We start from the raw sequence: 144179 nt of genomic DNA, 5'->3' as shown, positions 1-144179 counted from the left end.
GATAGATATAGATAGATAATAGATAGATAGATGATAGATAATAGATAGATAGATGATAGATAGATAGAAGATAGAACACTTACTATATGTGCATAATATTTGAGAGTTTCAATGATGAAACATGCTATCATTTTATTCTTAGCACTTTCCCAATCTCAACTTCACTTCCTCTTTCTCATTACTTACATTGGTTCCTCTTCCACGTCTAACTCTTCTATGCTATGACCTTACTGTGCAAAGCCTCATATAGTACTGTGCTCCCCATCTATGCTTGGACCTCAAGAAAAAATAAAACAAAACCCTCCTAACATTAATTCTAAGAAAACATTCCTACTTTGCATGCATTCTAAGAAAGGCAGGCTTTAATTAGTGTAGAAATACCAAATAAATTCATCTCCACTATTGTTCTCTAAGGTGCAGTAGAAATGGTAAGAACTAACTTGATTACTTCTCTCTAGGGCACAAGTTTGCCTTTGAGTATAATCCTGTAAGACATTGGAGCCCATTATTAATACAACTCAAAGTTCTAGTAGAAAATAAGTTGGTAAAAAGACTGGTTAGGGAGAGGTCCCAATGTTTCCTTTGATTTCCCTTTTGCCTGTAGGATCCTTTCTCCCACTGTTACCACATGGAGATGCTCCATTCAGAGCCCTTCTTAGTAAAAAGTAAACCTTGGAGGTTTCTGTACTTCGCATCAGTAATGAAGAAGCGACTGCTTCAAAGAGATAAACTGCATGTAAAAGCTGACGCTGAGGAGACCAGTCCAAACCCATTTACACAACTGACCCATCATCATGCTGCTTCAAGAGCACTTTTTTTGTGGAGCTCTATTGTTTCTTACATGTATTGTGGTATAATTTGCATATAATAAAATGCATTCTTTTTAGGTATATATTTATATGCATTTTAATAAGCTTATATACTCATGTAACCCCATAAAAATCAAGAAGTAGAATATTTCTATCACCGCAAACATTTCCTTGTGCCTCTTTGTTGAAAAGCCCCTTTCCTGGTTCTCAGGCCCTGGCAGCCTCTGCTCTGATATCTGTCCTTTTTAGCTTTGTCTTTTTCAGAATGTAATATAAGAGGAGTCACACAATCATGTAGCCTTTGGAGTCTGGTTACTTTCAATTAGCATGGCGCTTTGGGAAGTTATCCAACCTGTTCCATGTTTTAGAACTTCATTTCTTTTCTTAGTGATGAGTTCTATGTTCCTGAATGACACCCCACAATTTGTTTATCCATTCACTAGCTGGTGGATATTTTAATTGTTTCAAAGTCTTGAAAATTATGTTTAAAGCCACTATAACATTTCCATGTAGGTTATTGTATAACATATGTTTTCTTTTCCCTTTGATAAATACAAGGAATGGCTTGATGCATTGAATGATGGAAAGTGAGTGTTTAACTCCGCAGGAGACTACCAAACTGTTTCATAAAGGGCTGTGCACCAGCAATATATTAGAGTTCTAGTTTCTCCATATCATTGTTGACATTTGTTATTGCCATTTATAAAAAATTAGCTATTGGAATACTACTCAGCCATAAGAAATGATGATATATTGCCATTTATAACAACATGGATGGACCTCCAGTACATTATACTGAGTGAAATAAGTAAATCAGAAAAAGCTAAGAACTACATGATTTCACACATAGATGGGATGTAAAAATGAGACTCGTGTACAGAGATAAAAGTGAAGTGGTTACCAAGGGAGAGAGTTGTAGGGGAAGGGGGAGGGGAGTAAAGAGGGACAAATATACAGTGACAGAAAATGATTTGACTTTGGGTGATGAGTACACAACATATTCAACAGTACAAATATTATATAAAGGTTTACCTAAAAATCTATGTACTCTTATTAATCAATATCACCCCATTAAATTTAATTTTCTAAATAAAACTTTAAAATAAAAAAATTAAAAATATCAATAAATGAAAAATAAGCTGATAACTATGCATAGTATTTCTTTGTGGCTCTAATTTGCATTTCTCTGTGGCTAATGCTGTTGAACACTTTTGTGTGTTTTTATTTCTCATCTATCTTCTCTAGTCAACTCTCAGTTCACATGTTTTGTGTATTTGTTTTAATTGGGTTGTTGGCTTCCTTAATATTGAGTGTTGAGAGTTTTTTTTTTACATATTGTATCTATTAGTACTTTTTAAGTTATTGCTTTAAAATAAAAGTAACCCAAAACCTCATTCTTTCATCACCTCTTGAGGTTCATTCATTCACAACTATTACATTTCTCCTTCAATCTTTTAATTTTAAAATTTTGATTATGGGTCACTTTGAAAGTTGAATGAAAACTAAGTACCTTTCTTCCCTCCCTGGGAAATAACAAGGAAGTGACGGTGTGAAGGCAAGCAGGAGCTCTGGTATCTGAGTGCCAACTGAAGTGTGCAATGCAGAGCTCGACACGAGACGGTATAATGGGGCTAAAGCTCAGGAATGGTGACATAGTGATGATCAGGCCTTGGACAGCCACACCACAGAAACAATGGTAGATTACAGAATACAGCATGACAAATAAAACAAAACACAAAATCAATCAACGTATGTCCCACAGACAAAAAACAACTGCTGTCGATGAGCTGTGGAGAACTCCTGAGATGAGCGGCAGTAAGACACCACAGAAGTTCAATGCAACAGAGAAGCAACATAAAACCCAAAGGGGCCTCTGTGTATGTGCTTCCTAGTTATCAAATGAGTAACAGGTGAGGCTTCTCTGCTTTATGTCATAGCATAGGCTTCCAGGCTGAGTTCTTACAACTTGCTGCTGTCGATGGATTTCCTTAGAATCTGATTGAAATCCTTCTTCGTTTAAAGAAAAAAGTAACTTATACAGGGGAGTAGAATCCCAGTGTGGCGAGAGAATGCTTACGGCTGGACTCCTCTTTCAAAATCAGCAGCTACTCCACTCCTTTCAGGAAGAACTCCCCCAAATTTCCCCACTGAGCCCCATATTTCAACGTCTCCCAGTGGAGCGTCCATCTGGCTTCATAAGTGCAGGAAAAGACTCAAGTGTACACTAATCACTATACTGCTCTAATGCAACTCAGTCTGTGCCATAAATATTGGACCTATTTCAAGAAAATGAGAGGTTCTCCTCCCCTCCATTACCATATACAAAAATGTGCATTTTGCTGATGCAGGTCTCCCACAAGCTCCTAGTCGCTCAATTAGATGTGAAAAATAGAGCATGAAACTTTCGGTCATATTTGCTCCAGATGAATACTAATATATACATCCTCTTACCTATGGGAAAGGCTTAGGCAAGTTCTGCCTCACTCACCTATTTTTAGATATCTCTCCATCCTGTTCACTTTTCTCTCTTTCAATGGCTACCGCCGTGGTTTAGGCCACTACTATGTCTCACCTGGAGACTATGACTAAATCCATCCCAAATGACTCCGCTGACAGTCTTGCCTCATCTAATCCATCCTCCACACTCCAGCTGGAGTGATACTTCGAGAATGCAAAATGAATGAGTCATGTCACTCCCCTACTTAACACTCATCAACAGCTTCCCGGTGCCATTAAGATAAAGTCTAAGCCCTTCAGAATGCCCTTATACCCTGGCATCCTGCCTTCCGGTCTTGCCTAATCTGTCATCCTCTTGTCCTTCCCATTTTATGTTCAAATTAGGAAGTGTTTACTTTTCTAATTCTTGAGCATAATTTTACTCCAATTTTTTGAGCTTTTAGTGACCATCTGGTTTTCACTTTAAATATCATTCATCAAAGCTTCTCTACCCAGTATGATAAACAATACAAAAAGTCCCTTTTATGAGTTTATGTTATATTTTGAATGTTATTGTTCTACCTACTATACTTCAATCACAAATGATGTTTTAGCTGCCTGATTCTTATGCATCTATAAACTTTCAAAGAAGTGATATATATTTTTTTTAATCTTGGTCACCATTTTATTCCCAGTACCTAGCACAAAAACCTGCATATCCATTTATTGAATGAAAATATGGATGGATGGATAGATGAATGAATGCAGAAGAGCTTTGTGGAACTCTGGGTAGAGAAAATAGATGGGGAATAGTATCCCGTCTATAAAGTGAAGATGAGAAAAATACTAACCTCATATTATTGCTGTGAAGATTTAATTTGGTATTTATTATATGTAGAGCATTTAGAATTGTGTCTGACATCTTATAAGCACTCCTCTAAAAATGCCAGCCATTATTAATAGCAATAATGATATGTTCTCCAAAAAAAAGTGATAATTGAATGAACGGATGAAATGTAAAAAAAGATAATTTGGCAGTAAAATCTAGGTAAGTTCTTGTTGGCATCTCTATCCTGCCTTTGAGACTTCCTGAAAATGCCCAGCATCGGTGACCCCAATTCATTCAGATTCAGCAGGCAGTGATAAAAACAATGGAGTCCTTTTAGCCATAGACTCAAGTTCAACCCTTATTACTGGAGCTGTTTCTGCCAAATTCCTAACCTCTTATACTCTGGCCCATCCTGTGTTCTGAGATCTGTGACATCTTCTTGGTATCCCCTGTCTTAGGTGAACTTCTGACTGTTGATCTCTTGCCCACCCAACACTGGTGGTACCTGATTAATTGGGCTTCTGCTCTTGACCCTTCCTGGTTTGGCTTGTATCCAGGATAAGTCAGTGTCTTTAAGAATGTGCCCCTGGGCAGTGCACAGTGCCAAGACATACAGGAGAAGAATGTCACAGTGGTTGATCTATATTAGCATAATTATCTCCTGAATCTACTTTCAACCAATTCATACTTTGTCTCAAACCAACCGATTTTTTTTTAACCTTCTCCTTATTTTTATTACTTCCTTTAGAAGTTGCCCTTTCAACTTGATGTTGTTCTCTGGAAGGTTCTGATTAGCATTCTCCTATTGTGAAATTTTGTTGGAAAATGTTTGGCTTGGTCCCACGATCTGCCACACCAATGATCATACTTCTGTATTGCCCTAACTGGGTGTGTAAGCCAGAGGTAATGTACAAAATAGTTAACTCATGGTAAGGCAGAGGCAATGAGGAATCAAAATGAATGCTGGCCACAGGCCGGGAGGAGTATTCTGCTGTGTCTCGTCCATGTTAGGCTGCCATTCTTTGGTGGATCTGAGGGGTGCAGAATGTGGTCATGGGGAAGCAGCAACTTACCCAGCAGTAGGAAAACATTCCAAATTGTAACAACTGCTACATTTCTACCTCAGCAAAGATTTTTATCTAAGATGCTGTATTCCAACACAAGCTTGTTTTTCTCATATCTCTACAAGGCATTGTCCATTAGACTAATCTTTAAATTTAGGGACTAAGACACAAGATTTCTCACAAAGACTACGCCAACACTTGTATTTGGTTTTAGTTGCCCTGCGTGGAAACCAGAGCCAAGTTACCATGTTGTATAAGAAAAAAATTTTCTCAAGAAACCTTAAACTTGTGACTGTTTAACCCTATAAGCCCTTGAAACTTTACAAATAAAAAATGAACTAAAATAGCTATGTGTTCCTCAGGACAAACATCTTCCTCAAAGTCTACTTCTGATACAACCATGAGAGATATCTGGGAGCCTAAAAAAAGGATGGGAAGATTATGTAACATAAGAGTTAACTCTGTTGCCAGGACAAAGCCCCTGCTATTTGGGGTGTGCCATAGACCAGCAATTAGTGTCTAATAGCCATTCTTTATGTTCCCAAGATGGAGATGTTACTGTAGTGACCCTGTTGCCTCACCAGCGTTGTGTACTAGATGAAGCAAATGGATAACTCGTCTTTTCACAAATAACCACTGGACCAGAAAATCCGTATTTGGATCTGATAGTGAGGCATAGACATCACTCAGAGATGATGTGCTTCCAGCTAGATTCTGAAATGAGTGATATTTGGGGTTACTTCCTGTGGAAGAGGGATGAATAAACTCTAGTAAAATGTGTATATAGGAAGAAGAAGGATGTTCACTGATTTAAGGGGACTGTGTCAGGGACCAGTGATTGGTTAATACAACCTTTTTTTCCCCTTGCTCTACCCACCATAGAGGCTTCCTTTAAACCAGGGTTGGCCATATGACACATTTCTAAACAAAAAGCTATGAAGGTTAGAGATAATGTGAGAAGGCTTTTACTTTACTGATCAAATGAGAAGATGTCACTGACACTTTGCCTCATTTTTGCTAACTTTAATGTAGACATGAAACTTGGTGAAGTAGCACCCCTGTGATAACCATGAAAAACAAACAAACAAACAAAACACGAGAAGGCCCGGGCCTGTTGGCTCAACAGGAGTGCATCAGCTTGACATGTGGAAGTCCTGGGTTCAATTCCCAGTCAGGGCACACAGGAAAAGCAACCATCTGCTTCTCCACCCCTCCCCCTCCCCTTTCTCTCTCTCTCTCTCTCTCTCTCTCTCTTTCTCTCTTTTCCTCTCTCTCTTTCTTCCCTTCCCACAGCCCTGGTTCAAATGAGCAAGTTAGCCCCGGGTGCTGAGGGTGGCTCCAAGGTCCCACCTCAGGTATAAAAATAGCACAGCTGCTGAGCAAATGAGCAGCAGCCCCAGATAGGCAGAACAACAGCCTCAGACAGGGGTTGCCGGATGGATCTTGGTTGGGGCGCTTGTGGGAATGTCTCTTCACCACCCTGCCTCTCACTTGATAAAAAAAATAATAATAAGAGAGTTAAAGTGGTATAAGCAATGATACTATTATGCTATTGAACACATGTCAGCAATAATCAACATCCTGATTCTTAAGTGAAAAATAGGTACTGATATTAGTTTACACCACTGTTGACTAGCTTTGGTGTTGTTCGCAGCTGAAATCGTCCTTCCTAACAAGGCTCTTTGTAATGTAATCGTGTCTCTAACATCATTACTTTAGTGAAAACAATGGTAAATTTTGTGCCTTACATTTTTATCTTTCCTTAGGTCAATGTCTCTGTTTCCTCACAGTCCACGTGGGATATCTGTTTTCTATTATGGAATCTGTCAGTGTATAATCTTGCAATAAGCCCAATTGGGCAAACAATACAAGGGCCAAGTGGATATTATGATATGTGAATTTTTTGAGAATAAAATTTTATAATAACAAATTTAGAACCCCCCCCCCAAATTCTTAGAAGGAAACTAAAGATAATTGAATAGACTTGAATTAACAATGAAACATTTCTAGAAGTTAAGCTAGCACTTCCCACCACTATGCCTGTGATAGACATTACTAATGATTATAGTACATTTTATATACCATTTAATATCTGACAATCCTTCATGAGAAAAAGTTCTAGGCAAACCCTACCGAGCAACTGGAGCTGACACATGAATGTGAACGTTATCTGTATTCCTTAACGGTTGCATGCACACAAGTTGTAGGTATGGTTTGTTATCCAGACACAAACCCATGTTCACCAGAAACTGACAATATCTTTTTGTGGGGGGAGTGCAAGATATCAACTGAGTATTTAAACTTTGTTTTTTTATCATCTTATTTCCTTCAAATCCTAATTGATCTTGTCATCTTCATGACCACCTAGTCAAGAAGACACACAGAATCTCAAATGTCCTTGTACATTATTATGACATTGTACTCACCACTATAGCTTGTAAACAACCCATGCCCTTTATATTCATAAGTTGTCCCTTTATCTTTGCATCTGAAGATTTGAAACTTGGTCAAAACAATTCTTTTTTTTTTTTAAGATATTTCATTTATTGATTTTAGAGAGAGGGAGAGAGAGAGAGAGAGAGAGGGGGGGGAAGCAGGAAGCATCAACTCCCATATGTGCCTTGACTAGGCAAGCCCAAGGTCTCGAACGGCCAACCTCAGTGTTCCAGGTCGACGCTTTATCCCACTGAGCCACCACAGGTCAGGCCAACAATTCTTACTGTTATGTATAAAATGATACCTTCATGACTCCATTACAAAGGGTTATTAATCTTCCCTTTTGGACAAAACAAACCACCGCTGTCAATAGAAGGAATTTGTTGCTAGATATGCCTTTCGGAAGACTGCCTCTCTCCTACACAGGAACAGAGAGCCTTGCTTGAGTGTTCTCCTATTTCCTTCCTCAAACCTATCTGGCATCTTAACATAGAGGACAGATGAAACAGAGGAGGGCTACTGGGAGTTAATGCTTAACACTTTCCTGCCAGGCACACGGAGTGCACTGATTTGATCTGGGCTATTTTGAAAGAGCACTAAAAGACACCAAAATAAAGAAGGACATTATCAGGAAACTCAGACAATTTCTATTTGGTGACCTGAAAAGAAAGAAGTGTATATGAAAAAAGCAAACAAGAAAGTGAAAAGAAAATACAGTTTATGGGGAATAAAATAACACATAAAATTAAGCTCAGTAAAATTTTAGACATATGTATATATATGTACATGAAAAAACAATCTAAGAAAAACAGGCATCTGCCAAAAGCAATGCAGCAGTACAAGGTGAGTGAAGCATATAAAAAGGATGACAGTAAATGAGACACAGTCGGTGAGAAAGAATGGGCACGAAAATTCGAGCACCCCATGCTAGAATGGCATGGTCTTGGAAAAGAACTGAAGTTCTCTCATTGTGGGTGACACCGTGAGCCTTTCTCAAGGGAGAGAACACACACAAATGTCCATGAAGCAAAGACAGGAAGGAAGCAAAGAAGGAAGGTTTGACTGTGTATTTATTCATTCATTCATTCATTCATTCATTCACTCAACTATTTAGTGAGTCTCCACTAGTGCTAGGCACTGTTCTAGCTGACGAGTGTGCGCCAGTTAACAGAAACCTCAAAACCTTTGCCCTTGTGGAGCTTACATTTATAGTGAGGGAAAGAGAGGTGGGACAGCAATAAGGAAACAGAGATAATGTCATTCTATACTGTATAATTATGATAAATTAAGCTTGAGTATTTGACAACTTCTCAGATACCGCAGACCTGTTGTCTAATGAAATCAGTATGAGAGGTAAATTGCATATTTGAATATACACATAGCCTTGCTGGTTTCATGAGTCAGCATCCCTCCCTTTGCGAAGCGATGGCTGGGTAAAAGGTAGGGGTTCAGTCTCCTAATCAGGAGGCGTAAACTGAAGTAGCTATTGCGTGTTGCTTTTCTTGACCTTGGCCTTAGGCCAAGGAGGGTTAATCTCGCAGAGAGGGAATAAAGCAAGGCATAGCAATAGAAATATTTCAAAGTAGTTAGTAACAATAATCAAGGCCAAAGCATTCAGAGAAAACATCTTTTTCTAAGGTTAAGAAAAAACTAAGTAGAACAATGGGTTATGAAGTGATGTTTTCAGGCAAGGGCTGATGTTCTAGGCTGGGCATCCATCCATCCATCCATCCATCCATCCATCCATCCATTCATCCATATATCCATCCATCCATCCATCCATCCATCCATCCATCCATTCATGTATTCTAGTAGGAGCAATCAGTTTATGAAAAACAAAGACAAATTTATTTTTACTAGGAAATAGGGACCCTGCTATAAATTAGCTTGCAAAGGCACATTCAAATTCCACAGTTTATTCTGTAGGTTGATTCCTTGGGGGGTGGGAAGGCTGTGACATAAGCCATACATGTCTTCAGCCCAGCCTGTTTCTCATCCTGTGCATTGCCAAACCTTTGCATTTTCTGTTTAACACATAGGCGTGGGTGTCTAATTTCTCAAAGTTCCTAGATGTCTCTGTTGGTGATAGACAAAGTCAAGCCAAAATCCTCAAAAGAGAAATTTGCCTCCTGTCAGAGATCTGACATATATTTTTCCAAGAATGATGTAGAGAGATTTCAAAAAGAATTAAAAGAAGCCCTGGGAAATATATGTTAAATAGAATCAGTCTTACATAGACATACATTTTGGAAGTCCATTCTTTGACAATTCTTCCTTCAGATAAAAATTAAATAATGACTCTATAAAAACACTATAGGTCTCCTTGTACTGAAAAAAGAATGAACAAAATTACAGGAGACTTTTTAAGCTCAACTTTTTTGTTCAGTTCATCCAGCTTGAATTCCTTCAACACACTTCCAGGTGCACCATCGAGCAGTAGAGAGATTCTGTAAACTAGAGATTTATAACGTACGACAACTCAACCCCGATCCTTATGAAACTAGAAGTGAGTCAGCAACATTATAGCTGCTTGAAATTCAGAGCATTTCAGAGCGACAGAGAGAAATCTTCAAAAATTTCACAGAGAATGTTTTACTTCCAGAAAAATTGCTGAGACTTCTTCAGAGGCAAAGTAGTGACTGAGTTTTTATATCCCCTGGCTAGGTGGCGAACGGTCCCGAGCTTTGCAAGCCAGGATCAGACAGCTGACAGCAGGAAGGGCCACATCACTACCATCGTCAGGATGTCTGTTGTTTCCTCACAACCTTTCTTAAAAAGTGGTAAACCTTCAATGACTCCCATCCCATTCAGAAAGGTATTCTCTGCTCCTCAGCACAGGCTACACAGCTTGGCTCCTGCCTGACTATTCCCATGTATCCTCTAGCCAGGCTTCCTACCTCTTTCCTCCATACCGATTGCCAATATCGGTCAAAGTAAATATTTATCAGTTTTTTTTTCAATGGATCATGCTCCACATCTAAGTATCGTTGAGTTGATTCTTGATAAGTTCATAATATAAAACAAATAATTATCACACAGAGAAATAACAAAAACAGTCTCCATGTATTGAGTATCTACTCAGTGGTAAACATGAGTCTTGTGCTTGCATATATTTTGCTAATTTTCACGAGACCCCTGCAAAGTGGGCTACATCTATGTTAGAGCTGAGGAACCTGAAAGGTTAGAGAATTTGCGTTAAGATAACACTGCCGATATGTGGTAGACATGGAATTTCAGTGTGATCTGTTTGATGTCCAAGAACACTATCTGCCTCACTTCCTTTCCCTAATTAACTCATCTGTGACTTTTCAGACTCAATATGTTGAAACCAGGCCTAGATGGGTTTCCACAGATGCTCCCACCCCTATGGCAGGAATAGGGGCTTCTCTTGCCGTTTGAAAGCAATGAAGGACTCCCTGACTCACTTCCTTTACTCTGGAAACCTCACTAGCTTGTTTGTCTGTCTCCCTGCTTAGACTGTGAGCAACAAACTGGGACTATTCAGTCTCAATTGCCTTACATGTAGTGGAGGCTCGTAAAATGTTTCTCACCCTGGCCTTCTGGCAATGAATGAATGGTTCAAAAGATCCTACTTCGTGATTCAGGGACCCGGGGAAGCCCAGGAAGTAGCTATCTCAAGCCTTTGCCAGTCATTGCCGCCTGGAGCTACTTTTTCTTACTCTAATCGTTTGCTGTGGACACTAAATGGAATAGCTAAGTGTGGCTGGAAACCTAGGGCTTTGTTTTTTGAGCTCCTCCCCCTCCTCCTCCAAGTCTAATTCACTACCCAAAATGATCCGGACAAATAAAGATAAAATTATCTCCCTCTAAGGAGGCTTAAAAGTGATCATGAGACCCTGGCCAGGTGGTGCAGTGGATAAAGTGTTGGCTCAGTGCATCGAGGTCGTGTGTTTGATCCCTGGTCAGGGCATGTGCAGAAGCAATCAGTGAGTGCACAACTAAATGGCACAACCAAGTGAAACAACAAGTTGATACTTCTCTCTCTCTCCCTTCCTCTCTCTCTCTCTCTCTCTCAAATCAATGGGGAAAAAATTAAAGTGATTATGAAAGGTGGCTTTTGAGGGGCTAGGGTGAAGGGGAGTCGTGATGAACGCCATTAGGAGGCTTTATTGAATTGCAGCCAGGAAACACGTAGCTGGATTCATTGGATTGTGGTTAGGGGACCTATGAACACACTGCGCTGGCTGATCTTAACTAGGGAACTGGTTTTCTTTCCTCACAGATCCCATAGTAAGAGCGGGACAAAGGATGGGAGGCTGGCAGAAACGGAGAGAAGAGATGGCAGAACTGAAGGGATTTTCCCTTCCTTCTTCAGGAAAAATGTGTCCTCTGGAAAGCAGAGCCCTGTGATAAGGAGACCTGACCAGCGTCTACAGAAAATGAGACCCTCGGTTCTGCAAGTTTGGAAATTTAAAGACTAAGTCATGGAGCAGGTCACAGAAGCAGGATCATGGCTGGAGACATTGATTTCTGGCTTTACTTTCAAGGGTGCTGAATGAGTCATGGGGAATCTCTCTTTCCTCTGTCTCTTTCTCTGTCTCTCTCTATCATTTTGTATCTCTATCATCTTTCTCTCTGCGTTCAGCAAGAAATCACTGCCCCACAAAAGAAATCAACACACTTGTTTACCAGCTAGTATACATTTTCATATCTTTAAATGATTCACTATCCTGCAGTCCTAAAAGGACTGGTGGGAGTTGGAGGTAGGGCTGTCTACCAGAGAGCAGAAGCCCTTCCAAAGCACACCATTTATGAAAGAACAAAACACTCCACCTGGCAGAGACGGTTATCACAGAAGTTGCACAGTCATTTGCAATTAAAATAAAAGGATAACTATGATTTTTAAAAAAAATGTCATCTTCTATGTACTTTATTGTTTCAGGTCTTATTTTTAGATCTTTGATCCATTTTGAGTTAATTTTAGTACAGGGGGACAAGACATAGGTACTAAACTCATGGACCTGGGTTTTAAAGAGCATTTTATGAATTTGACTCCAAAGGCAAGAGAAGTGAAGGCAAAAATTAATGAATGGGAGACTACATCAGACTAAGAAGTTTTTGCTCAGCAAGAGAAACTGACAACAAAATAAACAACAGCCAACTAAATGGGAAATGATATTTTCAAACAACAGCTCAGATAAGGGCCTAATATCCAAAGTATACAAAGAACTCATAAAACTCAACAACAAACAAACAAACAATCCAATAAAAAAATGGGAAGAGGACATGAACAGACACTTCTCCCAGGAAGAAATACAAATGGCCAAAAGATATATGAAAAGATGCTCATCTTCTTCAGTTATTAGAGAAATGCAAATCAAAACTGCAATGAGATACCACCTCACATCTGTTAGATTAGCTATTATCAACAAGACAGGTAATAGCAAATGTTGGAGAGGCTGTGGAGAAAAAGGAACCCTCATACACTGTTGGTGGGAATGTAAAGTAGTACAACCATTATGGAAGAAAGTATGGTGGTTCCTCAAAAAACTGAAAATAGAACTACCTTATGACCCAGCAATCCCTCTACTGGGTATATACCCCCAAAACTCAGAAACATTGATACGTAAAGACACATGCAGCCCCATGTTCATTGCAGCATTGTTCACAGTGGCCAGGACATAGAAACAACCAAAAAGCCCGTCAATAGATGACTGGATAAAGAAGATGTGGCACATATACACTATGGAATACTACTCAGCCATAAGAAATGATGACATCGGATCATTTACAGCAAAATGGTGGGATCTTGATAACATTATACGAAGTGAAATAAGTAAATCGGAAAAAAACAGGAACTGCATTATTCCATACATAGGTGGGACATAAAAGTGAGACTAAGAGACATTGATAAGAGTGTGGTGGTTATGGGGGGAGGGGGGAGAGGGGGAGGGAAAGGGGGTGAGGGAGGGGCACAAAGAAAACTAGATAGAAGGTGACAGAGGACAATCTGACTTTGGATGATGGGTATGCAACATAATTGAACGACAAGATAACCTGGACATGTTATCTTTGAATATATGTATCCTGATTTATTGATGTCACCCCATTAAAAAAATAAAATTATTAAAAAAAATGTCACCCTTAGTGGCATGTGAAACTGGCACCATGATTCTGGATAACAGTAGCTATCGATGGATGCCATCACGCTTAACTTGTGGGGACTGTGAGCATCAAAGAGGGGGTGAAACTCCGGCCCTGCAGTGCACGAACAGAGAAACAATCACTTTGCTGTTCTCATTAGCCACTACGAATATGATTCCCATTTCACAGATAAAGAAGCTGAGGCTTTGAGGGGTTATATGCTTGCCGAAAGGCACACAGCTACTCAGTAGCTGAGGGAGCCGAGATTGGGCTCCAGGTGGGCTATGGGAAGACTCTATCCAGGCTTTTTGACAGAACAAAAATGAATGCAGAGTCAGAACGTGGAGACAGTTCTCATGGCTGCCTCTTTCCTTGAACTCAGAGGAGGAGAATGCCAAGAGACACTTTTCAGTAGGTTAAGGACCAGGAGGGTCGAACACTCCTTCATTCGATGAGAAATCAGCTGCTGGGTCCTGGGCAAGTTTCAGGAAAACCTCCTTCATCATGGTCTCAGAACAAAGTTGCTCATGCTGCGTTTCCTGGGAAGTTGCGGCAACTCCTTGGAACTCAATTGCATTCTGACAACTTATTCATCTTCCAGCCTATTTCCATCACTGACCCTGATCTTATTAGAGAAACCTTGGAGGATATCAGTAATGGCACCCTTTCTTTTCTTTCTTTTTCTCTTTGACAAGTTACTCCAGAATAGATTTAAGATCTTAAAATTGTCATTGACTAAAACTAGTAATTCTAAATGAGCAGTTTAAAATGAATATCCTTTTTTTTTCCCCTTCTTATTCTTTTTCTACCTAGCCATTTGATACGTGATCTGTTTCCAAGGGTGTCTTCCTACGTGTTCAACAGGCTATAAAAACCCCGGGACAGGAAGACAGAGAGTGCCCTGTACCATAGAGCCTGTCTGGGACTTGATTTATTCCCCACAGAATCTGCTACCTAGAACAGAGCTCAGCACAGAGAAGGTGCTCAATAAATACTTTTAGAAACCAGGGAAAGTTATTCCTAACTGTCACTTATTATTTAGAAAATTAAAGGCTCAGATCTCAAGACATGGTGGTGTTTTCAGGGGAGCTTTTGTGAGCAAGGAACTGGCAACAGGTAGGGAGAATGAGCGGTTGCACGCAGTGAGATTTGAGAGGCAGCGATGTCTTGTCTACTTGAAAATTTTTCTTCCCCCATCAGCCTTTTCCTAACTGAAGTCCCCATCTTTGACTCTTCTTTCAGTACCGAGAAAGGGTCACTGATTTGGAATGAAGAGCTATGAGCCCAGATAAGTTTCTTTTTCATTGGCTGATTGAGACCTTGGGCTCCCAGAGAACAAAGAGGGGTGAGGAAATCAGCCAAAGCGCTCAACCAAGTGGGTGGCATGACTGGACGCTGTTTGAGCAGAGGGAGGGCAAAGGAGCCTGCCAAAGGGCGGGCCACGCCTACCTACCTCACCAGTGTGACTAGCCCAGACCCCGTGCCGTCTAACATGAGTTTGCTCAAGAAAGCCACGTGTGGGGCTCAGGACAGAAACACAGCAAGCACCTTGAAAAATCATGGGTTTAGAGTCTGGACAACCTGCACATTTCCAGCTCCATCTCTTTTCAACGACAAGGTCAGCAGCTCACTTTGCATATGCCTCAGTTTCCTCATCTGTAAAGTATGTTTAGGTGTCCCTCCCATTCTGTGTGGCAATGAGGCATAATTGAGGTCACAGAAATGCCCAATGTAGAGTCTGGTGGAGAAGAGACAATTGTTCACTGGCAGCCCGTGGCGTTACCAATAGTTCTTTTCAAAGGAACATTGATCCTTCCCACTAAAGCAAAAATGAGGAGGAGTGAGAGAGAGGGACCTGAGACAGGGGAGGGAGAAGCCAGGCCTGGGGTGGTCACCAAGCATCTGCTCTGTGCCAGACGTTCACGCCACGACTCTCCCTGTGCACACGCATCCTGGGAGCGACTTCTCTAACTTTCTTCCCTTCACTCCACCATACCCCTTAGACCTTAATTCTTCAGGCTCCCCAAAGTATAGGAACACGGATGGAAAAGGAGACACAGAAATAGGAGGAGGAAGAAAGTTCTCTATAAACCATAAGCTTAATTGCTTGCGGGCCAAACCGTGCCCTTTAACTGAGAACTGGGCAGCTTCACGGGGCCGAGGAAGCCCCGTGTGGCCAATACGTGATTCTTAAGAGTGAAGGTGCCCATGTCCGGTGGAACCTTTGTGGGCAGTGGTTCCTCCACAACCCCCATCTAAAACTCTAGGGGAATTGACTACAGAGGAGGGAAGATCAATCCCAACCACAGCTTAACCGAGTAAGGCAACATCATCTTCTCATCTTGGAATATTCCAGAAGAGAAGAGGTCCCATGTCTCTTGTGATTTTTTTCATCACCTCTTCAGAAGTATTCAAATGAGCTGAGACGACTCCTTCCCCTGGCATTTGCACCCATCCCTTTGCTCCCCCAGCACCGGGTGCTTAGTCATTCCTTAGCAGACATCACAGCCACTTTGTTCTCACATTTGACACTAACTCCAATAACCTTGTGGCACCTGCCTCCCAGTTCCCTGAAAACCCTGGGCTGCCTGCTTCCGTGAATGCTCCTTTGAATGTCCTTTTCTCTTTTTCTCTTTCTTTTTCCTTTTGACAAGGAAAAGCGCTATCAGGTTTCTTGAACATACTTGAATAGCTAATTCCTGGAGTCCTTGTCCTCACCTTTTCCCCTCTGTACCTCGCTGGCATTTGTTCCAAGATCTGCTTTTCAAACAACGACCTGGCACCGAGCTGAGGTTTCCAAATGTTAACTCCCTGGCACCGGTCCTGTAGGTGCTGAAAGAATTCTTCCCTGATTTGCAACAAACTTTTTCATTTTGATGCATATCAGGGTCAGCCGGGCTTTTTGCTGTGCCTACAAGGTGGTTTGGAGGCCGTGGCCCAGAAAACACAGTAGAGAAGTCTTCCTCTTCCTTCCAGATCATTGCTAGCTGTTCTCACCTGAACACTTCGAAACTTGCAGCCCTCCCAGACTCTTACTTGCACCCCTCTGGGCAGAATCAGAGGGTGGACTCTTACCTGCTCCCTTCAGGGGTCTCTGCACGTGAGTCAATCTCATGACCTTGCTCAGGGGAAACCTTATGTAAAGTTCCAATGATGGAAGCACCTTTCTATCCAGGTGCTATTATCATATAATTATTTTAGCAGAACACGAGGGGACTATGATTTCCATTCTGAGATGAAGGTGTGGTCTCTCTTTCCAACACATGTTAGATCTGGAAGTGATCTTCCCCTTCACTTTAACGAAGTGAAAAGTAGAGCCAGAGAGGTAAACATATGGAAAAGTACTCACAGCTGGTCCATATGAAATCCGAAACTAGAACTCAGCTCCTAGTCCCAGGCTAAGTCAGAGGTTTCTGTGTTTGTTTTTGATTCCTTTAGCTTGACTGCTTATAAGAGTGTATCAAAACTATAAAAATTATATATAAATAAAAATGTATCCTTTGACCTCAGATTCCACTATAGCTTCCATTGTTCAAAGATATTTCGGTTGCCCATCAGAGCCACGAAGAAGAGAAGGGGAGTACTGCTTGTTTGCCAAGGTCTTTTTCCATAGATAAGACCGGGAAATGTCCCGTCCACTCCATAAAATGGGCTTTAGTTTGTTTCTTTTTATATTGAAAAAAACAAAGCTAAGAGATGGAAAGAAACACGTTTCCTAGAATCCCACTTGTAGGGTAGACAGTTATTTCACTGCCAGGTGGTCCTAAGAGTTTCTCAGGTTGTCAACCTGGGTTTCAGGGCAGACTTCATATGCATCTTACTAAGAAAGGACAGTGTTAAGGGAGCAGTCAATAACAAAGAGGGAGTAGGTTGCTATAATACACTTTGTTCTCCGTACTGGGGAACTCAGATGAATTCTAAAGTCGAACCACAGCTTTGGGAAAAGCAGCGATATCTTTCAAGAAATGCCGATAATTGAGAACTGGCTCCAGAGTTATTAACGAAGTCAGCGCTTTCCACTTTCAAAGCAAGTCGATCACTGTGCGGGGGACTCAGCCTCTTGTGTTGGAAATGAGTTAATGTAGTCAAAATATGACATGCTATTTTTATTCCTTACCCCGATCAGCCAAAGTCTAACAATGCATTTCAAAGTACTGCTGATGGAAGCTCCACCTGAAACCTGTTCTCCCAGATAAGGATCTTCATCCCATTCATCGTTTCCAGAAAAGAAATCTCACCGCTTGGCAGCGTTTTCATCTGCTTTGGTTTCAGCTAGAGATAAATTGTTCTGGCTGCAAACTAATTAATATCAGTCACCTGGAAAGCAGAAATTGGGAGACAACAGGCTTCTCTTTCTTGATAAATAGATTGCTGGATAAGGGATGCACATGATGTGACAATTCATTTAGACGTAGAAATAGCAGCAATGAGACTTTTTTTGGACAGGTATTTGGAAGGCATGTGCAAATCTCCCCTGACTGCATCCATCTGAGCTCAGGTAAGGCTGTTGCTCTAAGAATCAAGCTTCCCTAAGTCCTGAGGATCAGCAGAAATTCTCTTTCTCCAGAGATACCCCCATAAAACTATAACCAGATTGTTAAAAATAGTGGCCAGCTCCTGGGTAAGCTGGTTCTGTGACCCAGTCCTCAGCTGCCCCATTGCCTGGCCCAAGTTCCCAATTGGGTATATAACCAACACAGTTGTTCTGGGTGATGTATAATCTAAGGAATCCAAAATCAGAACCATGCCATAGGAAAGAAAAGCAAAAGATGTTTAGAAGTAAGAAGCAGCAGACAGCTTCCTCCAGCCTAGCGTGTGGGGAGAGAAGTTTCAAGCTTCTGGGAAAGAGCCCAGGTTTTGCATGGACCAGGTGGAGCAAGCCCATGATAACTATTCACAAATGAAGACATCACATTTCTGTCACAGCAAAACTATTATGTCAGGGGGTGGATTTTTTCATGAGCCATGAGAGGGAAAACGCCACCACATGAGTATTTTTTACACCCAGTTTCTCAAGGAGGCTTCAGGAATCACTTTCCTAACTCATGAATCATAACTTGCTACTTGTACATAATCTTGAGAAGAATGACATTCCAGAGACAATTCAGAGCCAAGGCGTATGGGCGTGAGTTTAGCTCAAGGTAAAAATCCTGTCAATTTTTATCCACCCAGCCCGCCAGTCAGCCAACATCCTCACTATACTCAAAGGGCAAAACAAAGGTAAATTAATGAATCGGGAAATAGCATTTCTGTGATAGATAAATGTGCAAGAGACACAAAACTGAAGATATCGGTTCTACAAACTGGGGGTGGAAAGTGGGGAGAGCTAAATCAGGAAAGTTTTTGTCGACAAAGTAACATTTGAACTCAGTCAGTGAAAGATGCAGGCAGATTAGGGAAATATTGAATGCTCCCAATTCCAGAAGAGATCTGTGGATAAAGAGAGTTGACTGCTTCACCCATGGCCTAGCTCCAAATAGGAAAGATCAGTTGAGGCAACAAAGAGTCAATGGAGCCTTCACTGTCCATTGTCCCTTCTGAGTAGCGGATTTGTCCCCAGAGACCTTGGGATGTTTCTTACTTACACATTCATTACATTGTATGCATCCACTAGATTGCAGATTGCTTAAGGACAGGATCTCTCATTAATTCATTTTTGCCACTTTGTGACTAAAACAGTGTCTGAGACACAGCAGATATTTTTCTGAAGTTTGTCTAATACTGTATATGCCTTCAAATTGGATTAGAAGTTTCTTTAAAGGTAGAAACTCCATGATTTATCCCTTCCAGATCTAGCACAGTGTTCAAAGTTGATGTTCCATAAATGTTTAAAGAATGCATAAATGAGTGAGAAAGAAAGTTCTCAGGCATTGAGAATACAGGTATCACAACTTCTACAAGCCCACTCAAACTTCAGCACAATAGGGAAGTCAATGACACGTTCACTCTGTCCCTCTTTGGACCACCCTGTGTCACTGTTCTTCCTGCCTTCCTCCAGGAAGTGAGGGCGGGAGTATCCAGATTTCTCTCTCTCACTTTTGCCTTAATACACTAGCTTTCATCTTGAAATTACCTAAGCAACAGTGGGTTTGGGCTGCTAGCTACAGTGTATGATCTTTCGCAGGGGTCTCTTCAGTTTATTTCTAAAAAATATGTGAGTCACCAAATGTTGAATTTCCAATATTGGTTATAAGCCATGGAAGACATATTTTGGAGAAAGGACTTTGCCATGGGCCTCTCAATTTATACAATGGATGCCGCTGCCCAATCGGGAATAAAATTGATTCTGTCCCCTTTCTTGGCCATCCCTGACTGGTCAGTCAATATCCATGTTGTCCTTATGGGCTCATTTTGTTCTACAGGAGTTTGTCCTTGTCAGGGCATTGCTGGATTGTGTTCTGATTGCGTATGGTGCCTGACAACTCGTGGTGTAGCTACAACAACAATGATAATCTGTATTCTCACTCAAACACTATCGACTTGTGCCCTGAAGCAAGGAAATGGTCCCTCCCCATGTGACACTGAGTATCCTTGTTTATGATCTCAAGAACCTCATCCCAACATTCATCTTACAATTCTTTGAGTTTTATTTTCTTCTCAAGTGAATTTTATGAGGAAAACAGATACAGGATTTCACTTTATTTTATTCTCAGGTTCCCTTTGGAAGGGTGTGGGGTAGCATCAGAGGAATGTAGGCATTTCTACCACCCTGTGAACTTGCTGCTCGTGATGACTCGTGTAGCTGCCAAGAGGTTCACAGTCCATCTGAACCTCTCAAACAGCGCATTCCATCCCAGCCTGCGCCCCAATTTATGGAGAGAATTGGAAAATTCACAGCAATGGCAAGTTCTGGAAATGAAATGTCACCTATGTAGTTGTGGGATGATGCGGAAGATACAGAGAAGAAGAAGAAGGGGCCTATCAGATGAGGGAGGAGTGTCTTCCGCCATTCCGATTTCCGTCAGGACCACCTCCTTCTTGAATTGAAACATTCATCGATGCTGTACAGTGGTCCTAAAGGCAGAAAACCCACCACTCAAGGAGAGTTATGCCCTCCAAACAGATTCACAAACTAAATTCTAGCCAGATTTTCCTAGAGCAAAACACTGCATTTCCTCTGTTAAGCTCAACCTCCTTTCAACAATTCTTTCCTTAGTTGGCCTGTGAAATGAATCGCAAAGAGATTATTTTCTGGGAAAATTGGTAGAAAAACCCTGATGCAGACAGTTCCCCTCCTGATTGCAGCCTGACTTCCGCGTGCGGAATAGCACATAAAGTGGTGGTTCAGGGCTTGCAAAGGAGAGCTCAGCACCAGGGAAGAAAAAAAAGCCCACCAAGTTTTGCAAGCTACCTGCTCCAGAGGTATCAGGTCATAGATCTAAATGTCAGCGCTGTATGCCTGATTTGCACATTTCAAACCGATTTGGTAATTTTTTTTTTCATTTTTATCTGCACGCGTGAAGGGCTTTGGAATACTGAAACAATTTGGAATCATATTTAGTTTGCAACAGTTCAATTAACTTAAGTGCTGAAACATGCTCCCCAGCTGGCAACTAGTTTAATCGGTTACTATTAGAAGAAATAATTTCTCCAGGGCTGGGGCTCCCCAATGTCCTCTCCAGAGAGGGCATGGCCAGTCACAGGCATGTGGGAATGAGAGAGTTAGAAGACTGGCAAAAAATCTCTGATTTAACAAAAAAGAAAAACAAGAATTCACTCATTTATTGAAAAAAAATCATAATAATAACTACCTAGGTATGAGTTTCCATTCTCTGCTGTGATTTTATAACATCCTGTTCCCTTCAAATGTCTTGATCACCACTCTCTAAGCAAGATGAGGGTGGATCAAGGGTTGAAAACGTTTAAAGATATTGGATAAATGCACTTAACTGTGAGCCAAAGTGATGAATAGGAAGCCAGAACGAGTGTCAGAATCGCAGGGAAGAGTGATTACCCGGGACAGTTTAAGCAGCTGCTCAGGCAACTCCAGACACCTGGGAAGTAGGATTTCCTTCTGGCTTACACCAAGTCTGAATTGTTCTAATTGCATTTGCATTAAAAGGCACCACTGGCAAATTGCAAAAAGGATACATACAGTAAGAAAACATTATGTAAATTTTTAAAACAACACTGCATCTTCCTTCTGGATGTATGGATACGTAGAGAAAGGAAAAAGCAGTAGATGGGAAGAACACATGCCAACCACAGGGGACAGGTCAGGACCGAGGAGGAGAGGAGGGCGAGGAGATGGGTGTGTGACACTAGGAGAGACCTCAGGCACACAGGGCAGATGTTACAACCTCAGAAATCCAGGAAGTGTATAGATGGGGTCCTGTTCCATTATTTTATGCACTTATGTGTTTGTTTCAAATGTTTTTAATCACAATTTTAAAACATGTTTAAACGAGTCCATGACAATACCCGTTTTGCAGCTGTTGTTAAAACAGTCATTTCTTGGATATTTTTCTCTCATGTGTGGCCCAAAGCCCCAGGATATTTCTTTAAGCTTCACAGAATTCCAAAGACCAAGGTTCCATGACCAACTACCCGTCTTTGACACTTCATAATTTTATCTGACCTCGTTGAGCTTGCCCCCTGGATTGGGAATGGAGCCCAGGTATTTCACTGTTAGAAACAGTGCCCTCTTCTTTCTACTAATGGTGCCAGATCCAACAAGGACATTACCCCAAAGGCCACCCATAAAAGGGGGCTGTGAGTGTCTAGTGCCCAAGTTCGCAGATGTATTCGCCATTCTTTCTACAGTCAGGTCTTAGATAACTGCAGCAATTGAGCACTAGGTGATCACAGACCCAATGTATGGGTTTTAACCAAATCCTCTGGGCAAATACCAGGTTGGTAAAAGCCAATTGTTACCTCGCTGACACAGAAACACACACACACACACACACACACACACACACACACCTGCTTTGTAAGGTACATTCTCTGCTTCACATCTCTACTACCATAGCTGTACAATCACCTCTTCTGTTTTTAAAATCCCGTAGAGCGAGTGGGCATACAAGGCAGGGAAGAACCCTTGGGAAATCTCTGCTCAAACCTTGCTCTGTGCCTGCAGTTCCAATGTGTTTGGTTAACCTTCTATTTGTTCCTTCCTTTCCTCCAGCTGACCTTTCTAGAGTTAGCTGTTGCCATGGCGTGCTATGGCAGGTGTGGCAGTGAGACCCGGGCACCCTGTGACAAAGAAGCTCTTCAGAGTTCTTTATGAATTGTTTCCTTCATCAGGCACACACTCTGGCACTGCCACTATGCCACTGTGTGCCACCATACCCACCATGAAAGATGGGAAACGTCGGACCCAACACACAGGGACTTTCTACCCTCAGACACGAACTCCAAACATTGGGTGATGAACTCCAAGTTTTGCTTTTCCTCCTATTGTTCTCCTGTTGGACCATCTGCAATGCAATTCAGATCGTTGACCCTAGGAAAGGCAGCTCATGGAATAGGTACCGGAATGTTTATTTCATGTAGCTAGGTAATTGGAGGAAGATTGCAGTTCTTGATTAAGCCATGCATTGCACTTGATCATTAAGATACCTGACATGAAAGTGACACGGGCCATGTGACAGGCTGTGTGACCTGTTCCGTAGCTTACCCTTCTCTGAGCAGCAGAGCAATTAATCAGTATTCTCTGATCGTGTGTGCACATTCTTGCCATCTAACAGCGAAATGCTTACAGGGGGCGCTCGGGTCTTCAAACTTTTTATAAAAACCACCCACTTTTGCAGTGCTGGTCAACCTGGTCCCTACCTCACAACCAAACAGCACTGCGATTGGCCCACCATGAAAGCTGGACCGCCCACTAGTGGGCGGTAGGGACCAGGTTGACCAGCACTGCAAAAGTGGGCGGTTTTTATAAAAAGTTTGACGACCCCTGTGCGCAGCCTATTTGGGGCGCACTGGGAAGCTCCCATTGGAGGAGCCGAGGCCTGGAGGGAAACCAAGTGAAAAGGCAATGATCTGAATGAAGACTGGTCCCCGTTCCAACAACACCAAAGTCAAACAAAGGAAAATGCCTGTGAGTTCCCTTGACTGACTCGCCCGAGGGTATTGTGTGGTCACCGGATCATCGAAGCCGCGTTTTCCTTTTTCATCAATTAGTATTGTTAAAAGAGAAGCTTGACGATAGAGTTCCTAACGGCAGCAAAAATAAATTCCCTCCAATTAAGTAGTCTAATAAGCTATTTAGGATTTTACCACTTAACATTCTTTCCTTCCCATTTAATTTCGGCTTTCACTTGGATGTCATCTTGTTGAAAATCCATCACAGAAAACTATGTGGAAAAAAAAAAAAAAAGATAATGTTGCTAAGTGCCCCTGATGTTCCGAAATGAGCAGAAACACAATATTTTTTTCTAAATCACCCCAGGGTTTTCCCTAATAATTCAGCCTCTTCCTACTGGAAATTAATATATGAAAATGGTCAATATGCAAATTCAAATATCACACTAGATACTTGCCTTCTGTAAGTGCTATATGCATAAATTTGAAACAATACAATATTGTAAGGTTCTTGATTATAATAATGCCTTGGTGTGCATATGTGCATGCATAATTATGCTCATTTAATTTAATCATGAAAATATTATAGTATCATTTGGTTTTCTCCTCTAAAAGTTCTCTCACTTTTTTCAATTAATTAATTCCACTTTGCCCCTTCCATAAGTCAGCTGATGTTCCATAATGGCTTTTGAGCTACAAGAAATACGGTGACATTCTTACGGTTTAAGAACAAAAGAAGAGGCATATGGGAAGGTGATGTCCTCTTGTCCTACATCCTCGTCATGGAAAATGCTAGGCTTTTCAGTAGAACCTTGTCCTAGAAATACCTGTACTTTATGATCATTTCTCCCTGCAAGTTTCCCGTGTGCCCTGAGAATTTGCCCCGGGGCAGTCACCTGATTGCAACAGCCGCCCTGGAAGCCAGCTCATGTGACCCACACATTCCACATGCTCGAGTGGAGTGGAGCTTTTGGGACCTTGCAGAATTACTGGAATCACATGGAATATATTCAGGTGAGAATGAAGGTAGAGGACATTTAACTCAACCATGCACTAAAAACAGACAATGCCACAATAAGAATAAAATGGGTCCTTTTGAGTGAAAGGGTAGACACATGACACAAAGATCACTGTGTATTTTCCTTGCCCTATCAAGAAAATCCTGCTGCCTTTCTCATGGTAAAACTATGTTCCTTTTCTTCAACATGTTAACCGAAAACCCATGAAAAGAAAGAGGCTGCTTCATGCCCATCAATAGAATCCATATAGCATCTTTTCCCCCAGGGGATTAATTCAGCTTTTGATTAAATCTTTCTGAGATTTAAATCATGATGTTACAAACCTCCGAGGAACTCCACTATGAGTTGTGACCTTCTTTATTACTCTCTGCTGTTTAATAAAGTCAGAAGATTGATTTATAATGGTGTCTAATGCGTTGGAAAACAAGAAATAGCAACGAGTATTGCAAAATATAAGATTAATATAAAGTTAAATATTGTAAAAAGTATGCTTTGGTTAAAATATTCCATAATTAATACTGAGTTATGTGTAGCTACTAACACTAGTGTCAAATGAGTATAATAATGTTGTTCGGGCTGTAAATTATGTCCGATGATTAGCTAAGTAATGCTACAATGAAAACACGACACTGTAAAAGAGCTTGGAAGCAATATCATATTGTACACTTCAGACAGACTTAGTCTGGAGGATTTTTGAACTGACACAAAGTCCTTTTAAATAAACTATTCATATCCAGGGTTCATTTATTTTTTTGCCAGCCTAATTTTGGTTTCAATCATTATTTTTGCCATTAGTATCAAGGATGAAAGTGATGTGATGTTTGAGGAACATCAGATGGATCCTTTATCGCTAATCAGGATGTCCCTGTACCAGACCAGCAGCTACTACTGATGCTTCTTAAACCTACTGCTTCTCTCTTTAACCTCAAAAGGTTTAAAAGGCTAAAAAAAATTAAATGTTAAAAAAAAAAAAAAGACTCACATTATTCTGATATCCTGGCTAGTTCCAGCCAGAAGATTGAAAAAATTCTATACAATTGAAGGGCCAGAGGAGACAAGTCCATATCTGAGGCTTGTCCACTGAATCTCAGAGTGCTTAGCACCATATAGTTTTAGTTGAATGCGTTATTTGGGTAAGACGATGGCAAGTTTTTATTTTCTATTTTGATAAAGTAAGTGGCAAGTCTTAAACTGATCTAAAGTAGAAACAGAAGCATGGGAAGTGCTTCTGGTGTTACTTAGCAGATTTCAATGTACGATGGATAGCTCGATCACATTTCCAACAATGAAAAGCATGCTTTTTCTCTAGGAGACGGGACATGGGGCAGGTCAGAGACTGGGCTATATTTAGCCACCTTTACCCAATGCTATGCTTCTTCTGTTGGGGCTTGCAGTACAAGTTGCTGGAAGTGGGGATGACCTTCCGACATCTGGAGACTGGTGTCTAACAAGGCGTTCTCTGTCCTGTCTGGGATCAGGATCACCGATCACCCATGTGGCACAGCAGACATCCTGACAGCAAGTCCGGCCCACAGCGATCAGCCTGTCCCATATTTAACCTGACGACTTCCACGCGATGGGGGCTGCATCCCATGACAAGTCTTCAAAAAATATTCATTCCATCTCCAGTAGACCCGCTCCCTACGCTGACTGAGTAGCGAGGTTACTCACTGGAGTCCATGGCCCGCACACTTTCCAGGGCTAAGTAGGAAAACAGAGCCCATCCACATCACCTCTCATTATAAAACTCACCCCTTCTGCCTTTGCAGGGCACAAGGAGACAAGGTGAAATAGAGCAATCCGTCCGAGAGTACGGAAAAGCAGGGAGAAGGGGAGGGGACCCAGAAGGGGGAGAGCCTAGTAATGAGCGGCTAACATGGACGGATCCGAGAAGCACGCCAGGCGTCTGGGTACGATAAATAAGAAAAGCAGAAATAGATTTGAAACATTCGTTTCCCTTTATTAGCTCAGTGAGGCTGATGTGTACTGCACATTTAAAAAAAAAAAATCACAGGAATTTTCATACAATGAATAAAACCACAACAATACATGTAGAATTGGCAGGTGGAAAGAAAAAAAAAAAAGCCCGACAAGGGCTCAACTAATCGCTCACTTTCCCTCTTCAGCATAGTTCAACCAACAGTATTACATTTTCACCTACAAATCTTAAAGAAGCTCCACCAAATCAGCAGTTCACATTATTGAAAATGTCTGTCACATAGGTACAAATTTAGAATCATCACATTATATTACATGGCTATTCTAGGTCATCTATAGATCAGGTCTTAGACTACAGTGATTGAAGTTCTCGTTACAGCCATCAAAAAAGGACACATAATCATTACCTACTGTAAGCTCACATCTAAAGGCATGAAAAGGTTTCCTTTTTTCAACGGACCCAACCATCACACCCCAATAGTGCAAAGTTCCCTCTCTGCTGCTTTGAACGTTGACAGCCCAGCCGCTGCGCTCTCGGAGTCGTTTAGCAAGAATGGATTGTGTTGCACTGGAAGAATTATTCTGCTACATCTCTTTAAAAAAAAATCCCACATTTCTAAAGCACCAGTTCGGTTACCAAAATTGTAGATGTGGTACTTACCACAGCATGAAGGCAATGGCTCGCGGTCATCTTAAAACCCTAGAGGTCTATGCTGAAATTTGCCTCCGGTGATGATGGGGTACATGTGTTCATATGAAATAGTCTCTCCAAAAGAAATTAAAAATAAAAGGAATACAGTTTACATTTTGATGGGCTACCCACAGTGTCTGCTTAAGATACAAAAGCTCTATTTGGATGGTATAGTGATTCTCTCTTTGCACTAATTTTAGATGCAATTTGAAGTTTGTGGAAGAAAAAAAGAAAACAACAACATCTTTATGGTAACAATATTTGTCAGGCCAGAGGGGGAATAAATTACTTCTCACCATGAAATCTGTAGTTGCTGCCTTTTGATAAGTAAGAAAAGAAACCAAGGATTTTTTCGCATGTCAACAATCCAGGGCACAAAGGAGAATATACTTAAAACTGATCACAAAAATTTAAAGGCAAAGTGGAGAACGCATCTGGTCCTTGAACACATAATATGATTTACTAAATATTGATTTCTTAAAAATAATTTATTGCTCTTAATAGTCTTTTTTATTGTTATTATTCTACAACAGAGGATACTCAAAGTTCAGAAAGAAAGACTGTAAACTTTAGTTTGGCGTTCACACAGAGTTAAAATACCTGCATTTCACCTACAGGAGAACGAGAATTAGGCGGATTAAAGATGTGTTACCGTTGTAATGCAGAACCTGTGAACAAGGTTATTTCATAGTATTTTTATTGCTTTCTATCTACTTAGAAATAAGAAGCCAGAAAATCAAGCAAGCATCTGACAGGACAGACAGTGGATTCATTCAGAACACAATATGCTGGTGATAAATGCATGCAGCTATCAAAATTAGCTGCATTGGCCTGGGGGGGTGAAATCCATTTTATAAGACCATGTTGGGTGAGAGAGAGGAAAAGAACGATTAAGAAGTAGGCATATCATGTCTTTCAGAAAAGTCGTATCAGCCAACCCACGATCGAATCTCAACTTAGGAACTTGAATAACACACTCCAGACTCGACTGAGTTCCATTCCAGGGGCTCCACACTCAGATGAAATCCTGATGCTCAAAAGGGAAGTTTTTCGGAAGTTTTTTATTGAATTTCAGCAGAAGCAATGTCATCAAGAACAACATCATGGTCACATCGAGGCCATGCTAGTGCAAGCAGAAACATTGCTTCTGCAAAAGCTGAATTTCCCAAATAAAACACTGAAACTCCACCCTGACAACTGCCATGCATCCTAGGTAGAAAATTCCCACTGGCTTTATTATTTTCGTCATCTCATAATTTATAATAAATAGGCTATCTGCAACTGATAAATATGTCTCTTTAGTAAACAAAGGAATGAGATATCAGTATTTATACAGGATGCATAACTGTAAAAAATACAGATAAATACCGTCATCATACTCTGCCAAGGGAAAGAGATACTGGCTTCAAAGATAGTTCTTCAGACACACAGGAATTATTGTAAAAATCATACTGTAATTATTACCTCAGCATTTTGTATCAAATTAAAATCACAAAAAATTAAAACAACAGCATTTTAAAAAGATTTTTGACCTCTAGTTTCAAAACTACTGTTGATAGAGAAAATAAAAACATTTCTTAATGGTTACCCATTGAGACTTCACATAAAATCATGATATCGTCTAGAAAAATTTTAGATGAGAAAATTTCATTCCCCTAACAAATCCAGTGTATAAAACCTCAAAGAAAAACAAGCAACAAGAAAATGTGGAAAAATATCACGGAAGTGGTTAATACCTTTGGGAGGGGGGCTAGGATATTTCTTGACAAGATGCTTAGATCAAAGCTCATCTAAGAACGGATGGATATGCATAAAGCATCATTTGTTGCTGCACTCAACGGACACACACACACTGTCTTTTTTTTTTTTTGTACAATCAAATATATATAAGCAGTAAGTTCAGCTTCTAAATAGGTTAGTGTACAATAATTGTTTCACCTCATAATTACATTTGAATATTCTTGATTAAGAAAAATTTAGCAGTTTTGAAAAGAAGGCTGCATTTACAGTGCATAGCTGTAACAAAAAAGAAGAACATTGTTGTAGAGTATGTACACAACATAAAAATACTCCATTTAACATCTGTAAATACTTAACTACATCGGAGAATGTAGCAATTACCCTATCTGAACACATCCCGGAGAGTTCTACCCAACTCTCGTTCGCAATGTTACACCACGCCCCCTCCTCAGAAAGAACCACTGACCAAGTTGCACGCTTGACCGTGGACAAGGCTTTTGAAATTTGCAGTGGAAGATCAACATTTTTGGACATTTACATGGGTGTCAGGATAAAGGACGAATGACTGAAACTTCAAAATGTTAGGAAAGTTTAGCATTCCAGTGCCTGCAGTATCCTCTCCCACCCAGATTCCATGGCAAAAGGACAAAAGGACAAATAAAAGAGAGAGAGAGAGAGAAAGAGAGAGAAAGGATATTAGTTCTACGGAACCTGTGGTTTCTTCGGGATTGTCATATAATCTTTACGTTATGAGAGAACACTTGCTTCAAGTTGATTTTGTACTTTCTTATAAAAACAAGAGTACGGAGGCTGATGCCCAGACACCAGCGGCTGTCATTTTAGGGTGGTTTGTGGTTGGTTGGTTAGTTTTCTTTCCGTTTTGAATTTATTCATTTTTTTTCCTTTTGAATAGAATATGAACATTTTGAAGTTCTAGGTTTTACGTGTGTCTTCTTGGAACTGCTGCCATTTGAAGTGGTTTGCCCTGGCACACTCTGGTCAGGAGCCCCCAGTCCCCACCTTTAAATACATACTTCCCTCAAACCAGGCACGCATGCGCGCATACACACACACACACACACACACACGCACACACACGCCCGCGCATGCACACACACACACCATCACTGAGAGACTCCAGGGAACGCAAAGCTGACACCCATGAATAAACATGTGCTTACTGGATATCCATTCTGTCTCTTGCCTCTTCAGCAGCTGTGTTCATGTAAACCATTGTTGTTGTTCTTGTTGTATTGTTGTTGTTCTGTTTTGTTTTTGTAGAGTGTAAAGTAGGAGAAATTCCTAAGTATTTCTTGCAATTGTCTGTTAGGGAAGGACGCACTGTCCCGTGAGGTATTCACCGTCCCTCTGTCATCCTCAGCCAGGGAACATGTTACCTACGCAAGCTTCTCTGAGCTTCTTTCAGTAAACTATCAAAATCCAGAGAGTCATACTTGCTCTTGGTGGAAGCAGGGTCAAAGTCATCTGAGTTTGAATCTGAAAGAAACACACAGTAGGTTAGATGCACTCTTTGCTGATGGTCATTAACTCAACAATTACTCCATTCAACATGATCCAATTTGAGAGCAACTTATCCAAACAGTATACTTTAAAAAGTATGCCCTACATAGGTGGAACACAAAAAGGAGACTCATGAACATAGATAAAAGTGCAGTGGTTACCAGGGGGAGGGGAAGAGAGAAGAAGGAGGGGGTGGGGCAAGGGTTAAAGAGAAACAAAATATAGGGTGACAGAGGATGATTTGACTGTGGGTGATGGGTATACAGCATAATCGACTGTCCAAATGATGTGGAAATGTTTTCTCTAAATCTGTGTACTCTGACTGACCAATGTTACCCTGTTAAATTTGTCTAAATTAACTAATTAAATAATTAAAAATAAAAATAAATAAAAAGTATGCTCAACTTTATATTTCTATATACTGTATATGTATATGTATGTGTGTGTGTGTGTGTGTGTGTGTGTGTGTGTATATATATATATATATATATATATATATATATATTAGGGCTACCGGAAAGTTCTGTCCATTTTTGGAATAAAACAAAATATAAATTCTTCTGACTTAATTCATGTGGCACCCATCTTGAATATTTCCACACCAATCCTATCTTCTGAATATGGTCCGAAATGGTTTGCTGAGCTGAATTAAGCCTTTCTGCGATCTCCGATGTTGTCAGAAAAGGATCTTGCTCCAACATGGTCTTAACAACATCGTCATCGATCAAAGATGGTCGTTCAGAACATGGCTTATCAGAAAGGTCGAAATCACCTGTTTCGAATTTTTCAAACCATCTTCTGCATGTCCTATCAGAAACTGTACCTTCACCAACACTTTCAATAAATTTCTACATGCTTCTGTAGCATTTCTTCCTTGTTGAAATTCGTATAAAATACAGTGGCGTAAATGAACCTTATCAGTAGCCATGGGTACACTATCGCTTCACACATAAGACTAACTTGTTGTGATAGAAACGGACAGAACTTTCCGTAGACCTAATATATATATATATGTATATATGCATAGAGTAAGGAGTGGTGAGCATTTAAAACACTGATCTATTGACTCATTTTAGACTTAAACACTCCTATATGGCAATCAGAACAGACTAATCTTTCTATTCAATAGCAACTTATCTAATTGATATACTGTAAAAATAAGGCTCCACAACTTTCATGGCATGTTAAATAACTTACTGAAAGTTCCTCAATGACTTAGAAGGAGAAACAAGAGTAGGAGCTGGAACTAATTTTCCTACTTAATGGGACTGATTTCACTGAGCTCAAGTCCAGTTGAGTGGGAGAGAGCAAATCAGACCTTCGCATACTCCCCACCCAGCAGGAGAAATATATGGTCCAGTCATCTACTCCATGCCTTCAGGTACCCCAGCAACAGTGACACAAACTCCCCCAAACTAGAAGATCTGGGGAAATGTTTCATGTTGGGAGAGGGTAGATTCCATCTCTTTACTAATTAATAGGTGATCGAAAATACGCAGGTGTAAATAAAGACAGGGTCTTACTGGGATCAGTAAACTAGCCCAAGTCACTTCCATTCCCCGTCCCACATGCTACTTTTATAAGCCCTCAACAAAATCGATGGGTTTCAGCAATGTTGGATGTAAAGTGAACATCTGTTAACTCTTTCTGACTTTCTCCATTGACATCTCTAAAAAAAAGTCAAATGGTTTTGCCGGCCTTACAAGTGAGAAAGAATACCTTGGAAATAGAACAGAAAATGTCTTGTAAATACATTCTTTTGAATGCTCTTAATTTGAGGGAAAATCAATCCTTTCCAGAAAACATTAACAACCTACGAAAATATGAACATTTCCATGTTTTCCCCAGACTAAGTTCCGAAAATGAAACGCTCAAAATGGCGGAGCAGTGTGAGGCTAGATCACGCGGAGGCATCATCACCGGCCTCACGAGACGTTTGGCTGAAAAGGTTGTGGTCCCTCTTTGCAGCGCCAGATTCTTTTACCGCTTGCTACAATCAACGTGAACCATCTTAGCTTCCAAAACAAAGAAATTCCTGCATTTCTTTTTATCTTTCATTCTCAGCATGCCTTGTCTTTTCTGAATTTTTGTTAAACAAGTTTTTCCAGGTTAAAAAAAAAATAAATAAATAAATAACAAATAGTCAACCCAGGACATAAAAGCGAGGACAAAAGCGGCTGATCTTTCCTCGCTAATATCTGAAATGGCTAATTCTTAAATTCAAATGGTTCCCGCCCTTTCCTTCCTAGCCTAATGAATAGTTCCTCTGTATTGCTAAAACCTCACCAGCAGCTGTTGTTCAAATTGGTATCTTTTTTGCAGAAAAAAACAACAAAAAAAGTCCAGCTCATGGCTAGCCATTAGCCTAAAATCAGAGTCCCACCTGCATGGTAGAGGAGAGGAAGGGGTCTCCTGATGACGAGAGACCACGTGACATTTAAAGTCAGCGTACGCCCGTCAGGAAAACACCTACGTCTCTTTTCTTGGAGGAAAGTTTGAAAATAATCAAAATGTCTTAACTTTGGATTTTTCTGCATGAAACCCAGGATTTTTGTATTTCTTTGTTTTTATTAGCAAATACTAAAAATACTTTGAAACCGTGGCTCTCAAGAGTTTCTTCACGGTGAAATATGAAGGTTGATATGGACACATATCCCCACTTAGATGAGTAGACTACATCACCCAGAAGGCACCCCCAATCTTTTCTGTGGCAGGCAGATAGAATGTGGTTCCAGGTACTTCCTGAGGCGATAAGGTCTATTCTACCCCTTTATTCTACGCCAAAGGAAGGGTGCTGCAAACAAGTAAAATGTAATAAAAAGTTTGATAGAAATTACTCAAAAGCCATTCTAATTATTTTTAAAAGTACATTGTTATAAATAATGACATTGTATAAATACAAACAAATACATTTCAACTGTATCCCTGGTACCTAGAAAACTGTTGGCACAAAGTAGTTACTAAAATGAATAATTGTTAAAGGTAGATATTAATCTTGACCACCAGCATATTACTAAAACGACAGTCGAAAATATTTGGATCGGGATCTGGGAATGATTTACCAATAAACAGCAAATGTTTATGAAGAGTTACGTATATATTCAAGATGCTCATAATGGATTACATTTCTTTGAGTCAATATAAATTTATGATGAATATTTTACTTCATTTTTTCTTATATACTTAAGTTCTACCTCACAACAAACTCGTGATAGAAAATTATTGTTATTTGTACTGTCCCATTCTTCTGTTCTGGTCAGATAGTCCTAATTTAATTTTTATTATTCCTCTTTAATATTTTTCATTGAGATTGTTCAGAAAGATTCATTTTTTTTTAAAAAATAAGACACTAAATAGAAAGAAACACAGATTAGAGTCATAGACACCATACTTAAATGCTGGCTTCACAGTAGTAACCTTGATTGTCACTTTAAATTCTGAGTCTCATTTATAAACCTACCTCATAAATCATAGCTGGAATCATATGTTTTGCACTAATAATATTGTAGTGGCCATTAAGTGCCTCAATAGTATTGAAATAGGATATGCGAACTCACCTAATTTGGTGGAACAACAACAAAAAGAAACAAACAAAGGTGGTTAAATCTATCTAAAATGATCGGGCCCTGGCCGGTTGGCTCAGTGGTAGAGCTTCAGCGGCATGTGGAAGTCCTGGGTTTGATTCTGGCCAGGACACATAAGAGAAGCACCCATCTGCTTCTCTACCCTTCCCCCTCTCCTTTCTTCCTATCTCTCTCTTCCCCTCCCGCAGCCAAAGCTCTATTTGAGCAAAGTTGGCCCTGGTCCTGAGGATGGCTCCATGGCCTCCATCTCAGGTGCAGCGAAGCAACGCCCCAGATGAACAGAGCATCGCCCCCTGGTGGGCATTCTGGGTGGATCCTGGTGGAGCACATGCAGGAGTCTGTCTGTCTGCCTCCCCCCTGCTTCTCACTTTGGAAAAATACAAAATAAATAAAATAAAATAAATAAAATGATCGGTCATTTTACTCTTGGTAAATGTATCTGTATCACATCATTTCTACTTTACACACACACACACCTCACAATCCCTCCAATAGGCCAGTAGATGCTTCTGTTCCCTGTATTCAGTGGCCACGCCCTGGTGCAGGGAACTGGCGCTCTTCAGGAGACAAAGACAAGGCACATGTGAATGTTGCTCAGTTCCAAAGCTGGACTCTGATGCTGATTCTTTCATTTTAAAAGAACTTGAAACTTCCAACTTCTCATGACCATATCATTTTAAATGATAATCATAGCCACTGTTTACTAAGCAACTACTTTATGCCAGACCCTGTTCACAGCTTCACAAACATTAATTTAATCTTCACAACAGCTCAATAAGGTATTTTACCAATGAAGAACCAAAAGCAGAGGGAGTTTAATTGTTTGCTTAAGGTCAGAAGTTAAGTCAGGTTTCAAACCCAAGTCTGCAGGATTCCAAAAGTCTGCAGGCTCTTCAACTACACCATGCCTATGCTCAGATCCACTACACTTCATGCAATTGTCAGGCTTGAGGGAATTGGGAAAACCCATGCTACTACAATGCACTTCAAACACATTTTTCAGAAAATACAGAGCTAGCTTAGCAACGGCAAAGTTTCATTGCTGCTGGCAAGGCGGGAGATAACGAGAGGGGAAAGCGTTCTTCTTAGAAATATTTCAGGGAGGCTCCAGTTCAATTTGGAAACACCATTCAATCCTCCCTCTCCCAGTGATGAATCGTGATCTAAAGGGCCCCTCTAGGTAGCTTATTTTAAACTCTCGATGTTTTGAGAGACTAGAAACACCCTGGCCTTCATCACTGAAGAAAATAAGTCAAATCAACTCAAGACTTCAATCTGTCTTGACTGTTTTTATCAGCCAACATTTGAACAAATGACTTGCCACCATTTATATTTTCGTCCCTAGGCCTCTATCTCTCCAGCAGTCAGCTACCTCGCCCCTGCTTCATACTATCTATTTAGGGTTTGAAGTGAATTATAGCATATTCCCCCTGAACAATGCACACTACCTATATCAATTACTCTGGGAAGACATCACTTCGGTGGAAGGGAGAAAAAAAATCCCCTGTATTTGGTATTCATTTCTTTCTTTATACCAAGCCAAAGCAAGTGCAGAGAGAAATATAATAATGCTTAGAAATAAATTTATATATTAATTTTATGATTCATAGTATAATTGATTTAAAACACTTATGTCATATGAACGAGGCATTTGCCACTTTCTTTTCTTCATCAAAGAATGTAAAGTCTTATGATACACATATTATGTAGACAGAGAATCACAGCAAAGGAAAAAAGATTAAATTGCAAAAGAAATTAAGATGTCCATTGTGACATTATTTATAATGTTAAAAGGTTGAAAATTGAATAAATATTTAGTTATAATGGAATGATAAAATATAATGGCATTGTTCATTGAACAGTATTCTGTGTAGCTATTAAAATGTGTTGATAAATCATTTTTAATCCTGTGAGTACAGTGGAAAATGAACTTATATAATGTTAATTAAAATAAATAAAATTTAAGTTTATATTTATATGTAAAATATGACCTTGACTATAAGAAGTTAGATATTCTGAGACAAAATACTGGCATGTAAATTATACATGAAATAATAGTGGTTATCTCTAGGTGAGAGGCTAATAAGTGATTTTCTTGTTTTTCTTAATTTTTAAAATATTTTCTAAAGTTTACCTGTATAACTTTTATCCAAGAAAAAAATATCAATACTTATCATATGTTTCAGTTTCCTTATCTGTAAAATGTGGATGACAATAATAATATCCATCCTCTGTGATTGTTCTGGTAATTAAATGAGAAAATGCTTTCAAAGTCCTTGGCACAGTGGCTAGCATATAGAAATACTAAAAAAAAAAAAATCCCATTTTCTCTTTTTTGTTTTAAAAACTGTATAGTGTGATTTAGCATATAAAACATTATTTTATCCTCTCAAGGTGTAATTTATAGAAAAATGTTAACATTTCTAGGCTTTGTGATAGAATAAGGACAAAAGAACAAGACTTTTTGCATATTCTGTTCCATGAAACAATGACGGCAATGCTATGGTTTAGACAAAAGGATTCAGGGTTGGGAACAGAAAGCAATGGCAGATTACACACATATACAAAAACACATACAACATAAACACATGCAGACATACACTATACCCCACACATACACACAACGCATTAACACACAAAAGTTTGACATACTCCTCTTACACACACACACACACACACACACACACACACAACAATGCTGAATTTCAGCATCTGGGCAGACAGAATTTACTTCTTCCCGTTGTTGCCAAAACTTACGCCCCTTGCCTTTGAAACTGTCTCGTGCATTATAAAATAAACAAGAAGATAAAATTTGCATTCAAATATTCCCTCTACTTAAATAATGGTCCGACCCAATGTGCCTTCAGTTTACATTTACTTCCATTTTGAGCTCTACATTATGGATTCCTCATCCCATGTACAATAAAATCCATACCTAGGTCTGCATAGTTAGACTTGAAAAATTGCTTGCGTCCACAAAAGTACAGCTCGAAGTCAGTTTCATTCGACCTGCGCAAAGTGTATCCATTTTCAAGAGCAGCAAAAGCATCACAGGTATAACGGTAGGTAATGAAACCATAGCTGTCTCTGCAATGAACAAACAGCAGAAGTTCAAAGCTCCTGAAGGAAGCATTAGCATAGATGGCTGTAACCCTTTCTACCTTGGCAGACTTCGCTGGTACCAATGTCTAAACCACTGCATCCATTTATCAGTGTGATTGTCCTGTCAAGCTGCTAAATACTTATTTCTGGGACAGGAAATCCCAACTAGAAAGATTAATAAATAGGGATGAAAGAAAATAAATAAGGTTCTGAACTCAACATGTCATCTGTCAAAGCATCCCCCTCCTAGTAATCTTATGGCCATAATTTTTTACATATGTCAGCTTCTAAACAAGAAATAATCTTGAAGATTCTCACCCATCATCCCGCAGATTTACTGTGCACTCCTCAATTTCACCAAAAACTTCAAAGCGGTCCCTCAGTTCTGTCCGTGTTGTGTCAGGTCTGATTTTGCCAACATAAATCACACGGCGTTCTTCCTGGGGGGCGGGGGAGGGGGGAGTAAAGAGAGACTTGCTACTTCTGAAGACAGAGAAGAAGTTGAAGCTCTAGAAACATTCACAAGGTACGAGCATGCATAAGAGAACCCACGGAGCACACCAGTGAAAGCAAAACACACTAAAACTGAATTAAAGGCTTCCTACACTTGAACTGAGTTCTAATTTCCATTTCATCAATACCACGCTCTTCCTTTACATACCCCTCCTATAGCCCCTCATTCACTTCTACTCTTCCTGTCTGTCTCTGTTCTTCAGCCATGGGAACTTTTATATGTTAGAAAAGAGATGTGTGCAATGTGATGATTTTTATCACTGAATAACTGAACAATACCTATTAAATATTTTAACTCCCATGACTCAATTATTAATCCTCAAAATTGGTAAGAAATTGACCTGACTGGCAAAACTGTTTAATTTCTCATTAACTCAGCCTTCTAATAAGGACATGTACAATTCCCCCCCCCCCCGTTTTATTGAGAACTAATTGACATAAATCACTGTATAAATTTAAGGTGTACAGCATGATGTGGTTTAAGGCACAAATTTTGACAGACCTCAGAAGAGTCATTCTTCAACTCTAATATAAATAAATATTACCTGCAGAGCTTATTAAAAATGCAAATTGTTGGGGTTTATCCCAGCAGTACTAAAAAATATTTGGAAGGCAAGGTTCAGTGATCTTCATTTTTTTAATAAACCCATCCAAATGATTATGATGCAGATGGTCCAAAGACAGTAATTTGAAAAATACAGTCTAATTTTGACTATTTTAAGCCAAAGAATAAGCACTGTAAAAGAGACTATAAATTTCACTTTGGCAATAAATCTTATTTTAGAAACAGACTAGAAGGGCGTGGCCTAATTTTTACCAGTGGAGTCAATATCATCATAATCTGAAAGTCACCAATAATTTTATAACCTTTGACATATGGGAAGACTATTTCATAGACTGAGGATGTATTTTTTAAAGAAAACAAACCAAAAAACGAATGACTTCTTAATGTAAGAAGCAATCCTATAAATCTTGTTTTAAAAAGATAGGCCAAAGGTGATAATGTCTCTCAAATCTGAGAAAAGCCAAGAATGTAAAGAGTTAATATAATGAATGTGCCTACCAACTAGGCTACATGTCTATCAAGGACAAACAAGAATGGAATGAACCGGAATGAACTTGAGCGTGTTGAGATTTCAGTTAGATGGAAGCAAAGACCAGGAAGCACAGGACTAAGGGACAGATTTAGCTCGCTTAAGAGTTTTCTCCAGATATACTGAGAGCCTCCTGTCTTGGATGATCTGAAAAGTAATTTAGGTCTAAGGCAAAGAGAAGTCCGATGCAAGTTACTGAATGTCTTCCCTTTCCATGTGTCCAGGATTCAGCAAAAGACCTGGCCAAGACTGGGCACGCAATAAGGGCCTGAGAAATATAACTAATCAATTCACAGACTCTATAGTAGATATCATCCCAGTGATCTATTCATTTGTGTTTTATCTTCTTTTACCTTATGCAACCCTCATTATTTCTATTTTCATCAGGGAAGTTACTCTGAGCTTCAAACTAAAAACAAACAAACAAACAACTATCTACATGACAGCACAGGTCAGATGTCCCCTTGGCATCTCAAACTAGACCAACATCATCCAAACCAAACTCCCCAGTTCTAACCTCTCCCCAGTGGGTCTCTCTCTAATGTTCTTGTATCAGTGAAGTTCACACCATCTGGGCAGTTATTCAGGACAAAAACCTGAGTGCCTTTTTTGATTCTTCCTTCATATACAATCATGTGTTAAGTCCTGCTGATTTTTACCTTCTAAATCTAACTCTAGTCCATCTCCTTTATTATATTATATTTCCCCTAAACCAAGCAGCTAGCGTCTCTTTCTGGACTAGGATAACAGCCTTTTCACTTGGACACTGTATCTGTATTTACCATCCTCTAATTTATTCTGTCACTCGGGCAGAATAAGTCTTTATTAAGGGGACAGGAATCCAAGCATAGCAGCTGCTGTCTAACACATTCCAATGGCTTTCTTCTAACTTTGAAGGAAAAGCCCTAAGCCATGAACAGGACCTACTGAGCCCATCACAGTCTGGACCTGTCATCATCATGGATTTATCTCCCACATTGCATTTTTTCCTTTACTCTATTTTCCAGGTACATTGAGCTTCTACCAGTCCCTAAGATATATGGTGCTCCTTCCTTTTCCAGGGCCTCTGAGCAAGCTGTTCCCCTGTTACTGGGAACATCCCTTCCTACCCTCCCTCTCCTTCTCTTTCACCAATAGACACATCCTGTCTAGAATTACAATGAACTCAACAGTTTTTTTCTTTCTGAGACTTGAAAGGAAGTCAGGATTCCTCTTAGTTGCTCTTATAGAACAATCTATTTATCCTTTGCAGTTCTATGCCCATTTGTAATTAAGTAATTAATAGCTTTTCCATTGTTCACTGTCTATCTTCCCCTATAATGAAAGCCTTATGAAAGCAGAGAACATCTCTGTCCTACTATGTTTTCAGGTTACCTGAAACAGAGTCTCAATGAATATTTGTTGAAAAAAGAAAAATCAATCACCAAACGATTACTTCTAACATTCTCTCCATACCCTTCATTAGATCAAAGATGCCCAAGGGTGGTCCGCACTCTCTGAGGCTAAGACAATGAATAAAGAAAGCCAGGCTTGGTGCTTTGTCACTGGGAAAACCTTGTCCACGTGGTTCAGCTGAGTGAATTAACTAAGGTTTTCATAACTGGTTTTTACAGGTCTATGCAGAAGCAGTGTGAAGTAGCTATAAGGGTAAAAGGCTCTAGCTTTTAAAATCACCTCTGAGAACCAGAGGTGGGGCTCCACTGAAACACAGTTGTCAAAAGACAGTCCCCCTGACATCAGCTGTTGAGCCTAAATTGCTGGCCAGATGAGGTACAGCAAATGAAGCAGGCTGCCTGACTCGCTTCTATGTAGATTGTATGTCTCAGTCGAAGGCTGAGATGGTGTTGGGCCAGAGCACCCAGCACGTTCAGGAGGTCCATGCATACACATGGACAGGGAGGCTCACCCGGGGCAGCGCTGCACTTCTGAGCAAAGGAATCATAACATCACATTCCATTCCGTTGACCCAGCCAGCGCCAGTCAAACAGCCGCGTGAGATGGGACGGCTGTCTAAACTTCCTGGCGCCTGCTTGCATGGGTGTTATGATTTTTGTTTTAATGAGCTTATTTAGGAAGGTTTCTACTGTATAGAGGAAAAGGTTGGGGGGGGGATGCAGAAGAGAGAGAAAGAAATTGAACTATCACAAGGAAATTGTTCAACTGCCATTATGGGAATACACACAGACTACGTATTTGAGTAAATTCAAAGTTAAAGTTAAAATCGACCATATGCACGTCCATATGCAGATATATTGGTACAGTTTCTGAATGGCTTCTTTCTACAGAGCTGCATGCAACAGTGATCCCACAAAGAAGATAAACCGGAGGACCTGCTGTACTAGATAACGATACATTCTGCAGTAAAAAGAAGACACAACTTAGATGGGAGGAACAGAAATCCCACAGGGCCATGCACAGGGCCGTCCACAGCCACTTAACTTACCCATTTGCCTATCATGTATTTTTGTAAAAACACAGGACCCGGGCCATGTCTTGCTACCTTACAAAGACCAGAGATTGAATATATGCTAAAATTCTCATTTGAGAAAATGATTAGAGTGCTCAGTTTTCCTGGTGCTAAAAATGAAACTAAAAGGCATCTGAAGGTCTAAAAGGCAAAGACAAAAATCTTTCCAAGATTGGCCAAAATGTCTAGCAGAGAACCGATTATTTTTAACAGGTTGCAGTTTTATTAGACAGATGAATAGATTCCATATCTTTAAAAAACCTTAACATTTGCAGCCAATTTTTCAAGACATTAATTTCTAAACAGGAGATGAAAGGAAAAGAAATCAAAATGCTTAATAACATTTCCAACTTCTTAAAGGCTTGGAGGAACTCTAAACCTTTGGCAGAAGCTTTTGAAAAATGATTTCCAGACCAGTTTTCACTATTGAGGAGGATGGAGCATTTATCAAATATCTTTTAGCTTCCATTTCCACAAAATCTAGTTTGCTGATGGGGTAGATAATAAAACTGAAGCTTTATGTTGCATTAACAGGTATGGTAAATCCTCATTATATCAAAACACAGGGGATAAATAAAGAAAAAAACCTGACTGAATTAACTGACTTTGCATTATCAAAATCTTTATCAGAAAGTGTATAGAGCCTCCCAGTTAGCTGGAGAAAACATATAGTGTTTCTCATCAAATAATAAGCTACTTCTGGTAAAAGGGGTTTGACAAAAATAAAATTAATAAGGAGATTAACACATTTATTATCTAAACTATATCAAGAGTTGTGGTTGCTGCTTTTCATGGGTTATCTTACTACAGTGCTCTGCAAAGCTAGGTAATAACAAGGAACAGCCTGATAGAATTTGGACTCTCAGAACTTCTATTCTACATTTCCAAATTAGAATAATTTTTAAAAAGAGCCTTCTGGCACTGGCTAGGGGCTCAGTGGCTAGAGTGTCAGCCCAGTGTATGGACATCCGAGGTTTGATTCCTGGTCAGCGCACACAGGAAAAGCAAACATCTGCTTCTCCCCCCCTTCCCTCTTCCCTTCTCTCCCTCTTCCCCTCACATAGCCAGTGACTTAATTGGTTCTAGTGTCATCCTGTGTACTGAGGATAGCTCTCTTGAAACACAAGAGCCCCAGGCGCTAAAATTAGCCCGGCACTTAAGCATCAGCCCCAGATGGGGTTGCCAGGTAGATTCTGATCAGGGCGCATGCAGGAGTCTGCCTCACTAGCTGCCTTCCGCTTACCAAAAAAAAAACCAAAAACAAAAACAAAACAAAACAAAAAACAAGCCCTATTCTATGTTAAGGAAACTGCGTGTCAGCTTTGGCAGTGAAAGATATGTGTTCATTGCTAGAATTGTTACAACCCGACTTCCTCAAAAGTTCCAAGGACACTACAAATTCTATAGATGAGATGCAGGAATAAATTCTATGCCATTTCTAGAGCGAAGAGCCTCATTAGGTTCTCTATAGAAATGGTAAACTGAGGGGGGATTGGCCACAAAAGGATATGGAAGGACAGAAAGAAATGTCAAAACTCTGACAAAATTCAAAAACAACAGGATGATTTTTTTTTCTTGCCTTTAATATTGATTACACTCATTTAATTCAGTAGTCACTCAGTAAGTTTCTGCTACTAGGGGGCACTCTAGGGAGGAAACAAAAATATAGCCATCAATTTCCCAAAATTAATCCCATCCTAGTAATGTTCAGGAATCTTCCTCCTTACTCCTGTCTAAGGTTAGATAAATGTGAAAAAATCCAGGTTAGTCTACTTAATAGACAATATGCAAGTAAGAGCCACAATGCAGGTAAACCCAGTGAAAAGCCAGGAACCATGAAAATTATAGCCTGAAAAAAAATATATATATATATAAACCTGTATATAACTGCTTTGAATAAAACTGCTAATTTCTATATAGAGAGCTTATAACTCAACATAAGATATATTCACCTACATGAAATATCTCTTGAAAAGGGCTTAAATAGAAAACTACATAATTTTTTCCTAAAAGAGTATCTATGAGAAATGACACGATTTTTTTTTTTCCCCCATTCAGGAGAAGCTGATCACTTTCAGTGATGACGTGCTGTTTCTGGCCCCTGGGCTGCACCCTAACCAATGGAGGGGAAGAGAAACGAAATGCCACAGCCATTGCCCAATCACTTCTGGTTTTGCTTTTAAGCACTGAGCCATATCCTGATGTCTAGATTACCCCTTTTCATTAACATCTTATTAGCATGTTTTCTGGCCGGAAACTGGACCGACTGCAAACGGAGCTGGATGTCGAAGTCCACGAGAAATTAGAGCGGTGACAGTTTAGACATTAAGCAGTAAACTCTGTCTTGCACCGTTCCGGTCTAACCTGAATCTTTTCAGGCCGAGGAGACTGAGGAAGGCAGAGGGTGAACTGGTTTCTGAGAAGGAGTTTAGATGGAATTTGGGGTAAGTAGCTGCTGACACAACATACAATGAACCACAATGTCTGATTCTGTGTTAGTAATTACCAATCACTAGTCTTTTATGAACGTTCTGATTTGGTGCACTCACATTGCTCTGGATAGAGACTTTTAGAGGCATAAGCTATGAAAACTTTACTTATAGAGCTCTAAACCAAAGCAATATAGACCACAAAACAAAGGTGACATTAATTTTATTCTCTTGAGTGAGAAGCAGGGAGGCACAGAGACAGACTCCCACATGAGCCCCCACCAGGATCTACCCAGCAAGCCCTGGGATCTACCCTGTGCATCTGGGGCTGTTGCTCTGTGGTTCTGTTGCTCGGCAACCGAGCTATTTTAGTGTCTGGGGCGAGGCCATGGAGCCATCCTCAGCACCCAGGGCCAACTTGTTCCAACCGAGTCACAGCTGTGGGAGGGGAAGAGAGGGAGAGAGAGAAGGGCAGGGTGGAGAAGCAGATGGTTGCTTCTCCTGTGTGCCCCAACTGGGAATCGAACCTGGGACATCACACATCGGGCCAGTAGTTTATTGCTGAACCAACCAGCCAGGGCCACATGTTCCTTTTTTGTAATCTCCTTATGGAGACTCTGCTTTGTTAGCCCCCTGATTATATGATTGATCTGAATGAATGCAAAATCCAGCACTGCACCCAAAATAATCCAAGTACAAATTGTACCGTATCCATTATTTTAAAGGTATCTCAGAAGTCTGAATGGAAATCACCTACCCGACCAACTTGGGCAGACTGTCTTAGTTCCTTTTGCTGTTTCATGAATGACTTTTCAAGCTAATCTAGTCAAATGAATAAAAAAATTATTGCTTGTATCTCTAGTGCCCAAGTCCATAAAAATAAACTTTGCAAAATGCATTTTGGCATAAGAAAGCAGATCATTTTGAGTAAGGAAATCAATCAGAAAATCTTCCTGTGGGTAAACTCATTAAATAGTTCCAATGTGCCTCCAAGAAAGGTTTCAAAATCTTTATCATGACACGCAGGACCCATCAGAGACCTGGCTTCCATGGGCCCTGCAGACTTAGTTCTTGCCGCTGCCCTCTCCCAGTGTTCTAGTGAAATGACTGGCAGTTTCCCAGTATACCCTGCTTTTTCCCAGAGATGTAGTGTGAGCTCTATTTTCTGCCTAGAATAGCAATGTCCAAGAAAAATATAATGCAGTTTATGTAATCCTAAATTTTTCTAAGAGGCACATTTTAAAAGTAAAAAAGAACCAGAAATTTAATTTTAATGATGTATTTAATTTAGCTCAATATATTTAAAATATTATTTCAGCTTGTTACTGATATAAAAAATATTAATGAGTCCCTGGTCAGTTGGTCTCAGTGGTAGATGTCCCAGGTTTGATTCCTGGTCAGGGCACACAGGAGAAGCACCCATATGCTTATCCACCCCTCCCCCTCTTGTTTCTCTTTCTTTCTCTCTCTCCTCTCTCTATCTCTCTCTCTATCTCTCTCTCTCCCTCCTCCCCCTCCACTCCCACAGCCATAACTCGATTGGAGCAAGTGGGCCCTGGGCACTCAGGATGGCTCTATGGCCTCTGCCTCAGGTGCTAAGAAGAGCTTGTTTGCTGAGCAATGGAGCAACACCCCAGATGCTCAGAGTATCACCCCCTAGTGGGCTCACTGGGTAGATCCCAGTTGGGGCACATGTAGGAGTCTGACTCAGCCTCTCCTCCTCTCCCTGAATTAAAAGTAACAATAATAATAATGAAATTTTTTCACTTTTTTTTTTCATTCTGTCTTCAAAATCAAATCACACTGGTAGTGTATCTAAATTTGGGACTAGGTAAATTAGCCACTTGGCTAACAGCTACCCTGTGGGACAGCACAGATTTAGAAAACCGTTGCCTTCCATCCCCTTTGGTTTCAGATCAATCTCACCCTCTTCAGGGCTGACCTCCCCCCTTCTCAGGCCTGGGTGCCCACCCACATGTCTCCACAGTACCTAGTTGTATCTACTACTACCACTTAGCATACCCCATTGCCTGTTTGTCTTTATTTCCTGGCAGACTTGAAGCTCCCTGCTTGTAGGGGAACAGGTCTTACTTAATTTTATATCTTAAGCACCTAGCAAACATTAGTCACCTACAGAGTCATGAGTTTTCACTTATGTTAAGAATAAAATAGTATATTATTGTCAAAGGGGCATTGGTTTAATAGTAAGTCCTAAATTTTTATATTAAGCTCTTATTACCTATAGGTCACTGGGTTAGTAAACAATCTCTAGGTCATATATATATATATATATATATATATATATATATATATATGTATATATTGCAACCTGCTTTTCAGAAACTAACAAATAAGCAAACTCAAGTTCAAAATTCTCACAAATGGCTGTTGTTTTATAATTATTTAATATAATAAGCCAAGTTGACATTTGCACTATATAAACCATCTTACAAAGAGAACTGATAAAAGATAGTCTTAGAGAATTAGAACTAAGGAATGGTCCGTATTCGTGATGCAAGAAGAAGGCAGGGTGGCATCCGCTTCCAAGCTGAAGTTCATGACCCCAAGAGTGCGAGTGCTTTTGGCTCAGGCAACAACTATGGAAGGTAGATCAATCATACTACTTGATTTATTTGGGAAGAGCCAAACTAGCTAAAAGGCTCCACCCTCCCTTTTTTATTCTAGTCAAGTATTGGCATTAAATTATCTTTGGAAGGAATAAAATAAGCACATGTCATTTATCTACATTTATTTATATAGCTTGGGTTATAGTTGTGTTGTATTTTGCCCAAATGAGCAAATATATTATGTCATAATTAATCTCTCTCTTTAATGGCATACTCCTGGGAAGAAATGCAAAGGATTTTTATAAAGTATGAATTTGCAAACACTGAAATAACTACTTTCCCTACGTGCTTATGCAACACGATTCTCTTCTGTAAAGATTAACTGTAATGTGCCACGTTAAAAGGCTTTGTAAACGCCATGGCACCATATAAATGTGAGCTATTATAATTATTGAATAGGCTATTAATTAAAAACAGCAAAATTAGAAATATTGAATTTTTAATTTTCATTAGTCTTCTTAAGTGTTAACTAATGACATTCTGGCAGATCTTAATATCACAGCTCATTTGAAAGTTGAGAAAAAAATAAGGAAAAGCATCATAATTTGCAAAAGGGCCATCATTTCGTCTTAGGTAGATTCAAAGTTAAGTGACAGCAAACACCCTAGACCTTTAGCCTAAGTATTCAATTACCTCTCCCTTCTTTCTCCTTGAGTGCCTGCGATTAACAAACCTCTCAGCTAACCTTTCTCTTTTTTTTCCAGCTGATAAGTGTTGGCTAATGCTTAATTTTGACTTCATTAGTCAGCTCTTTTCTCTAAGTTTTTCAAGATTTTGTTGATGGTAGTGGGTTTTCTTACAGGAGCCATATACATCTAACCTTGAAAATTCCTTTCTCTCAGGATTGGTTTGCTTATACGCAAGATGTGTCAAAAGCTGATGATCCTCACGGAAACGGTTCTTAGCAGTCAGCACAGAGAAGAGGCAGCTGCCGTGAACAAGAGCAGAGCCATTTCGAATGGGTTAGCCGCGGCTCCCCGGAACACCCTGTCGAGAAACGCTCTGAGACCCTACGGGGGCTCAGTGGGCAAGAGTGCCATGATCGGTAGGACTATCTGCCTCTGACAAGCACTAGATGCCAACAGCTGGATGCCTCCCAAGGTCTAGGCTGATAAGCAATGGGTGAGAGCCAGGGTCAAGTCTATCCGATAGGAAGCAGCTGCTGAAACAAGTACTTGACCCACGGAGAAAAAGTTAATTTAACGTAACCTGCATCCTTCCACTGAAGGGTCAGCACTGTCCATAAGTCGTCAAGTGCATGGAACGCCCTGTGGTGAGCAGGGCCAAGGTCCACGTGGGATATTGACAAGTAGTCCATACAGAACATGATGTGAGAGCGGCCCAGGTAGGCGCTGACCCAGCACGAGTGGGAACTGATCACGTTCCCAGCAAATCTTCCTCGACTGTCTCCTTTCCATGGAAGTCGGAACCCGTCTCTTCATGGACAGTCCAGCCCTCACATCTGCCCCAAAGATGGAACAGTGATACCCCCTCATATCCCTCTCCAAGAAGAAAAGCAGCCAAGAGCAGTGAGAAGAACTCATCCTTTGACCAGGTGGAACCGGGATCTGACCAAATAACTCTCCACTCCCACCATTTCTGAAAACAGGAATGAGCTTCACAGTGAAGGAGAAACAATACTGATTTATCATTTGGCTTCCCAAAAATCTGTGTGAAGAGAGATTGGGGACTCGCTGATGTTTTAATGTCAAAAGGCTGAATATTGCACATTCTAACAAAGCCCTAGCTATAATTTATTTTCTATTTTCTAATCTACAAAAAAAAAAAAAACACCAGAAGAGGACAGAAAAGAAACAAACGAAAAAGAAACCCTCCTTTGAAATGCAAGTTAGCTCCAAGCTGCTTACAATTGCCTTCTGCCTCTGCCTCTCCCTCTGTTTGGCCCTCTCCGACTCCCGCTTCTCATACTCTCTGCGGTATTCTTCCCTCTTCAGCCTTTCGTGCTGATACTCCTCGTAGCTGTCATACCTGAGAAACATAACTTCATCATTAAGTCAACCGCCTCCAACAGCATGGGCAACATGAGTAATTGGCTGGAGAAAGGCAGGGTTTTAGATTGCATCTGGCCACTTAAAGGCCGGGGGATGATGAGAGGAGCCCAAGCAAAGCAACCCCCATCATTACCTGGGCCTACAGCTGTAGGGCGATCTTGACCGTGATCTTGAGCACAGGGGAGAATTTCGGTGTGCACGGTGTCTGCAGTGGCTTGACTCATAGTAGTAGCAAGATCTGGGAGACAGGAGAAAAACAGAAAGGGCATTTGCACCTGCCACCTAACCCCCGCCGATCGGCACGGCTGAACACCCCCTGGAACACCGTATTGCATGAACTGGCTTTTTCTTCCTAGAGAATAGTGAGATTTCCCAGTGACAGTTTCTGATCATCTAGTCAGCTTAGAGGCCTGGGAGTGATGTGCTCTCTCCGGCGTCTCTTATTGATGTTAATGCCGAGCGCCAGTCTGGTACACTGTCAGCTTTATCTTGCATGGATCTCCACTATCCTGGCACAGGGCAGCTCTCCAGGTAATGGAAAAAGTTAGATGAGCAAGTTTCTTACAAATTGCTCTCTCTGATCTGACTGGCTCAAGGCACTCTGCTCAAGGCTGACAGATTTAAGAGAAGATGAGGAGCGGTGTATGCGTAACAACAATCTCATTAGTTCCGGCACCCAGAATGCAGTGGTGAGGTGCGGGGCTGCCTGTGGGTTTGCATGTTTTTTGTGTCTCTTTTTTGACTTCTTGGAAAATGCCTGACGCTCTGGGTGAGTTTGGACAAGGTTTACCTTGAGGAGGATCTACTGCCTGGGGACCTTGATCTTGACCTGGAATATGGTGACCGGGAACACGACCTGTGTCGAGAAAAGGACCTTGAACGAGAGCGCATCCTTTGGGGTCTTTGAGAAAATAAGGATTTGGGTGGTGACACAGAATCTCTACACGGAGAGTTAAAAGAAGAGCAGGAAGGGGACACATTGAACAATGAGTAGGACTGCGTGCCGTCCCAAGGGTAGTTCAGTTTGTCACTTTCGTCTTCGCTGTCATCAAACAGGCCATCCATGGCTAGTCCTGAATTGATAAACATAGGTAGTTTGGAGAATTGTTCGTTACTGAAATTGCTGTCCCTCAGTTCGCCGGTCTTGTCTGCTTCGTCGTCAAAAACAGCTCGACTGGGATGGCCGAAGTGCTTGTTCAGCTCGGCTCGGATCTCCTGGTCCTGGAGCTGTTTCCGGGGGCCGCAGGGAGAGACCTGCCCGTTCACCGGCGGGCTCTCTCTCCTGGAGCACTTGTCTGAATCTGTGGAGGGACAGATCTGCCCCTGCCAGCTGGAGGAAGCATCTTTATAGTCTAGTTGTCCAGAGTCTTGGAGCTCCTGGGATATATTAGTGAGTATTTCCGTTTTGGAGTTGACTGACTGGCAATAGTCATGGTCACCAAACAGCCGTAGACTGGGCCGCTTGGCCTTCCTCTCCTCGTGTCCGCTGGTGAGCGCGGAGGCCTTGCTGAGCTGCGCGTACAACTCAGACTGCTCGGGCCCTTTCTTGGTGGAGCTGTTGCCTTGGGTACCAGGACATTCGCTGTACCGGGGCTTCTTGGATGGCGGAGGGACCACAGTCTTGCAAGAGGACTTCAGCTTTGGAGAAGCCCTAAAGGGGTTGTCTTGGTTGGCTTTATGAGGAGGAGTTGTGGGTGGAGTTAGGCCTAAGGCGGAAAAAAAAAAAAAAAAAAAGAAAGGGAAAAAAAAAAAAGAAGGTAGGGAGAGAAAGAGAGAAGAGACAGAAATAATGTTCTTAAATGCCAGGATACGTTTCCTAACTTTTCCAAGATTTCAGACAATGGTTAAAACTGAGTGACAATACCTGAAAAAATGACTCTCTCCCCCTAAGCCTCTGTCACCGAGAAAAGACGGATCAACCGGCCAGGCAGACGCACAAGTCGTGAGAGTTTGTATTTCAAACACCAACGCTAACAGACCCACTTCCCAGAAAACATTAGCGTGTCTCTCCCAGCCTCCGCCACACCGGGCACCACCAAAGGTCAGGTTTTCAAGGGCACTGCATCACCTGCCTTATGGAAAATGAACGTGGCGGGGCTCAGGGGAATCACGGAACAGTTTTGGTAGCTTTTGTCAGCAAGGGTGCAAAGTGGCTCAGGATTTTTTGTCCAATCCAAGAAATCTACCCAAGGAGCCAAAGAATTAGGCAACTTGCGGGACAAATACAGATGAGACGATGGCTAATGTGGGGATGACACAGGCTACATCGAAGCGAGATCAGTGAATGAGGACATACGAATGCAGGGAACTAGACGACCCTACCAACTTGACAGCAACGACTCCCTGTCGCCACCGTTCATTAGCTTAGTAAGCCATGGCTAATGCAGGTATAATACATTCTTGTAAGCATAACTAATACATTCTGTCTAAAATATGGTTCTGCAACAGAAACCAAAGTGAACAGTAACACAAATTATTGCAGCGACAGGGGACCATTTTATGAGAGTACAGCATTAAGGCAGGTTATCAGGCTGAAGGATGGAAAGGAATCCAAGTTTCAGCAACTAACGAATGTTTTAAGAAAAAGTAAAAGTAAAGGAAGAAGGGGTAACCCATCCGTTGTGGCCATTTCTGGTTTTTCACGGAAGGAAAGAACAGTCCGTTGGGAGTCCCTGCGGGAGTGTCTGTGAAGTGTGGGTGCCTCCATGAAGCGACAACCCCTGAGTCCAAGGAACTTTGAAGAAGGGAAGGCTGGAGTTCAAATGACTTTATGCTTACAAGGGAACATTTTAGTTTACAATACACTTTCTATTTAGGAGGATAGGCAAATGCTATTCAGCAAAAAAAGAACTTCAAGTCTGCTAACAAGCCTGGGGTTAGACTTAAGGCAACTGTGCGTTTCAAGGCAAGGCAGAGAAATCCTACCTTGTTGGAAAATATATGTGTATATATATATATTTATATTTATATAGAAAGAACCAAGTAGGTCACAGAGAGCCACGTGGACCTTGGGTATGAACAGAAAGATGCTGCCTCTCTCTCCTAGTTTACAATCAAGACGTTGATTTTTTTTTCCCCCTAAAATGAAATATTTGACACTACTCCTTGGCAATATTTATCATGCATAGCTAATCTTCCGTTAATGAGGGAAGAAAAGAGATAAAAATGTCAAAGTGGTTTGACTTTGGAAATGCATCCCGGAAAAGCTCAGAAAGACGGGAGGTGCAAACACAGGAGAGGAGGAATATCAGAGTCAAGAAAGCCTCCCTTCCCTAGCATCCTCCAGCATGCCTACCCCTCTTGGTTTACAGGTAAGAAGCACGTGACATATTATGGAGTGAACCATCCGGGTCCCCGAGGCACAAGCCCCTTTTCCCCCTCTTTCATGGACTTTCGTGTCCTCTACTCAGTCTTAGAACCCTGTGTCGTCCATCGTTTCCTCTCTCTCTTCCTCCTTCCTGTTTCTTTCCCTTCTGCACTGCATAGCCATACACACTGATTTTGACCATAGACTACCTTCAATTACCATCGCAACAAATTTAAAGATACTAATGCCCAGCAAAGAAATGACAGGTTCTCAGTAGTTCTCCCAGGACGCTGAGGTACTCAAAGAAATAATGATGAGTAATCCCCCTTTGCTGAGTAAATAATAGTAAAATATTCCGAGAGACATAGCCCTTGCGCTGGGGGAAATGACATTCAACATCCTAAAATATCTAGTTCCATAAATCTTTTCATGACACCCCAAATTGAGGTAATTTTTAGTTTTCCAGTGAGTTACTGCCTGGATCAATCACTGGATACTCATCAGATATAGCTATAGATAATGCTTTTTTTTTTTTTTTAAATGTGCGTGATATCTTGTCTCTTCAAATAAAGTAGCAGCTCTTAGAGGGATATTGTTTGGGCTTATTTTTGTAAAAATTCATATCCGTTGTTGTTTTTATTCTTCTAGATCCTCCTTCACCAGTGGATCTCGCATTTTAGTGGCTGCAGGGTCACTTGGGAGGCCGGTTAAACATTTTCACTGAGACGGTTCACAAAACACATATGGAGGCCGGCGGCCTTACAGAGCCTCTACGGCCCAGGGCCTTCTACTCAGGTATGTGTGTTTTGACCGACATTCTAGACTTATATAAAGAAACCCTAAACTTCAAAAACACCAAATTAGGCCACTATTAAGTAGAGACTGGTTCTAAAAATAACTCAGCTATCTAGGGATTTTAAATATAGAAATTCTTTTTTAGTCTTGAACATGTGAAACCCTTTCCCTAGGACCTTAAGCTCATTATCGCTTAAATAACTGATTCTCAAGTTGCACTTGGGAGTGGCGACACCCTGATTATAGTTTCTTTGAGTGAAAAAGTAGAACCTTTCACCCCCTTCAGCCTGTGGCAGTCCAGGGGGCAGTGGCTGAACTCCTCTGAGGACACGTAGGATGCTGCCTACTCCCGCGGCTGCTGTTTCAAAAACCTAAGCCCCGTGGACTTCATAGTTCTTCTTAATAAAGAGACTTCTTTAAAACGGGACTTAAATATCTTTTTTTTAACATAGATGCTTAAAATGCACAGAAACTCTGTGAGATAGCCAAATATACCCTGGGAAAGATCAGGGCTGGAAATGTCTGTGGGTGTCACTTATGAAAACAAATAAAGGATTCTTGCTGAGTGGATGGAAATGACTGTAGGATTAGTGAGTAGGTGGGTAGGGAGAAACAATTCAGATAATTCCCTAAACTTTTTTTTTTTTACTGTGTACTGAAACGTCTTTAATCAGAAAGTATCTACAAGCAACACTAAGAAATCTCAGGAAATCTCAAGACCTCGATCAACCAGAGCCTAATTGAAAATCTATTTCCAGAGATAGTTGGGACCCAAAGCAAAACAACCGTGTGAGAGGCATTTTTTTTTCTTTTAACATAGTGTCAAACATTTAAGAGATGCTGATGGGATAGGGGACCCCTTGCTGCACCCGAACTAATTGGATTTCTCTAACCTCATCGCTCCTACCCAGGTTTCCTTCCCCTGGGGTAGGACAGCAGTCAATACCAATTCCTTAATGCCACTGCCTTTGCTCGTCTTCCCGCTAATCAGCGGACCTCCGTCTCATCCCACAAGCCTAAACCAACAGCGCGAACGCCTCCCATAACCTCTGGATTATTTCCTGTGTGTTGATTTTCCGGGGAATGTGTACATTCTGGCGTTGACAGTACAAGGTATATTCCATGCTCTCTCTTGAACTTAGCAGGTTTTGACAGATTTATGGGAGGACAGATGGCCATTACAGGCTGAAGGCTGACAAGAGGCAGTTCAGAGCATTGTTAACACACTTGCACAAACTCTCAGCACTGCAGCTCTGTGCAGAATGTAATTCAGACTATAGCTTTTTTATTGCTGCCTATTTTCTTTTGTCAAAAGAGCCTGCTGTGCAGAGCAACAAATGGCTGCTATTACCCAGAATGTAATGGGTGTCAGACAAATCACGTAACACAAACAATCAAGAGTATGTAGGTCATATTTCAACAGAGCACAACCTTAGCAATATTTATGATTACTGCATTGAAATGTGCTCTATAATAAACAAGTACCTCTCCATCACTCACACTTACGCACTCCTGCACAGCAAATCTGGGAGAAGTGCTACACGCTCTACAGTCATCTTTTTAAAAAGCCCTTTTATTTAAAAAAAAAAAAAAAAAAAAAAAGAAGAAGAAGAAGAAGAAGTCAGAGACAAGTTTTATTTTGTTTTTCATTATGTGCTATAAAACGATTTTCTTGGAAGAGTTCTCTTTTGGGTTTCTTTGTTTAATTGAATGAGTCTGGTAAATGGGGAGTCCTCTGCTCTGTTTGCTGTGCTCCACTATCCACCCAATGACTTCAGCAGGATCTTTATTCTACCATTTTACAACACTTTACAGAATCTACTGCTAAAGCTGTGACTTGCTTTAGAGTTGAGTTGACAGTGAGATTTTTCTTATGCCGCATGCCAATTCAGATCTTGCTTAAGGAAAAACGACGAGAAGATGAGTTTCTAAATTGCTTAAAAACTCACCAAAAAAAAAAAAAAAAAGGAAGATTGGTTCAAGAGAGGTGTGGGACTTGTCCCACTCACATAGTTGTGGCCCCAAGAACTTGGAGGAGGTGTTGAGAAGACACAGGAGGGGCTGATCCCAATATGAGCTCTCACTGCCGCACCAGTTGTTAGAATGTCTATTTGACCAAAGCTCCCCCAGTGCACTCTGCCCACCCCCAGCTTCCCCAGGGGACTCTGTGGGAGCCAGCAAGCTGACACAGAGGGACACCCCCCTCCACCCTGCTCCAGCTGACAGCACCTCTGCCTCTATTACTTTCTAAGTGGTTCCTGTATCACCCCACATGACAGGGGAACAAACTGGCCGTGCAGAAAAGTCTCAGAACATTCCCGTGACATGTGACTAATTCCCCACTTCTTGCTCTGGGAAGATGAAGATCTTATCCTTCGACCATCACGCACTCTCCCCCAGAGCTGGGGTGGGAGAGGGGAGCAGGGTGGGGCTGGGGAGGACCGGATTTCCAGGTGTCCCCTGCCTAAACCTCCCAAGCTACTATGGGAGAGGAAATTGCTTTCTTGTTCTTGGCTTAAAAGAAAGTGGATAGTTCCCCTTCCAGAAAAGTACACTGAGGAACAAGGAATTATCTTTCCCGATGTTGGGTCAAGAAGAATGAGACTGAAAATAGAAAACGAAGGACATATTTGAAATAAGGAAGAAACTCCCGACAGTAAGAGTTGCCAAACATTGGAAGAGTCTGTAAGAATTTGTTGGGTCTCTCTTCCTTGGAGTCTTCGGGCGTGGGAATGGATTATATGACCTGTCAGATCACTTTCCAGTTCTCTACGCTGTGGTTTTCCTTTTAAAATGACCGACTATAGCTCGTATTTTGCTTTGGTCTCTCTCCCCAAAGATAAGTCACAAACAAGAGAAGTCTATAGGAAAAGGGTATAGCAAATTTATGCTTGTTTGTCAATATTCCATCCAGCACAATGAACTTTTTAAATGGGAAGTCCAAAAAAGAAACTATAAAACTCTACATAAAAGAAGACTAAAAAGGTACAGATTGATTGGTTAATGAGTGGGTTGATTTTTTTTCGTAAATACAAGTCCATTGATGTGCACTTTGAATGACTGCCCATTGAACCCGAGGGAACACCCTAAGTGAGAAATAAAGGACACCAAATCACAGGTTCACTATCATGAAAACCATGGGGAAAAAATATGTCAATTGAAGAAAAACGTTGCTAAGATGTAATGTGTTGGGGTGATGAAATTGCCTGTGATTTTGCTCTTCTCATTTCCTAAGCTACCAATTAGTTATATTGCTTTTTATCACTTTATAGTAATAAAAATAAAAACAATTTATATATACATATGCATATATGTATCTATGAAGTTTTGGGGTCACTCTGGCCCCTAACTAAATTTCTTCATGCCTTGTGATTAAAACCACCGTGTTCAGCTGACATTGCTTTGCCATTCTCATTTCAGAAACAAAAAAGTCTAGCACTCTGAAAATCTCCATATGCAATAGATTGGAATGCCTTCTGCCAAAAGAGCATTCTCTTTTCTCTCATCTTGCTTTACTAACAGCTATTTTGAAATCAAATTAGTTTTTACACCTGTAAAAGAGAAGTGTTTTTTATCAGCCAGAATGAGCTAGTTTGGTACAATCACAAAGTCAGACCAGCTGGCAATACCTAATAAAGCAAACTTCCTATCTCAGCCCTCCTGTTTCCCAAGGACTCTGCAGATGGGACAGAGGGATTATTCAGGAGGTCTTAGAATTTTGTTGACTCTATATTTCCACTGAAACGTGTGGAAAATGTCATTAAAATTTGTGAGAGTAACCCTAGCTGGTGGCTCAGTGATAGAGTGTTGGCCCCATGTGTGGATGTCCCGGGTTTGCTTCCCAGTCAGGGCACACAGGAGAAGTGCCCATCTGCTTCTCCAGCCCTCCCCCTCTCGCTTCTCTCTCTCTCTCTCTCTCTCTTTCTCTCTCTCTCTCCCCCTCCCTCCCTCCCTCTCTCTTTCTCTCTTTTGCTCCTGCAGCCATGGCTCAATTGGAGCGAGTTGGCCCAGGTGCTGAGGATGACTCCATGGCCTCCACCTCAGATGCTAAGGAGAGCTCTGTTGCTGAACAATGAAGCAATGCCTCAGATGGGCAGAGCTTTGCCCCCTAGTGGGTTTGCCGAGTGGATCCCAGTCCCTGTGCTTGTGGGAGTCTGTCTGTGCCTCCCCTTCTTTCACTAAATTAAAAAAAAAAAAAAAAAAAAAAGGTGAGAGTAAAGAAAAACAAGATACCAAAAAGGTTTGGGCAACAGCTTGATACAATTCTTCTGCCATAACCAAATAGATGAAGTTTGTAGATCAAGGATCAACAAGAAATCAACAACATGAGTGTTGTTTCTACCCTGTCCACCCCCTGCTGCACCTATGGCAGACATCACTAATTGATCGTGACATTCCTACTGAGCACAGACTTGGCCTTCGAATCCTTCTCAACACAATGCTGCTGGCAGCCAGTACCAATCAATGACACTTGGCAAGTGAAAGGAAACCTATTTAACATAACAGATGTCAACTACTATCTTTAAAATTCAGGCTTCAGGAAAGAAACATAATGTCTAGTCAGGCAGACCTCCTCTGAACCCAAGGTTCACCACAGAGCTGGAATCAACATATAACTTTTCCCTCAACAATGAAATGGTTAGAGAGTCAAAAGAGATCATATATATGGGGTGCTATTAGGAAGTGTCTAACCTTCACAATTTGTAGTCATGATAGAGCTCTTGTTGAGAGAATATCAAAGAGGAGATTTTCTCCCTATGTCTGGTATATACCACACCCACACCAAAAGCAAGATTTGTTCAATTTCTTGGAGAATTAGGATTTTTGCCACAAAAAAGGAATATATAACTTCATATATGAGAATGCCAAAGGGGAGATAACATTAACTTAGTTAAAGGGAATAGATATAGGGAATCAAAAGTTGAAAAGATGTGCAGCAAGGTACAATGACCCCAGTAGATGAAGTTAACATAGAATTAGTAATTCAATAGCTAATGGTTATTGAACATATATATATGCTGGTACTGGAATAAGCCTGTCTCGTGTTTTATCTCATATAATCCTCATAGTGATTCAATAAAATTCAGGTGTTATTATCTTCCTTCGATGCATAAGGATCCTGAGTCTTACAGATGTGTTTCTTCAATTGACCAAAAGCCCTATAGCTAGATAAGGGCAAATCCAGAATCTGAACTTGAATTTGTCCAACACCAGCACCAAGGTTCCTCACAACTTCTCTAAGCTACGCTGTCTGTTTTATAAAAAAAATCATAATAAATTACTTTTATTTGGAGCATTGCTGCTCATAAAAGGTATTCGTTCAGGTTAACCCACATGAAATTGCCATTTTTTGTATGTCAGAAATGGTCGAATACTGGCAATTTTCGGTTTCAACCTCTAATTTAGTTCTTTGAGTCAGACAGTAATTTCATTTGGGAATTAGAGATAGGCTTTAAAATAGAGGAAGCTGAGACCTAGAAAAGAGTAAGGATATTGAAAGGAGGCCTAGAAATAAAAAGATGAAGGAAGTACTTGTCTTATCTTGTGTATTTCCTTACTGACCTCTCTACCCATGTCAAATTCCTTCTTCCCCAAACAGCTCTTTGATTTTCTGCCTTCTTGCTTCTGTTCCAACAGTTTCTTCTCCCCTTTCCACTTGTACACTTCAAACTCTGATACGCAAGGCAGTTTACCCTGTGGAGAGCCCAATTTCCTCCAAAAGCACTTCCAAGGATCCTCTCATTCACTCACTGCATAATGGTACGCTCTTAATGCTTCTGTCATGCTGAACTGCCTTTAGATTTCTTTCCAATCTCCTGCCATCATCGTATCTAACTTGAAGCCACGTTACAGGGTCCCTTTGATAACTGCTTTCCTCCCTCTGGTGAGTCTCTGAAGCATAATTAGGGTTGGTCACATCCTCCAAACACACCATGCAACAAATTTCACTCAAGATTTCTAGAGGAGATGAAGATTGTAAACATCGTACATTTCAAACCCATGATATCTCTAACAAAAATACAAAACAAAACAAAACTGTACTCTACCAGCTTCCGCTTCCATTCACCACCCTCCAGGCAGGCTCCAAACTTCTCCCAGTTTTCTGTGGTATCCTCCACATTCCTCCTCATTCTGTTTTTCTTATTGCTTTAAATCCCTTCTCTTATGCAATGAGATTTGGCCCTGCCTCTAATTTGCATCTTCACACTTATAACCACCATGCTCAGCAAACTAAAAACCGCCCTCTGTGCCCATTTATGTTTAAGAGATAACCAAACAATATAAACAATAAGTAATATTTTCCCTTCCTGCTTCCTATACAATATGTTCTTTTCTCCTCACAGCCTATAAGTCCTCATCTCAAACAAAAACACATTTATTTAGCACCTACTATGGGCCAAGTACTATGCTTCATAGATTAGTTGCTATGTGTGACACTTGCTATACTATCATCCACCAAGATCTATTAGATTGCAAACATAGAGCAGGTATGAAAAATACATTGTTAAACTGATTTTCATTGTACCCAATAATTTTTCAAAGCACCAGGAAAAAGGAATTTAAACTAGTAAGATGAAGTCTGGTTCACTGATAGAAATAAATCCACTCTACATATATTTAAAGAATATAAGTATTTTCTATAAATCTCTACCTGCCTTTCAGTAGTGTAGGCTACGGCCTATCAAAATTATAAATAGATTATTTAAAATTAGGTAACTACCAATAAGAGGAATATTAAAATTTCTGGCAAAAAAAAATCAAAGTGTGTTTTTATAACAACTGATCTCACTAACAGAAGAAATGTAATTTAAATGATACATTCCTACATATAAATTAAAATATTTTTAAAACAAAGATACCCAATGCTATCAAGGATGAAATAAAGCAAATATATCCATGGAGTGCTAATGGAAACACACCTTTCGAAAAGCAATGTGGTGGCCCTGGCCGGTTGGCTCAGCGGTAGAGCGTCGGCCTGGCGTGCAGAAGTCCCGGGTTCGATTCCCAGCCAGGGCACATAGGAGAAGCGCCCATTTGCTTCTCCACCCCCCCTCCTTCCTCTCTGTCTCTCTCTTCCCCTCCCGCAGCCAAGGCTCCATTGGAGCAAAGATGGCCCGGGCGCTGGGGATGGCTCCTTGGCCTCTGCCCCAGGCGCTAGAGTGGCTCTGGTCTCTGCAGAGCGACGCCCCAGAGGGGCAGAGCATCGCCCCCTGGTGGGCAGAGCGTCGCCCCCTGGTGGGCAGAGCGTCGCCCCTGGTGGGCATGCCGGGTGGATCCCAGTCGGGCGCATGCGGGAGTCTGTCTGACTGTCTCTCCCCGTTTCCAGCTTCAGAAAAAGAAAAAAAGAAAAAGAAAAAAAAAGAAAAGCAATGTGGCAATATACCATATTCCCTCATGTATAAGACACACCATTTTTCAAAAAATTTGGGTTCTAAAACCTGAGTGCATCTTATACAGTGGTTGTAGATTTTTTACTTGCATTTCCCACAATTTCACGCTTGTTTTTGCACTCATTGCTAAAGAGTGATTACTCATCAGACACAGATGAGGACAAGCGAATGGATGGGAGTTTTGACAGTAATTAGGAGTTGTATGAATTTTATGATGAATAAAACTTGAGTTCGATAACTTTATGTAATACATTTTTTTTCAAATTTCGGGCCCTAAAATTGAGGTGCACCTTATACATGGGGAAATAATGGTATATGAGGAAGCCCCTGAAATATTTATGTCTTTATATTCAGTAAGAATAACTACTAGAAATTTATTTTGAGACTATAAGATTAAAAAAAATTATGAATGAAGATTTCCACTGCAGTGCTATTTCAAAATGGTAACAGCCTCAATGTAAACAGTAGGAGTATGAATAAGTAAATTTAGATGTACCTACTCAAACCAAGGTTATATAGCACCCTAAAAGCCTGATAATAAAGAGCTGCAATACACAAAAGTTCCTTATTAAAATGTTAAAGGCAAAATCAGGATGCAAAATTATATATATAAATAAAATGATCACAGGACATGAAAATATCCATCTTCCACTGAAACAATGGTACAGATATCTTTGTAACCTAGAACTACAAATAACTTTTCTACCAGTTTATATTACTGATATTTTTATAGTAGACTTTATTATTTATAATCAAGAATAATAAAAAATGTTTCTGTCACACAAAGCTTGGTTTTGGTATATATACCATGGAAGTTTTCTCAGTCCCCTCTAAAACCAAGTAACTGACTAACACAAGAGTCTGAACATTCCTAGTTAATAGCTTCCTTACAGTTAACTGGTTGCTATCAGCCCCGGTAAGGCATTTCCCAAACCAGTTAATGTCCATTATACTGGTGACTAAAATTATATAACAGAATAAAATAGCAAGTACATTAATAAAATACCAGTAAACAAAAATTGCTTCTATAAAAAAAAACCAATAAAGACTAAAAGAAGGACTGTCAAATAAGTTGTAGATGGGTGCTAATGGAAAACACTGAGAAACCATGGGAATTATGATTATAATTTACATGAAAATCATAACAATCTAGAATGATTCTCTACTCAGACCACCTCACAAATATTTTTAATTTTTTCTTTTCAGAGTAAGAAACGAAAAGTTAGACCATCTATAATGCATTATTAATGAGGTTTGTGGCAAAAAAGAAGAAATCCCTAGTTAGTACACTTAAGTTCAAAATCAAGATCTTTCTCTTCAACAAAAATAGTTGATATTTTAATTTATATTTATGTTTTAAGCAAAAATAGTGACAAAACTGCATAAACTTTAGTCAACTTTATAGTAAAACCCACCAAATACTCATTCTCATTGCTCAGATATAGGAGCCTCCACTGCATATAATATATAAACACAAAAGTAATTTATAATCATATTTGTAAATTATAATTTATTTTAAAATTATGTTATGTATAAATGCTTATAAACAAATATATATGTATACTTATGTATGAATATAAAGATATATTTGATATATATATGTGAGTCTACATACATACACACACACATAAAATATATATAGATACCATGAAGTTAACTACTCTACTGATTTACCAAATCATGCAATCATGCAATAAACCTTTCATAAGGAGGTAATTTAGCAAACTCAAAGTATGAAATTAAACTTAGTGACAATGACCACGGTGCACGTAGGCACCATGGTTCTGGTTGAAAGCATCTCGTTTGACTTACTGTTCCTTTACCCTTATCAGCAATGGCCAGAGCCAAGGAACTTCTTGTTCAGACATCCTAAGATTCACTGTGGGGTGGGGTTCAAGTGCCTAAACTCAAAGCACTTGCACAAAGACACCATTTACAACCAACTCAGAAGTCTGCTTTGGAACTCTTTGTTTAGTGAATTTCTCAGAGGTCAGTCCAAGTCCTAGTGCTCCTTCCTCTTCAGTATGTGAAGTTAAGACTGAGTTCAGAAGTCCAAATGCTGAAGGAAATAGCTCTTCTTTAAAATATATATAAGAACGTTTTGTTTTGCTGAGTGGGTATATTTTCATTTTTCTCCTTTGCTAAAAAGATATTAAAATGATAACATATAGAGGAGAGCATTATACTGTTAAGTACACCAGAAAGTGAGAAACATTCCCAGGGAAGCCCTGAGAAATAGCGAACCAGCCTTCAAACCTTTGCTCTTTTGCTTTCTAGCTCTGTCATCCTGGGCAAATGACTTAACATCTTTGAGCCCTTATTTCCTCATCTTAAAAATGAGAGAACTGCCACCATTCTTAGGAGGTCTTGTGAAACTAGCCAAAACCACTTACATTCCTGGCACAATTATTGAGTGGGAAATGAATGAATAAATGTTCATTTCTCCTCCTACTCAAGTTTTGGTGTCTTAATCTAAAGGAGATTTATTTGAGGATCTAAAGCAGTAATACATACAGGATGGGCAAAAGAAGGTTCAGTTTACAGTTGTGAGTATGCAAAACACAGAGTTTATTCTTGTGTTACTTATTATTGTATTATTTTTCATGGGAACAACTGTAAACCTACTTTTGCCCCTACCCTGTATACATCAGAGACTGGCTCAAGTCTGACTCATAATAAATATCTTTAAAAAAAAAAAACAATTAGAAACATTTATAGATAACACACAAAGTTGTTTGTTCTCTATTAATTTCTTTAATCACATAAAAAACCTCTATTATTTAATGTGTGATATATATATATATATATATATATATATATATATATATATATATATATATCACACATACACACACACAATCCCAAGTGAAATGTAAGGCTCACCTGCAGTTCCAGAGAGTTCCACACTTAATGTTCGTTCAATAGTCTTGTTCTCAAATGGGGAACCCTTGGGGTCACTGGAAGATATGGCACATTTATAAAAACAAACTGAAATGGAGTTGCTGTAGCCAAATGTATTAGAACCCCCTTCCCTTTATGAAAATGGTTACGTTTCTTAATACTTACTTTGGTGACTCTGGGGTCAGAGGAAGAGATAAAGTTGTTGGTTTGGCTAAAGGAAAAAAAAGGAAACTAATTATGAAATATTGAATGGGTTTTTTGTCTGTTTGTTTTCTTTCTACAACAGTCAGGATGGAAACTGAAAAACAAAAGTAAGGAAATCCTTGAATATTGGATCAAACTCAGACAACCATCCATTATACTAAACAAAACAAAAAACATTTGCATCATGAAACTATCATTCAAAAACCATGCGAGAATAGAACTTTCCCCCAAAATGCAGCATTCCTGTTAAGGATACAAAATTTGCATCATACCATCAGAGAGAAATAATCTTTCCTATTTTAATTTGGAATACAGTACACGGTTTGTTTAGACAAGCAAAGAGCAGAGTAACTACAAGACGACAGAACGTTATGAATATTCAGTTGATTTTTCTCCTAAAACGTATAATTTTATATCTAGCCTGAGAATAGGTTGTTTGTATGAGGCCAAAGCTCACATAATAACCATTCCATTCACGAAAAAATTAATTGAGAGATTATGGCAAATTGTGAACACTGATCCAGATGGATGGAACCAGGGGTTTCAGATCCCCAAATCCGAGGGACGCAGTAAGATATGACATTTCTTTGTTGAGAGGCCTACCAATTCACAAAGAGAGCTGTTCTACTTCCTTCCACACTTCCTACAATTTACCTCCTACGGTAGGCATTTCCCAACTATAAAGAGTGAAGTAAAAATCTTCTTACTCCAAAATATCAATTGCTACTCTTCAGCAGTCTTGTATTTTGAACAGAAGGAGGAAAAATATGATGCAAAATGCCCTTAGGATATGTATCTCCATATTACGTATATATATATATTATATTTATATATATGTATATACATATATATCAATATATATATTCTTATCTACAGGGATATAATTATACATGTAAATTTGTTTCAGTAAAATAACTATGTTCAAAAGGTCAAGAGATAGTCATTTATGTCATGAAAATAATAGAATTGAAATCAAAAAGATCTTCAGAATAAACTTCCTTATTTTATGGGTGAAAAACCAGAGAAAAATCTTTTGAAATGCTCGATGATATTACCAGAGACATAAAACTGGTTACTGGCAGAGTTGGCCCAGAATACATTTCCTTTCTTCTATTATCAAAAGGAACTACAACCAATAGATATTAAAGTAAATAAATCAACACCAGTAATTAAGGTTCTTTGAAATGTAAAAATATTATTTTATCCAATTCAACCTGAAATAAGGTACTTTACTTGGATAAATAGTATTTACATATTTAATTTGTAGACTTAGAGTTAGTTTTTTAAAAAAGGAATGGTTTCTCATTTATCCAATGTACATTCAGTAGTACGAAGTGCTGTCTTCTACAAATTACCAGTAGGTACATCGATTGATAGCCTTATTCATATATACAGATAAATGAACTGGTTTTACATTAATCTTTTCAGTGTGTCTGATATAATGAGCCTTCCAAAAATAACACACTTATGAAGGAACTTTACCAGCTTTTAGAGCGCTCAACTAATAATTAGGATAATGCATACAGGTTCTATAAATAATGACACCAGATATGAACTGTGTGCTCTCTCATACAATAAACGCACACTGAAAATCAGTCTCTACAGTTCCATTTTCAACGTGTAGAGTAGGCTGTTTGAAATGCTCAAAGGAAGACCCCCAAAATTCTGATAGTTGGGTACAGGTTAAGGAGGAGGGCAACAGAAGGAGAGGAAAAGTCTGTGGCCATATTTAAGGGCACCAAGGGTAAACAAGAAATGAGGGCCACAGGAAGGGCAAAGCCCAAACCGCAAACAGACTGTAATCCCTGAACACGCCCGTGCCTTCAGCAGCAGCTCAGGGAACATGGACTTGATTCACTCAAGTTTCATCCACACTGTTCCAATGACCGGGAGGCCAGAGACTCTAGGACGCTTGAGGGCAGGAATTCATCATGTTCATGCAGATCATGGTATTTTTGACGAATGAATACATTAGCAAATGAATGAATAAGTAAATAAGTGGGACACCAACATGTGCCAAAGGCCAGACCATTAGCCTAAGAGACATAGAAGAAACCACACAGGAAGTTCAGTGAGAAGAAAATTACATTCGGAATGGTAAGCTCAGTAGACCTTGTCCAATAGCTCATAGCTTTTTTTCTTTCAAATTTTGAATAATACTTTAAATAATCCCTGAAGCTGAGCATTTATATATTTCCTGTTAGTTATTAACAGCCAGACATGTTTACTTTCTTTTAGGCCTTTAATAACCACAAGAATATATATATTTGTTCTGGGATAGGTTTTTTATTGCCTCACAACAGACATATACCTTAAAAAAAATAATCCCACTTATAGCTCTTCTAAAAAATATTTCCTCCATAGGCCAATTTAATTCTGTAAAGTGCTACAATTAATGGTTTGTAATGGTTTACAGTTATATTTAGCGGTAAACAAAATAAAAAAAAACCCTTCAAAATCAAATAGGACCAATTAAAGTTTCAAGAAAAAAAAATCTTTAAAACACGTACTGCTGGGCTGGGTTCAAAGACTGCAACATTTCATGGAGCTCCAGACTTCAAATTCAGGTCTGGAAAATGAATGCATGGCCGGCAGGAGGCAGCGAGGCGCCCCGTGAATTCCTCCGCTCGCAGCATATCTAGCTGGGCTAGCTCTCCTGCACCCGAGGCCCTGGACAGCCGGGCATCCCCCCACGCGGCTGGGTTTCTCTATAGAAACTCTCCCGGCGACTGTGTGCGGGCCGATCAAGATCTGAGCAAGCTAAGAAAACTTGGCTCATTTGGATAAATACATTCCCTTGAACTGACAGCAAGGGGATGGGTAGTGATGGAGAGACAGCCTCCAGGAAAAACCTAACGGGGAGCCAATTAAAACTATGAAAGGAAAGTTCCTGAGAATTCTGGGCTTATGGGGAGGTGGCGATGAGAGACCGGCACTGAAAATGGTGGGAAAGAAAATAATTTTGAGATAAAGCCTGACCAGGCGGTGGCGCAGTGGATAGAGAGTCAGACTGGGACGCAGAAGACCCAGGTTCAAAACCTCGAGGTCGCTGGTTTGGGCCCAAAGTCTCTGGCTTGAGCAAGGGGTCACTCTGCTGTAGCCCCCCACCCCAGCCTCAAATGAGAAAGCAATCAATGAACAAGCAATCAGCCGCAACAAAGTATTGATTCTTCTCATGTCTCTCCCTTCCTGTCTGCCTGTCCCTCTCTCTGACTCTGTCTCTGTCAAAAAAACTCAAACAAAACCTGGCAGCAACAGCATGCCTGTGCCCAATGATCATGATTCCAAGCCCGGGGTGAGCGCCCCCTCCCCCGCTGCTGCTTGGGAAAAGCTGGGGATGGGAAAGGAAAAGAAGAGGTGGGTGTGCAGAGATCCTAGATGAGATTACACCCCACATCCACAACAGGGGTACAGGTCAAGTTCACATGGAAATGGGATATTTTAAAGCAAGATCAACGTTCAACAAGTTCTTTTGAGGTCTCTAAGACTATTTTGAGAGAAAGAGTCAAAAAGAAAGAAAACTACGTATCTCTCTGCCATGAGGAGTTTTCCCCAGACCACCCTGATCTGCCTCAGAAGCGCCCGCCATCCTTACACTAACGTATGGGGGTAATAAAACATGTTTGATCTAGGCAATATTTTTAAAGATGGGAAAGCAAATTTTTTGAATTCTAAGAATTTCCAGATCCTTATTTACAAAATAAGAGCTGTGAGCCTAACATGTATTCTTTAAAAGAAGAGAGCGAACAATGCACTTAATAATCACAAAAGCCTGCATAATTATTATTTACAATATCTTAACGTATATTCACAGAAAATCAACAATGCTTTAGGTTTTCCACTATTGAAAGGGGGTAAAAAAGCTCTGTAATGAATTGCCTAGCCCAGCTTGCTCAGAATTTCAATTATCAGCATTTCAGAGTTCACATAAACCTCATCTGAGGTTGCAATGCTACCCCCTTGGACACCACCCCCAACCCAGCTAACATTTCAGCTGCCATTTGGTAATTGTGTATCAGCTAAACAGGAGAGGTTCAATGTGTGGCTAAGGAAGAACTTCCTCCCCATCTATGGTAAAGTGCTGAATTCTCTTCCCAGAGAGACACCTAGGAACTGAAGCTCAGAGCTTGGGCGTCATCAGCCCACTGCATGCTGGATTTCGCCTTCAGTGCCCTCACCACACAGAGCGTGTTTTGGTCCCCAGCCTACCTTGTAAATGTTGCGACTGTGATTGTGTGTGGGACTTCTTTTTGGAGGTGCATTTGTCTCTGCTGCTGTTCCTGGTCTCTGTGGGTTTGGTTTGAGGAGGGTCATCGTTTGTGGTCAGATACTTGAGAAGCTCTGAGCATGGACGTCTTTGTGGCTTTTGCTGTTGACAAATGCTCTTCGCTTTATTGCTCCATGAATTCTCAGTCTTAAAAACAAGGCATAAAGAAAGCTAAAATTAGTGAACTGAACCTTAGAAGAATGGATATAGGTTTTCTGAAGAGATGAGATTTTCAATGAAGTGTTCAGTCTAAGTGTACTAGATCTATGAGCTGTGAATAATTGTTTGCAGAACAAGGAAAGAAAATTACATTTAAAATTCCTAAATGACATTTATGCAGCTTTTTATTTCATTTCTCCTACATTTCAATGTTCTTACTCAGCAACATGTAACTAACAAGACCCTACAGCGCCTTTACTGTGAATAAAAAATAAAAAAAAAGCTGGTTTAAACCTTAATTTGCCACTGATTGCTAGAGCCCAGTATTCACAATTCTCTTAAGTACCCCTTAACGCGCCGTTTTCACTCACAGTGAATGGCAAGACAAACATTGTTTAATACAGCCCGCTAACCGAATTATGTCATTGCCAGCATTCCATCCAATTAATGGCAGAGATAGATCTTTTGTGGTGATTCCAAAGCAATCTTTCTCAGGTTAGACAGCTGGCAAAACAGTAATCCTGCATCTTGAAGTCACTTATAGATAACACCGCCCTACCAACAAATTAAATTGTAGCCCATATTGCTCTAAGTATTAATAAGATGGGCAAAGGAGTAACAGACAGTGGAACTTCCATTCTAATTGTCCAAAGACAAAGCGTCAATGAACTCTTCCTAGTTACAAGTAGCTGAAGTGTTGCTTTTAGAAACTCATTTCATAATTGGTTTCACCATAGTGAAGCAGCTGCAGGATCCCAGTGGAATGAACACATGTAAATAAACCTATGATTTGTTTTACAGCGTCAAGCAAAAACCCTTTGTTACTTCCCCTCCTGTGGTATTTTCGTACCTTAACGACTGCAGGGTTTGTTCTGATCCTGTGATTATGGTGTGCATGGTTCTGGGTACTGAGACCACTGCATTCATTGTAACTTAGCTGAGTGTTGGCCGGTGCCAGTAAGAGCTTCTTAAGCTAGAAACATATCAGGGAAGAGGAAAAGCAAGATAGTCATGAGTCTTCTAAGCACCAGTGTAAGTTATAAACATTTTTAAAGTTTATAACTACTTATAAAAAATTAGTTCTACTTATAAAAAATAATTCTATCAGTCTTTAGTTACATCATACCTTAGCACAAAGGAACTAACAAAAATGTATTTTTATTAAGAAAAAAGTTTGGCATTACCCTATGAACTAAGATGAAAGTTGCACCTTAGTATGTCTACCTCGATTTATTTTTTTACATAAAATAAAGCAAAAGGGCCTACCTAAAAGGGTTTCCAAGTCACTTGTTACTACTAGGTGAGAAGAACCACCTTGCTAAATTAGGACTTCGGGAGTGGGGAGGGAATTTATGGACATTTTCCCCTCAAAAACTCAAATAAATCAAGTGGCAATAAATGAGAGACTCTGTGATGTTTTGAACCAGGTTTTATCTTCAAGTAGAATACTTTACTGATTCAAAAAATATTTAAAATGAAAGAGTAGCTATCTTTGAAGATTTGTAAATAGGGTGAGTCAGGTGTGGGTTCTGGTTCAGTCAGAGCATTGTCTGTCTCTTGACTTCTGTTTCTTTGTTTGACTTGAAGGCTATCCAGGACCTCCCTGCTTGGACATGTAGTATGACTCTAGGTCAACAACGCCTCCCTGCTGAACCAACTGTGTGGATGAAAGTCATCTGGTATCAATGTAAAGAAGTCACAGTTCTAGACAGCAAAGCCAACAATGCTGACAAATGGAGAAACTGGGGAATACATTTCTCATAAGAAATTTTCTCATAAGATATTTTCTTCTAGACCAGAAATACCAGAAGGCAAAAGAATATAAGTAGGTCTCCATATATTTACATGGAGTGCTTTCGACATTTAAAAATTTAGTATTGGGCAATAAACAACCTCTAAATAGCATGTCAGAGCATATTGTTAAAATTTGGAGGATGGAATACTGTAATTTACATTGTGTGCTCTTACATCAAATTTATGGCAAATGACAAATGGCTACCATTGATGAGAAAGTAAAACTGTGTATCAGAACTAATAAAATTCTGGTCAAGCACTGCATTGAAAAGAAAATTCACTCTTCATTGCCAACAAATTTACTCTTCATTGCTTACCATAAATTTCGGTAACTCAGGTTGCAAATGTGCTATTATTTTTCAATCTTCATAAGAATTATGGTTCCAAAAACTTAAAATATTACATACCCCTTGACATACCTTCTATTTCTAGAACTGTATGCATAAGAATAAAACTACAAGTATGCCGATTCTTATATAATTTATGACAGTGAAAAATAGGAACAAAAAACTAAATATCCAACTTTGGGAACTGCTTAATAAATTAGGATATCTTTGAATAATAAAATACTATACAACCTTTAAGAATAATGCACACATTTAGAATTCACAGACATGTTGATATATCTTAATGAAAGAGGAAGTTTCAATTATTTTGCATATTAGAGGCTATTAGAAATTACAGGTGAATATTTTAGTCTGGTTTTTTGGGGGTTTTTTTTGGTTGGCCTATGTTTTCTAAATTTCTACCAGGAACATAAATAATACTGAGAAATAAACACACATACTCATAGATACAAAAGATAGTTTTTAAAAATGCAGGAAGATTACACAAAGACTGTTATCAATATTTTTTTTAACACAGAATCACAGACTTCTCAATGCCGAGCGTACTTCGGGATTGTTTTGGCATCAGTCTAAATTAAAAATCCGGACCTTATTGTTACTACATCATACCCATGCAGCGGGTAGCCAGAGGCAACTCCAATTCCTGTTAAACAGTAGGAAGGGTTCTTACTAGAGACGGCTCTTCTGCCTCCTGAGGCGGAGGGGTGCCGTCAGGCATGGAGGAAGGACTAGCCTCATTCTCAGTGGTCACATCTCCATCTGTCAGTGCATCAAATGAGGGCAATCCGTCTTCATCCACAGGGAGACTGTCCAGTGTCTCTGTGAGGACTGCTAGCAAGTTCGCCTCATTCTCTTCATCTATCTTCTGCAAAAACCGAAAAACAGAAGAAGACGTGAGTATGTTGACATTGGGAGACGGGTAACACTATTAATCAGCATCGACTGGACATGTTGAGCCAAATGAGTAAACAATACATGAAAATTTTGAATGGAAATGCAGAACACAAAGATCATGTCTTCCTCAAACTCCAAATTCACTTGTGGCCTGAAACACACAATTAGTTAATACCTCTTCTGTACCAACTTCTGATTGTTGATTTGTCCAATTAAGCAATTTATCATGTCCGTGCTTAATATGGCTGTATATAATTCTATCTTGTTCAGACATTTTCCACTTGTTTACATCTTGTTTCCCTCATTAAAAGAGACAATTTAGAGAGTCTGAGAACTTGAGAAAATTTTAACCATATCTATTTCATCTTCACGTAGAGTGCTCTGATCTCAACAGTAGAGTACTTGCTAAAATGTATACAACACATTTTGAATATCACCAGAAACTAAACTATACTAAGAGAAACTGAACACTTTCATAATTTCAGTTCTAATTTCATCACTGAACACTCTACAGTCATTTATTCTTCTCCCTAACATCTTTCCCAACTTTAGTTATAAATCCACAATCACAATTGCCTATTAGACATTTCTAGCTGCTAATAGTTCTGTCATCTTCAAACCTCAAGCTTAGCCGCTCTTGACTTCTTGTGTTTGGGCAGCAATTCTTCAGACCTAAACTCTGAAACTACCCTGAGGCTTCTTTATCTGTCCTATCTCTAAGTGCATCTTTTAAATGCCTTCCTTTTTTGTGGTCAAGGGTACAGTTCTAGTACAACCTTACTTTTAATGGGGATTCCTCCAAACGTACTCTAACTCATTTCCCACACTCAATACTACCAACACTTCCTTGGAAAGCTAGTGTTTACTAATTAATTCCACAAATATTTTTAACATCTACTCTAATATGTCAAGACCATATTAGGTGTTGAAGGTATAAAAAGAAGACAAAACTCCACCCTCCAATAACACCCCAGTAGAAGGGGAGAACCTGTAAAAACAGTTTATTATAAAAAACAATATTTACTTCAGTACTTCCTAGACCTCCCAAACTGAAGCTTATGCACCTTTTTTATAGGGCAATATGGTATTTTCATGCACCTGAGCAACCAATGCTGGGCATACAGTAGAGGTACTCATTGATTACTTGTTGAATAATTCATTGATCTGCATTTATTGTGTAGAATATATGCTGTGTATAGCATTTTCTTTTCCTTATTTTAGCACTTCACATTGTCCAGTTTGACCTGTTTCATAAGTCTTTTTTTTTTTTAAGCTTTGTATGCTATGACATTAACAATAGCTTGATTATCCTGCACGGGTTCTACTATAAAATGCACCTAAGCTCCTGACATCTAATGAAGCCAGCCGGGCCCACACTTCCTTTCTTTCTAGTACTGAACTCCAGGTAACTGGCCTGACAAAATTACAAGAATCACAGAGTAAGACAGCTAATCAGAAAATCAAATTGCATTACTAGAGAAATCAGGCAGGCCTTTATCATGCATATATTTTATTTTCACATAAAAATGTTTTCCTTCATTACTGATCAGCCTCCATCCAGACCTCTTTCTCTTTTGGATTCAAGAGGCAAGGAAGAGCTATTTGCCACTCCCAGTAGACTTTAGTGGGCCTTTCCTACATTTGCATAATGTCTCTTCCAGATGCCCCCAGACTTGACATGAGTGGAGCAGCAATTGTAGGAGTTTTAAGACTCTAATGCAGTGGTCTCCAACCTTTTTTGGGCAATGGACCAGTTTAATGTCAGAAAATATTTTCACGGACTGGCCTTTAGGGTGGGATGGATAAATGTATCACGTGACTGAGACAAGCGTCAAGAGTGAGTCTTAGGCCCTGGCCGGTTGGCTCAGCGGTGGAGCGTCGGCCTGGCGTGCGGGGGACCTGGGTTCAATTCCCGGCCAGGGCACATGGGAGAAGCGCCCATTTGCTTCTCCACCCCCACCCCCCCCTCCTTCCTCTCTGTCTCTCTCTTCCCCTCCTGCAGCCAAGGCTCCATTGGAGCAAGGATGGCCCGGGCGCTGGGAATGGCTCCTTGGCCTCTGCCCCAGGCGCTGGAGTGGCTCTGGTCGCGGCAGAGCGACGCCCCGGAGGGGCAGAGCATCGCCCCCTGGTGGGCAGAGCATCGCCCCTGGTGGGCGTGCCGGGTGGATCCCAGTCGGGTGCATGCGGGAGTCTGTCTGACTGTCTCTCCCCGTTTCCAGCTTCAGAAAAAAAAAAAAAATACAAAAAAAAAAAAAAAAAAAAGAGTGAGTCTTAGATGGATGTAACAGAGGGAATCTGGTCATTTTAAAAAAATAAAACATTGTTCAGACTTAAATATAAATAAAACAAAAATAATGTAAGTTATTTATTCTTTTTCTGCGGACCAGTACCAAATGGCACACTGCACAAGGTAAAGCCTAATCAGAAAAATGGTAAGTTAAAAATAGCACTACTTCCTTCCATAAATTGACCAGTCCTTTAAAATCCAAACTGCTCAACTCAATAATAAAACCTTATTGAGCATTCCTCTTTCCCCCTCAGTTTTCTAAACAATGTAATTTTAATAACAAAGATACTGAAATGATATTCCCTTATTTTCTAGTCATAATTTGATTTCTAAAGATTCCAATCTTCTTCTTTTTATTTTGATTTCCCACATACCAAAACAAACGAACAAACAAAAAACATGTTATCACACTGTTCTGAATAAAAGTTATAATGAAATAAAATATATATCTATTATTTTAAATGTGCTAAAATCATGAAATTTACATTAATATAAATATCTCCACATTATCTAATAAAGATAATTTTGAAAATGTCTCATCTCAAGCACACACGCAAACACACGCACACTTTCAGTAAATTGGACATTTTTTCCCTAGGTATCCCAACTTTCATAAAAGTTTATTTCAAATTTAAAAGTAGCTCAAGAAGAAAATAATTAAAAATATTTACTAATAAATGAGTAACTTTGTTTACCCTGCTTTAAATATTGTGTTTGGCTTTCCTGCAAAATTACAAGCCTCTATTTGCTTTCAATCACATAATACAATAGTGCCTTAGTTTTATCCCTGGTGTAAACAAACTACAATAATTCCAATCAAGTCAAAATGACAAAGAACACTTAAATTAACTAGTTTTTTCCCAACTTCATTAATGAGCCTGGGTGAATGTACATCAAAAACAATGGCAGAAATATTGGAGCCTGATAATGTTTTAATTAATTTACAAGATCTGATTAAACCACCAACTATTTTAAATTTTAATTCTCCTCTCTACTGAAACCACAATGAGGGGGTGAGTGTTATGGGACGGAAGACTGGAAATGTGTGTTTATGTGTGTGTGTGTGTGTGTGTGTGTGCATGTGTGTGTGTGTTGGGGTATGTAGGTCGAATAGGCTGGTATTAAACTAGTATGAACTAGTAGGGCTTTAATCATTATTTACTTTCAGTATCCCTTAGAAGTAATTTCAATCTTTTATTTGTCACTCCTATATGTGGATGACTATAGAGGAGCTGTAAGACCAATTGACCCATTGTTATAGAACAGGCGTTCCCGAATCAAGGAAGAAAAAAAAGGCTGTTATTTCAAATTCTCTGTTTTCTTTACCTTTAAAAGACTAGAGGAAAAGTCTGATGTTTACCAATGACACTTTTGTGTTGAAGCTCAACGGATTTTCCTACATGTAAACTTGAGTGAACACTGTCCCTAACCATGGCGATTTTAATTATCCTACCGTGAATTTCAACAATCACACACTTCCAAGAATGGATGTGACAAAAAACAAAATAAACTCTGTTAAACAATTAATGCCACTTTTTCAGTATTGCTTTGGTCCTAATTTACAGAGCAAATAAATCAAAGTTGCTGCAGATGAAGCGCACTGGCCTAGTGACGCATCTGTTCACAGGTGACAGGCGGCGGAAACACCACCGTCAGTAAAACAACACTGCAAGATAACCTTGCAAGAACTTGTCTCTGATACTGCTTTCTCGGTACCGAAAATGACTGTTCTAAGAAAAATATACTTCTTAGCTTCAAGTAAGTTTTTAAACAGGAAAGGAAAGCAGCATGGAGAGGAGAGAGCAGCTCCCGAGTGGGGAGCAATGTGGAGCACCCACGCTGAGCTGGTCTCACAGCCGGCAGCCGACGGAGGGAGCAGGGTGAGAGCCAGGCCAACAGGCTCCTCCGCCACAGAGCTCCGCGGCTGTGGAGCGCATTTCCCATGCTGGGGTTCAACCTTGGGCTCTCCTTACACAATGCTAGTCCTCGGCTCTTCTCCCAACCTAAATAGAGGTCCGTGTGGCGGCAACACTTCATTCTCTAAGGGGCTCTCCAAGAGTGAAGAGAGAACCTCAACAAAAACTCACTTTCAAGGTATAAAGAACTTTTAGTGGCAGATGAGACGCATACATGAATACGAACAGCCCAGATTTAGAATGTGCGACAATTCCAACGCAACGTCATATCCTTAATACACGAGAGTTCAGAACGGTCAACACAATCAGAAGGTTCAGGTCCGCTCTTTGGGACTGCTGGGTGCTCGAATGCCCTGGACAAAGTCTGCTACAATTCAAAAGGCACAGTGGAAGGAAGGTAAATTCTGCCCCTTCGGGGGTCAAATCACCTCCAAATTGAAACTTTGGACCCAAGGTATAATATTTGGGCCTTCTTCCTTTGTGAGCAATTGGCAAAAGGATCTTCCAACTGGTAAGACACATACATCCTGGGGCAGAAAGTGCATTGCACTCATCCAAGGGCACACTCAGAGTGAATAAATCCACTAAATGAAGGAGGAGATGAGAGGCTTTGAAATGCTAACCGACCCCTCAGGGAGAAACCCAGAGTGAAGACGGCATGTGGTCTCCCCTGGACTTCTAAATGCTGGCCATTACAGAAGGACCATGCCCTGCGCGTGACAGTCCCCATTTTTTTCCACATCTTGTAGAACTGCAATTATACTCTGTGTCCCTAGATTCTCACACTCGCTTGATCTCTGTTTGATAAAAATAGTTCAATAGCCATTTAATCACAGCTTCATTATCTTAGCTCTCTTAATGCGAATTAAGCCAGGAGAATTCTTGCTTCCTCATTATTCAAATCATCAATAAGAAGGAAACAGTGGGGTCTTCTTATCACTCATTAATCAGTTTTAGTATCTTAGGAACTGTTTACTCCAAGATCCATCTGTATGAGAGGTCACTTGACCTCTCCGAGCTTCTATTTTTTTTTTTCTACATAAAATTTCAGGTTATTATCTGCCTAATTCCTATTACGGAATTCTTCTGCACTCATGATGAATAGGGAAATAAAAAGAGTGAATAAAGACCTGAGAATTCTTGAAGAAGGTGCTCAATAAACATTTCAGGGTCCGTGTCTATCATTTTGATTACCATATTTGAATTTCATTCCTTGAGTAGATCTGCCGTGGCGTTAGCATTGGGCCAGATTCCTCCGGAACTCCCAGCATGCCTTGGGCTTCCTCCTTGCCTCATCCGGCTGATTTGGAAGCAGCTAATGAAGACAAAATTAACTCCTCCTTTAAGTGAGGGCTAATTAGGAAGGGAAATCTGCTACAGTAACATCTGGTAATGTATTTTGAAGCCAAATATAAATGACATTTTTGGATTATCCACTATTTTGGATTATTCATTCCACTAGACTCCATCAGAAGTTGAAATAAATAAATAAGAAACCAACTTTTAAGATGGATTCAGGGGTACAAGTAAGGAATACAATTGATCGCAGGCGTCTCTCTCCTGAATGTCCGTCCACACATGAAGTTCTGCACCTCAGTGTCATGCACAAGAATCCAAAAAACTTGTGCATGTATAAATTTTGGTTTTGATGTACAAAGTGTGATTTAAAATTTGCAAGAAGCTGAATTTGCAATAAAGAAAAAAAAACTTTTTCCTGAAATGAAATTTTTTTAAAAATCACAATTTAGACTAAACCACTAAAATAGAATTTGAGAGAATTTGAGGTTTTTAGCTTTCTGGAAAAAATAAGAATGAAAAAACCCATCTTACTAGAACAGATACCCAGTCACTGACTATTTATTGCACGTGTCCACTCAGCGGTATGAGCCTTTGCTGAAAGGCTGTTAAATATTTTGAAGACTCACATTCAAACAACTGTTTTTCTCTTTTTTTTCTCTTTCTTCCTTTTCTCTCTTTGATGGTCTATAATCCATTGTGGTTTCGCTTACACCCAGGCAGGGGCACCAACAGTGTGTCTGCCCAGCTTCTCACACTACAACAGAAAATGGGCAGAACTCCGTGACCCTTCTTATGCATTGCTAACCTCTACCCTGTTCAATAGGAAGAGTCCTGAAAACAACCTGTAAGCATTTTGTTTGGCATATGGAATAAAGGGTTTTGAAAAAGCAATGGGCACTTGAAGGTAGGAAAAAATGACTTCAGAAATCTCAAGCATGTATGTGCAACAAAAACATAATCAAGACAATAAAGACCACATCACATTACATCACCCATGTCTTATAAAAAATGTTTTGGGCCCTGGCCATATTGCTCAATGGATAAAGTGTCATTCCAGCACACCAAGAACACAGTTTGATCATGGGTCAGGGCTTGTACGAGAAGCAATCAGTGAGTACACAACTAAATGGAACAACTAAGTGGAACAGAAACTAGATGCTTCCCCCTCTGTCTCCTTTAACCTCTCTCTCTCAAATCAATGGAAAAAATTAAAATACATATTTTGTATCTATTTAATTCTTACAAATGCCCCAAAAGTTAGCTTATTCTCCTATTTATTCCTAGGTGAGATAAGCAATTTATGTGACAAGTATTTGCCCTGGGGGCCACCAAAGTTGCTGGAATTTAAGGTTTTACTGCTTCTGTAGCTAGTGGAAAGAACACAGACTTTAATGTCACTATCTGAGTAACTCCCCATGAACATATAGGCTACTTAAAATATTATATATGTAAATGTGTCTATACATAACATACTGTGTCCCTCCGACAGAAACGTTTGTATTTCAAGAGCACAAATTTAGAATATCTGAAAATATATTTCAATCTCTTAAGTGCAGTCTCACATATTCAATGGTAGTTGACTACAGAAGTGCAGAATAAGCACATGGATTCCTCCTTTCAGTTGCCTACTCTGAGGAAACCAATGATGAGACACTGAACATAATAATGCCCACGAAAATAAAATGAGAACCAAGTGGAAATAAATATAAGCAAAATAAAGAATTCTCTCAATAGACATATTTAGATCTGTGGAAATCTATATAATTCCTATTAATACTTGTGCTCCTGTTTAAGTAAGCAGATGTATGTTCACATCTGTACTTCGGCTCCATTCTAACTTATTAGCACGTATGGCACATTCACAAGTTAATAAGTATGTCCTGAACATGCGAAGTCCATTACTCTTACGAGGTTACATGAGCCAAAAGTGTAAAAACCAGAGGTTCAAGAGAAAGACCTAAGGGAGTCAGGGTTGATGCACTCAAAATGAGCCATTCCCAGGGGTGGGAGAGAAGAGGAGATGTTTCATGTCTATTTCTCAAAATATTTCCTCAAGTTTAAACTAAGAGAGAAACCAGGCCCTCTGTAAAGAACACCAGACCAGAAGTCAGGAGACTTTCTTCCGGTTCCATTTGTACCACCAGCTAGCTGCATGGTTTCAAATGAAACATCCCCACTCTGGCTGCAGTGTGCTGGCCAGATTGAAAGCTTGTAGATTCCTAATGGGCATCCATGATTTCAGCCTCGCCATTTGCCATTCCACCCCAGCAGTCCATTCTCAACACGGAAGTCTAAGTGACCCTGATCAAACTTATGTCATTATCTTGGCCTTCTTTTGACTAAACCCTCCATGGCTTCCCATGGCTCTAAGAATAACAACCAAAATCCTAAGAGTGATCTACTAGACTAGGATCACCATAAAATTTATCATCCAAGCCAGAACACATTTGAGAGTTGCGGGAGGTTACTATAGATAATTAACCACTCAGGGGCTAATCCAGACTGCCCTGGGCTACCTAGATGTATGGCTGGTTGTTCTATACTAAGACCACATCATCTCACCTGTCAACACCCTCATTTATTCATCTGAATCTTTCCGATCACTCTGACCTCTTCATGAGTCCACAGAAATGGCAGGCATTCTCCTGACAAAAATGTCAGGCATTCTCCTGCCTTCTCCTGCCCCAAGGTCTTTGCACCTGCTGTTTCCCCTTACTAGAAGGCTCTTCTGCCAGATGGCCACAGGCTTGCCCCTTTATCTCCTCATTTACTCAAATGTCATGTTCTCAGTGAAACGTTCCTGACACTTCCAGGCACATTCTATCTACTTTTCTGGTATAGTTTTTCCTTTGACACTTATTTCTGTTACTAAATATACATTTGTTCGTGATCTGTCTAAAATAGAAGATCTGTAAAGCCTGTTTGATCGCTATTAAGAGACTTGGAATATAGTAGATGCTTAATAAAAAATAAAGACACTAACTAAAAAGTCTAACCAGTCCTAAGAATTTAATATGACTTTTAATTTTTCTTTTGCTGTGGTCATTGCTGTTTGTTTTGTACTTTCCACCTCTGTCCACCTCCAGCAGATTTTTTTTATTAATAATGTTTATCTTAGACTATGATTTGAAATGAGCTTGCATTCATTTCTCATCCACCAGCTAATAGGTCAGGCATGCAGCCAAGATATTCTTGGTGGGGAAGGAGTAAATATGAACAGCGACAACTACAGAGGAGCTAATTCTGAAATAATTTCCAAAGCCCCAACTCTGTAAGAGTCACTGTAATGTTCATCTTTTTAGAAAAGAAGGAATTGAGACACAGCTTGTAAATACAGAGGTTTACTCTCACCAGCCCTGGTGTTTGAAAGGACACTAGAATGCATCATCAAGCAATTAATTTGCAAATATCTCAAAAGAGCCAAGACGATTTATGAGGAGAAAATCATGCCAGACTAACTTACTATCTCTGCCCCTGCATCAGGCTCCCTAATCAAGAGAAAACAATCGATGCCATCTATCTGGGCTAGAGTGAGCTAGTTCGTTCCACAGTCATCTACGAGCTGGGAATATGTAATCATTGCGTTAGTCGGAGGGTTTTTCAAACTGTGTTCCATGGAACCCTGGGCATCCATCCAGTTACTATAAGCATTGGTTATAAATATTGTAGACTATGAAATAGTTTCTGTATATAATTGAACTCAAACACCAACATAACAAATTTGTGTTTAGAAAGCAGTGTGCACACTCAAATGTGTTCTCTTATAAACACATTAGAGACCATCAGCGCATTAACCTGCCAAGATGAATCATTTTGTGTTAGTCTCAGGAATAAAAAAATATATATGTGTGTCTTAGGAAGCCAGGGTAAGCAGTTTAAAACCTGAAGCCGTTCACAAACACTCATGTCTATGAAGCAGAACTTTCTCAATCCGGAATCTTCCATTGAAATAAAGTACAATTTCAGCAGTTGCTAAGATGGATATAAGATACTGGTTATCATCTTAAACACCAACTGCACTTTACTTCCTATTAATTTAAATAGTGTCATAACTATTATAAAAGATAAATGTTATTTTAATTTAAGACATAGTGCATAGCAGCTGACATTCACAGAGTGTGTCCTATGTGCCGCTGACTCCAGCGCTTTCCACGTACTATTTCATTGAAACCACCACTAACTCTGCTCTTCTCGGCTAACTCACGTGGATAACGGGAAGCAGGCAGAGTTGGATATCAAACCAGACCTATCTGATAAAATCTTGTTCTCACGTCCTGTGTATGTTGGAATTTTATGAAAGATACTGTTAGCATACAAATGGGCATGCACACAGGCTTGTATAGTCTATATTCTCTTTTTTTTTTTTTTTAATTTTCTGAAACTGGAAACGGGGAGGCAGTCAGACAGACTCCCGCATGCGCCCGACCGGGATCCACCCGGCACACCCACCAGGGGGGATGCTCCGCCCCTCCAGGGCATCGCTCTGTCGCGACCAGAGCCACTCCAGCGACCGGGGCAGAGGCCAAGGAGCCATTCCCAGCTCCCGGGCCATCTTTGCTCCAATGGAGCCTCAGCTGCAGGAGGGGAAGAGAGAGACAGAGAGGAAGGAGGAGGAGGGGTGGAGAAGCAGATGGGCACTTCTCCTGTGTGCCCTGGCCGGGAATCGAACCCGCAACTTCTGCACGCCAGGCCGACACTCTACCACTGAGCCAACCGGCCAGGGCTTATAGTCTATATTCTTATTAGTTAATTATCAACAGATGAAAACGAAGGTGGGGACACGCCGCTCCACCCTGTGAGGCAGAACTGGTCTTCCACGCAGCACGAGGATGTTGTTTTCAGGTCGCTTCTCCCTGTTTATCGCCGACCCAGTGTGACCGTGCAGCCTAGCTTGTATCCTACGGGCGGTAACATGTTCTTTTATTAGAACATTCCTCCTTTTCTCCTTAATTTGACCAAATCATACCCCTTCTTCAAATCCTGCTTTAAGTGTTCCCTGCTGTCGGGATGTTTTTCAACAAATCCAGCTCATCCTGGTATCTTTAAGCTCTTAAAGTCTTCATAAGAATAACCTGGATCCCTGGACAAAATAAATAAATAAATAAATTTCCAGGCCCCACTGCAGAACGCAAAATCAAAATCTCCACATCACCGTTTCTCAACTTCGCAAAAGTGGCATTTTGGGCTAGATAATTCATTGCTGTGAGGTTTGACCAGTGCATTTTCAGATGTTTTACAGCATTCCAGGCCTCTGTCCATTAAATGCCAGTGGCACCTCCCCAAATGTGACAACAAAAAAATGTCTCCATATACTGCCAAATAATTGTCAGAAAGCAAAACTGCTCCCAGTATAGAATTGGTTGATAGAGGAATGGTCCAGGATTTCGAAGTTTTGATAAGCAGCCAAGTGCTTTTGATAATCATGTGAATTGCTGTTCTGTGGCTGTTGAATAGTGTATAAATCAAGTTCAAATTTGCAATTTCATGTATGCTAAATGTATCCCCTCTAACACATACAATTCTGACAACTCTTAATAGTTATCAATCACATTTTTATTTAGTCTGTGTGAATTCGTATTCCCAGTATTTTACATTAATGTGTTCAGATGTTTCATGGTCTATACTTCCTTATTGATTACAGCTTATTGTTTAACTTTGCACATTTCTTTTTTTATTAGTCATATGACATTCTTTCTATGACCAATCATTCTTCTCTTTCTTCAATATTTTCTGACTATCATCGTTATCATAAAGTTCATTTTGGTTTTGCTGTCTGTTTGATTACATAGACTGTGCCAAATGATTCTTGAGGATTTTCTTCTATATACTTTCACAGAGTTCTTAAACATTTCTAGACTTCTTAAGATTTGTTTACAGCTCAAAAAAGGCATAAAAGCCATATGAGATTTTTATGTTGTTATGAAAAAGGAAGTGAGGCAAAATACAGACTCTGAAGTTAGAATGCCTGAGTTTGGATCCTGAGCTCTGTGACCTCTAGCAATTTACCTAATCTCTCTGTGTCTCTGAGTTCATGTCTGAGAAACATGGTATAATAATAAGACCTACACTGGAGGCTTACTTTGAGAATCAACAGAGCTAAATCATACAAATGGTGCAGAACAGTGCCTGGTATATAGTGAGAGCTATGTTTGCTGTTATTAATATTTTCATGATTACATTATGGTCCTTACACTCTAGATTGAGTTCCAAATAAGGGAAACAAAATATTATGAGCTTATTGGGGAAAAAAATCCCAAAATAGAGGGAACATTTAAAATAGCAATAGTAGACTTTCAGGTGGGAATAAGATATGAACAAAAGAAAGGGAAAGAGAGAAACATTCTTTATAAAGGAAGCTTACACAATACAGAGATTTTAAGAATGGTATTAAAATGATTAAATCCATGAATGCTCAGAAATCCTTACAATTTGAATGAAGGTCATTGTCTTCCTGTTACTTGTTGGAGTTGCTGTGTTAGAATTAAAGGGTAGGGTCTGATAGAATCACTAGCTGCTTGCTAGCTTATCGTGTGGATTAGGGGTCCCCAAACTATGGCCTGCGGGCCGCATGCAGCCCCCTGAGGCCATTTATCTGGCCCCCGCCATACTTCCGGAAGGGGCACCTCTTTCATTGGTGGTCAGTGAGAGGAGCACATTGACCATCTCATTAGCCAAAAGCAGGCCCATAGTTCCCATTGAAATACTGGTCAGTTTGTTGATTTAAATTTACTTGTTCTTTATTTTAAATATTGTATTTGTTCCCGTTTTGTTTTTTTTACTTTAAAATAAGATATGTGCAGTTTGCATAGGGATTTATTCATAGTTTTTTTTTTATAGTCTGGCCCTCCAACAATCTGAGGCACAGTGAACTGGCCCCTTGTGTAAAAAGTTTGGGGACCCCTGGTGTGGATCAACTACGTAAAATCCATGCCAAGATGAACTATGACATCTACACTTGACACACCCTCAGCCCGACACACATGTGCGGGGGTGACCCATGTTTAGTGCATATTTACAGATAAATTTAGTACTTACACATATTTATTGCATGCCTACTATGTCTTAAAATCTGTTTTCTAGGGACTTAATTTCAGTCTGAAGATGAAAGGATAGCAGATAATAAACAAATGAGCCCCTGCCAATACATTTCTGCAGGAAAAGACCACATTTGAAAATATTTAACCAACACTACACGTGGACGTTGATCAATGAGCACAGCAGCATGAGGACTTCAGAAAGGAAGCCTACTGCAAATGAATCATATAATTTTATGCAAATTAGTAGATATTAACCCTGAGCATAAGTGATATATTTTAGACTAACTGTAAACAATATTTTATAAGAATTTCCCATTACAACCAATAAATTCCCTATAAGATAGTACATATGCTGCCCCAAAGAAGGACTTAGAAGGCACCATCACCAAATCCAATGCTATTTCTTCATAAAGACTTGGCACCACAAGGTAAGTGTGCATACCACGCAGCTGCAGATCCCTGGCACCTGGATCTACATGGTGAATTAAGGGTGAAGATGCCAAGATACAGGTGATGTCAACAGTCTGATGACTGCGGTATTCTGGCGATAGCATTAAAATGAGAGAAAACTGTCTCAAGGTGGTTAGAAGCTATTCGAAGGTCAGGCTCTCCTCTCTGTGGGGCTATCTAGGGTGAAGGAAATCAAAGCGTGCTTCTTGGTAATCTTCATGATCCTTCTGGCCCTCCCCCCAAGAGAATAGGAGCCATTTAGGGACTGGGATTGGGTCTTAGACTCCTTGAGCAAATTTAATTTTCCACTGAAGTGTTCTGAGCAGAGTAGTGGGTTATCAATGAATACTTGCCGAATAAGTACAATGTAAGAAATTCATCTTCTCAATTACTTCGTCTCTAAGTATCCCACGTTGGTTTAGGTTCCCAAAGCAACTGAGTAGTCTGTAATCTCCTAGGATTTAGATACTGAGCTTCTGTTAATACCAGACTGAATGCACCCCTTGTGAAGAATCTTTAAATAATGTATACTGCAGAATCACTCATAATTGTCAATTGTTTATATGCATGTGTGGCAAGCATGCACAGTAAGGTACCATTTGACATTTAGTTAGCCAAAAAGGCTATTAACTCCAGTGAGGATGTGTTTTTAAAGTGGCCTTGATAATTGGATTTAAAAAAGCATATGTACCTGTGACAACATGGGAAATGACAAAAGAAGTACAAACCAAATTGAATGAAAACACAAGATTTACAGAACAGTCAAAGGAGAAAACAAGTCATTTAATGACAGGCTCACCTAATCACAGGATGGAGTAACAGAAATACCAAAAGTAAGAGCTAAAAAATGTCAATTCATCCAACTGCATGATCTTGGATATGAGATGACTAACACCCAAAGAGTTAAACAGGCTTACTTGAGGTCAATAATAACTGATCAAAATATGTATTTGTTTGGAACCTATGGGTTCCTTAGTTTTTCTACTCTATGTTGTTTCCCAGGAAAACAGAGTAATAATAGCAAACAGCCTTTCTCTTTACACTTGTCATTTCTTATTGAGTCCTGAATATTGTTTAAAACACTGTAAATGGGAAGTTGCCAGCGCAGACCTCTATAAAATGCTGGACATAAGCTTCTGGGAAACATGAATCATGATTTGTATGTCAAACTGAGTATCAACAAATGTTAGCAAATATTTATGAAGTACCTGCTATGTACCAGGCGTTCTTCACACTGGGGACAGAGCAATAAACAAAATGGTTTAAAATCTCTGCCCTCAATGAGTTTATTCTAGCAGAGGGAGAAAGATGATTAACAAATTAAATTACTGTAGACAAAATAAACTACTGTGAGTAAATAAATGTATAAAGCACTAAGAACTCTACTTTTATTTAAGAAAAGCCACATCATTTTAAACATCATTTATTTATGAAAGCAGGGCATGATTTATTTTGTTTTCATTTTTCGTTTGTTTTTAGAAAAGATTTCACACCAGGGTAACTTAGAAACACTTAAATCTCTAAAACTGTTAAAATATAATTCTTAGTACAAAGACTTGACTCAAAGAAAAGTTTCCTGCTGCCCATCCCTTACACAAAATGCAAGATAACTCTAAGGCTGAGAGTCTCAACGTTGGCTTTAGATTAGAATCATGTGAGCATATAAACTATATTTATGTATCCCCTCCCCCTCTCCCGGTCACCCCAGAGTAACAAAATCAGTATTTTTGAAGGTGAGAGTCCGTGTTTTTAAAAGCTACCATGGTGGGAATCTGATAGGAACTAGGACTGAGAACAGCTCCTATAAAAGGTTGAATGGGAGCTTCTAAGGGAACAGGGAATATTTTCTATAATCGATCTCCTGGGCTGGTGCAGAGAAGACTTTCCTGTCAGTGCAAACCAGAGTTCCACATCAAGATGCCCTGAACCTCTTAATTTCATACAGAAGGTGGACAGGTCACCTTCATCCAATCCCTATCAAATCTGGTCCCTTTAGTAGGATTGATCATTCTTGGATCCCAGGTCTCACCTCAATTACCCACTTGGACTCTGGGTTCGGAACTTTGCTCTTTTAACCCAATGGTTAGTTCTTGTCGGTATCTTTTCTCCAGTGTTAGATTTCTATTTTATTTTTTTTGTACCCAACGGTTCAGCAAATAGATCTCTTTTGTGTATGGCCAGGACACCAATCAGACAAGAGTCTATTATTATGACAGCTGCCATCAGATTAGATCCCTTAAAACAAACAAACAAACAAACAAAGGTCCTGGCCCAGTAGTTCAGTGGATTGAGCATCGTTCCGGTATGCCAACGTCACGGGTCCAATCCCTGGCCAGGGCACATAGGAGAAGCAGTCAATGAGTGCACAACTAAATGGAGCAACTAAGTGGAACAATGAATTGATGCTTCTCTCTCTGTCTGTCTGTCTCTTTCTGTCTCTGTCTCTCTTCTTTCCCTACCCCTTCCTCTCTATCGCTCAAATCAGTAGAATAATTAAGAAAAGAAAGTCACAGATTGTGTAGAGTGGCCTCTGACCACAGGCTGAGTAGGCTATGAAAGTTGTGTTTCTCAGGGCACACACTGGGACAATGTTCCTGTCTACTCTCTCTCCCCTTTCCTCTCTCTCTAAAATCAATAAAATAAACATTAAAAAAAAAAAACAAAAAACCTTGATCATAAAAGAAAAAAAGTCACTGAGGAGAACCCACACACCGGTGTGCTACATTCAGGAAAATGATGATTTAGATGGATATTGTTAAAATGAAACATACCCATTAAATATTATTAAAGTAATCAAGAAAGTTGGAAAATTGCAGTTGTTCACACCATAACTTATACACATATATTGGGAAACATTTGAAAGAACCTACACCAAAATACTACAAGGAAGTAAAACTTCAGATAGCTTTATTTTCACTTTTTTCTCATCTACCTATAATTAGCATGTTGGTATTTATACATAAAAATATAAAAAAATAAAAAGCATGTGTAGGGTGTGATACAAAAACAAGAGAAACAGCTTAAGTGTGACTGAACGGCTGGTGAAGGTCACTCCAGGCTCACTCAGCTCTGTGACCTGGCACTGAATCTGCCTCCCTGGGCCTTTGTTTTCTCATCTGGAAAAGGGCAGTAGTGGAATCTGCCCTGTCTATTTCTTAAGGTTATTGGGAGGAAAAATAGCATGATTCCTATGTGCTTCGAGGAAGAGTAAGAAGCATTGTATAAAAATAGAATGTATCTCAGATAAAAAAAAATCATTTAAACAGTATTTACTAAATTTGAACTATACTCACCTACTTAGTTGAATACTTAAATTTATTTCTTCCTCTCAACACCTCACAACTCAAGCAGACTATACCAACCCTTATAAGAAGAATGACAGAATTTGTCTGAGACGACAGCAAAGCTATGAACAGAGATAAGAAACCATTCATGCCTTCTTCCTGGTGTCCTTGTTTTACTGGTGACATCATTAGCTGGAGACAAACTCTCCGGGTCTGTCTGTTGTGTTGGTGTCAGCCAGCTGTAACCTGTTCAGACATGAAACATCTGATACTATCAGCTCAGGGTGGCGCTGGAGTGGACTGTTTCACCTCCAGGCATGATATGAAAACATGAGGCTTTAGTAATTGATAGAAAAAGAGTTCTGTGTCATTACTGTGCTCAGCTCGTCCCTGAAAGTGTACTGGGTCATTCACTATTTCCGATTCATTAACCTGAGGTCTCTTATTTTCTTTTCCTATTAATATCATGGCCACCTGATATTATTTCCAAAATAGCAGAATATTTCTAAAGTAGCAGAGTAAAACTCTTATGGGATTTGTCCTTAGATGAATAGGGTTCAAGTTCAAATTCTGTGGCCTTGGAAAAGGCATTTGGACCCTGGGACCTCAGCACTATCAACTATAAAATGGAGATGCTTGCTTCACAATATTGTGGTAAGTATTAAATTAGACCAGTGGTCCCCAACTTTTTTTGGGACACGGACTGGTTTAATGTCAGAAAATATTTTCACAGACCGGCCTTTAGGGTGGGACGGATAAATGTATCACGTGGCCGAGACAAGCGTCAAGAATGAGTCTTAGATGGATGTAACAGAGGGAATCTGGTCATTTAAAAAAAATAAAACATTGTTCAGACTTAAATATAAATAAAATGGGAATAATGTAAGTTATTTATTCTTTCTCTGTGGACCGGTACCAAATGGCCCACGGACCAGTACCAGTCCGCAGCCCAGGGGTTGGGGACCACTGAATTAGACAATGGGTGGGGGGTTGGAAGGCACCATAAAACACCATATGCATATTTCCAACTATTTCTCTAATGATGTCAGGGTTTAAAAATCATTTTTAAAACGCTACCCTGTCAATAACTAAAAATTAAAGAGGAAATTGTAAGGAACCTTAAGCAATTAGGACTTAATCTATTAGCTAAAATGGGGCATTTCACAATCTTTACTCCTGATTAAATAGCCTTTCCACTTATATAATAAACTGGGTTTAGTAACTGGTAATACCTTACAGATATTACCTTCAGTTTGGAATAGCTGAACTAGGACAAAACTATCAGTTAGTACTGGGTCACAAGAAATATAAACAGTGAATATATATGAGAAAAAGAAGTTTGAAGATGATAGGATGAGGAATTAATTCATTTTAGTTAAAAATCAGATGAGATAAAATAGAGTCTTTAGTAAATACAGTAAATAATTTACTTAAATCCTTTATAATTCTTATTTTAAAAAAGAGAAAAGGAGTCCTCAGTACATATTTAAACTGAGGTCCATGACTATGTTTTATTTGACTTTATTCATTCATTCCTTTTTGTATTCATTTGTAGATTTACAAAATCTTTTTTGGGTGACAGGTGTCTCAGTCACACAGCAGTGTTTCCAACAGACACAATCCCTGTCTTCATGATGTTTACAGCCCAGCTGTCCAGCAGTCATTGCTGTATGACATAATTATTTAAACATCAAATGACAGAAAACATAACAGTCTTAAAAATGAAGATACGGAGAAAAAAAAAGTGAAAAACAGAGGTTAAGGAATTAGAAGAGTAGAACAATCCATAATTTTATCACCACTTTTAGTTGAAAATGAAATACTCTTTCCACATTAGTACTCTGCAGTAGAACTGTGGGTATCAGAAAACAATGAGGATCTTTGAAATGTGAAGTAAAGTTTTAATCACCAGACACAACTCTTCAACTTCTCTCTATTCTTAAGCATCGCCAGCATCTTCTTTGGGAGCCGTAGTGATAATAAAGCATTAGAGGAGAAACAGAGTTTTCTGTGAGCCTCAGTGACATGATTATTGCCATAAAGGCCAAGTAAAATCAAACCACAATCTACCAGGGAGTTAGAAAGTAAACTCCTGTTTTGGCAGAAACTGTCAAATTTCTGCAGAGTACAAACATGACAGGAAGATAGACCCTCTTTCTAGTAGATAATACAGTGGTTACATGCTTTTTAATGACTGTACCTTTTATCTTGAAAAAAATTACGTTGTTCTAAACCAAACCGATTTCAAGATAAAGGCCAAGTGAAAAAAAAAATTCTAGGTTGACAAATAAAAAGAATAACAATCTTTGAGCTCTTGCTTCTTGCTAGGGCTATTATTTTTGTTGTTGTTGTTGTTGTTTTAGCACTTTGCACATGTTATTTCCTTTTATCTTAGCAACACTTTGAAATAGTTATTTTATAGAAAAAGAGACTAAGATTTAAGGAGGGTAAGAAACTCCCCTAGGTCGCCACACAAATGTGGCAGAGTAGACATTTTAATCCACGTCCCCCTCTTCCGGGCCCCTAACTTTTCCAGCTCGTATTTCCCGTGGCGGACTTCAAACCTCATACCTCCATAGGTGTTCATTTAAATGTAATTGTTCATTTTATTTTCAAGATTTCTTTATGGACAAAAACACAGCTCACTGAATATTCTTTTAGAAAAAGAAAAGTCACATGTTTCATTGCTTCTAATGAGTTGCTGCAGTTCACAAGTTTCCATTACACTCTGACAATTAAGTTACTAATAAACTGAGGAACCACTAATTGACTTATTCATCTCACAAATTCAAGATCCAGCTAGCACCCTAGAACACAATTTCCATCAGGGGACCAAAAATTATTCACATTTTTGCAATCTACTTAACGATTAGATTTGCTTTGGGTGATTTGCATATCATTCCTGAACTTGAGATGCAGTTCTGATTGGGAAAACACACCCACACATGCTCACACACACATTGGTAACAACACGAGGCCGCGCGACTGCCTGCGCTATCAGAACCAATGGAAAGATGTTGTTATGCTGAGGCCAGTGCAGTGCTGGTGGACCCAATATAAAAGGTGGTAATGGAAACCACAGAATCTTAGCAAATACCATCAATTTCATAGAGTATGAAAAGGTCACTGTATTCGATTTATACTTAAGACTGAGCACAGTATTGAAAAAATAAATAAATTAAAACAGCACAAAAGCCAACATATCTTATCAGTCGTCCAGGATTCAACATTTACTGACTATATAAGACAATTGACCGATTACCCATAAATGCTTTACTCACGTTGAGCCTGTATTTGGCTCACCAAGTTCTTACAGAGAAGTTAACACTGTGAAAACATCTAATATTATGTCAACATTACTGTGTTAACTGCTCTGTTCAAGCTTCAGTAAGAATGAACTTGTGTGTTTCCATGTCCCGCTAGTAACACTACAGTTCTCAGAAATTTTGCTCAAACTTTCATTGTATATATGGTTTGTCTCACAGGGGCTACTGAAGAACAAGAATATTAAGTAAATTAAATCTGAGACAATATTATGCATTCTCAAACAGTCACCTGAGGATGCTGGTGATATGTAAGTCCTGACTCAGGAAGTCTGGGTTGTGGTCTGAGATGCTGAATCTCTAACAACTTCCCTCGTGATGCTAACCTGCTGGTCCACGGACTGCTGTATCAGTAGCAGGACTCCAGTTTTCTTCATTTCTTCATCAAACTCAGCACATTTTCTCTAGTATTTTCCCCCATCATGCAAGGCAGAAAAATTCTGTTTAATTACAACTCATCTCCACTAGAAAGGCATGCCAGAGGTTTCGAATGAAGACTTAGATTTTCACATCACTTTACTCATTCTAGTTCAGGTTCAAACTCAAGGTCTTCCCACCAGAACTAGTCCAGACATATATTTTGTTTGGATAATGTCGTATCTGCCTACAAAAAGTTTTAAACGTTATTAGATTAGTTAATGATATTTACTAAACTGAAGGTTTCATCTGGAATTTCTGCGTTGTTTTTTTTTCCCCAAAAAACCAGTTGGGAGATCAGAAGGTTTGAGGAGTAGTCGATCACTCTACACAGATGTCCCCTCTATGTCACTCACCTCTCCACTCCCTGGAGACTCACTTGACAGTGACTTTCTGTGGCCATCCTAAGTTTTTCCATAGAGTTTGGAGTCACTCTCTGCTCTGATCTTCCTTTTTCATTCTTCCTTCCCCCGTTTTTTCTACCTTCTCATTATGGTATCTTCAACATAAAATGTTTTTCCTATATTTTCCTCATACAAATCCAAAGCACAGCTTAAGATTCTGTTTGATTTTTCCTGTCCCATTAAATATTACTTAAGCACATCAGCTTAACCCTTCTCATGTGCTTTAGCACAGCACACCATGTTTTATGCTCTTGTATAAAACCCAGTTTTTATCTTTTCATAGCACATTTTTTATCAGCTTCTATCTATGTAGTGAAATAGTTATGTACAAGATGCATGACTCAGATCTGCATGTGTGTGTGTGTGTGTGTGTATTTTTATGCCAATGATCTTGACTTTCAACTAGATTGTCACTGTGTGGGGACTCTACAATGTGCTGTTGTGTTTCAGGTTAATAGGATTATTCACAAGAAGTCATTATAAGCAAATAATATGCCGATTTTCTTTTGAAGCTATGATACTTCACCTTTCATAGCTTTTTTGTTTTGTTTTGTCTTGTATAAGGGATTTTTAAAAAATATATTTCTTTTCAGTTAAGCATTTAGCACTCAGGATATTGGTTTTCTATAACAGAAGAAGTTTTGGTTACTGAAAGCAAATACATAGTCAAAACTTGTGACTTGTCAAAACTTTATAGCTTGATTAAGGTTAAGTACAGAAAAAGAGAGAATGCTTTTAGTGGAAGGTATTCTCTACAACATCTCTTAAATTGTGGGGAGTGAAAGGTGTATAAGCAAGAAAATTCAACATAAAAGCAATATTTACTTGCATGTTCTTTATATAATCACGATATTTTATATGCCCTATTATAATGGGCCAAAGAATTATTATTAAACAGGTGAAAAGAAAGATTTTCTAAGTTATAGCTACTATGTTGCCTCAAAAACTAGTTAACCACATTTTGAGGAGAGAAGGAATACTAAACAAAGCTCAAATCTGGGAGCCAGACTCATGTCCATATCTGAACCCGACAAGCATTTAGCCACCATGAATTTCTAGTGATGATAATAAGGAGTGATTCTGCAGAAAACCCTTATGCTGTACCAGACATACTCCCTACTCCTTATTTAGACTCTCACCAAGAATATTAAGGTAGAAATAACAGCCTTATATCTCTTATACAGAAGGATATACATCTATTTATATATCAACTTGTAAGTTATATGATTGTCTGACCACTATGCTGTACACCTGAGGCTAATAGAAATAACATTGAATGTAAACCGCAATGGAAAAATAAAATAAAAATAAACTTGATAAAATTTTGAAAACACTTGAAAAAGTATTTGCTAAATCAATCCTTTAATATTTTCAGAGTCCCTTCCATGTAGGAAGCGTCACGCAGTAAAGCATGAGACATCCAAGGAGGTCACACAGTGAAGTCGCTCAGCGTACAGGATCCGAGTCAGGCTATGTTGGCACGACCCCCAGCTCTGCCATGGACAAGGACTGGGGATCTAGGCCAAACTACTGACCTTTTCGGGAACCCAATTCCCCATCTAGAATGAGGATAATTCTAAAGTATCTGCCTCAAGGTTATTATAAAGATTAAATTTATTAAACATATAAAGTGCTTAGAATACTGTCTGGCACATACAAGCCTTCAATAGAATTACCCACTGTTAAACATTATTTTTCTTATCCTCAATGAGTTTATAATCTTGTCAAGGAAGTGAGACCGAAACAATGAAACTAGAGCCCCATGAAGCCATGCCTATATCACAAGTGTCAGCGGAGTCATTTAGGTACTGAGGGTTAGTTCTGAAAAGAAAGTCATTTTTAGTCTTAAATAATGTTGCTAGAAACCCAGGCAAGGAATTTCTTACCAAGTCATAAAATTTTTCACATAGAGCTATGTTATTTTGGTCACGAAAATTCCTCTGACAACTATTATAAAGCAGACCCCTCCTAATGTGTGGGTGTGTTAAGACATCTAGGTTTTCCCTCTAACCTAGAGAATGAAGTCACATCATAAGCACATCTAGGCCTCACACAAAACTTAATTACGAACATATTCAACCACCATATTGTGTAGAAATTTCCAATGGCCTTCTAACTTGTCGGGCCAGATGTAGTGGCCATATAATCAAATAAATCCACAGGGTTAGAAAAGAGACACAGCTTGAAAAAAAATTTTTTTAATCTATAAATGAAGATACCTTTGCCCCACGAAGATGAATATTATTCTTATTGATTTTTTAAACAATCTATTTACCTTTTTATTCAAATAAAGTAGAGTTTAATTTTACTTATATATTTTGCAATTCTAAACCTGTAAAAATAAAAAGTGATCTAAAATTAAAATGGAAAGTCATAATTAGAAAAGTGTATGGGTTTTTGATACTAAATATGTAATAGAAGCTTGTTAGCTCCATTTAAAAGCTTCACACATTGGAATTTACCAACAACAAAAAAAATGACAATACATACTTTTGCTAACATGTATACCCTTTAGTTCATTACCCGAGTGTCAATAATAACAATGGGTTTTGATACTAATAATATGCATTGTACAAAAATGTTTGGCTCAATGACAGGGCTCCCATTAAAGAAACATTTAACTGTATATTTCCAAAAAAGGTTCATGCTACTTAGTTTTATATTCTGAGTACCTAATACAGCAGATTCTAAATAAATCCCAGATGGATGAACTAATGAATGGGAAGAAAAAAGGGGAAGGAAATTTAAAGAAAGGGACTTATTTCAAAATGAAATAGGTTCAAATGTTTATGCGATCTTTGCCCCCCACACACCATTCTTCACTTCTCATTGTTATTTGAACCTAACTTTTAGCACTCAAAACAAACAACACTTGTTATCAAGTATATTTTAAAATACCCAGCTTTACTTCCAAAGAGATGTTGACCAGAAACATAGTATGCATTCAAAAAGCGCTTGGCCAATACAAGAGAAAGGCAGGTTTAACCAGGAGCTCCTTTAGGACAGGTAAGCACCTGCTAATCCTTGATAGTGCTCCAAGAACCAGCCTTGTACCTTTACGTATTATACTCCAAAAATAATTTCAGATTTACGTAATTCTTCATTTATTCAACGTATACATAGTAAGAACTTATTGACACTGAGTTAGGTAATGAGATTGTATTAGTGAAAATCACAGCTCAGCCCCTCCAGTAGCTCCGCATCCAGTGGGAGAGGCAAACTAGTCCAGAGACTGAAGTCAGGCTACGACATGATGGAGGACAGGACAGAATGCAGTAGGGACACCTGGATATTTCAGGATACCAGACAGAGGTAGTCCAGGAGAAGTGATGTAGAAGGGAAAGTCTGGATGATAATAAAGAATTAGGCAAGCAGAGACTGATAAAGAGTTGTGCTATGTCTAAACAAAGCAATATAACTTACCTCTAGAAAAACCCACTGTCACATAGTAGATGCTCAATAAATAGTCATTGACTAAGTGAATAATTATGCTTGTGTTATGTTATGGGAGACATCTGACATTTAACTACCACCAAATTATCTCATCCTGAACCAAAATCAAGCCCAGTATTTGGAAATTGGTTGCCATAGTTACAGTATAAAAGCAAAAACACTTTAATCCCCTAACCCCACCCCAAATTGCTCACACAATATACATAAAGGCTTACTGCCTTCCCAGAATGTGCCACGACAACTGTAAAGAAAATCAGACAGCAGTTGTTGAAAATACCAAATGCTGGACCTCTGCAACCAGCATTCTGAGCGAGGATGCTCTGCGCCGATATTTTCTTTAGTGTAGTCGCTGCTTCCTGGTTTCCGCTTACTCCAGGCTCATCAGTCATCGCGAACATCATTGACTAAAATGCGGTTCACTTTAATGGACAAAATGCCTCTGCTTGTTGGCTATGGCCAGCCACATCAGAGAGAGGCCAGGCGCGCGCGGAGCTGCAGGGCATTCTGAGAAGTCACACTGTGGTGACTTGTCTCCCCTCCAAAGGTTACATTTCATGACAGAGATTAAACATCTTGCCTGTTCTTTTGAAAAGGATTGCTTTTGAAAATTATGCAATAATGATAGCCACTCAAGCAAGGAGCTTAGTCATTTTCCTGTGGCCTTTGTCTAGAGCTTCCCAATTTGGTCATTTCTTCAACAACTATTTCTTAGGCGCATACCACGTGCTAGGAACCATGCAAAGTGCTGGGCGCAGTCGTGAATAAAGCAAGCACGGCCGCTCCCTTGCGGAATTTATCTTGGATTAAAGGTACACATTGGATACACACCGGGAAGCCAGTAAACAGAAGTCCCCCTCCGCCCCTCCTCACAGAGGGGCTGGCTCGGAGCCCAGGGGCAGGCTGTCGGACACTCCCTCCCCGGAATTTGAATCCTGCCCAGAATTCTCCTGCAGTTTTGTTACCAAGGACACTGTTGGTTTTACAGAGCTATCCAGGAAGTTTGAGGTACTGAATGTTCCTACAAATTGCCATTTATTGACTACCAATTATGTTCAAGCACTGAACTCTGCACTTCCCTTACATTATTTCTACATATATTATTTGGAAGTTGTTGTTTTTTTCTTTTTAAATGAAAAGGCTAATGTTTCTTGGCAGAGACACATGAGTGATTCCTCAGGGATAGCAAGGATATGCTGTTGTAGAATGTAATTTAGTAATCCAGCACACCCCCCACATCCCCAGGTGCAGCGCACGGCTGGGCACACTGGGCACGCGCATCGCGGGTGCTCCATCCGCGTCCGTGGAGCTGCTAGGTCACCATAGAGGCAACGAGTGCATGCCGCCGTATGCCACAGAGAGGCCCAGACGCAGGTGGGAGCTCACCTCTGGCAAATGACATCAGAGGCAAGGTTTCATAAAATATATTTAGTAGACATCTATATATTTAACATATGAATCTCTATATCTAAAGGGCACAAATAATTAAAATATCAGCACTATTTTCAATTCATGAAATTGCAGAGCAGAGTCACTAGATGGTAGAATTCCTACTGCTTCTCTGACAGAAGCAGCCCACCCCTCCCCTTAACGTCAAGCACGCCCTGCTCCGAGGCCTCCCTGACACCTTTAGGACCCCAGACTGTTCACGTGTTGTTCCTTGGCTACCCAGTATGTTTGTCCGGCACCACAGTTTCCTTTTATAAAATCGCCCCTTCTCCACTAGATACCCAGTGGGAGCCAGAAAGCAAGAGGCCCACTCTCCGCTCACCGCACAGGGGCCGGCGCAGAAGCCAGGGCAAACCTATTCACATCTGCTGTGGTCAGAGCTCTCTCGCTGCTTGGGTGCATGGCTTCTGGGCCCAGTTCAATGCCCTCTCATCCATTCCAAGGGCTACGGATAATCTGCTGCTCTTCTGACTGGAGACATGAGAGCTGATTCTAATTTTTTTATATTCTGTTGTTTGCAACCAAAGAACTCTAAATTATAAATCCCAATGACTCAGTTAAGTTCTGAATATTTTCCATGGAATAGACTCATTCTTGCAAAAGTAAACACTTTCTTACTGTTACAGTGACGGTCTTTATAGATACACTTACAGGTGAAAGGCAAATACCACTACCTCCAGCTATTTACAGATGTTTTATTCATCTTGTCAGAAAACATTTTTCATATGCACACTCTATTCCAGTGGCGGAGTGACGCATTTCCGATGCATCCTCTCATTGCATCCCAACAACAACCCACTAGAACGGAAGTTCCCAGAGGCAGGGCTCTCTACTCCCTGGTGCACTACTGACTCCACAGTGGCTGGCGGATTTTCACACGTAACAGTGACCCATTATGTTTGTTCAATGAATGAATAACCCTATCAGGCAGGCACTATTATACAAAAAAAGAAACTGAGACACAGAGAGATTAAGAAAACTTACCCACGGTCCCACTGCAAGGAAGTGGTGGAAGTATAACTGAAAACCCAGGCCTGTCTGACCCTGGGGCCCAATCTCCAAACTGTCCTGCTCAGCTTGCAGGCTCTTGAGATACCAAGAAGAAAGAGAGTTGCTAATGTCTAGGAGCCTGGGCCCGCCCCTCCGATTCCTGGTTTCCTCACTGTGAAGTACGTATAGGGCTTCCATTTGGTTCTCGTAGGTCGTCTAGTCCCTTTATACATATGGACAGTGCCACGTAGAAATAATATGTTAAAACTGGAAAGGGTATAGTCACATCTCACCTTTGGCATCACTAGTTTATGAACTGTCAAGCTTCCTAAGTTGGAGGATGTGTTCCTTACTGCAAAACATTTGTTGGCCCTGGCTGGTTGGCTCAGTGGTGGAGTATTGAACCAGTGTTTGGTAGTCCAGGGTTTGATTTTCAGTCAGGTCACACAGGAGAAGTGACCATTTGCTTCTCTCCCCTCCCCTTCCCCTTCCCTTTCCCCTTTCTCTCTCTCTCTCTCTCTCTCTCTCTCTCTCTCTCTCTCTCTCTCTTCCTCCTGCAGCCATGGCTCAACTGATTTGAGCATGTTGGCCCCAGGTATGGAAGATGGCTCTGTGTAGCCTCTGCCTCAGGTACTAAAAATAGCTTGGTTGCAAGCATCGGTTCCTGATGGGGTTGCTAAGTGGATTCCCATCAGGGAGCATGCAAGAGTCTGTCTATCTCCCCTCCTCTCACTTAAAATTACACAGTCAATCAATCAAACAACAACAAAAACATTTCCCTTCTAGTTCTTTAAAAAAGGCAGAAAAAATTAGCAAAGTTTGTATGGACTGACTCTATGTGTTGAAATATAAATATAAATTAAGATACATAAATATATCATTATATAAATATAAATTATATAAAGTTAAAGTATAAATTTATATATTTTGTAAGATAAATCATAAACACAAATTAAGGCAACATACAAATATAGATTTATACATATAAATGAAAGTATTATTATAATAACTTTTTAATACCAGCCTACTCCAGTACATCACTCACTCCATGGATCGCCCAGGAAATAACATTACACTAGGAGACATCACCAGCATCATTTCATAAACCATTCTTCCTGGAGTTGCCTCTATTAATTAGGGAAGAGTGACAATGCCTCAAATACCAGTCTCAAAGTCAGACCAAGACAGGGATCAAGTCAGTGATGATGCCAACACAATCAACACAGAGACACTGGTAAGCCATTTGAGATGTGATCTTTGGCTTGTCCAATTAGCTCTCGTCTGCCTGCATGCTGAAAGTGTCAGTGAGAACTACCTTCGGTATCTTCTAGCAAAGGACAGAGAGAAGATGTGGCCAGAGACCTAGGAAGAAAATTAGGAGGCTGCAAAGAGACACAGTCACAAAAACCAAAACATTGAACATAAAATATCAAGGGAGCAAAGAGTTTCACTACATCCCGGTCAATGGAGAATATGGCACAGCATAGAATAACAGGGACCTGATAAAGGGATTTTTATTAGAGAATTCAGAACTCTGCAATGATACAGCTTCTCCATAATCTTTCAAAAAGCAGATGAGATATGAGGATTAGTGCAAGAAGGAAAAAAGAGTAGGGAGCAACAGAAAAATTCCAAAAAAGTCAAGGAATTCTGAACAAAGACTAAAAAGATGGATGCAGGAAGAGAGGAGACCCAGAATCCAAATAACTATGCTTGGAGGACACTGGGTACCACTGGCTCTCCCTCGGCCTGACAATATTTACTTGCTGACTTCTCAGCCTTGGGATGACCGGACTCCCGGGAAAAACAATAATGCCAGGTGATACCAGTTGCATTCTTGGATATTTATCTTTATCCAATCAGCAGTAAAGCTGTTACCATAATACCCTGATCAATAATTTGCTACCCAAACTGGAACACCATGACCTTTAAATACAACATATTTCACGTGAAGGGCAAGTACACATAATAGTTCTTTCTCGGTGTGCTGCAGGGGGAGTGGCTACGAGTACTCTGGATGTTTAGACACCAATAAAACACTGTTTTGTAAACAGCCAGAAATACAAAATGGGCACCACTTTATCTTAAACATCAATGCACAAAAACCTGTATTATTCGAAACAAAGAACGAACAAGCTGCAATGGAATCACTGGCCTAACCAAAGATTTTGATATAGTCACCAGACCCAGCCTGGCAGCTACTCAACAGATCTTGTTACTCAGGTAATTTTCCCAGTCCCCTGAAAATATTTCCAGGACCGTTTAGAAAATCGTAAGTTAAATGCCATTAATTCATGTATTCATTAGACAGTACCAAACACTTTTTTTGTGCACAGAATTTTGAACTAGAAACTGAAGAGCTCATAGGAGAACACAGGAACCAAAAGACATAAAAATCTTAATCCCTATTTATAAACTAGCCGAGGGAATAACACAGTCTTATGATGTGTTTAATGAGGCTAGTATTATGTGCAAGGCATTGTATATAAGAAAAGAATGAGTAAAGCGTGGTTTCAATCCTTAACCCCAGAGTAGCAGAAAGCCAAAATATTAGGAAAAGGGGTGCACAGGCACAAATGCAAAATGATTTGTCTCCTACTAAGGGGAGGAGAATGTGCAATTTGTAAGAAATGGTTTATTTGGGGAAATAGATCTATTTTCAATTGCATTTTACAAGAGTTATATATATTTGACACTAAACTTGTCGTCCCGGAGAGTTATTTTACGGGCATAGTCTACCAAATCTCTAGTTTACAAAGACATGCCCAAGAGTTCAATAAAGGACTTTAAAGCCAAGTTTAGGATGTATTATCGATACATTGTAATTGTCTTCCTTCTCAACCAAATGCCAACAAAAACCTTGATCAGTCAACAAGTACAGGGAATATATACACTGAGAGCAAAGCATATCACAGACAGTTCCTGGCCTTAGAATTTTAATATACACTTTCAAGTGCAGTCCCCTGCATGTGAAAACCTCCACAGACCAGTCTGTGGCAGGATGGATCTCTGTTGCTCTCCCCGCTACAGAACATGAAATCTACTCCAATAAGGTCTGCGAGCTGTTTCGGTAGAGGTGGAATTAATCAGGAAGCACTTCCTGCATCTGGGAGGTTCCCGTGATTTTAAAATTCAGGAGGATTTAAAAAAAAGAAAAGGACAGAAATAATTCAAAGTATTTGGAAAATTTGAAAAAGGTTGGGAGTAGGCGGGGATGAGCTGCTTGGAGCCAGGCGGTAGAGGTATGAAGTAGTAAGAGGCAGGATAAGGGCGTGGTTAAATATTTAAGCTGCAGAGCTGGGCAACCTTAGTGCTTCTGGTTACTTTCTGTAACTTGGCCCGTGGCAAGTTACCTATCTAAGCCTCACTTTTTCTCAACTGTAAAATGAAGTAACAGCTCCAACCCATCATGGTAGTTATGAGAATCGATTAAAACCCTTTTTTTTTTACATTATATTTATTGGGGTGACATTGGCTAATAAAACGATATAGGTTTCAAGTGTACATAATACATGCATCTGTACGGTGAACTGAATTTAATTTAATCTGTTCAATTAAACTTTATAAAAATATATATTTTTTACATTAAAACACTTTAAAAATATTTAGCCCCAGAGTCTGCCATATAAAAATACCCTAAGTTGCTATTGTTATTGGCAAGAAGAAATCTGGCAAATGCTCAAGCTCAAAGCAAAAGCGAGACATCTTTAATACGGCAGATCCGGGGGACCCCTGACAGCCCTCCTCCGCTGTCTGTAGGGTACATAGTTCCTTTAAGACACACTCTTTACAGTAACTTCCATAGCTGGTCCCTAGCTCAGTGATTATTATAGTGTGTTCACAGGCTCAGCCGCCCCGTGTGCTTTGCCATCTACATACGTTACCTTCTGCATCTCTTCTCTTGGATCCTTCCCCGAACCATAGCTTTCCCCCTTCTCTTATTTTCCTTAACTGACCCCGAATTCTCAGTTCACCCGGGCTTGAAACCACAGCCATTTTCCCTCCCTTTTCTCTCGCCACAGCCTCGAACCTATCACTTTACGTGATCGAGATCTGTATCGATTCTTCCTACACCAAGTCTCCCACATCCATCTCCTCCTCTCACTGTCAGCATCGCCCCCCAATTCAAGCCCTATTACCTCAAGCTTGGAAACCACAGGCGCGGACTCCGGCCTGCGATCTCTGTTCAGGGTAACCCTTCTGCCGTGACATCAAACCCCACAAACCTTTCTCCCTGCTCGTCCTGACTTAACGCAGATACCCCTCCCGTGAGTCACTAGCGTGCCTGGGCCTCAGTCTCTCCATTGCTAGAAAAAAAAATCTCTCCTGATATCAGGTTTCAGTGGACCCTTGAACAACCCGGGTTTGAAAGGCAAGGGTCCACTCACACACAACTTTCTTTTCAATAAAGACTGTGAATGTATTTTCTCTGCCTTGTGATTTTCTCAATAATATTTTCTTTCCTCTAGGTTACTTTATTACAAGTATATAATACATATAACACACAAAACAGGTGTTAATCGACTGTCAATGTTACTGGTGAGGCTTCTGATCAACAGCAGGCGATTAGTAGTTAAGTTTTGGGGGAGTCAAAAGTTATACTCCCATGTTTGACTGCAGGGGCCCACATTGCTCAAAGGCCAGCTGCTGCACAACTGTATGTTCTCTTCTTGTGTCTGGTTTCTCTTCTGCCCCATTAGATTAGCCTTTATTCCCCAACCATCCCTTGGGCTTTGCTCATTGTCCCTGTCCAGTTTGTTATGCGAACGCCTAGCATAGATCTTGGACACAGTAGGCGCTGAATGAGTATGTGTGAAGTAAGTAAAGAGATGAGAGCTATTGCCTAAGCTATTTCCCTTTCCTCTCTTCTGATGGAAGGTTCTCTCTATCTCAGAGATCTAGCTCAGAGGCTCCTCCATGGCCTGACTTCCCTCTTCCCCCACAGGTCTTACAGCTCTCGTTTCATCTCTGAAAACTCTTAGTTTGCTAATATGCCAGTGACCATGTGTTTCACTTCTATATTCTACATGGTGCTCAACACAGGGCTTTGTTGAATTACCATCCCCATTTCACCCACTGTGCCCCATGGGCAAATCTTGTCTTTTCACAGAGCTGTCCTCCCCCCCAGAGGAAGATGATCCCCAAAGTCAATACACTTCCTCTATGGGTACCACTGCTTCCAGCAAAGTTTCAGGCACACAGAACTGAGAAGCAAGGGTTGGTTCCCTAGCCCAGGAGGGTGTGTGTGGGATAGGACACCTGCAGCGGTAGCTGGAACACAGATGGGGGGCAGAGGGAGGCAGTGAAAGAGGCCGTGATCACCTCAGTACAAGTCAGTGAGGTTGTAAAAAAAAATGACTGGGGAAAAGGGAGGACATTCATCCAGGAACAAGAAGGAAGTCCTTAGCAACAGACTGAACATGGACAACAAAGGACAGAGAGACAGAGGCAGTGACCCCAAGGGGCACGGTTTGGGGGAAAAACAGCAGGTTGGTTTCTGATCCCTGAGAACACACAAACAAGAAGTTAGGCAACCGGTGTGCACGGTGCTGCAGAGTCAGCCTGCGCTAAAGATTAACAGCCGATCTTAAAGGGGACAAAAGATCAGGAGCCAGCTTGCAGGGCGACAAACACCTCATCAGCAGCAGGCAGCAACTGCAGGGTGACACAGGCCCGTAGCTCCACCGTCCTCCGCAGAAATAGGCACCATTTGATCACTGAACATTCAACAGAGCATCTCAATAAAGCAAGGACATCTTTGGAGATGGCTATGCAACTAGCCAGTGGCTCCCAGGTTTCCTGAGAGAGAAAACCAATGCCATCCTCCAGACATTGAGAAGAAGCAGTGGAAAGCTGGAAATCTGAGTTCTGGTTAAATACTAACTCCTAAATTCCTAATCTGTGGGAGGCCAGAAACCATGCATAACCAAGGGTAGTGATCAGCACTTTGTAGGGGCCCAATAAAATGTTTATGAGAAGGCTGGTGATTGAGGTAGAGTCACTCAGTAAGAGAGAAGACCTAGGTAGGGTGCCTGAGACATAGCAGGATCTCTACGAACGCCTTGGACTTCCCTGACTGCCACTCTACAAGCATGGGTATCTGACTTGGGCAATTTGGTGACAAGGCTTCTTGACTGAGGCCCTGCTTTAAATACCTTTCTTCACACCCCCCCCTCGCCACATCTGGCACAACAGCATGCATATAATATGCACTCAATAAATATCTGGCTATTTATTGCACTCAATAAATATCTGGCTATTGACTGGGAGCACCTATCAAGGCTAAAATCCATCCCGTACTGAACTGGCAAAATGAGTCTTCAGAATTTCAGTCAATTGGTCAACTAAACTTTGCTGATAAACGGCATTGTTTCTGATGAACAGAGTAGATGACAATACATTATATGTTGTAAGCCACACCTGTGGTTATAGGATTTAAGCTGAAACAGCTCAGACCTAGAGCTCACTAGCCTCCAAACAGACACATACACATACACACACACACACACACACACACGCCAAGATGGTTGTGCACGATCAAGGGCTGATAAAGTTGTTTGTATATACTATATAGAGACAGACGGACAAGAATTGACAGCATAATAGTCTCAAGAAGGGTTGTTAATATGTAAGAAAGAAGGATACTGGGCCCAGCCAGCCGAGTGTTTTAAAACTGCATTTTCTTTGCTTTTTGCTTTTAAATTACACACTGCAAAGTCACCAAGGAGAAAGCTTTAAGAAAACTTTCATTTGCTATGGTACCAGCTCTCTGGTCTTTCTTTGCTTAAAAAAATAAATAAATAAACCCTCTGGAAACATTTCTTTCTTCTCATAGACATTAATAATGATAGCTTGAACTGTAAAGATTTGGTTTTACTGAAGGTAATGGAGTAATGTTTATTTCCATTAGACTGGGCCTATAAAATCTTCTTTTTATAACCGTGAGCCTACAATTTCCAAACAGCAAAGCTTGACATTTTGGTGTCTGACAGGCAACACTTAATATTGGGATGTTTTAAAAATCTATATGAAAAAAGCTCTTAATACCAGATAGGCCGAACATTTTCCCCGCAAATGGTTTGTTTTAGCTATCTCTCTTCCTCCTGGACAGACGGGGAAAATCAGACAGCTTACTGGCTTAGTTCGTTAGGCCAGGTTAAAGGACGCAACGCAGCAAGGCTCTTAAAGGAGCTTACCCCTGAGCTAAAAATAGCAGGTACTAGAGAATTATCTTAAATACGACCAAATTTGTTCTGTACTGTGAATGCAGATAACTGGAATATGTTTCCATTTTTAGTCATTTTGGGGCTTTTTTTTTTTCCAAAGTTTGGCTGGTGGTAGCTGACTATTGAATTCATTTCTGACTCAATTTGTCACATTTGCTATGAGAGATACCGCCCCCCGGGGTGCTTGACTGAGGAAGGCCTCTTATTTCCTTCCCTCTGCTGCTTTTGTTCAAGTCTAATGAGGTGGAAGACTGCTAGGTGTCCAGCGTACAGGGCTCATTAGAAGGCAGATTCATGAGCAGATGTGATGAGGAGCCTACTATGTGCATCTTTTTTCTTGACCCTTCTATCTTCCCCCTAAGAGGTGAGAAACACAGTTTGCTACATTTTATAAATAAATAAGCATCTGTTTAATTTCCCATGTGGTAGAGCCTCGTGAATAAACAATTTACTGACAGCGGATCAATTTTCCTCTCTCCTCGCCGTTTCAGGGACGTTCGTACTGCTGTGTCTTCAAGGCGCTTCAGTTCTAACTTCACCCCTGCATTCATCCCCCTCCCTTAGAATCAGTTGTTGAAGTCTGTCTTTTTCACCAGACAGCCAACTCCTCTGTCTTAAGAATTATAGACATAATACCTCTTTGTGTTATGACCACCTCAGTTGGTGCCTGGCACATAGTTGGTGCTCTTTAATTAGCAGGTCAGTTTAAGAGTTAATAAAACCAGCCCCTGTATTAGAGCATCCTATATAATAGCATAATGAATATAACACTAGAGTCAGCTTGTAGCCCTGGGCTGGGTAAACTGTTCTAACAAAGATAACTCATCAAGGCCTTTGCTAAAATAGCATGGATGACCAGGCATTCAACTGCTCCACAAAAACCAGAAAGAAATTTGGGTTAATGGGATCCTCTCTCTTTTCTCTTTTTGTACCCTGGTTTCTATGATCCTTGCCTATAAATGAAAGCAAGGCCCAAAACATTCACAACTGCTGAAAAGCCCAAACGCCTTGGCAGACGAGCCATCCGTCACCACCTCACCACTTCTTACAGTGCTTGACTTTTCCAAGATTCCAGGTAATTACCATACAGTGATGGTGTAGCAAACGTGTTCAATCATGTAGTCACCTCCACAAGAGGTAAATTCTTTGTATTATAATTTCTGACAAGAGAACTACAATAACAACAACAACATATTGGCAAAAATGTGGAGTCTGGATGTATTGGGAAAGTCAAAGCTAGTTAAGCAGTTATAAGAACAGTATACTGGGAACCTATGGTCATGCATTTTCAAGAGTTCCCAGGTAACAGCAGGCTCCTTGTAGAGAGGCAGAGCTACTCTGATTTCCGAAAACCTAGAAAGAACCTATTCTTTAGTTCTTCGTTGAGTGTGAGAAATGTTTCCTCTTCTGTAGGGAAAAGGAGTGAATGCTCAATGGCCACTATGGAAATATGGTCTTTAGTTCTTCACTGAGTGTGAGAAATGTTTCCTCTTCTGTAGGGAAAAGGAGTGAATGCTCAATGGCCACTATGGAAATATGGTGGTGCTTTCACATGCCAACGCACATTGGCTGAACACAGTCACGGGTCTTAGAACTGCCATCCAACCCACCCTTAGATTTTCATCTGAGCAGCACGTCTCCTCAGTGACTTAGAAGGTAAGTCCACAGACACCCTGGCAGTCACACAACATACTGCTGTCATTGTTGGCTCTGTTTACCATCCATTTCTTAGAGAACATGCTCTCAGATCTTTGGTATGTCTTATTTTTAGTAAGATTGGTCTGAATGGCCAAAAAGGTCATATTCTCTTTCTTTCTCTCTCTTATCTATCTATCTATCTATCTATCTATCTATAATCTATCATTTATCTCTCTCTCTCTCTCTCTTTCGCCCTTTCTCTCAATCTGGCAGAACCACTACAAATCCATACATTAACAGACATCAAGATAGAGTTCCATCCAATGTGCATGGAATCACATTAGGCAATGAGGAGGTGCTGAGGCATCAGCTATGGCACACCAGTTCCCTCATACGATTCGCACTATTGCCTGAGGCCACAGCCAGAATACTACCCCTTACACAACTACAACCACAATGTAAAGGCCTTCCCCAAAGGAAAAGGTGCTCTTTTGCTCATGTGACAATAAACACTCACTTTGTGCCCAAGAGGACCCCAGATAGTATCCTAAATTTAGCGACCTAATAGTTTATCCTTTGCCTGGCAAAAACTCCAACTGAACCCAGACCAAAACAATTAGCCTTTAGAATAGCTCATTGTTCTAATGCAGTTTATGGAAATGATGTCTGTGGAAAATTTCCTTTGGATTCTTACCACTCACGACGTATTTCCACTGGCACTCAAAGGAGGACAGATTTCATTTCTGATCATGGCCAACTGCACACCGTTCTCTGTCCCTGCCTCTGTACTTAATTTGCATTGATACCCTCCCTTCCACTGCTGGGCTCCATAGAGGAACATGAGATGGCAGGACAGCAGCCTCACGCACAGCCTGGAATCAGCTTTTATGTTCCTGGATGAAAGGTTGGGTGGAAAGGCTTACCACCGGCACAATTAATCTGGTCACCCAGGGACCATCCGCTGGTTCAAGAATAGCTCAGAGGTGAGTGATGGACAGGGTCACTGCTGGCTGACTGTATCAGGGGCTATTATGACAGCCATAAAGCGGAAGAAAAAAACTGAACAAGGGGAGAATTACTCCTGAAAGGGACATGAAGAGAGACACAAATGCCTCCGTACAAAAGATAAACGTGAGAAAGTACCGTGGGGAGCCGGGCTGCTCACACAAGTCACAGCCGACAGCATTCTTTGAAATGGCCGAAGTTTGAATATTAATGAGGGGTCATCACCTACCAAAGCTCGGGGTCTGTATAGAGAAAGCCAAGCTGTCCATTCTCTCCCCTCAGGTGAAAGGTGACAGAACAAGGTGAGGGAGTTTGGGTAAAGCAGACACAATTATAGCATTCCTTGGGTTTCTAGACAGAAATTAGATTTATGGAACTCAATTTTGTACATTATCTAAAATCTTTACCTAAAACCGAGCAGCACATTTTAGCGATTATTTTGCAGTTGCTAAAGTTTGTGATTTATTTATAAGTCTCGTCAAATAAAATGGGAAAGAAGGAGGAATTACTCATCTTACCAATATTACAATTGAGTGAGCTCCAAATGACTACATACATGTGAATTATGCACTGTTGGGGTGGCGGTTTATTTGGGGACTAGTTAGGGAAGCAGCAAAGGTGGAAAGTAATTCATTCAAAAGTAATGTGGGGAAGTTACTTTTAAGTGTAACTCTGCTGAGCTGCATTTGTCTTGACCAATGAATGGTCTGTATTTACTATTGACAAGAAAAAAAAAAATCAGTGATCTCTGCCAGAGGAGATTTAAGAGCTGTATATTTTAAGAGAGGAAGTAAACTAATGGACCATTCAAGCAAGTTCCACATTTTGTGGAGCATTTTTGCATTCAGCACCGCTACCTGGGAAAGACTTCCAGGATGCTATTGGGAGTCCGCACATTTCTGAGCGCTATGTAAGCGGATGTGTATCAGTGCGCATGCCCTGTTCGTGTCCCATTGCCCCGCCCTCATCTCCAAAGGCACTTGTGCAGATGAATGCAGAAATGGATTCGCTTAAGCATCCAATTTTTTTTTAATAAAAGCATTTAATGAAAAGGTTTTAGAATCATTTACATAGTTCCCTCATCTAAATTAAAAAAAAAAAAAACCTGTAAAAATTTATTTCTGTAGCTCTCTGTGATATTGTAAAATGACTGTAGGGAGCCGTTTAGAAATACAGCCCTGAGAGATAGAAGGCTGTTTGCTCTCAAACAAAATGGCCCCGACAGCCCTATTTTGAGGGTTTGTGTGCTTTTGTTAGTTTTGAGCTTCGTCTCTTTGGGTGAGGGCCCACTTCCTTCTGCGATCTCTACTATGAGCTTTACCAGCTCCTCTCCTTAATTTCTTAAATTATTTCTTCTTATCTCTCATGTGCTTGGGAAACAGATAACTAGATTGCTTAAAACTATAAGGAAGACCAAAGGAAGCATGTGTCAGTGCGGGCGGGGGAAGCTTGTCTGGGAAGAAACGCAGTTAGTTTCAGGGGACGATTTTTCTGCCTCTGGCTGGGCTCCGCAGAGACGTTTTTACAAATGGTGTATTTCTCAGCTATATTCCAGACAATTAATAACACTGTTAATAACGGTCAGAGAAAATGAGGTCTACTCCTACAAATTATAAAAATAACCACTGTGATAAAGTAAAAAATACACCTTATCTACGGAACATACATCTTTTCCTTTGGCTGTAAAAAAAAAAAAAATGTAGCTGGAAATAAAAGTAAACCAGCAACGAAAGGGAAAACATGGGAATCCGCGTTTGGCTTTTCTGTCCCACCAACCACCACCCACCGAGGCAGCAGTGAGGTCACACAGTGCCGTCCCAGGGTGTCTTGCCTTTTGCTTACTCAGAGAAAAACCCCATTTGCCATTCACAGACCAATTAAACCGAGCGCAGATCACGCTTCATGGATCGCTGGACTCAGTCATCTGCCAAGAGGCAGCAGTCAGTGATCTCCTAATGCATCTGAACACAAAATTCGTCGGGTTTTAGTGGACAGAATGCCTCCGTTGAAACTTTAGGCCGGAGCAAATATTGCAAAGCGCTTCAGAGTAGATTCGTCCCAGGAGAAATTGACACAAATTCCTTCAGGACAGGAGCAGCCACCTCAGCTACATGCCAGGATTGGCTGGTGATAGGATTAGAGCAGCTAGAAAGTGGCACTGTGACCTAATGCAACTCTCAAATCTGTTGCACACAGAGCCCCGGAATTGGGGACCGATGGCAGGAAAAAGAAGTCATAGAGCGCGTGCAGCATGGCCCTGTTCAGATGCTCCGGCATGTGCCGGGACTTCTCTCTGGTGGGAACAGAAGGTGAGGCTGCCCATTAAGCAGCACTGCCTGAAAGGGAAAGCCAGGCTGATTTATGCAGCTGAGAGGAGAGCAGGGTGTCTTCGCAAAGCATGTGCTGGCGAGACACAAGAGGATCCTGACATGAGAACACTTCTGGACAGAATCTGAGTTGGCAGGGGATCCCTGGACTCCCGGGACAACTATGTCTGGAATACAGAAGCTCCTACTTCTCACCTGAACAAATGACATGGCACCCAGGGAAGCTAATGTCCTTAGGCCGAGAGCCCATGGAAAAACCAAGGGCATGCCTGTAATAGAGGAACGATTTTCCCTATGTAAGCACCATTCAAAAGCAGAGATAAACTTCTCAGAAAGGACTGGGGAGAGGAGATGTAAGCTGGAGTGTTACAGGAAAGCCAAAGCGACCTATCAGACTTAGGCTCAGAAGAGGTGTAACGACAGAAAAGAGTGAGAGAGCATGCCCCCATCCAGGGAACAGGACTGGCCCTGTGTAAGACTGTCCCATGAGACCATGAGAAGAAAGCTCCAAGAGATAGAAAAGCCACATGTTTAGGATGTCACGTGTAGGCAAGAAGCATGTCAGCCCTTCCACCTGGACTGAAATACCATCTCAGAGAGAAAGGCCAGCAGGTCTAAAAAGGTACAACACCGTTTTTCCCAAGGGATCCCCAGAAACGTGGCCAGGGGTGCCATGTTCTAGTCACATCAGTCTTGCAGGCTGTTTAAAGACGTTTCTGCTCACAACCTTGCTCTCTCCCCTGAGGCCGCCCCCTCTTGTCTTCCCTCCGCAAGGGCAAGGAGCAAACTGCCGCTGTCACCAAGAGTCTAGGTGGAGGACACAGTGCAGCAGCCCGCATGTGTGGGACCCTACGTCTGGGCTCTAGGTTGGGAAGAGAAGGTCCCAGGAGCTCAGAGAAATGGTCTCGGGCAACTTCCACTTCAAGGGGAATGCGCTGCCGAAGACGACATGTGTGCCAGTGCGGAGAAGGGCCTAAATACCTGTGACAACCAGGGCAACGGGCAGGTGGGGAAGTCCCTGCTTCACTCCCTTCGTCAGAGCACCTAACTCACTTGAGGTTAAAGGTCTATCTTCATCAGATGCCATGAGCTTCATGGAGCTGCAATCTGTGTCACCTTCTAACCACGGTGTCCCCAGACCTGGGCAAGACCATGAGCACACTGATGGCCAGCCATATAGATAGATGAATGGGTAAATAAACCAGTGAAAGAACAGAAAAGCTTTTAAAAAAAATCAGAAGCATGAACACCTGGGGAAATCTGCAAAAAATGGGAGACCAGCAGGGGCTTTGGTCCTCCCAGTCACTTCCCACGGGAGAAAATGTGAGCCCCTTCCACAAGTGATATGGGACGAAGGGACCAGTGTTAGTAATCACCCCCGTGACTACTGCATTCCACAGTGCTGTCCTGCAGGGTTACAGTTAGCCACTGAACCCGATTCATCGACACAAGCACAGGTACAGGCTGCAGCACCTTCTGTCTTCGGGCCATCTTAAAAGGAAGACATGGAGGATCTGAACACATATAAGAATTTCTCAAAAGTGAAAAAATACTTGGCATCCATTTCATGCCTCGGGTGCAGACACATCAGCCGCTGGGGAAACGCCCTCTGCAAAGCCACGCCCCAGCTCCTCATGACTACCTCTCATCTCTCTCCCCCTTCCTCCTTTCTGTCAGTTGCCCATTTGGTTCAATAATTTCTTTTCTGAGTCTCTCTAAATTCTCACTGTGGGAAAGTTCACCCGAAATGCCCAGCTCTCACTGAAGAGTGTTCAGGTAACAAATTAAGAATTAACTGCAAATGCAATGAGGAGGTTTTCAGAGAAGAGTTAGAGAATTTCATGACAATTAGCACTGATTTGCACTACAAGAATAGAAGGAAAAAAACCCCACCAAAATATTGTTTTAAAGGAGAACAAAAGAAGCTACTCACACATACACAACCCCAAAAAAGGCTCCCAGCACTGGCTGAAAATGATACGATAGGATGATAGAAGAAACAACCCAGATTAGCCAATTAGCATTCACCCAAGAAAAGCGAGCACTGTAGAGAGGGAGGGGAAAGGAATTCATCAACAGTAGTATCAACTTTACAATAGCTCTGACGGTTTATCTGCCCAAAGGAAGTGCTACCTCCCCACGTTTCTGTGACCCTCTCGACAATTCTGGGGGGAAAAAAAACGTTAGTTCAACATTATCGCAAGTCCAGAATATGGCTCTATTTATGTGACAAGTTGACAACATACAATTTCATGCTTGTTGAACTGATCGGTGTTATATATTCACTGTGAATATTATGAAGCTTCACCATTATAAATATGAAACAGTATACACTTATTCAAAATAACTCCAGCAGTGGCAATTTATAGCTTGGTTGTTTGTGTTCTTAGGAGGTCCAAATGCTACCTTAAGAAGCTTCAGCGTGCAGAAACAGATGTGCAGTGTGACTGTGACCAAAACGGGTTGACGATGACCTATGTGAAAGCAAGCTATTACATTTTGGTCTGCATGGCAGCTGACACTGGTTTGTATTTAGATATGTGACTGTTGGGAACACTGTGTCCTTAAAGCTCTGTTTAAACATGGGCCAAGACATTTGTCTGCTGGACTAATTATTTTACCACCCTTCTATGGCAAGTATCACTGTCGTTTTCTTTAGAAAAAAAAGAACGTGAATGTGTACACACACACACACACACACACACACAGGCACACATCTCCACCGTACTGTGTAAAGTTACAGCAAGTATCTTAAACCTTGCTCGTGTCAGGGGAATATTGTCACACGCTCTAGAAAGCCTTTGTTTTGTTGTTGTTGTTGTTTTTTTACAGGGACAGAGAGAAAGTCGAGAGAGGGATAGACAGGGACAGACAGACAGGAACGGAGAGAGATGAGAAGCACCGATCACTAGTTTTTCGTTGCGACACCTTAGTTGTTCATTGATTGCTTTCTCATACGTGCCTTGACCGCGGGCCTTCAGCAGACTCGAGTCCCCTTGCTCGAGCCAGCGTCCTTGGGTTCAAGCTGGTGAGCTTTTGCTCAAACCAGATGAGCCCGCGCTCAAGTTGGCAACCTCGGGGTCTCAAACCTGGGTCCTCGGCATCCCAGTCGAATGCTCTATCCACTGCGCCACCACCCGGTCAGACTCTAGAAAGCCTTTGTACAGGACTGTAGCCCTTTCCTGATCAGGTGCCTGGGAATGGGACAAGGCCACAAACCATCAGGTCGTAAGCTGTCCCCACAACTGGTGTTGGCCAGGTCTTGTCCTCCACTTCTCTCCCCACTCCCTTTCTTTCTCTTAGCGAGCTTCGGCCAATTTGCAAGTGTCTGTTGCTTCCACAAGGACAGATTTGGAGGAGTCGAGAACAATAACAATGTCTCCAAATGTGAGAGGAGAGGAAGGAACAGGCGCCTTGCTCAAGTTAGATATCAAAAATTTGCATAAGTAGTTTTCTGACAACAGAACTGCTATTCGGTGCGAAATAAATTGCTTGTATTGTGTGCAAGGGTCCCAACCTTGACCAAGTTTGTGGTCACTCCCCTGCTGCTCTGTTCCTTAAGTTCACCCAGGTAGTCTTGCTAAAATGCTCCAGTGAGTTGCCTACCACAGGGAGAACTGAAAAGGTAATGGTTTATTTATTTATTATTTAATTTAATGATTTGTTTTTTTAGGTTGACCTGAGAAAAGGCTATTGTGTATATAAGAGTCTTCAACTTCTTTATCTGACTATTCAGAAAATAAATGCAAAGCTTTTGAAACATACGTGAAGTTTTCTGCAGGATTTTTAGTAATGCTCTTTTGTCTCCTCTTGTGTGTGTTTGTTTGCTTAATATTAAGTGACACCCTTCGCTCTTGTTTTAAGATCTAGAAAAGGATTCAGTGACCAGAATCCTGGCTATCTTTTGAAACATTTTAATTATCGTGTTTAGGAACTTCCCCATTCTAACAAAGTTTGCTCTCCAAATATCTGCATTTCTTTCTACTTTTCCTGTTGGACTGAAGTCAAGGTGTTGTTGGTCTGTCTAGTAAAGCCAACCCACATGATAACATAATCACATACGTTCATTTCTCAGGGACCTTGGCGGTTCTTATCTCCCGGCGTTTATGATCTCTCCTGAGCAGCAGCCAGGAATAGCAATCGGCAGCCTGTTTGTAAAGCCATCTTAGTCTGAACCTCGCCTCCTCCTCTGTTATCACCCGGCGATATTCCTCGGCTAAATCCCACACACCCCAGCAGAATTTGCTCCGAGCTCCCTTTCAGAATAATGTAAAGTATTCTCGGTGTGTATGGAACGTATCAAATGTGTCACGGAGGGCAATTATCATTTCAGGGAACGACTTATTAATTGAAGAGTGTGTGCGTGCTTTGCTTAGATTTATTGATATGCTGCCCACTGAACATGCTCGCCTGGAGTTATTAAGTTCACGGTGGTCAGCGCTTCTGACAAGCTTCCCTGCCGTTCGCACGGCCTCAGTCCCTCTCTGGGCTTTCACTCAACGTTACCTCTAGATCACCTAGAACATTAAACACAGTGCTCGGGTTCTGTGTTAAATCACAGCTGTTTCCTATTAAGTGTTCCAGGCTACCCATTTTTATTAACAGTTATTTATTAAATCCTTAATAACATAGATAAAATAGTTAGTTAATTTGTGTGTTGAGCCATGGATGTTAATTTGTAAACATAATAACACACTGCAATCATTTGCATAATAGCGTTTTAATCTTTTTAGTAAAAGCTGTAATTCCCTACAAAGTACACTGCAGTAGAAACTAAGTGACTATTGGTAATAATACAAAAGGCCTTAAAATTCTGATCCTATTATAGTGTTGGAACATACCCAAACTGCTTCCATAATCTCTGAAATGTTACTGTTCTCTGATTTAGGTGTCTGTGTCAAGAATAAAAATGAAGTATAACTGCTAGCAGTAGACTATTTCCTAAATGTAATTCAGTATTCACTAAGCACCAGCACTTTGCAAATAGCTCTGAGGCTCCCCTTCAAAGTTCAGAGCTCCAGTTCTGCCTGCTGAGTGAGGAACACCAAGGAGCTCACGCTGAACTCTGTTGTGCTAAAGACAGGACCCTGATAAACCACGCTGATTTGGCACAGGGCAGGGCATGGGCCACCAAGGATTTAGCAACCGGGTCTCCTCCTTCCTTCCTGCCTTCCCAGCCTGCTTGGACCTCCTTGAACTGACTGCCCCAGAGCAGAAGTTTGGAAGAGAATGAAAAAGTAGGAGAAATACTTCAGGAAGTTAACTTCTAGGGGAAAAAACAGCTCTAGAAGGGGCTTGGTCTCTAGAGCTGATTAACACCAATCACAAGACCATCCAAAAAAAAAAAAAAAAGAGAGAGAGAGAGAGAGAGAGAGAGAAAGTAGTTGTTTAAAAGTCAGGCCAAGTCACTTTACACAAGATCTGGTAATTCATTAATCTGTCCTGCCGCAAACCTTGAATGAATAACTCGCAGTAGTAATGGAGATGGGCAGGTCTACAAAATCTTAGTGTTTAGAATCTGAAACTATTCAAATTATTATATTATTTTGGGACGGAAAAGGCACAAAAATATCTCCCATCACTGTTTTGGGACAAATGGCGTGAAAGAGAAGAAGTCATTTGTCTTCGTAAAATTTTGCCCTTGCCAAGAGTATGAACATGTATTTCATTGTGTAGCTCTCTCCCCTCTCCCTTGCTCCCTTTCCAGCCGCTTGTAATTCCCCATCTCTGGCAGGTTACAGTAAAACACTGTATCCAGCTTTGCTTTCAAACTATAGACCTCAGCGCGCAGTCTCGGAAGTGACCTGAGAGGCTAAAGAAGAAGGGGGAAATAAAAGGTCCTTACAGAATGGTTTTACTCCCCAAGCAATTCATTTTATAAAACCCACAATAAAAGTTTTCACTGCTAAAGGAATGGGCACATAATTATAGGGAAATTAACCTTGCTAAGAATATAAAGTCTAGGGTAGGGAGCAGAGGAGGAACAATTTGGCTTTGCAAGGCAGTCTCCAATGTTCACGTTGTTATCTGCTCTGTGTGTGGGTCTCATTCAGAGGTGAGCCATCTGCTGGGCTGTGTTTCCACGACATTGCACATATAGATAGGGGACGGGGACAGACAGACGCAGAGTATATGTGTAAGGCTACTACGCAAGCACACACAGTTGCTCTACAAACAGACAGTCTGTCCCGTGCAGGACCCTGATTCCTGATGATTTTAATGTAGATAGATATCTATGAAATAAACCAAGAGGCAATGAGCCTCTCTTTTCCTGATTCCTCTCCAAATTTTCCTCCTTGTGAATGTGCTTCTCCACTTTCCTGGCTTCAAAGATCTCCAGTGGAAGCGATGTTTATTAGATGATCTATTGGAGAGTCCAGGAGGTGGGGGTAGCTTGAGACAGGCTCCTCAAACGGCTCACCTATTTCCTGTAGCGCCCACAGTCTCTGACTCAAAATAGTCAGTCTTTAACCAGAAGGGCACAAAATAGTATGTTCTACAATCATCGTGTCTAGTTAAACATATAGATTCTCACGTTCCAAACTGCAAAATGGCTAAGAACTGGATCAGTTCCATTAAAAAAAATAAAAGCAGCCAACCTCATCCTTTCAAACCACAACCTATATTCACAAAAGCAACTGCCAGCAAAGTAAGTGGTGGTGAAAGATGGCCATGTAACCAGCATCCTGTGACTTGCTATTTATTCGTAGGGACTGACGCCAGCAGACAGAACGCTGTGGGTCAGGACTCCCGAGCCATATTTTTCCAGTGGTCAGCATAACGGCGAGGAAGAAATAGGGTGATAAACCAGATGTTCTCAAGATAAGGCAGATGTTATCAAGCCAAGAGGTCTAAAACAGTCTTTAACAGAGGTGTGATGAACACACACACACACACAGACACACACATACACACAAAACGAACAAAACTATTTAGACTCCCTGTGAAATAAGCCAACAGTAGAATTTGCAACTAAAGCAGCACCCAGGCTGGGTCAGGTTGTTGCTTCCTGATTTGTGACTCTGTAGGATGAACATCTAACTGATTTATATCCAGAATTGGAAATTTTGTGGTAGACTACAAATGCAAAGATAAGTACAACATAAATTTTTAAAATACTCCATAAGTCTCCATGAGTTTCAACATTCTTCAATGTTCTTATGTTATAGCCAATTATCTCCCCACTTAAATGGCTATTATTTTCTTACTTGAAGTCTATGTTCTCCATAAGTGTCATTACCAAGTGTGGCAAAAATCTGGCTGTGGGCCGTAAATTTAATTTAAATGACAAACATTTATTGATTGCAAATTGGAAATTCCAGAAATCTTGAAAAAAGTGATTATTGTAAATTAATTCTGTCTCTCCACATAACAAAGCAGAATTTATTCTCCTGATGATTAAATTAAGGTGAGATGGTTTTTCTGCACATTTTTTTTTCTTTCTCTCTCTCTCTGTTTTGTTAAAATTCCAAGAGGTTTGCCATTCATAGAAAAGTCTGTCTGACCACGGGCACAGGCAGAAGCAGGAATTCATTACCAGGGAAGGCTGCAGAATTTCCTCCAAAGAGACAAGTGAGAAAAAGCAGACACCATGTAAATTTGTGGATTGGGTTAAATATGTTCTGCCCTGAAGCAGCAGGGAGATGGAGAGGCCCTTTGTAAAACGACTCATAAGTCTAAGAAAGTACTTCAGTTTCTAAAAGTGAGCAGAAAGTTAACCAGGAAGGTAGCCATGAAGTTCCGATTCTCTTTGGAACATTTTTGAGTTAGCATTCTTTTCACCTCCCTCCTGAACCTACCTCATATTCATCAGGGCTGATGGAATTTTCCTTCAAGGTGTTTTAAGTCTTAGTTCCCTGGATACCATCCCTTCTGCTGTCACCTTGTCCCTTCCCTGCACCTGCATCACATGGCGTTGGAAGGAGTCTGGGCTTGCTGTCTAATTTCCCCTACTTCCTGCTTGTCCATAGTTCCTACAGCTCCCAGAATGATCGCTCTTAAATACCATCTCCATTACATTGCTCTGCTGCTTTAAAAATAATCTCTAATGACACCCCAATGCATGTAAACTCCAAACACTTTCAACTAGGTTCTCATGGCCAGCTTATATTTTGTACCTACTCTAAATCCCAATGTACTATTTCCCCCTCCTGTGTTCCCGTTAATGTATAGTTCAGTGTGAGTAAAGCAAGCCCCTAGACTCCTTACCCCCTCTATGAAAACACTTCACCCTTATTCTCTTAGCAGCCTTGGTGACATTAATCTTGTCAATCCTTCCTTCACCAGGACACACACACACATACACACACACACACATATACATACACATATATATACACAGTCTTGCAATGTCTTCCAGTTGTTACTATATAATACATAAGTAACCCTAGGTACACAAACAGGCATGTACCTGTTTGTATGTACGTTATTTTTTAATTGAGCACACACACATGTATGTAAATATGCATATACACAGTGTCTCACATTGTTTGCTAAATGGCTCACATTTCTTCATTTGGCCTCCTACACGTTTTTCTTTAGGAAGCAGACCCTTTGTGCTTTATAGCTAAACTTTACATTATCTAATGCAGTCTATACCATTCATAACTACATGACCGTCGACTCGTTCCTTAGGCTGCAAATATTTATTGAGCACTTAACCTTCCACCATTTTCTAAGAAAATGTCTAGGAAAACATCAGTGAACAAGACAAACAGATCCCTGGCTCCCCAAATACTCACAGTCCATGGAATAGTCAAGATTGCTTTTTTAACTTCTTGGTAAGTACAGAATATATGCTCATTTTAGACGGAAAAAATAGAATATAACTGAAAGTCTAAAGAAAATTGTAAAATCTGCATTTCCATCGGAATGATCAAGTACTCTTTAAAGCTTTTACGGACCATGCCCTCGGTGCCCTATAAGGGAATCTCTTACAGACAACCGACAGGGCACTGCCCCCCTACTTTTTATCCTATAAAAGTTCACAGCGTCAGACTCTCACAGAGGGTTCGACTAGTTGCCCAATGTGAATGCTGGCTACAGCTGTGAGCCCTTCTCTCCCCACCGGCAAAGACCGGCCTCAGAACCTACTGTGAGTAACGACCTCGAGATAACAACACTCTCATTCACCATGTTCTGAAGAACCCCAAGCACCTGCATTCTTAAGTAACAGACACGCGACTGAAAGACGCCCATTAAAGCAGATGTTAAAATAAAGCAGGGACAAGGTGGCCCACAGTGACCCAGGAGGGGCCTGGGCTATTTAAGCTATCCCTAGGCCACACAATCTCGACACAGTGCCACGCTGTGAAAACATTCCTTGATTCTCCTCCTCCTTCAAACAAAGCACAAAGGCAACACAGGGAAGGAAGTTATGTTGCAATATTCTGAAACATAAATCTTGCTCCCAGCCAGTCCAGGGACAGTATCCTGTTTTCCTGACACATGGATGAGATTCATGGGAGGCCGCACCGATGGGCCCTGTGTCCTGTTTTTCTAAGTGGCGTCTGAATCAAACCTGGTTGCCTGCATTTACACATCCAAACACAGGGCAGTGCAAGCAGACAGCGCTGTGTGTGTGTCCAGTTACTCCACGGATGTACAATCGCGTGTCGGCACACCTTGCCCCCCACCCCCCACCTCAGGAATTCATTCTTTCCCAAACAGTGACATTCAAGCCCATCCCCATTGTTTCCTCCTTCTAAAGTTACATAAAAATTACATTTAGATTCAAAAGTCTTGAAGAGGCCAAAGGAAGAAATTCCTATTTATTATATATACTTGTTGGGCTCTAACATGCTGCTACCCTCTCTGTAGCCTTACACACCCTTTTCTCTCTGCTGCCATTAGACTCCCTTGCTCCTGTGTCCCATGTCCAGCGGAGTCATCCATGAGTCAGGGGAAAGGGTTTAACTGGCGGGGCCTTATTTCATGCTGGGAACCCGAGGTGGATAAGGCTCGCTATTGGCAGATCAGAGGTGGCAGAGACCGTGACTGTTTTTGGCTTGCTCTCCGTACAAGGCCTTCGCAAATGTGATGAGGCAGGGTTTTGGGAACTGGAAGGAAGGTAAGCACAGGTTGAAGTCCGCTGTGGAAGGTTTAAAGGCACAGGCCCTGGGAAATGCCTTCAGGACCCACGCGGCTTCGGTAGCAGCAACACAGAGCTGCAGCCATTCAAGGGTTATGTCGCTGCAGACAGACCTTCTTCACAGGGGGAGACACGATTTTAGAATTCCACCTAAGCTTAACCAACGCTTTTTTTTTTTCTTTTTCCTGTTAGAGAAAAAGATGTCTGAGTTTAGCAACAGAGGGCAAAGAGTAGAGGCATCTTGGCTGTATGCAAGTGCTGGGCAGCGGCTGCTGTTTGTCACGGTGTTGCCACGTATGAATTTACCCTTTGCACAAAGAAGAATGGATTCTGTGACATCAGAGAAAACTGGGCAGGGGCGGGGGATTTCTCTAAACAGCCACTTTTGCTGTCTGTCACATAGAAAATTCCTGACATATCAATCTCAAGGCCCTGGGCATCTTGATTGTTTTAGATGGCTTCTGATTCTTCACACCCCATTCCTTAACTATATTTTCTCTTGGAAATCTGATTGATTCATCTTCAGCGTTTTGTGACGGGGGCTTTCAATGACTTTTTTTCTACACAGGGTGTCTCAACTTTAACAACATCGTCACTTGTAGCTAAATAGTCCTTTGCGGTGGGGGCTGTTCTGTGCACTGTAGGAGAGTTAGCAGCACCCCTGGTCTCAATCCACTAAATGCCATCAGCATCCCCTGCCCTCAGTCCCAGCAATAACATGTGTCTCCAGATACTGCTCAATGTCCCCTCGGGAGCAAAACTGCCTTCAGTTAAGAACCACTGATTTAAAATGACCTAGTGATAGATTAAAATAAATGAACCTTGTGTCTTAGAGCATCCAAAACATCTCTATCAGTGGTAGAAAGTTACATAAGGAAACATAGGAGAGTGTCTTTGTGTAGATTAAGCACCTACGAGAACTAACTAGTTACTGATCCAAATCTCCCACAGGTGGACACGAGGAGAGCCTCGTGCCAGCGCTACCACACGAAATACGGGGACACAGGGTCACGGAGAAAGCTGTCATTTCTGCAACCAGCCCACCCAGCACGCCCTCTCTCCCTGCCTCCTGTTTATTTGCTAACCATCTTCTACAAAATGCATGGCATTCGCCAGTATGGGGAAGCCTGATTTTTAGATAAGAAGTCTATAGAGATGGACATTTTCAAAAGTACTGTTTATTTAATGCAGCATGACTTAAAATGGGCCTGTAACCTGACAAGTGTACTGAATGAGGAATGTTCAATTTACCAGTTCTAACCAGCCAAGTCCTCACATGAACTCTCGAAGACCCGGCTGAGAAGCCTGGGAAAGTGTAATTAACCACAAGCCTTCAGCATTTCCTCCACCGTCCTCCCTTCTCCAGCGCTCCCTCCAGCACGCAGGCCCTCTGCTCAGGACCCACCGAGGGCTCCAGGCGTGTTATAAAACCGTCACTGTCGTCAGAACTACAGCCACCTCAGCTGACCAGCTAGTCCTCCCTGCATGTCAACCAACACTGAAAGACTCTGTTCTATTTTTAAATATATTGAGCAAAGAAGCAGCTTGATGTGTCTTTATAAAGGATGGCTGTCACCCAAATTCATGGTTACTCTATTTTTATCAATGATATCGACTTGGAAGTCAGATAAATTTGGGGCGTATATCGCTGGCTTTTATTTGTCGGCTGTGTGATCTGGGGAAAATCACCTCACCTCTCTGAGGATTCGCTGTCTGCATATGTGAAATGGGAGTGATAAGACCAGCACCAAAACAATAGGTTGTTCTGAGGGATGAGGGACGTGGCGTCCACCAAGCACAAATGTTCCAGAATGTTGGCCATTTTGTCACTGCTGTTATTGTTCTTAACATGACTATATCCAACCTTCACTCATTATTCAACCAGCTCTTCGATGAGCTGGTTGCTGGAAACGCTCAGCCAATATTGTAAAATTGGCTTTCTTAATGACTCAGTGAACATTTATTCACTGTCTTTTATGCACTGGGTGCTGGAAAAACTCAATAAATATTGCAAAATTGGCTTTTTTAATGATTCGAGATTTCAACAACATAATAGTCAAGTATAAGAAATATCTCTGCTAGTGGGTAAAAAAATAAATGTAATGTGCTTAGTATGAAGTCTGGCACATAGTAGGTAGAAAATATTAGATGGTGATGGTGATGCCGGCGATGCTGATACTGAAAACTGGCTGATTTGGTAACTTTTATTCACTCTACTTGCCAGAGTACTCATGTTTGTCCCATAAGAAACCATTTATTTTTAGCAAAGGAGTATTGACCATGTGAGAAAGAACTTTTTTTCCTCAAAGTAACACTTTGCTAGGGGTAGATTAATATTCTTTATTATACGGTAGGTTTATAAAATAAAGAGTATAGAGACTGGGAGGTAATTTTCACAACTGAAAGATCAATTGATTTTAACTAATTTATAAATTAATATTAAAACAGTTGGGTTTGAAGTTTCCAAGATATACAGAAATCAGAGGTATGGATCAAAAATAAAATAAGAAATTGCTCACCTACTTTGTAACGCAAAGAAATGTAGACATCTAATCCCTTAATTTAAAAAAAAATGCTTTCTTTTACATTAATTCCTATAGGCACCGTTTTCTGTGAGAAACAAATAAACAGGTTTAGACTTTTGTTCTTCGTGGTCACTGAGTCTTTCACAATCCTTTAGTATTTCAACATCGTTTAATGCCCTCTGTCGTGGGTCCTTAGCTCTTTAAGTCTTAAAAAAAAAAAAAATCCACGTGTTTTCCAAATACTGTTTTTCACAAAATAGGAAGTACCTAACTGTGATAAAAAAAAGTCTTTTGAGGACAGCAAAGTAAGAAGCCATTATACTTTCAGGCCAATAATCACGCCTGTCTGGCTCAAGCCAAGTTCAATGCGAAATTAATTTTCACCAAGAGGTGTCCTTACCTCAAATATGTTTGAAGGCTCATTGTTGTACTGATTGGATATTATTTCTGATTGGTCACTGCACCACTTGAGTCCACCCAGAAAGCTGTCTGTATCCAAGTCATTCACGTCCAGTTCAGAAAGGTCAAGTTCAGGAAGATCTGGGCAAAGAGGCTGGTCTTCACCAACCAGAGCAGCACACTGCGGGAGGCAGGAGGAAAAGGAAAAAAAAAGCTTTCATTAACTTCAGGAATTTATTAAACTGCAATAGCATGTGATAGGAATTAAGCCTGGTTAATTCAACGACACCACCAGAGCTGGTTTCCAGGGTTTTAGTCACTAGAAAAAAAAAAAAAAAATCCTAAATTCTTTAACACACTTTGCTCCCAAAGGATACTTGGCCTGACCCATTCAGTCCCAAATTTTACCTCCAAATCCACACTTCCGTAAAGCCTTCTCTGATTCTTCCAGTTAGAAATCAACTAGATTTGTTTGTATCTCTCTCTGACAGCCCTTAACCACATTTCAAATTGTTTTCTGGTTAACTATATGCAAAATTTCACTCTATCCTTAGAGTATAATCCCTTTGGAAGGAGGGATACAAATTTGATTTTACCTTGCAATTGACATCACACATAACAGATACAAAATAAACAACTGCTAAATGAAAAATAGAACATCAGAACTCCACTAGGAAAACCTTCTCTATTCACGCTCCTTTTAACCATTATAATCCATATAATTCATTTAGCAGCTAATGATGCAAAGTCCTCTAAAGTGTCCGTAGTTCTCTTGAATGGTGATTTAAATCTTTTAGTCTCACTTGGCTTTTCATGAACTTCTGAACTTCATCTCAACCAGGTCAAAATCAAGTTCCTTGCAATGAAGGACAAAAATTGTATTTTTTTTTAACTGATCTTTATATCTTCCACTATATCTGAGATGCAAGCTGTGTGTGTGTGTGTGTGTGTGTGTGTGTGTGTGTGTGTTAGAGAGAGAGAAAGAGAGAGAGTGTGTGATTGGGATCTGACATTTAGAAAGAAAAATCACTATAACACATGCCATTACCACTATATTACCTTTTATCATTTATGTATTCCTAAACTGTAAGTGCATTCAAAGGAACATTTCTTTGGCATTTAAAAAATAATTTTTATATATTGATAGGTTTAAAATATGTTCTACTGTGGCTTGCTTGTCACTCAGGCAATCTTAAACTGGCATGGTCTTTTCACCTCCTTGCATGGAGCAGGTGGTCTTTTAACTGTCCCACGCTGTGGCTTTTTGAGGAAAGTGGGCCTCTTACCAAAGAGGTGGTCTTCTCATCTCAAACTGGCTATTCGACTGCTGAGTCCTCCCTGCATACTGTGAAGAACTCCACAGAAACTTCCTGCTGCAGGAACCTCGTGATGCCAGAGACATGGGTCATTCTCCACCCACGCGCCAAGGTGTCTAAATCAGCAGGCGCCCACTCTGAAGTGGCACCCTCCTGGCCCTGCCTTCGGGGGGTCAGGGGACATGGCGCAGGCTCGCCCCCGCCCGGGCGGCAGTGGGGCGTACAGCTGAAGATCCAGCCTGACATTTAGATTTTGAATAAAGTAAGTTTTATGCAGATACTGTTCTCCAGCACCCCTGTCATCGCTGGCAGGCTGCATTACACGGGTCATATGCAGCAGCGTGATCCGAGCACCACGCTGGGAAGTAGCTACTAGGTAATGGAGTCAGCAGTTGGGAAGGGAAAGCCGGTGTGGGGGGCGGGGGGCGTGCCTGAATATCGCTGCAGTTTTTCCCTGAGCCCACCAGGCCCCGGTGAGATCCCAAATCGCAGGCACAGAGGCAATGCAAAGAAAGGGCCATCCTCTCCATCAAAACTCTTTTCTTGTCATTTTATTGGTATTTTTTTTTTTTTTTTAATCCAAGTTGGGCCAAAACGACAGGCCAGTATACTTGACTAGGTTTATCAGTAAGGGGAGGCTCGCGGGAAAGATGTCATTCCGGCGCAGCGTCCAGGGCGTGTTTTGGGCGTAGCACTCCCCAGTCTTCATAGCCGCCCACACTGCGTCGCCTCTAAGCACAAACGCACCGTTTCAACCCTTCCACAACGCCATCAAGTCGGAGACACGGGGGTCACTTTTTCAGTGGTGCCAAGACCACGAGGATTTCACTGGGGGATAGAGTCCTTAGGAAGAAAACCACCTACACAGAGACGACGGAAAACAGCAGCAGCAAGAACAAAGTCAGACTTAGGAAGTGGTAGGCCTCTGCGTCTGGCTGGAGTGCCTGCAGGCAGAGCACAGCTCAGAAACCGCCTGGAATGCTGAAGTGTCCCACCAACTGCCGGGCAGCTTCTCACTGTCACTCTTCCACTGCCCCCTCGAGGCACGGCCAGTTCAATACCCTTTCACCTCTCATACACATGTATTTATTTTTAAGTCACTTTTGAAAACCATTAAGAAGATCAGATCGATATTTTTTTGTTATTTTGTTGTCATTCACCTATTTCTTCCCTTTCCTTTCCCCTCTCTCTTTCTCTTTCTCTCTCTCTCTCTCTCTCTCTCCGAAAACTTTTATGTTATGATTAAAAAAGGGCCATGTGCTCTTGCCACTGTTGACATGCTAACAAAATCAGTGCTTTTGAATGTGGCAATCTCCTGATAATCTAAAACATGTCAGTGGCAGCAAGTGTCCCTGTTACTCATTGATACTCAGCCTTTGGAAGGTGCCAGGCGTCCCAGTCCGAGTGCCTGGCTGTCCTCAGCGGCCTGCTGATGTTTACTGCTTCCCTCCACATCTGTAACAGGTGTGCTTTACTGTAGTTACAGACCCACACGCTCCTGGCCCTCTGCCGCTATGACAGCTACTTCACTAGTGCCAGCTTTAATTTTATAATAAGATTTAAGAGGATAAAGCGGTTACCAAACACAAAAGGCTAATTATTGTACGTTATTTTACCCCAACAGACTTTTCTCTTGGTTAAGGAGCAGACAATAAATTAGCTTAAATGCACTGATGATAATGAATCATTATAATTAAGTATAATTCTCCATTAACCTTTCGGAGTTTGTGTGTGTGTGTGTGTGTGTGTGTGTGTGTCACTGATGGTAAATTTTAAAGAGCGAGAGAGAAGAAAGAGTGGACTTGACCATGTTAATTACATTAATGAAAAAAGAATCATACTTCTTAAAAAAAGATTAGTGAAGACGGGGTGGGGGAGGGGGTTGGGTGGGGGGCTGTTAAGAATGACGGTCTTAGTGGAGTGTATGTCATGTGAACCGTCTCTATCAATCTTAGTAACCTTATTGTACATCACCTTCATTAAACTGTAAAACACCGGGGACTCTGAGCAGCTAGAGTGATACAGGCCTTTATTAACCAACACGCTGTCCTGTCATTATGTGCAAAAGGGCATAATATGTTTTAGGATGACAGCAGACATTAATGATTCACGAAATGAAAGCTGCCTGCCCTACCTGCTGCTCGGAATATTTTAGACTGGCAGAGGTGATTTCTAGATCTGCCGCCGCCAGGCAGGGCTTCCCGCAGCCTGCTGCTGCCCGTGCGACAGAGAAGCCACGGGCCGGTCTCAGCCAAACGACAACTCAATCCCCGGCCGGACAGTGAGCCCGGGACCTCACCTCCTCCAGACAGAAATGAAAAGGGGCCACTGTTCTAAACGGTGCTGACGCTTATTTAAAATGACTTCAGGAATTCCAATGATTAAAAAGTCATTCTGCCATATTTCCATATGATCTTGTTTCTCCAACAACTCCTAGCCAAGGAATAATACATGATAGAAAAATGAAACTACAGCAGCCGAGACGCACAGGGGCCGGCCAGAAACAACCGGCCGTAGGACCTGCCAGCTACCCAAAGACAGTTAGGACTTTGAAGCCACTTAGAACCCTGATTCATAATAGCTACAGGACACATGAATTATCCATATCTATCCTACCTTCCCAAGAAATCACAACATGATAAGAACCATTCCAATCCGCAAATACACTCAGCTAAGGCAAGGAGGGCAGAACCAAGCCCACACGAGCAAACCCAGCAAAGAGTTAAGAAGCCAGGGCATGCCTGGCTTGATAGGAAAAATGCACTTGCAGACAGCCTGGGCCAAATTATTTTCACTTTAGATGTGTATCGCTGCACCACATGGACATCTTATTTAATCAGATCACGTGTGGCGCTCGACCCTCCCCCTTACCCTACGTGCCCCCAGCTACCCAGAGGAAGCACTCGCAGTCCTTTGCCAGATTCATTGTTAGCAGCTCAGATCCTCTGTGCACTGCAATCCGGTTGCATCTCGGCAGAGTCCACAGAAAGTTTCACTTGTTCCCCAAGTTGCCCAAACTTTCCGAGAACACTGCATTTGTGCGGAACGCGAACATGCCAGGTCCTCGTCCGCGGCTAGTCACTCGAGACTCCAGAGATTACAAGGAAACAGCTTGCTTTTTCTCCTCCCCCCCCCCCCCGGATAAATTGTAGCCAGCAGAGACTGTGGAATTGATGTATTGCCGTCTATTTTTACACAAGCAGCGAGCAGCTCCACACACAGTCCTGCATAAACTCTATTCTCTCTCCGGCTTCAGGCAGCTCTCTGTGGTACAGCGAGATTTAACCATTGACTTCCCTGCCACCGACGCTAATGGAAAACCTTGCACCTTACATTCTTTTCCTCTCTTGTTTGCTCTGGCTGTGTCTTTCAGCCACATAAAGGAATTTTAAAGGAATCAGCTTTGTTGTTTTGTGTTCTGTAAGAAAAGCTATCTCAAATAGCCCAGCAGGATTATTTAGGATTTTTGAGTCCTTCATCTGATGAACACAGAGACATGGAGAGGGAAAAAAAAAAATTCCAGACTAGAGTCAAAACTGACTCTATTTGAGCACATCCATTTTAACATTTTTATCTTCATCTTATTATAAATAGAAATGGCATTTTTCCAACCAGGCCACTAAATACCACTGGAAAGCCTTCAGCTCCTGATTCATATCAATATCTTAGAGCATAAATATTGCATATGAGTAGAAACAGAGCCAAAGGCACATGGGAAGAGTTTCCAACTGCAAAAGATACAGATGACAGCAGCTAAGCTTTGATTTGCTTGTGGCATCTCAGAGCCACCTTAAAATAGCAAACTTATTGGAGTTAAGATAAGATTAAGATTCCTTTCCAAACGCTTGCTCCCTGCCCGGGCTACTTTTCTACCTCCTCTCCTCCCTCCCCCAAGCCCTTCCCCCCTTACAGGAATAATTGCATCGCGCGGAAAGCTTCAGTCCTGGCTGCAATGCCGAGCCCAGCCCCAGCTCACCTCGATGTCACTCCATACAGAGTCCTGGTTGCACATGTCCCACGCCATCCAGCTCCTGAATGACGCTAGTCAAGCTTTTTCAACTCCAATCCACAGTGACACAGAGCACACACTCATGCAGGCAACCAGCCCCTTACTGAGAGTGAACTGAAGGCACCTGTCTTACTACAGTCCCCAGTCACATGACAAAGCTATTAAAAAGTAGGCTGGGCTGTCACTCACCCAGCCTCCCTTCTCCTGTGCTGCTCAAACTCCTGACGTCACTCAAAGGCAGCCCTCTGCCTCAGTGAAGTAAGGCTTAAAAAAAAAAAAAAAAAAAAAAAAAAAAAAACGGAAAGAAGAAAGAAGAAAGAAAGAAAGGAAACACTTGGACTTTCGGAGGCTTTGAGCCTCATGCTGCGATTAAAGCCAGCTTTGAATGCCACAGACTCTAAATGGAGCCCTGGCCATATAATAACTAAAATCCCCTGCAATCTTTTTTTAATTTATTTTCCTTCCAAAACAAGCAAGTGGCAAAAACTCCCTGTTTCAAGACAGAGTAACTATATTCTTAACTGAAACGTGGACCCCTGAGCACTAGAATTCTAAGACCTCCAAGTGGACTCCAGCTCGGTTTGGGACTAAAGCAAGCCCTTATCACATGATGCATTTTTTCTGAGATATATTTTCTGATTGGGAGAAGTGTTTGAAAGCAGAGAATGGGGCATGCATATTTTTTTGGGGGGGGGGGCTTGTTTAATCAACAAAACAGCCTGTATTTGTTAAGATATAAACAAACTCCTCCACCAGAAATTGGCTGTCCCCGTGGCGGTAGGGAACACCAGCTCCTGAAGTGTCACTGCAGTTTGCTTTGCTCATATAAGGAGAACAGGCAACACAATTCCACCCTTTCAGTCCCTTCTCATTATTTCCATTTCTCTCCTAGGCTCCCAGAAAACAAGTGTTAGTAAATACAGTCACTGCTGCGGTGCCCAGATCAGCTTCGATGCCAGCCTGCCCTTTCTATTTTTTTTCCATACATGTAGCATTTCCTCTCTCACTGCCTTAGGGTGCCTTTTTGAATAAACACTGGATTCCAACCCCAGTGCCCTGGGTTGTACAGTTTGCATGCGAGATCAAGAATGTCCGTGGAGTGAGGGGAAAATACCAACATGCTATTAGCAGAAATATTCATGTCTTGAGCTTTAAAAAAAAATTTTTTTTTCAGCTTCTACCCTAAGACAATGAGGGCTAATGCAGGTGCAACTGTTTTATGATGATACTACATATCGAATACATAACAAACTCTAGGTACCAGACTCCACCAAAAAAAACAAAACAAAAAAAACAACAAACAACATTTTTCCATAACACTACAGTAGTCTGAGTTAACCCTTCCAAGTTCCAGGGAAAGGTACACGTGTCTATATATCTGTGAATATATATGCTTTAATAAAATCTTAAACCCAGTATACTTTTAAAATCAGATCAATTATTTTACTGATAATGACTTATCTAAAAAACATTCCCCAGGTATCTAAAAATAATTTTTAAAGCACGACCGTCTTAAACTGCTATTCTTTTGAGGTTAATGTAAAGTAATCTCTATTGTTCATCTCCTTGGGAAGAAAAAAAAAATGGTAATTTGCTCTAAGACATATTTTAAACATGAAGTTGCTCAAAAAATTAAAGTGAAAGAAAAACCAGAAAATAAAAAACCACCCCAAATCTCAGGCTGCTCCTGCCTCTTTCAGACCACACATACTGTAAGAGATCTGTGCACTCTGATATCTGCAACAAGTTGCTAGTAAATTCCTGAATAATGTGATGAAATTGACAGTTCGTCATTATGGGACATCAAAAGACGGCCCACAGCTCTGACATTTGAAGTCAGCTGAATTCATTTCACTGGCATATTTTCCTTCTTACACATAGTGGAAAATTACTGTAGTTTTAATTTTCTAAATCAAGAAAGGACAAGAAAATATAACCGGGGAAGGCTTTTATGTGCACAATTAGTGATGTTGTCCTACACATCCCCACAAAGAAACACTCATTTTCTTCAAAATTATATTCTTATTTAATGTCAAATGATAGTAAATTATTAAAATTCAGGGACAAGGTCATTTGCTCTACCTTCAACACAGTCAACTATGCAATCATATCGGTCACTTGACCAAGAAGAGTTGATGTTTATTAATTATTGTCAAGTGATCCCCGTGTCGTGATATTCTGATACTTTTCATTGTGCCCATCGAATGCTAGGCTTCTATTATACGGTGATGTTTTTGTTTGTTTGTTTTGTGTTTTTTAATCCTATTTACACCTTTTGGAGAAGCTCTCTACACTGGAACATTTTTGTATTATTGTTTTGGATATTTTAACCTGCTCTCATTCTGTTGTTGGGGTTTTCTTGTTGGTCTGTTTGCCCCCTAACTCCACTTTTTCTTAATCAAACCAGCACATTCACTGAAACCATAGGTGCTTTTATGGGGTTTTTTTTTCTTCACCATCACAAGGGGATTAGGAGGAGTCAAATCATAGAAGTGATTTATAAACTACAGCATCTTGTACTTTCCCCTCAAATTTCTATTACTGTACAACCCGAAATAGAAATAGACTCATGGGACAAATTAGAGTACCTTCTACTATTTATTTTTTAAGTCTAAAAACTACAACTCTAAGGACAGGGGATATTTTAGAGGTCTCATAATTTGTTTAATTAGTTCTTCAGATTAAAGTTTCTTTTCTGTCCAGTTCCTTTTCTTTTCTCTTTCCTTTTTTGTCTTTCTTTCGTCAGGAGAACCTAAAGCGTGGGTCCCCAGCCTTGGTCTATTCCGGCTTCCCAGGCAGTGTCTATATTTAATTGTGTCTCTGCCTTGACTATTCACTTCCTCCCTCCCTACAACCCTCTCCTTTCACCCCTCCGTCAACCGTGCCTCCAGGATCTCCACTGTTTAATTTCAATCAACAAGGATCTATTGAAACCTGACTGTGGCCACAGCAGCATAGTGCAAGGACTGCCAAGAAGGCATATGACATGAACACAAGGGAGCTCACAATTTTAGGGGGAATGACAGCCCTTAAAAACAGAGAGTAATTTCATATATATATATAAAAAAATCAATGTTTCTTCATTCAATATCTGGATTCCTCTTCTCCTTTAAACACATCCTCTTGGGTACAAGATCCTTCCACTGACCGCTACAATTCCTATCTAAATCAACCCCATTTTGTCTCAACGATTGAAAGAGGTATTTATTAACATCTGTTGAGTGTCCACATGTTCCGTATCTACACTGAGCCTGGAATCCACCCTGATGGAATTTCTCCCTTCCGTGGCTCAGTTAACGTCTCCCAAAGCTACTACATTAGTAGTGGCAGGAGGATCTATCCTCAGAGTTAATGACAAGAAAGAAAATAAGCCTCTAAGAGAATCATTTAATTTGATAACAAAAATAAAAATATCTGACCACGTATATAACATGGTCAGATATGTCACCCGTACTCCTGCCCAAAATGACAGATTTGCCTGCCTTCAATATTTCAGACAACTGGACCACTTCTAAACTTAAACACAGTCCAACTCAAATACTTAGGAGTCAAATACCCAAGTAGACAATAGCAAAAAACAACAACAACAAAAAAAACTGGTTACTGGTTTTGATGCCATTATTGCATGTAAGTGAGAACATAGAAGTAAAAAGCTGTTACTATATCTTTGCCCATTTTTCATAAGCTACAATAAATGATAAAAGAATAAGTTTAAGCTAAAACTTATTTGAGGGAGAAAAACAGAGAAGAAACAGCTACAGTAGAGCTTGCATGAGCTGGACATTAAAATCAGTGTCAAATGTGCCACCTCTCAATCAATTTAGCCCTCAACACAAAGCCAATCAAGATGATCTGTGTACCCATTTTACAACAAAGAAAAACAAGACCAAGAGTTTTGAGTTTTGATAGCAGCTGAAAAGAGCATACAGTTTCCTGAGAGCCCTTGTAGGAAGAACTCAAATTTCATGCATAAAAATAATGTTCATCCCTCAATCAAAAGCATAGCAAAGACCCCTGGTTTCATATAACTGAAAACCAACATTCCTGGGAATACTGCCTGTCTAGAGCATTCTTCCAGGAAGGAAAGGGGTCTTCCCAGAATCGCTAATATTTCTAAAGTTAATCATTACTGACAGGCATCCAATTGCTTGTTTTTAACACCTAGAGGAGTTCATTGATCCCAGTACCCCACGTCAGTTTCTGAGCACAGACTCTGAGCCTCGGGGACATGTTGGAAGCTGGGACTGTGCAGGCAAATAAGTTGTAAAAAGGTAGGAAATTAACAGAAACCTCTTGCCTCTGAACACTTTAAAATCAAATCTTTTTTTATAAAATTTTATAAAAAAAAGCACCGTTGGGGAAACAAGTGGAGAGTCGGTGGGCAGCTTTAATGCTTCCTCTCATCCATTTAATTATTTATTTTCCCTAAATTAGAGGTGACAGACAATCTCAGTCACTGCCTCTCATCTCCAATAAAACCTCCTGCAGTCCAGCCCCATGCACCTGACTCAGCCTGTACTTTAATCTGAATCTCAAAATCTACTTGGGGCATTTTGCACATTAAAACAACAACAACACAAAATAATTTGAAAATTAATCCCAGTTGCAGTCAATTGGGTTAATCTAAACATAAAGCCAGAAGTATGCTTATTAGGTACACAGATAAGAGATTAAAAAAAAAAAAAACCAGATGGTTAAAATCTGATTTTGTCTGATGTTTAACTCTGCCTTATTTGTGCACCTACAGACATTTTCATTTACCTTAATTACTTCAGATTATTTCATCTACAACGCAGTGAGTTAATGATTATTTCGACAGAAAATGTTCAATAGGATTATATAGCGATGTTTCTTTACTAACACTGAAAATAAAACACATTATATTTTATTAAATTTGGTGCTATTTAAAAATGTTCGAACCTCAAAACTGTAGTTCATTTAGAAAGAAAGATATTTTATCCCCCAATGGAAGTTAGTAAGGACCAGAGAAAATGGAGGCATACAAATTATTAAATATAAATTAGTATTTGCTAGTCAAACAGTTCTCCCTAGTACTAATTTCTAGAGCTTGGGTCTTAATGAGCTAAAGTTGTCTTGATTTTGGGGGGAAAAAATCTATTTTTCAACTAGTATCAAAATAAGTGAAGTTCTTTTTCTTTTTTCCTTATTATTTATTTATTTATTTATTTTTAAATTTTAATCCCGGTACACAAGCCTTGGAAGAGTTTGGTTTATTTTGCTTTTCTTTCTATTGTAGATTTTTCCAGTGCTTTGATATTTGAATTTCACTCTAACAGAGCTAATAAATATCCTAAAAATGAGCTGTACAAAGAAAATAAATTCAAATCTTAAGAAGAAATTAACTTAAGGTCTAAGCTAAATTTTGTGATGACACATAAAAATCTTACTAGCCCAAATAGTCACAGGATTTTTGAAGAAAAATCCTTTACCCAGAATACTGCTTCTAAGACTGACCTCCACGCTTATAGTTCAATCAAAAATAGATGTTAAATGCTACTGGTACAATTGTAAATGGGCACACGTTTTTCTAGAGGCCAAGCAGTTGATATGTATCAAACATGTTTTAAATGGGCATCTCCAGGAACCCAGAAAGTCTACTTCTAAAATTTCATCTTAAAGAAACAACCAAGGGGTATGTACAAAGATTTTTGGTGTGAGGATCATCAATGCTACAATTATTTACATTACTGAAAACTTAAAGCAGTGCAAATGTCCAATAGTAATGGCCTAGTTAAATAAATTATAGAGCAGTATATTTATTCATATATATATATATATATATATATATATATATATATTCAGTGTATCTGTCCAGTAATATCTTTAAAACTGTTGTAAAATAAATAAATATATATATCATAACACAATGAGAAAATCTTCAAAATATATTCAGGTTTAAAATTATGTTTGAGAAAACCATAATCATATAAATATACACACACACACACACACACACACACACACTCAGAAAGAAAGAAGAGAAAAAAAGGACAAAGAGACTATATAGCAAGATGGTCATAGTGGCTGTCGACCTTATAAGTATTTTTAATTTTCTTTTTGTGTGTATGCGTGTGTGTATGTGCCTTTCTGTAATTTTTAAATTTTCGGTGATAAACTTATATACGTCATGTATTTAAAAGGAAGCCATTTCTCTCTATCATGGGAAGTCTATCAGCTACTCCACTCAGCGTGCAAGGCTACTGAGCAACCCCAAGAGAGGTGATGACCCGGCTCTTTGGAACTCTCTGCGTCCTCGTTTACAGGGAAAGGGAGGGAAGGTATCAACCACTAATCACCTGCCTCAAAGATGGGCCTATGTCAATGACTCCCAGGTGCCACTACCATCTAAATTTTGTTTCTCAACTTGAAACTTTATCAGTTAAGTTAAATAAACTTTCCATTCAAAAATGTAATTATCCTTGGTAGGATTAGGGAAATTTCTGTTATTTATATAAAAGCGTCTATTTGTGAATCGTATTTTTTTGCCCTTCTAGCATCTAATACAGTTCACAAGCACATGCCAAAGGGAAAAAATAGGAAATGTTGTAAGGATATCATGGTTAGGCTCTGGCTAGGTGGTTCAGTGGATATGGCATTGTCCTTGTGCTCCGAGGTCATCGGTTCGATCCCCGGTCAGGGCACATACGAAAAGCAACCAATGAGTGCACAACTAAATGGAAAAACTAAGTGGAATGAGCTGGTGCTTTTCTCTCTCTCTCTCTCTCTCTCTCTCTCTCTTTCTCTCAAATCAATGAAAATTTTTTTAAAAATAATAAATATAAATCATAGATTATTGAGAAAATTTCTCAAGAAGGGATTTTACTGAGCAGGAAAGAGGAAGGGCAGTTCGAGACGGCTTATTGAAGACCGTTGGAGATGTGCTGCCTTCAGGAGACAGTTGAAAACTGACTGGATAAGGAAAATGCAGTCCAAGTTTCAAGCCAGTGACTTGTGAGTGAACTTCTGGAACACAGTCTGTTCCTAAATGTGGAGCAACCTACATAAACGCTGTCCCTCTGCAGCCCTGTTCTTAGCAGGAAGCTCATTCTGGACTCTCCAAATATCACATGACAGGTGACCCACCCTGTCTCCCCCAGAAGGCTGACCATGTCCACAGGGAGCAAAGCTTTACTCTGCGCCTCTCTGAATGAGCGTTTTCACAGTTTCATGGGCCTTTCTGGCAGACTGACTATTAAGACATCGTGAGAAGACTGGTAGTAAGGCTGGAATCAAGGCCAAGCTCATAAGATTTAAAGTGATTACATAGGCTCAAGTTTATCTGATAAGTAGAGTGACTTTGTAGATCTTGATTTAGCCCAAAATGGAAGGAAAGGGATTCAGCCATGTCACTGGTACACAATTCAGCTTTGGGAAGTTCACTTAATGATTTTGAGACTCAGTTTCCTTATCTATCAAAGGAGATGATCAGATTCAATTATATCTAAGATCGCGGCCAGACAGTCCTCAAATGCGACGAGGTGTCTGCCTTGACAGAGACAAGCCACTCGGAAGAACTCTTTGTGCAGGGTGAATAATCCGAAGGTTTCATCATACAAAAGGCACTGGAAGTCGGGGAGGAGGTGCAAGAAAAGGAGCTGGAGCTCAGTTTTGCTAAAAGTACATAGATGGTTTCATTTATGAAATGCACATATTAAACTCCCTAACAATTCCCGAAAAAGATCATGGAAGAACTCACAAAATATCATACTTTCGACCACACGTATTGGCTTGAGGAATCCAATCTCTATAGACCTAGGTGTCGTACAAACCCCAGTTAGCTGCCCCAGAGAAACAGCAAGCTCTCGTTCTGTTTATCATCATTTTATTAAGTGGTGCAAACCATGCGTGAGACCCATCCCGACTTGCACAACGAGGGTGAAAAGCACGCAACGAATGTGACAGCGACTGTTTACCTATGCCTGCATGTGGATGCAACTTAACATTCTAGCATGTGACTCGGCTTTACACCAGCTAAGAAATATTACCCAGAGAAAGAAGGTTTAGAAAAGAAGATGGATCCTAAATTCAGAGCTCTGTCAATAGGAATAAGGTCTATAACATCCCGAGAAATAAAAGCTCAAACAAAGTAACCCTTTTGCCTCCCACTACCACAACATCCCCCACCCCACCTTAAACAAAAAGCTCGTTATATTTGGTAAAAGAAGACATGACCTCTTTTTTTAATTTGAGGGGAATCATCTGAGTTATCACTGTATGGTGTGGAGGGAGGTAGAAGATCCTATGCCTAAAATGTGTTATCATAGCATTATGAGCAACTGGATTAAACTGAGGTCTTATCACAGGATAGACAGCTGATGTACCACTGGGACCTAGAGTTTTCCTATTCAGCTGTTTTCTTTATCTATACAACACTATTTAGCAGGAGGTAGGTGGTGCTTCAGAGCCATCTAATACCACCCAGCCCGGAGACTTCCCTTTTGTGCTGAATGAAGAGCCACAAGCACCTAAACTTCCCAGCGGACAATCTGGAGAAGGAGCACTGGGGTAAGCAGAGTACGCCCTGGTGAGTGTTACGCCGCTGTAAGGGCAAAGCCTCCATAAACCACAGCTGCCCTCACACAACGCTGGGCACCCCAGCAGGACTCACCAGCAGGACATTTTTAACTTCACCTTTTCCTGCAACCAGGGAAAGAAGCAACAAGAAAACTAACCTAAGAAAACTTGATTTCTGGGCCTGCAGGACAATCTCCAAGGGGCAGTTGATAAGAGCTTCCCTTTGCAACCAGCTCCCAAGTTCTGTTATTCTTTAAAGATCCCAGGATATCCATCGGCCCAACCAGATGATCAGGAAGGATTCTTTTCCTGCTTCTTTTTCAAACAGAAATCTCTCTCAGCTCTTGAGGTGTAACTTTCTACCACCTATCTTAGTAGATCCATTTACACAGAGGGCTCCTAAAAGCACCCTCCCCAAAAACTTTTGTGCAGCCATACAAAGTTACTAAGTGGGAGCTCCGACTCAGAGCTTTCTGGTGGGTATTTTCAGACAGTGCCTTCTTCTCGATTACACACCCTTATGTGGAATACAGTATAAAAACACGGATCAAGGGCGCTTTGCAAGGATGCGTCTGGCATTGCAACCACTCAGGGACCATAGCTGAGATTTGTTATTTTGTTTGGGCCTGAATCAAATGAAACTATGGCTAATAATGTTCTGTGGTGGCAGGGGAGAGAAGTAATTTAAATAATAATTGATGTTCAATAAACCTATTAATTCTACTTACAATATTATGGTTGTGGAGTCTTTATAGTTTAAAAGTATAGTCAACTACATCAGTGAAAACAAGTGAACTTCTACTATACATCAACATGTGGCTCAATCCCACACATAATGTGAAGTAAACAAAGCCAGACACACCAGCAAAAGGCCACACCTTATTATTCTATTTTTTTATAAGGTCTACCGGAAAATTCTGTTCGTTTCTATCACAGCAAGTTTCAACGCGTAAGCACATGTTTATTTGGCGCATGTGTGCCTCTCTATTTTTATCACTTAATGTATACATATTGATGTAGCAAATTAAAACAAAGTTGATTCACGTTAGTCTTATGTGTGAAGCGATAGTGTGCCCATGGCTACTGATAAAGTTCATTTATGCCACTGTAATTTTTATGAATTTCAACAAGGAAGAAATGCTACAGAAGCATGTCTGTTGCATCCACCATATTCCCTGGACTTGGCACCCTCCAACTATCACTTGTTTTTGTCCTTACAAAATTTTTTGAAGGGCAAAAAATTCAAAAATGAAGAAGGTATCAAACAAGCACTGGTTCAATATTTCACATCAAAAGATAAAACATTTTTCAAAAATGGGATATATAAATTGCCCTTACACTGGCAAGAAATCATTAGTAATAATGACAATTATATTATTTAATAAAGTTTATTGACAGTAAGAAAAACTTGTATTTTTTTTATTCCAAAAATGGACAGAACTTTCCGGTAGACCTTATATATAAATAAGTACACAAACAGATATACCTAATTTATATACCTGGAAGTCAGGATAGAGGTTGGCATTGGTGGGGGTTGAAAGCTGGGAGCATGGTGTGGGGAAGGGGGTTCTAGAAAGTTAGTGTGGTTTATTTCTTGCCATCAGTGCTTGTTACACGTGTAAAACTTCATAGAACTAAACCCTTAGTTAGTGAAAATTCAGAGAACTAAACCCTTATAATATATTTGCTTCTCAATATTCATATTGTACTTAGATCAAAATTCTGAAATGCACGGAGGAAAAAGAGAAGTCTTCCCTATATTAAAAACTTTAAAGTTTTTTACCTTTCTGTTAAAAAACAAACAAAAACAAAACAACCTTAACGTTCAGCTTATCTTCTTAAAGAAGCCAGTAAAACACACAGATAAACAGTGCAGAAGCCAGGATCAAAGGAGCTGAGGTCTAGGCTTGCTTGTCTGACCTTGGACAAACCACTTCAACTTTCTACATCTATATTCTCTTCTAGTACAAGTAGGTTAGAATTAGGCATTTTCTGAATGTATTTCTTAAATAAATGAAATAAAGGAAACCTCCAGCTCTAAAACTTGAGTACATTGCCCTTTCCTGAAAACTCATTGTCGAAGGGTGTCATTGACTTTGTTTGAAAACGTGGTCTCCGTCTCTGAGACATGGCCTCTGGGGTCACTCAGTCAGTGTACATCTGCCACTTAGCTCTTTGTGTGTGATCCAAAGCAAGTTACCTAAACTAGCTGAACCTCAAATTCTCCATCTGTGAAAACAACTATAAATATATATATGCCTATTTATATATATAGTTATATATGTGTGTGTGTGTGTATATATATATATATGTGTGTATATATATATATACACACACATATATATATATGCCTATTTCACATGGTTGGTATTAGGGTTAAATGAGATATATCTGAGCCCAGTGTTGGCATATATTAAGGACTCAGTAATGATACCTGTCATTAATGTCCAGATACTTAAATTTTCAATTTAACACCAAGCAACATTAGAGTAAATGCATAAGTTTGCTCTTTGCCTGGCTTCCTCCTCTAAAAGGCAACCTGGACACAAGGCACAGCAAACCTCCTTTTGAAGTCTTACACGAAGCCAACTCTGAGCGCGCACACAGCATCACCTACGCTGCCGAAATGCCAAGTGTCTATCGGCCTCTCACATTCCCCGAAGAAAAGAAAAGCCAGCTCCGTACTTGTCCTGATCTGGCCCTACCTCTAAAGTGACCAGAAGAAGCAAGTGCAGAAACGGTTCTTGGTTCCATTATGCTGGCCACAAAAATTGAGCCAAAAGTCTTTTTAGAGTTTCCCTGTGAAAGAACAGGACCTCCACATGGGTGCATGAAAACCAACAAGATATCATGAGTTTGCAAATGTGAGAAGAGCCACCAAATGTCAAATTGTCTTTTCCGATGATGATATCTCTGGAGGAAGAAAGGAAAGCAAAGCCACAGGATCAAAACAGGTCAATATAAAGCCAATTTTGCCAGCAGTGGCCTGTCACCTAAATTGGCTCAACGTTCACACTCTTTGCGAATGCATGATGAATCATATGATCACGTTTTAAATGGATAAAATAAAGAATATGGTAAATATTTTGTCTTAAATATTTAAGAAATTTTTGGCAAATAATTTTTCTGTGCAATGAAATACTGACAGATGGTCATCAATGAAATACTGACAGATGTGCTGTCCAATAGGAAGGCCCCACCCACATGGGACTACCAGCACTTGACTAGTAGTCACACTTGAGGTGTGCCATAAATGTCAAATATACATAGCACCTTAAAGCCTACGCATAAAAAATCGAATTAATATACCACAGTGATGATTTATATTGCTCACAGGTTGATATAAGATTTTGGATACATTATTGGAGGAAATAAATATATTGTTAAAAATAAATTTACCTTTTCTAAATGTGGCTACTAGCACACTTCAGTGACATGGATGATATGCAAAATCATCCAATTTGACAGTTCTGGTTTAAAGTTTTGCAGTATCCTCAACTAAGGGATATCACACAGGCAAATAATAAAAAAAAAGAATTACAAAATCAGGAAATTTCAAAATAAAAAGGGGTATTAGAGCAGGGCCTGAGCAATGCACAACTCTAGGGGGCGCCCTTGTCACCCTCGTCTGTGGAATGTGACCCTTGGGAGCTTAACCATATTCAGCTTGTGCGGCCCTGTAGAAAAAGCTGTGTAATCCATCCTCCCTACATAATCAGGAATCCCTTCTAGACTATCCCCGAGGCAACCCCATACATCTTTTCAACACTTTCCACACTTTTTCCAAATATATACATAGTAATGAGATGCAAATTTATAAAGTGAGGTCTACCCAGTACAGTACTCCAGATTAGGAGTGTAGAAAATAGAGCTGATCCCATTATGAAACCCTAATGGGATGCGGAAGAAGGCCAGAGCAACACGGGGAAGGCAAAGTCTGAGATATATACGGGGCCGCAGTGTTCTCAGGAAGGCAGTGTGTTTCCTGGAGACTGGAGGCATTTTTCAGGGGGTAACATTCACTTTAATTACAAAATGTGCCCGCCTCTCTCTTCCAAGGGAGAAAAGCCTGTTGTTGCATTTATAATGCAGCTTTAGTTTTTGATGCCAAAAATGATTCAGTAAACACAGTTATGTTATGGTATACTATTTCCTACTCAGTACTCAAATTAATCTCAAGGCAGTGTGGGCACTAATTCAATTTGATGCCTGTACTTAGGATTTCACACAGGTGCTTCATCCAATTCCAATAAAAATCTTAATTCATGGTAATATATTTATTTCTAGTTCAGTTCATGCTAAGGAGTGCAGTATCTTTGCAGAAAACTAATTAATATCAATCATATATTATAACACTTTTAATGGTTCAGAGGAAAATCCTACACTGGGGGAAAGATTAGGTGAACCAGGGGGTCTTAGCCCATTCTATTTACTCTACTTTTAGGATTTGAGAAAAAGATACCAAACACCACACAAATACTAATTGAATTGAAGGTGCGCATCATGAGATGGCTGGGAATTAAAAACCCTGGTTCTGATCCCTAATAGAACATTGAGTTGATGTGACCCAAGAAGGTAATTTATACTCTCAAAGACTCTGTTTTCCACCTATTTTATCTAACAACCATATAATTTGCAAGTTGGTAAAGATACTCAAATTCAGATGCATGGCACTATTAAAATAATGAACGGCTTCGTTAATAGCAAGCTTTCTGCAATTTTAGGTAATAATTCTATTTTTTTTGTTTCATTTTAGTTTTCAGTGGGTTTTTTTTATTTATTTTGAAATTCTAGTTGACATACGATATTCTATTAGTTTCGGGTGCACAGATTAGACATTTATATACCCGACGAAGGGCTCACCACAGCACATCTCGTGATCACCTGTCGCCATGCATAGTTGTTGCGATACCGACTACATTCCCTATGCTGTGCATCCCCATGACTTATTTTAAACTGGCAGTTTGCACTTCTTAATCCCTTTTGCCTTTTTCGCCCATCTATTTTTATGTAATGTTTACTTAACATTGACAGCATCACATTTCCCGGGATCGGACATATAATCAGTGGGACAGTCCAAGGGTGAGTCCTGAAACTATGACATAAATGGTGCCCCCTGGAGTTGTGCGATGCAGCAGCCTTTCCCTTTCCTCAAGGAATGACGTTTCAAAGGCCCGATTCTCCGCTAGGCACAGAGAACTGGAGCAGTGGGATACACAACTCTTCAAAAAAAATCTCAAAAGAATAATAACAATAATAACATGACAGGTCCCCTGAAATGCGTGGTGGCGATAATACCCAGTCTTTCCAAATTAAGCATTAGGCATTTTATTCATGCTATAACAATTTTTCCACACTGACATGCTAAAAAAAAGAAAAAAAAAAAAAAAAGGCAGGCACATACTATTTTTATAAAACCTTCCAATCTGACACGTATTTTTTTTTAAAGCCTAATCACTGGATATAAAACAAAAGCCAGAACACCAGCAGCATGCTGATTTCTAGGTGCAAAGATAACGCTGCTTAAATACTCACTTTCAAAACCCGATCCATAGATGAGAACCCCCAAGACAGGGGCCATTCATTTCAGTACAGTGTTAATACTCCCATGCAGCTGGAGGGTGTACTCACGCTGGGGGCTTACCCACGCTACTTTTTAATTCACAAGGGCATGGTGACGTAGGAGGGCACCTGGAAGTCACTGCTCAATGAACTACACAATAGGGCTCAAATCTGAAACCCAATCTTAGCCAGATACGGATGTAAGAGCAAACACATACAGTATCATGTGCTTTTCAACGGCGCTCTGTCTCGAGGGAGCTTTCTGACATCAGCAGTGGAGACAGGTGGTTCCCTCTCCAACTGTGGAAAATAAAACCCTATTGCAGAGGCAGTAAGTAAATATAGCTGTACTGTAATTTTTCCTTGGTGCGCTCGCCCTGTGATTTCTGTCCTGTGATGATACTTGATCCAACGAACCCTTTCAGGGCACTTTTTCAGGCTAATAACTGACTAAACATTTGCAAACTGGCTGAAACTGCATTAAAGATACTGGGAGAACACTCTGTTAGCTCTCAGTTGGTACAACAGGGGTTTTCCTACTCTCGTTTATTCAGAATAGGTTGGCAAGTGGCTGCCCAAACCTCCACTAGAATATGTCACCCTTTGTCCCCGGTTACTAATACAACCCAACAAAATGACAGACGGGAGTCAGACCATCTTAAAATCACATGCATACAACAGGTCAATACCAATCCTATCCGGTTTGAATCTGAGAACTGGAATCAGCTGAGATGTACTAAGCCCTTTGTGGCCACAACTATTTGCTTTTGCATTTAAGAATTACTAGCAGAAGGGCACCCTATAACATGTGTAGAAAATTACTTTATTCAACTTCTGTTTCCTTTTCTGAGCATAGATACTTTTACACTCTGACAACCACTGGCTCTTAAAGCATTCTCCTTTTTGTTGTATCTCCTTAGAAACACAAATCTTGTTCCCTGGCAGCGGCGGCTCTCAGTGCTGCACCACATGCCCAAACGAGTCCTCCCTTGCAGCTTTAATTCTCAGTAAGTGGCATGAAAGGAGGTCAACCCTTCTCAAAAAAAAAAAAAAAGCTCCGAGTTCTTTTTGACTTCAGAATCTATTTTGGAAAGCCACACTCCTGGCTACATAAAGAGCGGCTTCCCATTTTGAAACGTTGGCTGTAACTACTGACAACTTTATGGAGTGGTCAGCGAAGAGGCAAACGCAGGGTGATGAGCACGGTGTCAACCCCTGATCATAATTCGCTCCGGGAATTCGGGAAACTCTGTGAGACAAGGAAGTCAGTAAAGGCCATCCTCTCCTCACTCCCCCCCGCCCCATAACCCTTTCACCACTTGAAAACCATCTATGGCATGCATGTGTGTTGTAGCTTTTCTTTCCTGAGATGTTCATTGAATGCTTAACTCAATAATGCCATCTTAATCCTGACAGTTTCCATGGTAACCTACCACTGTAATAAACAAGCCTGAAGAATGGGGAACGAAGCACGATATTCCTGTCCTCCCCCCCTCCCAATCCCCCATGCTCCTTCAACTTCCAAAGGGCGGGATCTTCTCTACGTCTCTGAAGTTCATTGTTCATAGCTCTTTGAGCTAGAGTAAAAATAATAGCCTTCAAGAAATGATACCCAATGTCTGGTGGGCTGTGCTGTGTGACAAGTACTGTGCTGTGTAGTGATGGGGATTATCTCACTTCATTCTCACACTAACAGTAAGAGCAAGTACTATTATTATGTCTATCCTGGAGATAAGCTTGCTGAAGCTTAGACAGGTTAAGTAACTTTTCTGATACCAAAACTCTGGTATATGGGAGACCTGGGATTTGAAGTCAGTGCTGTCTGATTCCAGACATTTTTATCTTAACGAGCAGGCTGTGCCTGACCTGTGGTGGTGCAGTGGATAGAGCATCAACCTGGCATGCTCAGGTTGCTGGTTCAAAACCCTGGGCTTGCCCTGTCAAGGCACATACAGGAAGCAACTACTATGAATTGATGCTTCCCACTCCTCCCTTTCTCTCTCTCACCTCTCTCCAAAATCATACATAAAACTTTTTAAAAATAAATGAGCAGGCTGTGCAGAAAAGAAATGGCATTTTTGTTTGTTTCCAATAGTCATATAACTTAGACATTTAGGAGTCGCTCCACGAATCAGAAGGGTACCACAGCTTCACGTTCAGAAGGAGAGGACAAACCCCACACACATCTACCTAAAACAGCCAGGGAAGCTAAGAAAAGTCAGAACTCTACGAGAACACAGCCAACACATGGTACCCTACTCTGGTTAAAAGAAGCCATTCGACACGTATCTACCAATGTGATCTGGCATCTCACTGAAAAGAATACACTTTTCTTTGTGGATCAACCTCTAAAGTTAACTTGGGGTGCCTGCTTCAAAACACTAAGGAGAATGAGTCTGTATTATATTGTCACCCTCCTTCCTAAGTAAAATTAAGACCCCTTTTAAAGACAGCAATTGCAAATAAAGATCATATTAGAACACATCTTAGGAACACATAGCTAACCATATTACAAGAATGCTTTCTATGCCACAAATGTGTTTCCATGCAAGTCTACAGTATACGTTCACTCAATGTGTTTATCCTACTCTAGAATAAAACTCAGCAAATAGACTTTAACCTTGACTGTTAACACCAATAACTGCATCAATTACATATATATATATATATATATATATATATATATATTATAGCCTTTGCTTGGAAGTGTGGTCAAATATGAAAAAGTCATATGAGTTAG

General features: G+C 40.4%; 1 protein-coding gene across 1 annotated transcript; it reads right to left on the bottom strand.

The window, feature by feature from the left end:
* Positions 1 to 26659: 26659 nt before the first annotated feature.
* PPARGC1A (PPARG coactivator 1 alpha) lies at positions 26660 to 127467 on the bottom strand. Its single transcript, XM_066278854.1, has 13 exons — positions 127310 to 127467; positions 122019 to 122198; positions 70278 to 70472; positions 68317 to 68439; positions 67250 to 67454; positions 63002 to 63047; positions 62819 to 62892; positions 49233 to 50148; positions 48576 to 48680; positions 48299 to 48419; positions 37619 to 37740; positions 37134 to 37285; positions 26660 to 30590 (listed from the first exon to the last, which is right to left on the bottom strand). The coding sequence occupies exons 1-13, from the start codon at positions 127355 to 127357 to the stop codon at positions 30487 to 30489; spliced, it is 2391 nt and encodes a 796-aa protein (XP_066134951.1). The 5' UTR covers positions 127358 to 127467; the 3' UTR covers positions 26660 to 30486.
* Between the last annotated feature and the right edge of the window lie 16712 nt (positions 127468 to 144179).

The sequence above is a fragment of the Saccopteryx bilineata genome, chromosome 5 (genome assembly GCF_036850765.1).
Source record: "Saccopteryx bilineata isolate mSacBil1 chromosome 5, mSacBil1_pri_phased_curated, whole genome shotgun sequence".
Classification (NCBI taxonomy): domain Eukaryota; kingdom Metazoa; phylum Chordata; class Mammalia; order Chiroptera; family Emballonuridae; genus Saccopteryx; species Saccopteryx bilineata.
This window is presented reverse-complemented; position numbering and strand designations above follow the sequence as displayed.

Excerpts from the sequence above, each read along its gene's own strand:
- PPARGC1A (XM_066278854.1), bottom strand. The coding sequence starts at position 127,357 with ATGGCGTGGGACATGTGCAACCAGGACTCTGTATGGAGTGACATCGAG. Across the intron at positions 62,893-63,001 it reads CTGACCCCAGAGTCACCAAA|TGACCCCAAGGGTTCCCCAT; the intron begins GTAAGTATTAAG and ends CATATCTTCCAG. Across the intron at positions 37,741-48,298 it reads GGCAGAGGCAGAAGGCAATT|GAAGAACGCCGTGTGATTTA; the intron begins GTAAGCAGCTTG and ends CCCGCCCCCCAG.